General features: G+C 35.5%; 12 protein-coding genes, 2 long non-coding RNA genes and 2 other non-coding genes across 26 annotated transcripts; 8 read left to right on the top strand and 8 right to left on the bottom strand.

Moving 5' to 3' along the window:
- Positions 1–20372: 20372 nt before the first annotated feature.
- LOC113706539 (uncharacterized) lies at positions 20373–25401 on the bottom strand. Of its 5 annotated transcripts, none has more exons than XR_011817808.1 (10): positions 25213–25400; positions 24875–25112; positions 24695–24763; positions 24365–24448; positions 22437–23987; positions 22166–22250; positions 21859–22071; positions 21536–21671; positions 21184–21336; positions 20373–20750 (listed from the first exon to the last, which is right to left on the bottom strand). It is a non-coding gene; the product is annotated as an uncharacterized lncRNA (long non-coding RNA). The 5 variants fall into 5 exon arrangements; XR_011817809.1 differs by having other exon boundaries at positions 22437–22598; positions 23740–23987; positions 24695–25112; positions 25213–25395; XR_011817807.1 differs by having other exon boundaries at positions 22437–22613; positions 23740–23987; positions 24695–25112; positions 25213–25395.
- Positions 25402–25724: 323 nt separating this feature from the next.
- Positions 25725–30881, top strand: LOC113706529 (protein RETICULATA-RELATED 1, chloroplastic-like). Of its 2 annotated transcripts, XR_011817810.1 has the most exons (8): positions 25725–26323; positions 26458–26553; positions 27059–27276; positions 28301–28370; positions 28631–28710; positions 29244–29308; positions 29703–30112; positions 30197–30881. XR_011817810.1 is itself a non-coding variant. In XM_027228454.2 (7 exons), exons 1-7 carry the CDS (start codon positions 26018–26020, stop codon positions 29906–29908), a joined length of 1041 nt encoding a protein of 346 aa, XP_027084255.1. In that variant the 5' UTR covers positions 25725–26017; the 3' UTR covers positions 29909–30881. The 2 variants fall into 2 exon arrangements, 1 of the variants encoding a protein (XP_027084255.1); XM_027228454.2 differs by having other exon boundaries at positions 29703–30881.
- Positions 30882–33456: 2575 nt separating this feature from the next.
- Positions 33457–40426, top strand: LOC113706557 (protein TIC 100). The gene is made up of 11 exons (XM_027228484.2): positions 33457–34127; positions 35323–35394; positions 35526–35615; positions 35734–35907; positions 36095–36185; positions 36554–36616; positions 36701–36767; positions 37140–37243; positions 37326–37452; positions 38702–39447; positions 39898–40426. Exons 1-11 carry the CDS (start codon positions 33508–33510, stop codon positions 40213–40215), a joined length of 2472 nt encoding a protein of 823 aa, XP_027084285.1. The 5' UTR covers positions 33457–33507; the 3' UTR covers positions 40216–40426.
- A 493-nt stretch (positions 40427–40919) lies between these two features.
- LOC140010605 (uncharacterized) lies at positions 40920–43422 on the bottom strand. The gene is made up of 2 exons (XR_011817811.1): positions 41214–43422; positions 40920–41123 (listed from the first exon to the last, which is right to left on the bottom strand). It is a non-coding gene; the product is annotated as an uncharacterized lncRNA (long non-coding RNA).
- An 11406-nt stretch (positions 43423–54828) lies between these two features.
- LOC113706565 (uncharacterized protein At4g22758-like) lies at positions 54829–56078 on the top strand. The gene is made up of 2 exons (XM_027228493.2): positions 54829–55521; positions 55673–56078. Exons 1-2 carry the CDS (start codon positions 55101–55103, stop codon positions 55858–55860), a joined length of 609 nt encoding a protein of 202 aa, XP_027084294.1. The 5' UTR covers positions 54829–55100; the 3' UTR covers positions 55861–56078.
- Positions 56079–59783: 3705 nt separating this feature from the next.
- On the top strand, positions 59784–61110 carry LOC140010619 (histone deacetylase HDT1-like). The gene is made up of 3 exons (XM_072057924.1): positions 59784–60089; positions 60572–60642; positions 60769–61110. Exons 1-3 carry the CDS (start codon positions 60077–60079, stop codon positions 61054–61056), a joined length of 372 nt encoding a protein of 123 aa, XP_071914025.1. The 5' UTR covers positions 59784–60076; the 3' UTR covers positions 61057–61110.
- Positions 61111–61117: 7 nt separating this feature from the next.
- Positions 61118–63600, top strand: LOC113706580 (uncharacterized). The gene is made up of 7 exons (XM_027228508.2): positions 61118–61195; positions 61285–61347; positions 61481–61674; positions 62275–62322; positions 62404–62500; positions 63079–63142; positions 63225–63600. Exons 1-7 carry the CDS (start codon positions 61138–61140, stop codon positions 63283–63285), a joined length of 585 nt encoding a protein of 194 aa, XP_027084309.2. The 5' UTR covers positions 61118–61137; the 3' UTR covers positions 63286–63600.
- Positions 63601–65032: 1432 nt separating this feature from the next.
- Positions 65033–66891, bottom strand: LOC113689541 (hyoscyamine 6-dioxygenase-like). The gene is made up of 4 exons (XM_072057915.1): positions 66591–66891; positions 66224–66486; positions 65656–65974; positions 65033–65525 (listed from the first exon to the last, which is right to left on the bottom strand). The coding sequence occupies exons 1-4, from the start codon at positions 66792–66794 to the stop codon at positions 65277–65279; spliced, it is 1035 nt and encodes a 344-aa protein (XP_071914016.1). The 5' UTR covers positions 66795–66891; the 3' UTR covers positions 65033–65276.
- A 1127-nt stretch (positions 66892–68018) lies between these two features.
- Positions 68019–71963, bottom strand: LOC113706590 (splicing factor U2af small subunit A). 2 transcript variants are annotated; one of them, XM_027228527.2, is made up of 6 exons: positions 71581–71963; positions 70474–70560; positions 70302–70383; positions 70041–70167; positions 69522–69955; positions 68019–68411 (listed from the first exon to the last, which is right to left on the bottom strand). In XM_027228527.2, the coding sequence occupies exons 1-5, from the start codon at positions 71815–71817 to the stop codon at positions 69532–69534; spliced, it is 957 nt and encodes a 318-aa protein (XP_027084328.2). In that variant the 5' UTR covers positions 71818–71963; the 3' UTR covers positions 68019–68411; positions 69522–69531. The 2 variants fall into 2 exon arrangements, with proteins under 2 accessions (XP_027084328.2, XP_027084320.2); XM_027228519.2 differs by having other exon boundaries at positions 68019–69403.
- A 117-nt stretch (positions 71964–72080) lies between these two features.
- Positions 72081–72163, top strand: TRNAL-UAA (transfer RNA leucine (anticodon UAA)). Its single transcript has one exon. It is a non-coding gene; the product is annotated as a tRNA-Leu (tRNA).
- A 60-nt stretch (positions 72164–72223) lies between these two features.
- On the bottom strand, positions 72224–72295 carry TRNAG-UCC (transfer RNA glycine (anticodon UCC)). Its single transcript has one exon. It is a non-coding gene; the product is annotated as a tRNA-Gly (tRNA).
- Positions 72296–78951: 6656 nt separating this feature from the next.
- On the bottom strand, positions 78952–85505 carry LOC113706603 (glucomannan 4-beta-mannosyltransferase 2). The gene is made up of 9 exons (XM_027228537.2): positions 84701–85505; positions 84452–84550; positions 83538–83790; positions 81335–81445; positions 80562–80698; positions 80367–80480; positions 80059–80258; positions 79725–79925; positions 78952–79579 (listed from the first exon to the last, which is right to left on the bottom strand). Exons 1-9 carry the CDS (start codon positions 85034–85036, stop codon positions 79417–79419), a joined length of 1614 nt encoding a protein of 537 aa, XP_027084338.1. The 5' UTR covers positions 85037–85505; the 3' UTR covers positions 78952–79416.
- A 19079-nt stretch (positions 85506–104584) lies between these two features.
- LOC113706614 (GABA transporter 1-like) lies at positions 104585–110286 on the top strand. The gene is made up of 7 exons (XM_027228544.2): positions 104585–104964; positions 106344–106574; positions 108304–108401; positions 108580–108766; positions 108864–108994; positions 109158–109391; positions 109765–110286. Exons 1-7 carry the CDS (start codon positions 104838–104840, stop codon positions 110143–110145), a joined length of 1389 nt encoding a protein of 462 aa, XP_027084345.1. The 5' UTR covers positions 104585–104837; the 3' UTR covers positions 110146–110286.
- Positions 110287–110550: 264 nt separating this feature from the next.
- On the bottom strand, positions 110551–113554 carry LOC113706625 (uncharacterized). Its single transcript, XM_027228555.2, has 3 exons — positions 113280–113554; positions 112766–112884; positions 110551–110935 (listed from the first exon to the last, which is right to left on the bottom strand). The coding sequence occupies exons 1-3, from the start codon at positions 113362–113364 to the stop codon at positions 110822–110824; spliced, it is 318 nt and encodes a 105-aa protein (XP_027084356.1). The 5' UTR covers positions 113365–113554; the 3' UTR covers positions 110551–110821.
- Positions 113555–113906: 352 nt separating this feature from the next.
- On the bottom strand, positions 113907–121756 carry LOC113706633 (DNA repair protein RAD5A-like). 4 transcript variants are annotated; one of them, XM_027228573.2, is made up of 20 exons: positions 120769–121754; positions 120363–120496; positions 120121–120250; positions 119854–119907; positions 119605–119754; positions 119336–119487; positions 119143–119224; positions 118795–119064; positions 118520–118666; positions 118144–118299; positions 117799–117866; positions 117343–117465; positions 117154–117253; positions 116965–117077; positions 116190–116468; positions 115879–116079; positions 115352–115445; positions 115179–115250; positions 114769–114867; positions 113907–114561 (listed from the first exon to the last, which is right to left on the bottom strand). In XM_027228573.2, the coding sequence occupies exons 1-20, from the start codon at positions 121381–121383 to the stop codon at positions 114439–114441; spliced, it is 3162 nt and encodes a 1053-aa protein (XP_027084374.1). In that variant the 5' UTR covers positions 121384–121754; the 3' UTR covers positions 113907–114438. The 4 variants fall into 4 exon arrangements, with proteins under 4 accessions (XP_027084374.1, XP_027084368.1, XP_071914047.1 ...); XM_027228567.2 differs by having other exon boundaries at positions 119143–119227; XM_072057946.1 differs by lacking the exons at positions 119605–119754; positions 119854–119907 and having other exon boundaries at positions 119143–119227.
- A 7172-nt stretch (positions 121757–128928) lies between these two features.
- Positions 128929–138886, top strand: LOC113706657 (DDT domain-containing protein PTM). Of its 2 annotated transcripts, XM_027228599.2 has the most exons (11): positions 128931–129134; positions 129323–130308; positions 130809–131513; positions 131617–131872; positions 131999–132835; positions 133780–134071; positions 134212–134336; positions 134502–134968; positions 135055–135083; positions 137020–137499; positions 137593–138886. In XM_027228599.2, the coding sequence occupies exons 2-11, from the start codon at positions 129461–129463 to the stop codon at positions 138531–138533; spliced, it is 4980 nt and encodes a 1659-aa protein (XP_027084400.1). In that variant the 5' UTR covers positions 128931–129134; positions 129323–129460; the 3' UTR covers positions 138534–138886. The 2 variants fall into 2 exon arrangements, with proteins under 2 accessions (XP_027084392.1, XP_027084400.1); XM_027228591.2 differs by having other exon boundaries at positions 128929–129134; positions 131617–132835.
- Positions 138887–140689: the final 1803 nt, after the last annotated feature.

Raw genomic sequence — 140689 nt, forward strand, 5'->3', positions numbered from 1 at the left:
AAAACTAACTCGAAAAAGTATTTAAATATGTTCAAATACATTTGATAACAACAAAAGAATATAATATTTTAATTAATTATGTGGCTATGAATTGTCTAGATTTGATAACAAAAGAATATAATATTTTAATTAATTATGTGGCTATGAATTGTCGAGATAAAACGTACTCTAAAACTATTCTAAAAAATAAATAATAAATTATTTACTTATCGTTTAATATAGAAATTTTTTTTTTTTTTTTGTGAAAAGTGTTGAACACAAAATCTCCTGCTTATAATCCCTTCTACCTTGCCAACCAACCTTAACCCTCCCCTCCAATACACAATAAGCTTAAATGTTAGGGTTAGGATTTCAGTACTTGATAATTCAGTAATTTGATGAATTTAAATTTCATATTTTATATTTCAATTTTATCAAATGCACCTTAAATATAATTTAAGTGTTTAATGAGTATTAAGGATACTTGTTAGAAATATCCTTTCTTTGAACCCTTTACAACTTACACCTTGTCTATCCTCCGATATTGTTCAACATTAAATTTATCTTAATGTTTAATTACCAAAACATAAAGAAAAAAAGCTGCACTGGATAAGAGTTGCCGGCTTTTGGGTTGACTTCTGGGATTAGGTTTAATTAGTCAAATTTCGTTTCTCGAAAGAAGGATAATGGTGTGCAAAAATATAGCTAAGACTGATTTCAAAATCCTTTGTGTTATGATTTGACCAACTAGGTGTGATGAATTTGCCCAAATTCGGATTCGGTAGATATCAGGTCAAGTCGAGTCTTGCACAAATTTCATCATTCAAGATGGTATTTATGGAGGACCGGTGATATTTCAATAATGTGTTTGTAAAGAATGTTCCAGCTACCGCACGGAAGAAAACTGCGACAGTCGGCCCCAAAAAAAATACTAATACACCACTGCGTCTGGATAAGCTATCCAAGATTATCTATTTGATCAACATTAACATTTTTTTCAGTATTAGATATCGCTTAACTTAAAGTAGGTTTGAATATGAAAACTCTGTATTTATAAAATCATTGCAAGTAATAAGCATGTGCCCTGTAAAATTGGCTGCAAAATTTCAGTAACTTTTAGTAGAATGTGATGTACTATAGTTCTGTATTCTCAGATAATGGAAATCCGACATTGAAAGACCAATTTTTCGATTACCTTTTTCCAATTCATGTCGTACCTTTATGAATTTCTAGTTTTCTGTTCTTGTTTCAATGCTGAAATTGAAGATAATTGGCAGATTGATGTCCCAACAATGGGCCGGTATGGTTTGTCTTCTTCATTACAAAGAATCAGTTCAAGATCCTGGGACCAAAGTTTACTTTCATTTCTGGTTTGATGGGATGTTTTGCTGATCAAGTACTGCAGTAAACTGTTTTAGAGCAGCAAATTTTGACAACATGTTTCAAGTACGAAGACACATTCACTGACGAGTCTAGTATGCCTAACAAATTAATTAATTGAAGCAATCAACTTAGTAACTTGGGAAAAGAATAGTGGCTGTAGCAACTAAAATCTGTAGAATGATTAGACTCCACCTTTTGGATTGAAATGAGCACGTCTACCTCAGTGTCGTCACCGGGCAAATTTCCTTGCGTGCAAGCAGCAGCATCAGCTTCTTGTTATAAGGTTAGAACAAGAAAATATAACACTTCCCAAAGTCCCAATAATTTTTCTATATATCTGGTTTAGATTTCAGGGCCTCCTAAAGTAGCATAATCTAAGGTACAGCTTCTCCCCATGCAAAGTCTGACTAAAAAAAAAAACTGCAGTTAGGATACAGAAAGGTAGTCATGCAATAGCTACTCAAGTAATGTGTTGGCTAGTAATCCAAGAACAAACATGAAGGAGAACTCCTTCATTTCATTTCATTTCTGCAGTAACTCTCAAGTCTGCTGCTCATAATTAGCTCTTATACACATTGAAAGTTTCAAAATCATTTGCTTCCGTTTCTCTTAGGCGATGGTGTATAGAAATTGACGGACAGGACAGTCTACTGTGCAGCTGTGAGAGTATATACTACTTCCACACTTCAGTTCCCACTCTACTAGTTCATGCAGAAATGAAGCCTATCAGAAGCTAGCAAAATGAATACTCAGCAAGTCTGCAATTCTGCTATATGCTATATATGTCAAATGAAATCAATCTTTTAACAGGATTACTGATTTTGGCCAATACGCGATTTGTACAGATGGTTGACATCTTTGGCTCAGAAACGTGCTTAACTGAACCTTGTTTAGATTTTTCTGTATAAGAGGGCAACTCCTTGTCAAGTAAAGAAATGATCTTACATTTTCAATGTATCAAACTTGAAGAAAGAAATGGTAGAGGTTTTTGTCAACTTCAGTGCACCCTAGCGAAACATGTGTGCCTCTTTAACAAGCAGAAGAAGCACATTCACCATTGTTAGAGGAGCATCAAAATTAGCTTTCCTCAATGTCCTTATCCTTCACAAGTAGATTACTCAGTCATTTTCTTTTATTTTCCAGGATTATACAAAATATAAAGCTGATAAATCGTGGGTACAATAGGAGGTTTATCTGATAGGCAAATCTAGGCAAGGCATTTGATGCAAGTACCACAATCTCATTTGCAGTAATCTAGAAATGCTCCCACCAAACCATCTACAGAAAAGTTGAATTTTGCGACAATATTTGGAAATTTCCACTTTGCATCGTCGTCCAAGTCAAAGCAAACATGTAAATTATGCCAAAGAATCCCTTAAAATCCCATCCATCCTAGTGGCATATCATTCATAAATTATATATGTCATGTTCAATTTAGCTATCGCATTTCATATCCAACATTCACTAATTAATGTAGCGTATAAATCCACTTAATGATTTCTTTTGGTATAATCCTCACGACTTTTTCTTAACTCATCAACCAGACCTCAACTGGAAAAATTTTTTCTGGTCCACCCAGATGGGGTAAAGAAAAACGAACTAGCCTCAATTAATCTTGTAATTGAATTAAATAAATAAAAATTAATTGAGACAAATGCTAGAGTGAGGTATCTCTTATTAATCTCATTAAAACTTTGAATAGGAACATTCGGTTATAAAGCACAGAAGAAAATCGATAATCATTGGCCAAAAACGCAAAGTAATGGGGTGTGGCTCCTCTGAGGAAATAGTACTGAAAGAGGGATCGAACAATATATACTCTCAATTTCGTTTTCAAATTTAAGTAGCCGGGGGGTGTCTGTGACTATTAAGAAAATTGATTGCTCTATACATACTCGGTCCGTAACCATGTGCCTCGGCCCGTATCACATTGCAGAGGATAAAGATTTCCAAACAAAAACATTACCTGAACCAATGCCTAGCGCAAGTATAGAGTATAATAGCGAAGTGCATTACGTACAGAACAGGTCCACACTCCCCAGACCAATCTTCATCAAAAAAATAGTTGTTGCAAGTACCGAAAACAACGTTTTCACAAAGCCATTGTTAGAACAAGATGTAGAAAGTCCGGATTCCACACTCCCACCACTTTAATTTTCTTCTTCTTTTATTACTATTATTATTTTGTATTTGGTGCCTTAAGGATTCATTATAAGCACATAAAAATTGGAAAGTGGATCAATTTATTCGTACTTTGAATTAACCATCCACCTCCTGAATTATAATATTTTCTTAAAAGAAATTTATTCTTTTGCGAAAAAAATGATATCGAGCCCATTTCGCACCAAATAGATGAACCCTTCTTTTATTAACCACCATTGATAATTCCAATCTTGTCCATAATCATATAAATGAACCAAAGGCAAATCAATCTGCAAGAATGATCCATTAGTCCCATCAAACCACTAGGTTCGAATTGATCTTTTTTAGGCTACCAAATTAGCCATTGAAATGATTGAAGTTTGGCTGCTATTTCAATCCAATACGTCAGCTTAGGAGCTGTTTAATAAAATTGAAATCTGAAATCTGAAATCTGAAATTTGAAAACTAATTCATTATTGAAGTCTTAATTCACTGAAATCTATAAAGTCAACTGTGGTCGATAGCCAACTTGCTAGTATTCAAGTGAAATATCTTATTCTATGTGTATTATACAATTGAATAGCAATATTGTGTGTTTATTTATATATGACACTAATTTTTTAAATATCATTTTTTGTTACTAAGAAATTGCATGTTAATGCGAAGAGTGTATTTTTGCATGTTCGTATGAAAGAGAGTGTATTTTTAGAGCGAAAATGTGTGTGTGCAAGAAAAGAAAAACGTATATTTTATGCATTTGATGAAGAAATTATACTTAAAAGTGCATGTTATAAAACAAAATACATGTAAGGGAAAGAGAGAGTGTCTATGTGTATAAATGTGAAAGTGTAACTAAAAGAGATTGTGTGCATATATGTGACACGTGTGTGTCTGTTGGAAGGAGAGAGTGTGGGCAGATGAGAGAGAGAGAGTATGTATATATATGTGAAAGTGTGCATGAATATGTGAGAGAGAGAGATTGTGTGTGCACGTGTATGATCTATGTATGTGTGAAATGTGTGTGTGTCGGTATATATGTGTGTGAGATAATTTTTTTTTAGCGAATATATTATACTACTTCAACAATTCAGCCAATTACATAATATAATTTCTCTTAAAATATGGTATACAAACTAAATGAGTCTTATTTTTTTCCCCTTTTTTATTTAATCATCCTAAGTGAGGTTTATAGTATTAAAATGTAAAAAAATTATATTTATCAAACAAATTTAATAGAAAAAGTATTTAATCTTCAATAGTTTGAACAAGTTTTCTTTCTAATATGTTTGGCGGCAACGTTGTTATATTAAATTTTTTAGGTGAAACTAACAATTTTAGAAGCTATATTTCACATGTTTCTCGACTATTTCCAATTTTTTACTTTTCTAAAAGCTTTTTGTATTGTTAGAATTTTTTTGGGGTCAAAAGTTGGAATTTGTCTATTTCTTGTTTTTAGTAATTAAATCGTCAAGCATTTGTTTGAAAGGAAAAAGAAACAATAATTATAAGGGTTTTTTTTTATATAGTGTAAGTGGGATGGTTCGCACTCGGAACTTCTTGCTTATACTCCCTTCCTTTGAACCATTCAACCCATTCCTCCCTCCTAAACTCCCCTGAACTTTATCTTCAATTGTGCTTTGTTCTCCTAAATTCATAAAATAGGGACTTTGCCTCTTCTTTTTGATATTTTAAGACAAAAGTACCCTTACTTTTGTATTTTATTTTTTCTTTTGTTTATTTATTTCCTTTTTTTATCTTTCATTATTTTCTTTTCCTTTTTTTACTATTTTATTTTTTTCACTTCTTTCATATCACTTTCTTATTAGTATTACTAATTTATATGCTTATTAAGATATTGTAGCTATCTTTTACTTTATTATTTCATTCTTGTTTTATTAATTTACATTATTATGGATGGAAAAACTCACTTGGGGAAGAACGAAAAAAATAAAAAGAAATTTAAGACCAACTATATATCATAAAAAATATGATGTCTGTCTTTCATAATAAAAAATGTATATTATTACCAATTTGGCTATTTAAAAATATATTAGCAAACTAGAATGTTAAATTACTTAATATTTAAAAGCATATACTAAAACAAGTAACTAATCAATTTTTATTTAGTTTTTATTATGTATAGTTGATTAACCATTATGTCATTACGATTTAAACTTTGAATTTGCTACTATTGTTATTAAAAATTAATTTATTCTAAACTCTAGATATATTGATTTAAGTAATATATGAATATTTTATGCACATAGATAACATATACTTTGTTATATCATAGATTTTATGATCATTATTAATTCAAATAATAAAAAATAAAAAAGATAGAAATAAATAAAGCATAAGTTTAAAAGGATTAAAAATAATATATGAATGATAATAACAAAGATAAGAAAGTAGTTGGTCAGATGAGAGAAGGGAGAAAAATTTTAAAAAGGGGCAAGTAGAAAAAGGGCAAAAAAGGTGAAAAAGAAATAAAATAATAATCAATATGAAAGGAGCACTTTTGTCCTAAAACATAAAACAGGGTGGGCAAATTGCATATTTATCGAATTGAGGAGGGCAAAATACAATTGAGGGTAAAGCTCAAGAGACTTTAATGCATTTAACTCTAATTATAATATAATCAACTTAAAGTATTAGTTACACAAGGGGTTCATTTCACCATTGTTATTGAAATTTGATCTAAGAAATATATTTAAAAACCCTTTGCCATTAAATCATTGGAATAACATCTCAAAAAACAGCAAGTGATTTCGATATTTTTCAGTAGGTTACTTACTCATTATGGTTTGTACCCCGTTTTACTTTATGCCTTTATCTAAAAGGAGGGAATTGCCAAAGAAAAGAGATTGAATTATAAAATGGACGTTTTTTTTTTCTTTAATGTACTTTTGCGTAAACATTTTTTTGCCTTGGGTCACTTTCAATTCTCAACATCTCCCATATATGATATATCTTAGTAGTAGTAGTAGATGCTTACTAGACACACACCCAATCTCACACTTCCACGCTTCTCTCGTGGCATAAGACCAGCCAAATCAGCCAAAAAAAAAAAAAAAAAAAGCCAGAAATGGTAACAGAATAGTAGACTATCATTACATGCAACCATCAATTTTTCAACAGTAATTGTTAGAAATTTTTTTTTAAAAAAAAAATCTAAAGAAAATAAAAAATTCCTATTGGAACTCCTTGATATTATAATGTCACTCCTCTCGACTTTTCTTCTTTTGGACAACATCAATTACTATATAAAAACATGCCTCTCCTTCATGTTATAATCACAGTCAAATATCAATATATATAAAATGCTATTTTTAGCTTTTAATATTAGCAGAGAAAATTGAGGAGAGTACCAATAACAAATACCAGAGCGTCAAATTGTCAAGAACAGTGCCTTAGCAAAATTATTCTTATATATAATGAACACCAAAATACGTATTTTTGTCAAACAGAAAAACAACAAGAAACCCCACAGGCCCCATTAGAAGAGAGGGAGGGAAAAAAGGAAAACGGAGAGAAAGATTTTGCTATGGAATAAAGAAAACCACCGAAAACCATAATGATGTTTTTCATTTCCAATAAGGAAAGGAAATAATTGAAATAAAATTCTATGATTATCAGTTTTAGTTTTCTTTATTTTTTTTCCTTCCAGTTCAGCAATGGCAGATCATCATCATCATGATGATGCTAGCATCAGCATCAACGGTCGCAGTCGGGGGAGTTCCAAGGCTCAATTGAGTCTCCAAAAAATCCTCCAAACTATCTCTTCTACTTATCAAATTCAAGCCCCTCCCATTCCTCATCATCAATCGCCTGCATCGGCTTCTTCTTCTTCTTCTTCGACAACAACGTCGTCATCATCAGTTTTAATTAATGTTTCTGACGAAATGATGGGGCCCGCAGTTAATCTTGAAAGGAACAACGTGGGTTCTTCTTTACACTTCGACTTGAATCTCTCCCCACCTCCGGAGGAGGAGGAGGAGCAGATTGATTTCTCTGATCAAACCCATCACAAAGAATCCCAGTTTCCGGTAGTTAACGCCAGCGACGGGGAAGGAGTTCAAGAAAATGACAATGAGAGAATATTGGAGGTGGACCCAGAAGAAGAAGACGGGACTGATTATTCTGATCAGACCCTTCATCGAGAATCTCAGTTCCCGGTAGGTTACGCCGGCGACGGGGGAGCAATTCAAGAAGATAACAATGAGAGACTGTTGGAGGTGGGCCCAGAAGAACAGAAACAAGATGAAGAAGAAGATAAAAACAAGAGGCAAAGAAGATTGGCGGCGCTTCTTGACGCAGTCAGGATTGTTTCCGGCCACGATGGTCCGTCGGAGCCAATGGATCCCGCTGAGTTGTTGTCACCGGTGGATAATAGAAGTACTGCTACTTCAGCAGCCACTGATCATGAGTTAGCTAGAAATCCACGGCTGCATCTAGAATGTGAAGAAGAAGAAAAAGTTCAAAAGAATGCAGCAGCAGAAGATGAAGCAGTGGAAGAAGAGCCCGTGGCGAAGGAGAAAGTTTTGGCGGCGGTGACGGAGACGGCGGTGGTGAGAACCAAAAGGGGGAGGGCTCAGGTGTTGCCCAACAAATATCGAGACTCGTTTGTGGAGCCAATAACAAATCTGTCTTCGCGTCACAACCGATCATCATCATCATCATCGTCGAAGCATGTCCCTTCTAAACGACGTAGCACCAGGTGATACAAAGACAATTGGTAACTCGGCCTTATTGCCAATTTACCATTGTAGTGATAGCATCGTCAAAAGTACCCGGAGGAAACAGGAAAAAAACAACAATTTATAATAATATGTTTTAGTACATTTTCAGAATTTGGTGATAAGTACTAGGATCTCTCCATTTCAATTGTTTGTAAATATTTTATAACGATGGAGACTTGAGCATTAGACCTTTACATGCATTTTATGTTTTTTTTTTTATGACAATTGTGATGGTTTTCTTTTTCTTTGTTCCATTTTTTCTCTTTGCTCTTTGTCATTATATACTTTTAGGGCTTCTTTGTTTTAACTTTTCAAAATTTATTTACGTTGAACTGTTTGTGATGATGGTCAAAGATTGTTTAGCTTGGGTGGAAGAGGTATTCTTAGTTGCTTTTTGCTAAAGAATATATGAGTGCCCCCTTTTTAGAAATTTTTTTTTTTTTTTTGTGTTTATGTTAAATGTGCAATATATATATAAACAAAAAAAAGGAATGCCAAGGAAAGGAGAGGATTTAAGTAGCTGGTTTTCCACGGTTGATAAAGACAATAATAGTACCCTTAGGGAAATGGCTCTGCAGGAAGCAATTTCCGGAAAAGTTGGTGTGGGTTTTGGACAAATGATTATTTGTTTGTCTGATGATATGACAAAAGGGAGATGGTAGAAAGAACGCTCAAAAGAATTCTGACGAAAAATATATATATATATATAAAAAAGACCCCTCCAAGGATAGACAGTTCAGCATTTTCTTTTTCTTTTTTTTTTTCCCTTTTTTGAGTTGGATTTTTCTTTTTTGGTTTTGTTGAATATGTCAAAGCCTTATTAATTGAGAGAGGAAGCTTGGAAGACCGCAAACAGATTGAGAAAAAATCCTGCAGTCTTCTGCCCTTATTGTACTCGCGTACATGCATTTGAAGGACAAAGTAAAAGAGAGGATGCATTATTTTCTACAGTCAAAGCCTGACATCAGTACTAAAATTATTCCTAGCAAGGTATAATTAATTTTTTGTATAATTTTTTTCTTCACCTTCAAGTTTCATCCTACTCCTTCGTAATAAACTTTCCATGAATTTTCTATCTATCCCATCTAAAGCTAATCGAAAATGGGAAATTTTTCAAAGAAGAGAAGCATGAGCACAGCTTGAAGTTTAGAAACGCGTATTTTAGTTATCTCAAGAAAAGCTATTGGAATAAACTCACACTATACATTTAGAACTCCCCTTAAATGTAAAGGTTGGACGATCATTTTGGGTTATCTTTTCTCCCAAGAACTGCGAAAATGCTTAGTTCAACTATTAGGAATAGACAGTCTTAACCACTTTTCCCTCGCCAAAATCAAAATGCTTCCCCACGTTTGAAAATTTTTTTTTTTTAGATCAGCAAAACATGTAACACAAACGCATCTAAGGATAGATGGCAAAATGTCTCTTACAAGTTCTTTTAATCCTAAACCTTTTTTTTAACCTTTTCATTTCTTCCCACATCCTTTCTACTTCGAACGGTTAGATACATGATACTTTAGTCCTTAACTCAAGATTTGGAATAACATGATTTGGTCAACATTTCAATAGTTTTCACTTTGCACCTAACCTGAGTTCTAAGTGTCTTCTTTCCATTGAAGAAAAAAAAATGTTTCTATTCAAATCGAGGCAAAAAGGCATCACTTGTCTTGAGCCTTTTTTCCTTGTTCTTTATGGGTGTCTCCTAATATGGGGTGGCGTGCGTCGTTGGATTTCTTGTTTTTACTAAACACCAAGCTGAACTGAACACTTGTTGCTTGAAGTTAGGTATAAAACTGATTAATTTATGAAGCTAAGGGCACCCTGGTAGGTACATTTTCAATTTTAAATGCTAAAAAAAACAAACCATTTTATCTCAAATATTACTGGCAGATATACTACATTATAATCTGAAACAGACCTCACATATTTCTTTCAATCAGAGAAAGGTTGTAATCTTACCCCAACAAATAAAAAAGGAGAAAGGTTGTAACCTAAGTTTGTCCAATATTCACCTATATTTGCTCATGTTGCGCACACATATTCACCTAAGTTCGTCCAATACATTCCTGCAACAGCTGAACTTTCTGAGGTCCTGTAGAAAGCATAATGCCTCTATAATATTGTCAGTGGGGGATATTGTAGTCTTACGATGTATACAACTTTTGTTGTTTCCTCTTTACTGGAAGCAACTTGTACTGCTCCACTACGTATGCAGTACTTATCTCCAACATACATGATTTGTAATCATAGGGTTCCACCCAAATTTATTACATCAAAATGGGTTGGCTTGAGACAATGGACCACGCTCCAGCGCAGTAAATTAAAGCTACTCTTACTACTCATCTCTTTGAATAATCCTTGCCTCATCAATTCTTCTAATCTTGCTGTCTTGTCTGTGAGACAAGTTTTCTGCCAAGTTTGTCTGCTACAAGTTTTTTAAAAATTTTAGCTACAGTAACCTCAAAAAATTTCTCAAAATTTTAAAGTACATTTCAAAATATTCAAAAAAAACACATTTCAAAAATTTTTTAAAAAACTTCTACGATAAACTACAGTAAAGTTTTAGACAAACACTCAAAAAACTCACTTACCAAACAGGGATACGATGAATTTTGGCATGGTCCTTCCTAAGCTATAGGTGTTGATATGTTCAAAAAATTGATGGAAGCAAATTTCTATGTTCTATTTTATGAGGCTGAATTTTGTCGAAGAGTTATGTTCGTTTTTGGGCTTACGTTATTCTTTACGTAGTTGCATGCGCATGAAATATTCTATGCGAAAACAAAACCTAGACATATGGAAGACGGAAAAGAAAATCATAAACCAGCCGTTTTAACGTCGTGGATAGATCTCTATATATATATATATATATGTATGTATGTATGTATGTATATATCCAGGGAGAAATATACAACAACCCACACATCAACACCCTAAGTCTTATGCTTTGCAGTTTTAAAGCATTTGGGGATATATTAATTCCTTCTGTCTAAAACAATTATATGTTATGAACGAAGCAGAATTTAATGCAGTAAACTTCGAATAACTGATGTGTCAATTTTTCTTTTCGACATCGAATTGGTTTATGTTATATTTTCAAATCTAAGAGGTTCAGCGATAGCCCAAAGCGCATCAATTTTCATATGTATATATAAATCTCGAATGATTTTCACAATTAGATTCAGTGAAAAATTGATTTCATTATTTTAACTAGCGTTGGTTTGATTCAGATTGAAAATTAGGTTCAGGGATGTAATAGCTTTAATTTTTAAATGTCAGGGATGAAATTGCTTCATTTTAAAAGTGAGGGACGAAAAGAATATTTTTGTGAAATGTGAGGGATGAAACATGTCATTTTCCCTATATATTTTTTTAAAACTTTTAAAAATAACAATTCAAACAAAAAAATGATGCAACGATATATATATATATATATATATAGATGAAATCTTAAGAAAAATCCTAAAGCCTTCCTTCAAAGGAGCCCACAAATTAGAGGATTTCTGAACACTGGCCTAGAGAACTCCAGACGAAGAAACATGCCTAATTAGCCAAAAAGCGCAGTTCTTTTTCTTGATCTTTTATGTATTTGACGTTGAAAGCATAAAATGACAAAATGCTTTGGTGCCAATCCTGAATCCACCGATCGTACAGCTCTCGTGTCGAGGAGTCGCATATGATCCAATTGCACTCGTCCAGGTATCGGATGACCTGGCAAATGGAAGCTACGTCACAGGAAGGAGGAGAATGGAGAAAAGGCAAGTGGAATAAATACGACATCAGTCGTCGTGACTCGTGGGGCTACTAAGCTTCCAAATCGAACAGGCGAGACATGTCCGAAGCTAAATTACGCTTAACTTCATTCTTTTGTTCTTTAATTGCAACAAGCCATTGGACATTTTGAGATTATCACCAATCCATCCCATATGAGATTGAGAACATGTAGATTGGCTTTGCCCTCATTCAGGGCTAGAAAAGTTCATTCAGGTAGATGACTAAATAGATAAAACCTTGCACGTATTTGTATTGGTTAAATGTATTCAACGATTTCGAGACAATATAATTGTGCAACAAAACGATTATTAAGAGTTTTTTTTTTTGTTATCTATGTGAAGATTTTGTGTATGTGCTTGAGACGCAGGGGTGAAATGAATGGTACTCGTGCTTAAGTGTTTAATAAAATAAAAAAGATTAAACAGAATTACACACTCTATAATCAATTCAGAATCAGATGATCTTGGTAACAATAGAAAATAAAGTTAAATTAATTAAAAATATGCACAATTTTCGATTACCAAAACACTGTTTGCAACACAGTTTAAACTCTAATCGATTATTAAAATTCCATAACATTCTGATTCCATAATTGTTCACGATGCAATGCCAAAATTTAGAACCTTATGTGTAAGTATCGTAATACATCTAAAACTAGAGGGTTCGATTATAATTTCCAGGCAGCATTCAATTATAGTACTAGTTAGTACCATAGTAGATGTAAAAGAATGAATACCACGAGAATCGGGTTTGCTCTGCAGCAACACATTTCTCAACTCTCTAATTTCCTCTGTTTTTATTCTCTCTCTCTCCATTCGCATTTAGGAAAAAAAAACACACACACACACACACACACACACACACACACAAATTTCAGAACTAGGCTTTTCGAGGTCGAGTTCAAGTTCAATGGCTCCATCATCTCATCAACCACAAATCAAACACTCCGATCAACCTCGTGCCAAATTCTCCGACACCTGCGGAAGGTCCAAAGCTCAACTCTGTCTCCAAAAGATTCTTCACATAATTCTCACCATCCCAAACCAACCATTGTCTGAAAATGACATCAAAGATGTCCCACCACCACCACCACCACCACAAGAAGAATTGAAGGACCCACCAATATCTCCGGCCGCCGCCACTCCCTCCGATAAAGGGCTAGCGCCAAATGTCGAAGAAAAAGAAGTCCAAGCTGTTAAGGAAGAGATTGACAACATGGGGTTGCTTATTGATGCTGCTAAGTTGATCTTCGGGGAGGTTAAGGAAAGCCATGATGAGAAGAATCAGCAGAGTTTTGAAGATCTTAATGATCAGGACTCGAGGGAAAAGCCAGGTGTTAATGACAATAAACGGAGAAACCAATGCTGGACGGTGGATTTGTACGAAGATATGGAGCCGGTGGTTCGATCGAAACGGGGGAGGACTCGAGTTTTGCCGTGCAAGTATCGAGACTCCGTTCTAGAACCGTTGACACGGGCATCAAGAAACCGGGCTAGTATAGTTTCCAATAAACGGAGGTTAAGGTGAAAATTTATAATAATTGTGTCACTCCGTATTTATTTTCTCTGTTTATTTTTTCAGAAAACCTTTGGTGAATTCTGTAATTTAAAAATCTGGGGAAAAGTCTAGCTGGAGTTAGACCCCTTTTTTTTTCGCTGGGATATGAATTTAGACTCAATGATCTACAATTTACTTTTACCGCGTGATAATTGGTAAATACTCTATTGTACTGTTACTTCATGGAAGTATTTGGTAACCTGTAAGCATCGTCTTTCGGTTTGGGGCGGCCTGATGTCAGATAGTATTGCCAGGAAGAAGAAACTAAAAAAGTGGGGTGCTCCAAATTTTTACCCACCACCAAGTCTTAAGTGGCTCCCACCAATTGACTGGAGGTTAAGTTTTCAAAATTTGCCTCCATCAGTTGTCATAATAAGTAAGTGATTCCGCTAAAAATTCATGCAGGTGCGCACTGTATCAGTCTGATTCGATGATTGTTTAATTTTCATCGATCGCTCGTGGATTTAGTTGGACATTTTCTTAGATAGATTAGAGTAGAGTAGGATATATGTAAAGTGATGATTATTTTTAATATAACAATAGTGAATAGAATATTGGGATAATATTGCAGAGAGTCCAAAACAACTAAATAAAAAACCCTTCCACAATGTACACACGTTTAAAGGAATTAAAGAAGGGAAAATTAAATCAAAGAAGAGAAATGTGGTCGCAAGAATATCCTCCTCCTGAGGCATAGGGAAGTATATCTACTAGTACATAAGAAGACTTTGACTGAGAAAATTGGTAGAACAAGTCTCCAAACTAAAAATAAAACCGTGTTCTTCCCTTCATTTCTTTCTACATGTATGGTGTAGTTTTTTGAGATAATTTTAGCTGCCTCGTTGTTATGAGAAACGCATACAATCAGCAATAACTTATTCATTTTCATGTGTCTAAACATACTAATTCAAAATCCAAGCACGGTTTTTTTTTTTTTTGTTAAAATAAGTAGGAGATTTTAAATTCAGAACCTTCTATTTACAATTTCTCTCGTCATATCACTCAATTCAATCCAACCCTTTTTCGGGGTAGGTAGGTTGATAATTGAGTTCTTGAAATTTTTTTTTTTTGTTTTCTTGGATTCCTACTTGTTATTTGTTGACCTTTGCCTTGGTTCAGTGTGGTCTTCTTTTGACAATGCTAAAGAAAATGCGGGTAGCATGTAACGTTGCCAAAAGAGTGGTGGGATTGATCATCAGTCAGGAATTGAGAGTGGCTGTGGTCCCAATTTGTAATGGATAAAGTAGGCTAGTAGTCAATAATGGAAGAAGAATTCCATGGTGAGATACAGTAACGATGCAATTGCATGGAAAATCAGGTGTCGACAGAAAAAAAAAAAGTCGCAATGGAAATAAAGAAATATATGATCCCAATTCGGACCATTCCCGACCTTGTATTAATATACTCGTGGATTGCTTTAGGAACAAAGAAATGTTGGGGTCTGATTTTTAGTGGACCAATTTCTAACTGCACATGAAAAGATAGAGAACCAACGTTGAGCTGATCCTCCACTTGTCCCAGAAAGAAAGAAAGAAAAGAGTTTTATGTTATCCTTTTTCTTCCCCTTATATCTATTCTCATCATGTCACCTATCTTTTTTCTTTTGGGACTTAAATCTTGTTCTTTTTATTTTGTTAAATTGTAAGTAGATGATTGTTGTGTACATAAATAGAAGAGACACAGAAACGAGATGAAAAGAAGTTTGCCTGAAGCCTCTTGCATCTTAAAATCGACAATTTAGTGTGATTCACGATATTCTCTAGTTGAGTGAATCACAGAATAGATTCTTGGCTCTGCAAATGGAATTTTTCTTTTCTAATATTCTTCTTGGGATCTTTTGCTATTGGTTTGTGAAAAAAATTTATGTGAGAATGCAATGTCCAATTTTTAAATATACGGGTCTCACTTGGATCAATCAAATAAACCAATAGAATCTTATAACCCAAAGTCAAAACGATTTTCTTTTTCTGGCTTATGACTTGGAAGGTTTTTCAGTTTCCCTACCATATATATATATATATATATATTAATTTTTCTTACACTGACAATAATACACTGTTAGCGTTAGATGAATGATAATTATGTAAAATTTGAATTTGAAATTCAACTTTTACACACATATTATAAATCCAACGATGATAGCGTATACACTGTCAGTGTATATAAGATTTACTATATATATATATGTTTGACGTCGTAGATCACGTGAAAAGAAGAACCAAATACGGAAGAATAAAAATCTTTAGGTTCTGCAATTCTGAGGGTTACCTTAAGTTGCAATATGTTAGGAATAAAATCGCCATCTGCTGCACTTTATTGGAAGTAGCATGCATATATGGTTGAGCCTCTACCACTGCATTATGATCGATCTCGAAGCTCACCAAACTCTGCATCTTGGTCAAGTTCTTACGCCGTATTGCCTACTACTTTTGGCCCAGAGCAACGAACATTATTGATGTGAAGATGATGTGTGGCCTACTTTTTAATTGCCAAGAAATTTATAGGGAGACTTGACCAGATCCTAAATGAAGACTTAAAAGTAGAATTTGACTGAATCCCGAAGTTGGCTTTCATCCAATTTTCGTTTAAAAAGAGAGATGCAAATTGTTGTAATCATTATAAAGCAAAGGCCAATTGGAAGCTAAAGAAAGCCAAAAAGGGTGTTTAGTCCAATATTAATCTCGTTTAGCCAATCATGTTTCGATCCCATTCTTTTCTTTTTTTTTTTTTGGTGTGCATTCCATTTGAGTACAGTTAAGAAGACATAATGAAATCACAAATTATAGAAACACATAGACCAATTACGTCCAAGTTTAAACTTCAGAAACCACAAATTTAACGAGTATAAAACAGATAAAAGGAACTACATTCTCTGCCTGGTAACGTACATAATAAATCCCGTTCCCAAAAGAAACAAAAAGAACTGGAAAAAGAAAAAGAGAAAAAAGGGACAACACCATATATAGATGGGAAGAGACTGCGTGCTGTCAACTTGCTTTCTTTTTTAAGTATGTTTTACTGTAGGGATAATATCAGTATCCGCAAGAGAGGTTTTAAAAATATCACTTACCTCTCTTTCCTTTGTTATTTGTGTAACACACAATTTCTAAAAACTCTAAACTACCCTTTTATTGCTAAACAAAAATATTTCTAAATCACTTTGTCTAATTCAAGAAAACTATCATCTAAAAAACAATCTCTAGTAGTACCATTACATCATAATGCTATAACCCATAAAAATATAAATTTAAAAAAATAAAAAGATATTTGCAGAGAAGTACACTAGCGCCAGTTTAACTCTATATGCTCAAAACCGATCTCTTATGAACTTTATATTTTTTTTTTCCAACTTCTTCTCAATGCATGCTCAAACTTTTAAATTGTACTGATCATTGTAAAAATTAAATCAAAATAAGTAAATAAATTACATCCCACTCTATCATAATCACAAGAAATAAAAGATAAACAACATTTATTTTATTATAATTTACAAATAAAATATTGCATAGTTATCCAAAAAAATAAATAAGAGAGAATGTGTGAGAGAAGAAAGTGACTTTCGTTTCTTTTTTATTTTTTTTAATTTTTGAACTCTATTTATTTGATATGTGAATTATAGATCAAGTGAGAGTTAATATAATTTTTTTACGATTATTAGAAGAGGTAAATGATATTTTTAAAACCTCAAAGGTGCCAAATGATATTAGAAAAAACCTCAAGGGAGGGTTCTGACGTTAGCCCTTTACTCTATAAAGGACAGGAAGTGTTGTCAATACTCCTCAATAGGTACCTATGGCTATGCGGACTTTAACTAAAATTGTATATGAACATAAGCCACATAACAATTAGTGAAAAAAATCCTGGGTTAAAAAGAACTGTTGCATTCTTTTTTTTACTGTTCTCCGAATTTTAGTTGCTATTAATAGATGCACATGAAAAGATAGATTTATTTGCTTGCATTATAAATACATTTTTCAATCATCTTTTTATCTCACATTCAAAATAATATTATAATACTATTTTTTCAAAAATTTATTTCAAATAATCTACTACCCAAGCACACTCAGAGGACCAATATTGAATTTGTTCTCCAAGCCCATACACCCTAAACAAATAAATAAAGAGAGGAAAAATGTTTAAGTTATCCTTTTTCTTCCCCATCTTTCTATTCTCCGATGACCTATGGTTTTTTCTTTTGGGGGTAAAATCTTGTTCTTTATTGTTCTGTTAAATTCTTATTCAATATATAAGCTAGATATGACCAGCCATATTTAATACTCAAACTGAATTTTGGTTTATATGATTGTGTTTTTTCATTAATAGAAAAGAGACACAAAAACATAATGAAAAGAACTTCGGTTTAAAATGCATACAAGTGGTGGGAATTTGTGAATTTTTTGTCGATATCTTGTGAAATCATCAAATGTTTTATTTAAGCGAAATAATCAAATGTTGTCTAAGTATATTGCTATTGACCTAATTACTATTTCTAATTGGATCAAAATCAGTTTGAACTTAGGCTTCATTTGGATTTAAGAATTTGACGAAAGATTTGAAATCTTCTCAAATCCCTCTAATTGTTTAGGCTATTTAGGATGTATTTGAATTTGTAAATAATAAATTATTATATTGTTTGAAATATAATTTGATAATTGGTGAATTCTAAATTCAAATGTCTTTTAAATAATCCAAACAATTGGAGCAATTTAAGTGAATTATATTTTTCTTGTAGAAATTACAATGCAATCATGAATGAATAGATGTATCATCATAATTACACCTCGAATTAATCTAATTTACACGAAAAAAAAAAACAAAGAATGTTGAGATAGAGCATCTTTAACCCAAAGTCAAAATGATTTTCTTTTCTGGGTTATGACTTCGAAGGTTTTCAGTTTTTTCGCTACATGTGTGATATTATTTAGATCACGTGAAGGAAAAGAACCGAACTGGGCCTTGGTCTGAGTTCTTAACCTGTTGCCCACTTTTGGCCCAAACCATTACTCACGAAGCTATCCCTCCCCCCCCCCCCCCCCCCCCTCCCCCAAAAAAAAAAAAAAAAAAACCAAGGAAAGGGTAACAACACAAAATGAAAGACGCAGTTTGTTGTCCAATGTCCTACTTTTTTTTTGGCAACTTTTACGAATTGTTTTATGGTATATATAAAGATCAAAGATCAACTTTTTATACACTAACAGTGTAATGATTTGTTTTCATTAATAGTTTTAAATGTATATCACATATGCATGATTTGAATTTTAAATTTAAATTTATGTTATGTAACATGATCTAAAGTTACTAGTGAAAAAAGAAATTATTTCAAGTTTAAATTTGTATAAATTTGAAAAGGAGAGATCCTGAAAGCCTTGGGCCATAATGGAGGAAAGGATAGGAGAACCAGGAATAAAGGAGGCTTTGGCAATCAGAACAGCTATGCAATTAGGAAAAGAAGCAGGTTGGAGGAAGATTGAAATACAATCGGATTGCAAAAGTATGATAGACTGCATTACAACAGATTCCTGCAACGACTGCAGTTATGCTGTGATTCTGGAGGATATACAAAAGTTGAGGGAGTTTTTTTGATGAATGCAATTTCTCCTTTATATGTAGAGAAGGAAATGAGTTGTGTCATAGGCTAGCAAAATTCGCTTTGAAGTCAGTTAATGATGTATATCGGAAAACAAATTTTCCGGGCTAGATAAAAGATCTAGCACGAAAGGATTGTGAAGGCAGGTTGCCTCTTTTGTAAAGTATACTTGTAATATCAAGTTTAAATCAATACAAATGTTATTGTTTTGACAAAAAAAAAATCATCATTTAGGTATTACTTTCTTTCTTTTCTGATCTGTACTCCGTTTAAGTATACACGAGCCATGATTTTAAAATTCAGCCACCAATATGTTTGCACTATGAATATATTATTGGCGAAAATTCAATGAATAGAAAGATTTATTGTCTAAAGATGGAAAAAAAATACACTAATTTCAATATAGTAACACATTAGTAGCATTCAAGAAGCAAACAAAATTGGTCCTTCAATTCTCATATATATGCATGCACAACCAGCCAACTGGAGAAAGAGATGTACCTTTCACAAAGTACTACATGCTTAGACAGTGAAAATTCATCAAGTCCGGGGCCATTCTCAGCCACCCACAGGTGCAAGGTTCATATTTAGTATTGTTGCCATATGATCTTGAAATTTATGTCAAAGTTCTTCAATTAGACAAAATGTTTAACACTAATATTGAATGAGACTACTCCAACCCTAGTCGATTCGGCCCGTTTAAGCTCATCTATGATGTGTTTACCTAATAAACTCTGAACTTTAACCTCTCAAAACATGACTTTAGGAGCTGATAAAAATTTTGTTTAGGTAATCAAGAATCTCAAACTCTTTTTCCCTTTGTCCCTGCAATGCAAAGGGATTTTAACAGAGTCGTCGAGATACTCGTTATTAATGCACAAAAATTTTTTTGTTCAATATGTATATTGCGTTGAAACAGTGAAAGTAATTTACACATTCTAAACAAATGGAGGAGTTAGTTAAGTCGTTTGTGTTGAACTAGGAGGTGTACACCGCGCGTACGCGCGGTGTAGAATTCAAAGACTGGCATGCCTAGGTTTGCTCAATAAGCTAATAAGAATCTAGAAAATAGAAAAAAATGAAATCGAAAAGTATAATAAAGGACATAATAGACTATAGATGTAGTAAAGTTATGACTAAAAACAGATAATAAGTAGATTGTAAATCGTCGGTGTAGCAAAGGTACAATTAAAAATAACACAAGAAGTAGATTGTCAGTCATTAATCTTGAGATTGTTGATGTTGAGGTTGTCAATATTGAGAGCTTCATCCATAGGCAGTGATTATTTCATGAGCTACATATCTGGTCAGTCTAAATCTAGAAGGAGAAGGCTTGATGTAACATATAACTATATTTCCCTGTAGAGTAGTCAGGAGATGTTGAGTTAAATCTACATTTTGGTGGAGATAAAAAAAGAAAGTACTATAAGCTGTTGAAGAAATAGAAGGAAACAGTTATTACATTAAAAGAAATGATAATCACTTCTGTCTGTAAATAGTAGAGCTTTAGTGGCCTCCAAATAGCCTTGATCAGCTTTATCCCTCTATAATCACCACTCTCATATGGCTTCTGAATCAGTTTTTGCCACCTATAACAAGCAGTAAACAAATTTCAGCAAATGGGAAGAGCGAGGGAACAAGCTCATTTGCATTATAATGTTGATTAAAAAAATAACAATAAACAAAAAAAAAAGATTTGGCCATCTTTAACTCTTTGAACAATTTTTCTAGGAAATGTGACGCAAAAACTGAATACTAACTGCTTGTTTTTAAATCATCTCGAGCATCAGCCATAAAATTGTCAAAAAAAAAAATAATAAAGTTCACCAAGCCTAGTTACACCATGGTTCAACATGCAAGAAGCAAAGTAGGTTATAAAGGTCTTCCAACTTGTTCTGCAGCAATTGATAATGACCTTAATTGATACATGCTAGACAATAGCCAGTGGTTTAATAACAATCAGGAAAAACATTACTCGGGCACTTGTTCAACTAATGCCAGAATTCTTTGCTGCTGCCATACCTGAAGAGGGGTACCAGTAAGACACCACATGCAATAGGATGACAATTTGAAGGCAGCCTGGGCACCTAGAGTTTTAGAGGACTTGATGGTATGAGCTTCATCCAAAACCACTCTGTACCAGTCAACTGTGTGGAAAATGCTATTCTCCCCATCCTGTGTTGAACATATAAAATAGTAATCATTAAAAATGTTTCAACAGGGGAAAAGAACAAGCAGCATTAGCAATTGGATTTAAGTGGTGGAAACTAAAAAAAATGGAAATGGCCAGCTTTTCATTCTTATAAGCTGCAAGTAAATGGATTTCGGTGGTGGAAAGTAACAAAAAATGGAAATAGCTAGCTTATATTCTTACAAGCAGCTGTTAAGACACTGTATGTGGTCAAGATCACATTAGGTTCAGCAATCACTCTAGGGTCACTGCTCCGATCCCCACCAAAAAAGACAGAAACGGAGATGCTATCTGGCTTTGAGTGTGTTTCAAGTTCATCCTGTTCATTCAGTAAATTCTTATTCAGAGAAGACGACAGTATATCCTTGTGCCTATCCATTAACTAACATACGATCAGAAAATCAGTAATGCAGTTTCAGAACAATGTAGCTAAACCTATTCAGAATGCATACAAACTCAGAAAACTTTGTTATTCTGGCTGAATCAAATATATTATAGGGACTCACCTTCCCTGGCCAAGCAACGCCATAGGACGAATAATGAGGGTGTTGCCTTTCACTTTTCTAAAAGGTTTGAGATCAGATTCCTCTTTCTTTTTCTTGATGTACTCTGTATCACCCTCACTTTTGGCAATCGATTCTTAATCCTCAGGGTACCTCTGCCTTGCCTTGCAAGAATCAGAGCAATAGTCATCACAGTTTTCCCAAGCCCCATTGCATCTGCCAAGATCCGCAGAATATTCAGCTTAGAATATATAATAATTAACATTGATACTCAAATGGACAGTCAGTAACAGTAGGAAGAGAAACTTGCCCCTCCTCTTGCTGTCTGTGTTGCTATTGGAAATTGTGTTGCAGCTTCCCAAGAGAAAATGTTAACATATATTGTGGGAGCCCTCCTGAAACAAATGATCAAATAGTATCATAATCAAGCTTAAGGCAGTTAATGCTCAAGGATTTTATAAGCAGCTGCTCTTTTTTTTTAATATTTCAAGGACAGAAATACATATTCATCACATATACGATACTCCAACAAGGATGAAACGTTTTTGCCCCCTTTCAGCATAACCTACATATCAACTAACCTGACTGCGTCGTTCTTGTCGGCATAGCATTTGTATGATCCTTCGTTCGAGTTGCAAAACCAACAGGAATATCAGATGATTTGCTGGTCCCATCTTTGTTAGTCGACACATCATTTATTATTTGAGAATGAACCACCATATTTTTCTGAATCGATGGGATATCTGCAATGGCAAATCCTAATAAGGTGCCCAAAAGACACAACATTATCTTAGAAGTGGAGAAGAATTTTTTTTAAGTACCGGAGATTGAACAAGAAAAGCAAGCAAAATAATTGGTACACATAATAATATTTGTATCTTGAGAAGTACTAGAAGACTGGAGATTCAATGTAGTAGAAGAATAAATACAGTCATTTAACGAGCAATTCAAAAATGGACTGTGCAAAGAACCAAGAATTTTAGAATTCAAGTTCCGCGTAGGTTCAAAGATGTTAGCTGTATTTTAACATCAAGCACCACAGGTTTGTTCATTGTCTTAAGAGATCGCAATGTTAACTTCTGAAATAGGAGACCATGCCTTAGACAATGCATTTCCATGCCTCCCCTTACAAGGCTGGTCATTAGGTAAGGAATCAAAAGATAGATGTCCTTTTTTTTTTCCTTTTTCTTCCTTTTTCCAGCATTAGTTTCTATCTGACATTTCTAACGCTGAGCTCTGTCATTGAATGGAGTTGCTGCAACGTGCATAAATAGACGGCCTTATTTTATTAAGAATAGTTTATGAAAGACAACGATACTAAAGGCTGAATAAGAAAAGCAAGAAGAATGATTTGTTGGATGCAGTAATATCTCTACCTCGCGGAATGCTGAAAGATCAGGGATTCAATGCAATAGAAGAGGAAACACAGTCTCTGGACAAACGATTTAAAGACGGAGTGTTCAAAGAGTTAAGGATTCCAGAGTTTGAGTCCTTTAAAGATTGAAGTATGTTATTTGGTTGACATTTTGAGAATCACAAGTTTGTTCGTTCTCATTGAAGACTGTAATGTTATCTAAGAGGTCAGGCAATCCTTTAGGTAAGACTTCTTTATGACTGTGCTAAGAAGGCTGATCATTAATAGAAGGCCAAACGTTCGGCCAAAGATGAGAAGACACAGTTTTTTTTCCAGCACTAGATTCTGGTTGACCTTTTGTAACCTGAACTATGTCATTCAATGGAGCTGCTGTAATGTGCAAAAATAGATGGCTTCAATCGTAAATGGCACAGAAACGTGAAGCCATTCAAAGATAATGATCTGACACAAGGCTAAATAAACTAACAGATACAGAATAGACGAGTAAAATACTACAACGGCACATATACCTCGAGGAGTAAAACCACAGCCTTCAAGAGTAGCTTGCTATCGCCCTCAAGAGTAGAACCAGGAAAACAAACACCGGTTTCTATGCAACCAAACGGTACCCTATGAACATAAGAGCGTGAGGATTTCTCCCTTTTTTTCCAAAAGCCTGGCTTCATGCCTCCGACATGAAAGTGCAGCCTTCTCACTCTGTGACATTTCAATATACCATTTTTGACGAATAGTATTTCTATCCACCTGACTTAAATGACTAAGAACCATCAGTCCAAAAAAAAAAAAAATTCAGCCAATGGCAATTTACAATAGCCACCAAAAACTATAGTCGAATGATTGTAAAGAAGAACAAAAACAACATTTACGAACTGCTGTAAAGAACATAAGATATATGATACAATGAAATAAAAAACATGCATGCATACCAGCTCTATTGCCAAAAAGTAAGAAGCAAAAAGAACAGAGCATAAATTTTTTAAACCATGCATGGCAACTCTTACATGCGAGTTAACAACTATTACGCAGAGGTGATACTCATGCATGAACTAAAAACGGAAAAGCAAAAGTGGCAACTAAATAAAGAATGTACGACAAAAGGAAAAAGCAAACAAGACAAATAAATAAGCATCTGACCTGCAACAGAATTCCTGTCCCAACAAATGACAAAGGATTAGCTTCAAAGAAGGCCCCTTGCAAGAATCAAAAGGCCAGCGAATTCTACAAAAAAAGGCATACCATACGGATGTAAAACAGGCAATCACAAGAATAGAAAGAAAAACTGAAAACAGAAAGAAAAAGGCAGGAAGTTTAAAATGAACTCGCCACAACGGTAAAAGCATATACCAACAGCAGTTATAAAAAAAGGAGGAAAAAACTTGAAGTCAGTTCATAAAAAAGACAACGTTACAAAAGCGCTTAGATAACAATAGTCCAAAACACATAAATCCGTAGCAAGAAACTCACCAAGGCAATTTTCCTAAAAACTCATCCAAGCTGTTTTTGTCCCAAAAAACTGCAAAAATCTCTTCTAAACTTGAAAATCAAGAAGGCTACCGATAAATAAAAATAGTTCAAGCAAAAAAACAACAATAGGCTATTGATTTAAAAAATCATTGATAAAAACTATTAAACATAACCTCAAACCTGAAAAAGATGCCTCCTTTATCATTTGATCCCTTGCTCTATTGGGAAAAAACAGAAAAACCCACAACACGGTTTCTTCAGAAAACAAAAAAAAAAAAGTACAAAAGAACTCGGGCATAAGAAAGTGCAGGAATTAGAAGAATCAAAACTTTTAAGCATACAGAATGCACTTTAGAAAAGGAAACAAAAGACTTGCAAGATGTCATCAGGTTGCCGGAAGTAATTTCCAATTTGTCACCTGCAACATCAGAAATATGTAAATTAGACAACTACAACCCATTTTAAAAAAAAGAAAAAAATGAGGGCTAGAGAAGTTCTGCAAAGGAAGAAACAAGAACCTTTAAAAGTATATATATAAACCATCTTTTTTGGCTTATCATTATTCTCCATCAGAAGACGAAGACAAAGAAAAGAGAAAGAGAAGAAGGGGGCTTTCTCGTCGGAGATGAAGAAACGAAAAGAAACAGAGAGAGAGAGAGAGAGAGACGATGAACAAAGAGGGAGAGATAAAAGATGGTTCTGATCCAGTAGGTGTGACCAAAAAGGCTGACAGTAGGTAAGGTGGGAAAGAGAAATAGGCCAACCACTGTGTTTGAAAAAGAAAAAGGACTATTACTACTATTATCACTCTCTTTAGTGGGTTGGATGCAAGCAAAAAGACTCGGTGGCTCACAAACGGAATTCATATCCCAATTTCCAACCATCAAGTCACGTGAGCAGCTGGAGGACGACAACATTTCAGCAAATCATGAACTGACACGTCATCAAAACCACGCACCCTTGGAGACTTTCCTAAGCATTTAGTCTACCTTAGGTTGATAAATGAGCAAAACCCATGGTTGGTGGCTTGTGCCCGGATGCGAAACGAAACTCCACGTCTACCAAATTCCAATCTGGCGTCAAACTCAAGCGGGGCCTATTATTATTATCCAACTCCTGCTGAAACAAAACAAAAGCCGACTTTTTCCGGGTTTCCAAAATCTAGGAGCGTTAACTAAACTGCCCGCACGCAAGGACAAATATTCAGATTCTTTCTATAAAAAGGCTCTGTCCCAGGATTTCCGCCGTATTTCAGTTTAACATTAAAAAGCTACTTTCCACGAGAGATTCTGTTCTGCAGTGCTCCCTCTTTAATTATTACAAATGTCCTACCTTCTCCAATCCTCTTGTTTCCTAACGCAGCCCCAATCCTCAACGAGCCAATCTGCAGCCCAGAATGGGATGTTTGGATTTGGCGGCTTTGGGCGTCAACTTCCCTCAATTTGTAACTCAGCTTATACCTTTAATATTTCGCAATCAAACTGTAAAATAATTATTCAGGGTGGCCAAGTGAGTCAGCAAACCAGCAACGCTGGAAGCGGCGGAAATGGCGGCAACGGGAGACCGCCGCCGTCTGGAGGTGGTGGCCGTGGTCCTGGAGGAGAAGACAATAGGGAAATCCCAATTCTGGTAAATTTTTTTTGTTGGCTCGAAATTCTCTAGTTCTTTTACCAATTCATACATCTGCATACTGTTGTTGCTTAATTAATTCTAGTGCAAGAGTTTTCCGATGCCCAGCTTTTAATTAGTTCGATGAAATGCAGGGGTTGATGGGGCCTGTGGGTTTCTTGATGACGTCCTGCTGGATACTTAGAAATCCTGAGCTTGCTGATCCATTTCTGTTTAAAGCTGTGACAGAGGTAAATATGTGAAGAAATTGTAGGGCAATTTATTCACGTCTGTTCATTCTGTTGCTTGGCAAGACTAAATTGCTCACTTTAGTTCTTGTAGCATTGTTCGGTGTCCCTAGCCGTTGTTGTTTCAGCTTCTTATTCCTCTTCTTATTTTGACGATGAGAGAAGGAGACGTGGGGCTTGGGCTTGGGGTCTGTTCATTGCTTGTCACGGCCTACTTTTCTCGTGAAAATGCTCAATATGATATATTTGGGATTCTTAAAGTTTAGTGATCTCAGCCAGCATGATTACCGTTCTTTGTGCAACTGTGTTGTCTTGCATTTGCTAGAAAGTATTGAAATATGCTAAAATGCAGCTTATGTAAACTTAGAGGAACAAGCTGTTGATTGAAGGTTGAAATCTAGCTTGTACACTGGCCTTTTGTAGTCAACTTTCCATTTTGGTTTCACTAGTTTATCCAATTTTTTATTTTTTTATTTTTTTTTATATTTGCTATCATCATGTGTTGTAGGTGGTCACTCGCTATTCTTCTTCAATATTTTCCGGACTTCAGAAGAAGGGGAAGGAGTTTTGGTCTAAATTGTTCGCTGTAGACATCCTGTTTGGGGTGGCAGCCAACATTGCTCTGGATAAAATGCTGGCAACTTATGCTCGTATGGGGCCACTATCATCTGCTTCCAGTGGTTTTTTGGGGCACCTGCAAAGTGCCTTTGCTTCTCTACCAAGCAGGTATAATAATACTTTTTAGGACCAACGTGCAAACACAAGCTTCAAAACTAATATTCTTTGGACACAAGCCACTTTTTTTAGATTGTTTATCAGATTTTCCTCTGATCTTGCAAGCTTACAAACTCCTTGGTTTTGATGGATTTTTGGACTAATTCTATGAGATATACATTGACATTACTACTGTTTGATTCTATTATCTTGTCTCAGTAATAATGATCGCGTACATGTTGGCTTGTATGGAAACATGGTTTTTAATCTGTAAATGGGTAGTTGAAAACCAAGAGTATTGTTGGGATGAACTGCTGATGATAACGCTGAGCAATGAATTGAAACATAGTTATAGTGATTCAAAAGCTCAGTGTTTCATGTTTACAAACTTGAATGTACTGGCAGGCATAAAAGATGTGAATAATTGTGTTCCATATGTTCCAGTTTGGAGTCCATCTTATGATGGCAAATCCAGGGAATATATGTATGACATATGAAGGAGCATTATTGAGGTAATATTTATTGTCATAGCTTGTAGGTCAAATCCCGCAGGTTGTTGCCTTAGGTAGTGATGATTGGGTGATGTCCTGCAGAAGTAAATCCAGTTTCTGCATTGGACAATCAGGATTTATTGGCTTAGTTATCAGTTTGCAGGATACATTTATGAGTAAATGGCAGAGTACATCCAAGTACAAGAATTAGGGAGTTTTCCCTTTCCAATTCAATGACAGAAATACATAACCTCATTTTTCCCCTAGCCACCCCCAAGCATTGGAAACTATTTAGCTGTATACATCTTACTAATTGTTATGGACCCTAATATTGATTCTTTAATTAGGTTTTCAACTAAAATTTACTGACCATTTCACTCCAATAAGGTTGCATCTGTCCTGAATCTCATAAGAAAAAACTCTTTGTTCATAACCTCTTCTCTTATTGGACATTTTGAGTTTGCTAAGTTCGTGTAATCTGTGCATGTTGCTTGCTGTTCCAACGAAGTATTTAAATGTCTTAATTGTGAATGTTTTTATGATAGTATATTTGAAGGTGGAGGTCCAGGATTCAACTTTTCTTTGGAGCAACAGGTTGCTGCCTATTTTTACAAGGTAATAAATGTTACATGTATCTATTGACTGTCAGTACTTTCAGGCAGATTAGAAGAAGTAAAGGATCACATCCCCTATTAAATAAATCTTTGTATATAGACTGTTTCCCTTTATATTTGCCGAGCTTGGTTGTTGGAGATTTCTCTGTATTGCATTCTTGCACTCCTAGTTCTTGTGTGATACCTAATGGGAGTCTCAGGGTGTGATTCTTGTTTACTATTTCTGTTTCATTGACTACACAATTCTCATGCTTAATACAGGGTATCTTGTTTGGCGCTGTTGGACTTGGTTGTGGGCTTACTCGTCACAACATAATTAAATTTGTCATGACTGGTAATAGGTAAAGATTCTAATTGGACAACCTCTTCTTACCACTTAATATTACACTAAGAAACAAAGTGGTTTTAAGCTTTTGATGGTCTGGTTATACTGTTATGTATGGGGATACTGAGTTAAAGAAACTATCATCATCGTTGGAACTCATTCTGAGGTTCTTACTCAAAATCTAAACAGTAAGAACTTTGGTTTATGTCTCAAATAATTCAGCTTGTTCAGTGCCATTAGCAGAACCTAAATGAACCTAAATAATTCATCTTGCTCTTAGAATCTGGATTTTGAACGATAAACTTAAAGGAGCAAAGTTTTGAGGACCCAATAAGCTGTTACAATGCAATCACATTTTCCTCAGTCAGGAATTTATTAAAAGAATACCTTCATATCCACCTCCATGCTTTCCCTTTAAGCAGCTGGGAAACTGAAGAATTGAGTTGTTAAGAAGTTATATAACTGACTGTGAGATGACTAGAAATTTGGGCATTATGGCTGTTCCAAATTGCAACAGATTTATGCGGTATTTCTACTTTGATGTTGCAGGAACACCAAGAAGTCAGAAGAGGGCATTCCTGTTTCCTACATGGTTAAAAATGCTGCCCTCTGGGGTAGGGTACCTCTTACTACTCAACCTAAGAAATTCATTTCTCTGCATATTTATCTCTGATGATGATTTAGTCATTTATAAGCCAAACAGAGCAGTTCAATCTCCTATATATCTGTGATTCTTCTCTATTACTTGTCTGTGTTCCTCGTTAGTTAACGGTTTCCCTTTCCTAAATTTTTCCTTGATGGCCATCTAGATGCATGAAAAATCGAACTTTTTAGGTGCTTGGTAAATGTGATTTTCTGGTTTAATCCAACCAACCATGTGATGTCACACAATTGACTACCATTGTGAATAAAACTCCGAGCCGAAAGGGACACATTCTGAATTGCTCCTGCAAAGAGTTGCTGCTCTGCATTCGTATGCTTTAATTCAGTATTCTCATTGGTCACCAGGTGTTCTCCTTCCACTTTCTTCTGGTTCCCGCTCTCAGATTGTCAAGGGATTGGATCGATTGGTTCAAGCATCACCCCTAGCAAAGCAGGTTCCACTTGCTGCACTGGCTTTTACAGTGGGCATGCGACTTGCCAGCAATATATATGGCAGGCTGCTGTTTGTGCACTGGGCTAATTGGAGTGGGATGATGAAGCGTGAATCATGACTCCTCCCTTTGGATCTTGTATCTTTGTTGTACTATCCATCTCTCTCCTTTTTCATTTTGATGAGTTGCTATAGCATGTTGTGCCAGTAGAATTTGGTTTCAAAACAAGAACTTGACATAACCACGAGAACATTCGGATGCAATAATGAAGATTGGCAATCTGGATCAGGATGAAACTCTGTGATGAGTTTGAGAATTATGCGTGTAAGTCCTTTTTTTTAACTTTTTTGGCATGGTTTAGCCTAATTCAAACTTTCATCAAGATTAACCAAAATTATTAACGCTTAGGACTCATGAGTCATGACTACTGCAACCCAAATGGATTTGGTTGATTTGGGTGTAGGGAGCGATGCCATCTAAATAGGTCAGCCTAATTCAAACTTTCCTGAAGTTTTTACTGGCAACTTTTGCTAGTATGGGGGCGATGCAATCTGCGTCCAGTGGTTTCTTGGGGCACCTCTAACGTGCCTTGGCTTCTGTACCACGCAGGTATAATAAATAACTTATTAGGATAAACGCCCGATTAAGAGCTACAAAAGCTAGGAGCCAGTATGCCGCGAGCCACTTCATTTTAATACTATGTTTTATCAGATTTCTCCCCGATTCCGCAATCTTGTGAACTCCTTGATCTCGATGGAACTTTTAACTATTTTTATGAGAAATGTATTGACATTACTGTTCGCTTGTATGCCATTGTCTTGTCGAAGTTGATGTTAATTACTGCGCCTCTGTTGACTTGCAGCGGGACATACATATTTGCTGTTAATTGATACAGAGGTATATTGTTGGGCATAAACGATTGATGATAAAATTTTGCATCAGCTATTGCAATTGAAAAGCTTAGAGTTTCAAGCACACGAAACTTGGAACGTAACCTCAGGCTGAGTATATAAGATCTGAATATATTTAACAATATTGTTCCATGTGTCGCAGTCTGGAGGTCCATCTTCTTAAGAGGGTAATCCCAAGGAAATACAAGTACGATGCAATAATAAGCATCACAGATCTATATCTTCACCAAACATTTGTCAACACAAGTATAATTATGGAGGTAATAGTTTTGTCCTGGCTAACTTGTAGGTTCTGTCACCAACCTGTAGGTCAAAACCTGGAGAATGATGTTGCTGTCACTTGGCAGTGATGAATGCGTGATTACAAGAAGTACATCCAGTTTTTGCATTGCACAATTAGGACTTCTAGTCTTGATCACCAGGTTGCAGGATACAGGTTTGAGTAAATTAAATTGCAAGGATTAGAGGAGTCTTACTCTTACCTTTTGGATTAACCTCATTTTTGCCTTCCCATGGATTGGATAGCATTAGCTGAATATATGTTTAACTGACACCGATCCAACTTTGATTCTTTTGGATAGGTTTTCATGGTTAACCAATTCAGTCTTTCATCAGTCGACCTGCGTGTCCCAAGAAAAACCTCTATGCTCTACACTTTCTGCTTCTCACACCTTTTGAGTTTACTGATCGATTCACTACAGTATGTGCTTTTTACTTGCTGCTGCAGTTGTTTATTTGAGAATGTTTTCGTGGCAGTGTTTTTGAAGGTGGAAATCCAGGATCATCCCTGCAGCAACTGGTTGCCCACCTACCTTTACGAGGTAATAAATGTTAAATATGTCTCTGTGGATCATCTGTCCTCTCAGAATTGCAAATCACAAGTACTTGAAGGAGCATATATCACAAGTATATATATATATGTTCTTCGAGGTCCTATAAGCATGTGTGATTTTCTTGTCATCGTACTGAAATTCTTGCAGAGACGACTAGAGAACTTGGCATTTATGGCAGTTTCAGGTGACCAGATTTATGCGGGGTCTCTATTTTGTGTTGTTGTCGTAACATCTTGTAATTGTAGAATTTGTTTTCAAGAATCAGACAGAACCAGGAGAGCATTTGGATTTAGAAGTAAAGATTAGCAATGGAAAGAAGAAGAGAAATGTGTAGATTTTTAACATGATAAATTTATTTTTAAAAAAATCAGAAATTTCACTCAGAGACAATGTGCGAAAATCCCTGCTTTTATCCCTATTTATGTCGTTGATGCTTCTTTTTAATTTGACTCATAAAATTGCCCAATGTTTTCGGTAATTAATAGCTTACATTTACGGGATTTCCTAGAGAAACATTAGCAAGTTAAAAGCTACTCCTTTTCAGCTCTTTCTTAAAGTAGATTTGTTTCGCGACACTGTTGTACCGTTGACATGTCTTAACAACAATTAGGAGGAGAAGAATAATTTTGTGACGACGACACACTCGAATGATGGATGCATAAGTACCAATGTACTCTTCTTTTTTTTTTTTCTCTCACTTTCAATTGTTAGACATAGAATTCAAATATTTAAATCTGATAGTGATAAAGACTTGAAAGACCCTCTTCTGATCATTGAACCGACTCCAGTGATTGAAGATGACTTTGTACGATGTAAAATAATTTGATTCACAAACTGATAAAAAATCGTAACTGGACTAGGATTATGACTGAAGCAAAGTTTATTGACAACGGAAGGTCCTTTTTTGATCTAATCGATTCAATTGTTTGTTGTAGATTCTTGTCAATAAGAGGACTGCTTGGAGAACAGGATCTGTGTCATTCTTTTTTCTGCACATGTATTTTTATGTTGTTTTTTAACCCTAAAAAAAATGTTTTTTTGTTACTTATGACGGACGACTTCTCTTAACAGGACACGAATGAATACTTGCATGCAGACAGGCATAAAACTGATAATAAAGATGAGGAATCTTGAACCAAGAAAGCACAGAATACATTTCTTTGGAAGTTTGGTTAGATGCTTCGTCCATGATCCATTATTATTGTTATTACGTATTATTTTAGCAAGAGAAGCATGGAATTTATTTAACAAGCGAAAAGGGTCAGATTTAGTACATAGTTAGTTTTAAATTTAATAATTTCCTCAAAAATAAAAAAAGAAAGAAAATTTCAGTCTAATTAAAGTGTGTCAAATTCAAATATGAAGGATACATATATAAAAAAAAAAAAGAGTAAATCTTATATACACTGACAATATATACATTATCACGATTGGATGCACGACACATGTGCAAAATTTAGATTTTAAATTCAAATTTAGATTATGTATCATGCATGTAATAGTGAAAGTGTATATATTATCAGTGTATAAAAGATTAATTTAAAAAAAATTACTTAATTAAACCTGTACAAACACTTAACATACGCAGACAAAAAAATCTTAATTTAATTTATTTATATGAATTAAGAAGAAGGTTGATTCTCTATGATTAAAAGAGGAAAACATTGCTTTATTTGAATTGCATCTTTAGAAGCACTTCAAAATATTATAATACTAGAACAATTTTTTGAAATTGACTTATGTCAGCTAAAAAAGAATAGACCAAAAAATCTCAAAAGTTCTCTCGAATAATAGGAAAACATATTATTGCCATCTTTTTCTTTCCATGTTTCTTTTTCAAATCCGCATTATAAAATTACTAAATCACCCTCCACAACCTTCGCATTCCCATTATCCCGCCTCTATATAATACGCCGTACTGTTAGTTCACTCTGCAGTCTGCACCTTATCTTCTTCAGTTCTTGCAGCAGCAGCAATGGCCGACCCAAACTCAGCACAAGAGCCCGGAAATGACCCGAACCCAGATGACGAATTCCCAGAAGAAGAGCCAGAAGAGGAAGAAGAACCCGAGGAAGAATCCTCCTCTGACTCGGATTCGGACTCCGAGTCCGAACCCGAAATATACACCCGCCCGGGGGAGGCCGACTTAGACTTAGACGATGAAGAAAACAACACTCCGGAAGCTAACATTAAGAGGTTCATGAAAGCCTTGAATTCGAAGAGGTTAAGAAGACAGCAAGAAGAGGAGGAAGAAGACATAGTGTACCACGAAGACCTCTTCGATTTTCCCAAGGATAAAGAAAATTGGACTGAGGAAGACTTGAAGGAGCTTTGGGCTGATGCTCCTGTGGAAATGACCAAACCGGGGTGGGACCCCAATTGGGCTGATGAAGATGAGATTGAAACTATTAAGGACATGGTGAGCGAGGGAAGAGACCCGCCAATTGCGCCCTTTTACGTGCCTTATAGGAAGCATTTTCCTGTGATTCCTGATGACCATTATGATATTTCCAATCCCAAGGCCGCTATTGAAGAGCTTGATAGAATTGAGGAGTTCTTGACTTGGGTTAGCTACATTTTCCCCGATGGCAGCTCGTAAGTAGCACTAGTAGCAGTCGTTAAGTAATGATAAAAGGTTTTTGAAGTCTTTTAGTAATATCTTGCTTGTTTCGTTTCTTGGTTTTTGATTAACTTAGTAATAGAAAGTTTGATTTTTATAAATGTTCTTGATATTGGATTGTGTTGGATATTTCCATAAGAAAGTAAAGTTTCCTTTGGGTATTTTCTGATTGTTGAATATAGTTGGGCTTTGTAAAGCCATTAGTTGTGTATTCTTTACCTGAGACGATCATGGTTTTTTGGCTTCATGGTGATATGCATAACGTATAGGACGTGTGAGTAGAGTAGGACATGAAATTGGAATGGGCAGCTGGGCAGCATTTTAGTACTTATCGATCATACTCTTCATTTGATTATATGTTCACCATCACTTCTGCTAATTTGGTACATTATAGTAGAAGGTAGAAGATGGATATATTGGAATTTTGATATCACGGAGTGCTGAAGCGACATGTTTTCCATTGCTTGTTTACAGCTAATGCAGTTCAGGGAACTAAAGAAAGTTGGAACTACTGAACTGAGTGTGGTCTTGAGTACTGAGTACCACCTCATATGCTTAAGTATTTATCTTGTCCCCAAGCTTCATGTTCATATGCTTGGGTGATTCAACTTTTACAGCATTCAGAGCTCAGAACATGTGAGCTTCAATGAAATCCTCGCTTAATTAATTACTGGTGGTCCAAATTACTCGTGTTATACAGTTTCCTGCCTTTTTTTCCTGACTGCTTAGTACCACATTAAAATTTAAAAAATAAAATAAGGAAAAAATGCTGAGTTTGAGGAAAATTTGCTGAAAATCTTGATAATAGACTATAAAATTCCTCATCACAAGCAGTGCGCAATCTAAAGATTTACCGAACTGAACTATCTAATAATTATATGACAAATTATTATTTACCCTAAGTATTGACCACAAGCTCTGGGCTTTTAGCTTGAATATAGCTTGGAGAGTGATATTTCTTTGTGAAGCAGAGATTACATCAAGTAATGCTATGTGGAAGATTAGAAATTATTCTTTCTTGTCTCTTCTTTTGTAGTTGAAGTGATGTAGAAGCTTTGACATGCAGAGACCAGAGACAGTCTGATGAAATTGTTTATAAGCCAGTTTGTTATTCTAAATTAATTTCCTCCAAAAAATTTTCGTCCATGCTAACCTCTTTGTTAATTCAAGGTATGAAGGCACTGTATGGGATGACTTAGCACATGGCAAAGGTGTTTATGTTGCTGAGGATGAGCTAGTCAGGTTTGTTGTTAGTTGTAATTGTAATGAAACACCTTTATCCCATAGTAACTCTGCTTCTTATGGTCCACTTTGCTTGATGGATGGGATAATGCTTTGAAAATCTTTTAGACATTTTCTGTTTCTGCTAACAGGTATGAAGGTGAATGGCTTCAGAACAACATGGAAGGTCATGGTGTTGTTGAAGTTGAGATACCTGGTATAGAACCTGTGCCAGGGTCCAAGTATGTTCATGGTTCTCTAAACCTCCTAATTCAGTCCTATCTAGTTCTATTATAAGCTGCAACCATAGTGCAAGTAGCCTTTTATTCCGTATTCAGTTTTGCCTTGTCTGTTTCGCAGGCTTGAAGCAAAGATGCGAGCACAAGGGAAAATAATAAAAAGAGATTATATGTCTCCAGAAGACAAAAAATGGTTTGAAATGGATGTTGAGGATACTATGAAATTAATTGGTGGAAATTATGAAATCCCTTTTTATGAGAGAGATGATTGGGTTAAACAATTTGGAGCAAAACCGTGAGTTTTTCTTTCTTTGGTTTGGTTGTGCAATTTCAATAAAGAGTCAGTTTATGGTAATGTAACTCTTTCTTTTCCATAGAGCAGAAAAAAATACAACCTGGCAGACAAAGTTTAATTTTTTATGTAGTATGAGTTGGCTTCTCGTGTCTGAGGAAGTTATTACATTGATTCATCTTGATCCCAGGGAGAAAGGTCGGTATCGCTATGCTGGTCAATGGAAACATGGTAGAATGCATGGTTGCGGTGTATATGAAGTTAATGAGCGTACAATATTTGTAAGTACATGAATGTGGCTCTTTGTGAACTTGACTGTTCTTCTATTCCTTTCTTTTTGTTCATGGCACTTAATCTCGTGCATCTCTTAAACTAAGCAATTGCATTCTTAGAAAAATTACATGAAAGTTATTATCTTTGTGTTTGTCTGAGGGTGTCTGTCTGTGTGTGCACAATAAATTATGAGTTTCTCTCTTTGAATTGCATATGCAAATAGGCATATTTCAGCACGTAATTGTGCTTGATATTCAAGTATTGAGTTCTCTGATCATTGTAGTAAACATGTAAAGACAGTGTACTATGAATGTTCGTGTCTACTGTCATATCTTACCTATTATTATCTATTGATAGACAGTGAACTTCACTTCAGGGCCGTTTTTATTTTGGAGAACTATTGGAGGGTACTTATGGTTGTGACGCCAATATATCAGCTGTGAGTTTTTATGTATATACATGCATATCTGCTCGACATATTAACTCCAGGTGTTTGTATGTTGCTTACACCATGATATTTCAGATGCATGCAGCCATAGCAGAAGTAGCAGCAGCTAAAGCTAGGATGTTTGTCAATAAACCTGACGGAAGTATGTTGTACTTCTTGCCTCCTTCATTATTGGTCCTCTTTTTTTTTTTTTTTTTGCAGTATGGAGGTGATATGGCTAATTTTGGAAGATTACTTTTTGTGCTTTAAATGTTCTAGAGGAGAAGTGGTGTTGATCGGATATGAAATGCTAACCAACCCGTCTAATTGAATGCTAACTAACCCATCATGAGCAATACTAGTATAAATATTCAACACCGTGGAAATTTTGTGAATTGCCTTTATTTTCTCTTAAAGCTGCTTTGACCTTATATACATTTGTTTACTGATAACCATTTTAATATATCATCATTGACCTTCATTTTTTCTTTTTGCTTTTTACTTATACAGTTTTTGCTTTGATTTGCCTTTGTAGTGGTTAGAGAAGAGAGAGGTCCATATAGTGATCCTCAACATCCCTATTTATATGAAGAAGATGATGTGTGGATGGCACCAGGCTTCATCAATCAGTTTTATGAAGTGAGCTGGATGATGCATATCAGTAGTCAAATATTCAGTACTAGAGCTTTCCAGAAAATTAAAATTTGCCTTTGGATGGCAGGTTCCTGATTATTGGAAAATGTATGTGCATGAGGTGGATGAGGAGAGGGAAATGTGGCTGAACTCATTCTATAAAGCACCACTGAGGTTGCCTATGCCTGCTGAACTTGAATATTGGTGGTCCAAGGGTATGACTTTTCCAATCCCCTTTTGAGTAGATTGGGTCCATTTAGATAGCATAATTTGGGGAAAAATTTTGCAAATCTTATGCTGCTTGCATCATAAATACAACTTTCAACCATTTCTTTTATCTCACATGCATCATGTCACAAAAAGTACCGCATTATTATTCCAAATAATTTTTTTGAAATAATCTCATATTTAAACACATTCACTGTTTTCTTCAGGTAAATGAGTATGATGCTGCACAGGCTCTAACTGTGCAAAATCATTGACTATTTCAGTTTCCAATTTCATTCTCTGAGCTTGTTTCTGAAAACAGATAAACATTTAATATCTGGTCTACAATGTGTTGATTCCATATTTACATTTTTATCTTAGTGGATTGATTGGTGGTGGAGTTCTTTGTTTTAGCCCTATTTTTGTTTCTGAGAATGTTGAAGAACCATGTGTAGATATGTGTGGACTTGCCTGAAAGGTGAGTCCGGTACTTAATATTTTCGACATGGTTGTTCATAGAACCAGAAAACTGATTCATCTCAGGTCACTAGTTTACCAGTGAATCAGTTGCACTTGGAGCAGAATAGATCCCTGATGTCACAAAGTTGTCATTTGCTTATCTAATTAAGTCTTGCTATAGCAGTAAGGATGAAAAGCAAGCAGAGTAACAAAATGGGGAGAAGTTGTCAAGCATAGAATTTGGATAACACGATGTAATTATCTAAATTCAAGTAAGGTTCCCCATCAGTTACTTGAGAAATGGAGAGGAGATGCGAAGATAACTGGAATTTACCTAATGTTCTGGGACTGGCTAGCAGTTCGATACTCTCTAAGCTGTTCTAGATTTGTCTGGAAGATAATTTTTTATTAGCCCAATTAGCATCTGTGTAAGTTTCTTCTGATATAGGAATGAAATTGTCTTTTCATTTATGATGTTAGTTAGGAAAATAAGCAAAGTAACAAAATGTGGAAAACTAGCAAGTTATAAGTTTTGCTTTCTGCATTATTTAAACGCGAGGCTTGGTTTTTGCTATAAAATAATATAGTTGATTTTTTGTTGGAGGAATTGGAAAGGTATTGTTGGATTTAGAGTTTGGAAATACTTGTTGAATTAATCGAGGCGAATGCATAGATTTTTCACTGCACGGATATTAGTTTTTCTGCTATACAGATTATGTTCACTTCACTAGTTTGTCTCCTTACTGAGTAAACCGTCCATCTGGTTTGCTAGTTAATGTATGTGTTCTTTTCACTTAGATGAGAAGCCAGAATTTATTTTGATTAACAAAGAACCTGAGCCTGATCCTGAGGATCCGTCAAAACTCATATATACTGAAGATCCCCTCATCCTGCATACACCAACTGGGAGGATTATCAACTATATTGATGACAAGGAACATGGTATTCGACTGTTTTGGCAACCTCCTCTCAAAGAAGGAGAAGATGTTGATCCAGAAAAGGCTGAATTCCTACCCCTTGGATTTGATGAGTTCTATGGACGAGAAGTCAATGTCAAAAAGGAATCCTTTTTGATGCGTCTTATTACCTCCATAGAGAATGCATGTAAACCAATGTTTGACAAACTGGAGAAATGGACTGAGGAGAAGAAGAAAGCTAGTGAAGCTAAAATTGAGCTACTACAACAAGAGATTGAGTTAAAAGAAGCTGAGATATGTCTGAAAGAAGCCATTGAAGATATGGATGAGGAATTGAAGAGGATGCAGAAAGAGGAGGAGAAAAAAGTTGAATTAGGGTTGCAAGATGATGATGATATTTTACCATCTGAACCAACAGAAGTTGAGACAATTAAACCCAAACAAGAGGAAGAGGACGAGGAAGATGAGGAGGAGGAGGTGGACAACGAAGAAGATATAACTTCTTCCAGTTTTGGTACAGTTGGAGATCAGGATTCACAAGAAAATGACCAGAAAGGAAAAAGAGCTGGAAAATCTCCATTTGCTGCTGCTTCCCTGTCATTTGGTGGTTCTGGGCTTCTTTCTGCTGTGAGTTTAATAACCCTTGCATCACATTCTTGGATTACTTTGAATCGAGTAATATTGATGCTCAAAGTAAAGGGTTTATTCATACATTGCTTAGCATGTGCCTGAAGCTTGTGAAATACAGAAAAGAAAAATTCCTTGTTCCTCTTCCATTTGAACACATTGCATTTGCATTTCTATTTTTTCCCGAAGTTTGAATCTATTTGGTGATCCAACGATTTATGTCAACTACAATTCGGTGATCTAAAATTACATGAATTTGCAAATGATTGGATGTACGAGCTCGAGCAGGTATCAGTCATAGTCGAACAGTTTTGTTACTTTAATTGGGAGATACGGAAATCAATTTTCATATCATTATTGGTATTCTTGAATACCGCTTTAAGCTTATTTCAATTTTGTTGTTCATCACGGACAAAATTCAGATCACTGACCGTGTTATGTGTTTCTCAGGCTCCGTCCAAGCTGCAGCAGTCACTTTCAATTTGGAAGCGGGGGAAATTGGAGATGAAAACACCTACTCCTTGTTCCCCTGTGCTGCCCTTTCATGAGCTGCCATTAAAGGGACAGACTTCAAATGTAGTTCGTTTTTCACCAGCTGTTGGTAACAAATGGAGTTTGAGAGTTGTGGCACAAAAACATCGCCAAGGCACTCCAGTCACTAGATCGCGCCTGAGAAACTGTCCCAAACAAAAAGGCTTAGCTAAAGAGATAAAATATGGAGAGCAAAGCTACAATATATTATCCTTCCACACACCAATACAAATTTAGAACGTCCTATTCCCTCTTTCACTTTTTATTTTTTGGGTAGAAACTTGATCCCTTTCACTCTTGACTTTTTGTACAAACACGATCAATTTTGTAATGTCTGCGGCCAATATTTTGAGCAGAGCCAGTCGCTCATTGAGAACTTCTGTTTCACTCAACTTTGTACTTTTGTAGCTCCTCACTTCGAATTAAGGCAATCAGAAACATTCTTGAATTCTTATTCTTTTCATTGATTGCTGTTGTAGTTATTATTCTTTTTAGCTCACAGATTACTTTCATGAAAGGATGCAGGCGAAGGCTGTTGAAACTCATGCCTTTGGGGTTGTCCACCGGTTTCCATGGCTATTTTATTCGCTTGACATTTAGGTGGTGTTTAATGTGTAGTGCTTTTTCCTAGTCGAGGCAGCAGCAAATGGCACAATAATCTCTTTCTGGGCTGTCTCAATTGGATGCATATCGTTTGTAGTACAAACCAAAAGCACTACCTTGAGAAAAAAAATTTTCTTATCGCTGGTGATTGTCATTTTCAGTTCGCTACATGGCAAAAGTAGTAAAGTAATTGGCCTAATATTTACATGATGTGATATTTTGCTTGGTTTTAGCAAAGACAGAAAACAGTTCCTGTCTTGTTGGGAGGTATGGTTTGTCGAAACTCTCAATTATTATCTCTTTTCCGCACAATGAAAATACCAGAGAGTTCTTGGAACTTAGATGAAGGCTTAATGACTTTCTTGTAAATATTAAGAAGCAAAAACATGTGAATAATTCAAGATTGCACGCGAATCATAAGCGCCTAAACAATCTAGACATAAGAGACAAGACATTCATTCACTCTGGACCCCGTCAGTATGGATGGAACCTCTTGCTGCTTGCAGCAGCAGCTAAATTCCCACAATTTCTGCAGCTCCACCCTGCAGATGGCAGGTTTACAATTTCTTAGTAGATTTGTTCAATCATGGATAACATACAGTGGTGCATACTACATACATTGGTCTTCTAACCTTCAAGACTTGAGCAGTCCTTTCTGCAAATTCACCATGGCACTTGAAATTTAAGGGTCCAAACTCAAAAGGGCTAAGGGCAAAACTCAAGTTTCAAATGGTAAATCAGTGAAGTTGACATGATCGTGGTTAGGTCCAAGACATATGGGACCAATGAAATGATGACAAAACGTCATGTTCCCTGTACCAGCAGTGAAGCAACTTGGCAAAGGATGCAGTAAATGTTCAGCATTATTAGGGGCCATTGCTGCTCATAGTTCATGAATCCACGCCAAAATTATTACCATGCTGATGGAGAATTGCATAAGGTGATGGGGATGTGGATTGGGACTCAAAGCATGCTTTGTCTATTTGCACATGTTCCTCCTTCCAATCTTGACGGACTTCACAGCGACCAAATAATTGAAAATACTTCCTTCACAGAAATACTAGGTTACGATGAGAAGTTGGTCCAATGCTGGTCATTCATTGTTGCTCATGCAACCATCGAGGTGATTGATGAAGGAAAGAAAGGGTTTTCAACCCCCTTTTAAACTAACGTGAAAATTTGTTGAGAAGTTTCTGAATCTTCAGCTCCTCAAGTTTAGGAAGATAGAAGTTTAAAGAAGTAATGTATGGGAGAAAATCTCAATGGTTGGTTGCATTATGAACAAAAGCCCTTGGTTATTACCACTGTACATTGGTCTCTTCTTGTGTGTTTCGGGGCATGAGTTTTGTCAAATTGGACCCTTAAAATTTTGACAGATGCTACTACATTCATCGAAAGAAAATTAAAAAGTTTCACCCTTGTGAAATCCTATAGGAATTGGAACAAGTTTGCCACTCCAAATCTTATGAGAACAACAATGTTGATCCAGATCCTGATTACGTTTCTACAACTCTTGAATATACACTATTTTTTGTTCATGAAAGTAACACATTTGATCAGAATCCTTTCTTTCCGGATAAAAGAATGGCCATTTGGCTTGTTCATATCGCTGACAATGAAGCTAACATATGAATAAACTGAGCTAGTAAACTCTCAACCTTTGAAGTTTTAAAAACTGACCGAGTCTAAATTATTAACACTTTTGCTGGAAATGAGAGAAAAATTTTCGAGGATTTCCAGTACTCTTACATTAGTAATTTATGTAGGGGTTATCTCAAAAAATTGAACATCGGTCCCTCATTGGCTTGTGTTTTTGATCATGCTGCTGAAGACTCAGATTTGGATGGAAAGTTGGGAAAAACTAACTTGGTCCAAAGGACGATCATTTTCCAGAGCTTTAAGATGGTCCCAAGGGCTACATATTTATTCATCCACTTGCTATCTACATTCTACATATTTATCAACTTGTATTGACACACACCATTCTCAAATTCGAGCTCGGTCAATCCATTATAAATCTATCTATTAGGATGATTCAGGTCATCTGTTAACAAGTCTTTAGCAACGTTTCAGTGCTTGAGTCATGTTTTGCACTTTGACAAATTCTGGTCAGACTACTGAAATGTAGCATTTAACTTCCAATTCTTGGTCACCATATCAACGCTGGAATTAGCAAATACAGCATTCAGCTTCGCCTATCAATTGGTCTACAACAATTATTCAAGAAGAGGAAGAAGAAACATCATAATGTAAAAAATTAATATGTAAATTGTAACAATCAATCTACCTAATATTAACTATGTTTTGGAAATTAGGGATGATCAAAGTTTTTGTGGTCTTTCTGGCCAAGATAAAAGAAGGGCTAAGTCAATTTCAATGCATATATCTATCTATCACTAGACTTGCCTTAATTGATTCGAATTTTTCAAGTTCTAAATCAGTCGTAAAATGCTAAGACTTGACGGGAGAGAAACCTGAGACTTGTATTGTGCTGTGGCTATCTCACAATGATTGAGGGATTCTTCAAAATCACGTCTGGTCACATACTTATATGGGACATTGATCATCTGGACCCTCCAAGAAGCATTAAAGAAAACCAGGCTGCAGAATTTTGGATGGAAACTTGTAGCTTGATTGGTTCTTGATGATTTTGAATTGTCAACTAATCTCGCCTCCTTTTCTCTCTTCTCTCTCTCTCTTTTATTTATTTATTTTTTTTGGGGTCCTATACTATAAAGAATTATAACATCCTACGACATCCCACAAGGGACTTGATAGTTTCACGCAACCTATTTCTATTGAGGGAACAACTAACTAATTAACAATCACTTATGAAGATAACTAGACATAATAAGAAATAAAAATATGTGTTTCTCTGACGGCTTTCCATTGAGCACTAGTTAACACATCCTAAAAAAAAATACACCTAAACCATCATGTATATACACACACTAACAATTATTACCTCCTCTTGCATTTATATATTTTGTCTATTTAATCTTGCATACCTTCTATTGTATTTATTTATTTTCTCTAATTAATCTTATATTTTCAAAAATATGACATTTGAAATATATCTTAACGAGTACTCAATAGGTAACCCATTAGACAGACACATAAAAAATATACAATTTATTCCTAATAACAAATAATTATTTACTGCAAATTATATCAGATATATGTATAGAGGCCAACTCCAAGTGGCATACCACCATCATTTTCCAAAGGTAATTCCAGATAGGGTCCTGGGCTCCATGTATATTCCACTTGCTCCATCGACAAAATAAAGAAGAAGTCATCTATTTGAGAACAATAAGCTTACTATTTTGCCGGTGGCCGGGTCTTGGACGTAACGTAGATATCTTAGGTACCCACCTGATTTTTGGGTTGATCAAAGCCATTTTAATACTCAACAAATCCTAAACACCAAAGCCTGCAGTCTTTTTTTTATTATTATTTTACATTGTTTAAACCCAGTGTATGTTTGTCAATTGTTATTGTCTTTTTTGCAGATGATTCCTGTATTTGTTTGCTTCTGAGGCTCAGGAGGGGGGGGGGGGGGCCTTTTCTCAGCAAACTTTCATAATTTTCATATTTAATGCTCAATGATTCATCCGAAATGAGGCCAAAAAAAATTCAAAAATGATGAAATCATGTTTATTTCTGTTTTATGCATGGTATAGAACTACCTAGTCGTGCCATATGGCAGTATCATACTATCATAGTTGGGTGTCTTGAAATATACTTAGATTTGTAGGTTGGAAGTTTATATTAATAATAATTCGGTCTGTTCAAGGCATCCGTTAAGATATATTTTAGGTATTATATTTTTAAATATATAAGATTAATTATAAAAAAAGTAAATAAATACAAAAGAAGGTAGATGAATGTTAGGTGTGTTAACCAGACAGGGCACTTGTTAGAAAAATCCACAATAATTTTAGCCTCAGGTAAATAAAAGTTCGTTTGATTACAGATAAATCTGAACTCTAATTCTAATTAAATAAAAGCAACGTTGACTAATTAAAACCCATTATCGTTGTTGAATAATCATCAATACACTTTACTAATCATCTTACAATTCACTATCTAGCATCTAAATTGCGGCACTCAATACACAAGATTTGTCAGGGAAATTTGTGTTCCCACGGTCAACAAGTTTTAACGATTCCTTGACAGCTATCAAATCACTAATTAACCACACTCTTAACTTAAACTTGTTCTACTAAAATACGGTGCCAAGAACTAAAGTCATGTCTAGAACATGAATTATTCAGTCCTCAAAATTTGGCAACTTTCCCAACTGCAATTAGAAATTTTGCAGTGAAGATGAATATTCAAGAAATTCAAGCTGGTGAGATTGCCTTTTCAGGGACAAGTCTCAAACTTGCCAAACCGCCCGTTTTCCTCCAACCATTCATTCGCTTTTGAAATACGTACCTAGTCTATCCAAAACATTGAGAGTAGCTTGACATTTCCTTCTTTTTTTTTTTTTTTGTCTTTGTTAGGCAACAATAGTACGTAGCTTGGATAATGATAGAATTGGAATCTATGTATATGACTTTTTTCAACTGCATAATTGAAGAGATTTAGATAACACTATACTAATGATCAAATCAACATATGAATATTGGATGCTAAAGATTTCATTTCCAGTTCCTGATCAAGAAAAACTAGTCTAAAAGATTAGGCACTGGATGTCTAGTATGAAATTCAATTCTCTTTCGCCAAGCAAATCTGCAGATTAGTTGGATGCTACTTTTGCAGGTTCCAGTCTCATTATAAGTATAGGTATACTTTCATTTTCAATAGAAGTTTAGCCTTAATTAATGACTGCATATTATTCTACATTAGCTCATTTTCAGGTCTATTGCTTGAAATTTGGCATGCCATCCTCCTTAGTTCATGTGTTACTCCGACAGATTTACTCAATTAAATAAGCATATGCACCTAACCATTATCAACCACGAAATGAGTTCATATTCGTATCATATATGTGCAAAAATTGCATTTCCTCCTCCTCCTGTTCTTCTTGGACAAGCTTAAATAAAGTGCTGAAAAATCATTCAACAAAAATAGTTAGGTAATATCTCAAGCCAAAGCACAGTCAAGTATATATCCAGACAGGTCACATTCTATCAAGGGTTGTAAGCAACTGGCAGATAGACAAAATATGCAACTCCTTGGAAAGTTCATATAATTGATTATGAACCCAAGTAGGCTAAAGGGGACCGGGGGGGTTAGGACTCCTGTCCCATTATAGATTTATAATCTACACATGTTTAAGGATTTCCAGCCTTCACTGGGCATGCACTCCATTTCCCTCTGCTTATTCCTACTAGTCTAATACTTTCCCCTGATATTATTGCCTCTTAAGTACGAACTAATACATAATACCTGCACCATACACAATATTCTTAGTACAAATCATTCCAAGTGCTAATTAATTAGTAGTACGATTAATAACATGTAAGACATTAATCATATAATCTTATGACCCTTAATACAAACATCTAATCAACTTATTAATGCTTGCGTGTACTACTCAAATGGTCTGTAGTTACCCTTTAATTTTCTGCTCGATTCTTCAAGACATTTATGTAATTCAAGAAGGGACGGAAGATTTTTGTTTTTTTGTTTTTGTTTATATTCCTCTTACGAGGATGTACAAGCTACATTTGAAAAGGATAATTCTTCCCATTTAGTCATTCTTGATTTTGATCTCCCACCATAAATATTCTTTGCGTGTATTATTGGGACTTATTGGTTATTGGTGCATGTTAAGCAATTAGTGGTATTATATATTCTTTAACGTCTAATTATGTTACATAATAAAGTTTTACATGGAATTTGAAACTGAAAAATAAAATGATGTTATATAATAAAGTTTTAATGGAATTTGAAACTGAAAAATAAAGTGATGCAGCTACTCAGTATAACTCAAAATTTTTTTTTTTTTTTGGGTAAATGGGAGATTTTGAACTCAGATCCTCCTATTTACAATCTCTCCTATCTTACCCTCAAGTATAACTCAAGTGTTATTTGACTATAAATACTTACCATTTCCTTCATATGATCACGGGAGTAATTTTGAGCTCCCTTCCTAGGTAAGATAAAAATGAAGGGTCAAAAACAATAATGTTAGGTTCCCATTCAAGCACAGAATAACTATATTTGTTCTCATTACATGATAACACAGAGGTGGGATGACATAGTGGAGGTTTGCAAATAACTGCTTGACATAATTAGGTTGCTAGGAATGAGAGCATGAAACAAGCTCACAGAAAATAGACTTGCATCAGACAAACCAAGCCACAATTGATATCGAAATTCCTAATTCTACCAAACCATGCAAAAAAGAGAAGCCCAAATTGATCTCTAATTCCTAATTCCACCCAATTCAACCTTCAAGAACTATGCTACAAAAGTACAAAGTCATCGTCTATTTTCAGGCTGGCATTGATCTCCCCGTGTCTGAGATCTCTTTAATTGCATTTCAAAGGGAAAAGGGCAAAAATAATAAATGAAAAAAAAAACTTACCTGCTGGGTTAATTTCTAGACCAGGAAAACCAATTAATTATTACGTCTGCAATCACTCTCTTGATACTTATATTTATCCTGCTATGATATACTTCAAAGGGATGGTTATCATCATCTTACAAGGTGTCTGTATTTAGGGATACTTATATTACCAAGTGGCAGTGTCATCAACTTATCATATCGATTGGTTTCTTGATTTTATCAATTACTGATCAATTATCTGTAATATTCTACAAGCATTTTTTTTGTTTCTTTTGAAGGAAAGTATTCGACATTTGTCTTGACCTGACCAGATGCACACATATAACATCATTATTATGATATTATCCATCGTTTTCTCGGAAAAAAATGCTTCAAGGGAAATTTTTGGTGGACTTGTCATTTTTTTCAAGTTAAACTATTGAAACAGGCGATGATGGAACCGTAACTATGTAATCGTCCCGGAACGGTTTCATACATTTCAACAAAATGTAAATAAAGTATATATATATATATAGATTATTAAAATTAATATACATCTTATGATCTGAACCTTGTAAAGTTCTATACATATATACATCTTACAATCCGAACTATACCAAGAACCTGAACCTTTCAGGAAGGGCTACTACTGCAGCAGTTCTTGCCTGAATTCGGTGATGATGATTTTTAAGGCCGAAATTTTTGTAATGAATCTTAATTCGATGAGAAAGAGAATGATTCTCCAAATCTGCGTACTGTACAAAGGTTGAAGTCTTTTACGATATGTTAAGTTGAACTTGATGAAAGCTGCTGCATTCGAGTGATTAAAAATGCCCATCGACTGAGTCTATTTTTTATGATTTGACCTATAATAATCCAGGATTTAATGGTATCGCTATTGAATGCAATGGACTTCCAACTCCATGCTAGCGTCACCATTACAACTGAATTATGTGTTTGAAAAGGAGTTACGGGCCATAATTCGAACTATGTCACTTATAGTGGACAACTTTTCATGATGCATCCTAAGAAAATATCTGGTTTTACTGTTTAAAAAGCAAATATGTCTAGCAATATGTGGTCAACATTGATTTATCCTTCTTAGGTCCTGCCTTAGTTTTAAAAAAAAAAAAAAAGTTTATTATCTCACATCTCCTCATCTCCTACCCAGTGTTTCCATGAACAATTACAGAGGAAAGGATGACAATCATATTACTAATACGCAAGCTGATTAGGCCTTAATTTAGTAGCTAAAATTGAAACTCTAAAAATTAAAAATTATGAATTCAAGTCTTACGAAAAGTGAGTTTATCCTAACTAGCTATATGTTAATCTTTCTCTCACTATTTGTGAGTTATTCGTTATAATAGTTGTTTGGTTATAATCCGTATGTATTGATCCTGCCAACATGGATTTTCTGTAATCACGTCAAAGAAAATTGACAACAAAAAGATATTTATATATTGAAGATTATTAGGGTTAGGTTCCCATTAAGGGTTAGCTTCCTGATAAATTAGTTTGATCTACCATATTCTGTGATTTATAATATGATCAGATTACAACACTTTAAAAAAAAAATTCTGTAAGGAAAGGCACTTATATTAGTGAACTTATTGTCGTGTTTCATAGTTATCTTCTTCAAAATCTCTAATTAATGAGCCAAGTAAATTTATCAATAAGTCCACTCTAAACCGTTGAGTGGTAGTTAGGTTTCCTTTCCCATCTTCACACATTTTTTTCTTCTTCTTAATTAATTGAGCTCAGTTGCTATTCTCAGTCTACTTTACAATATCAAGTTTGCCATCAAATCCAACTGAAAAACACTTCTTTCCTAGCTTCCAAGAAAGAAAAAAATTTGTACAGCTTCTAGCTAGCTAGTATTAATTGATCTAGGAGATCCTTTTCATAGATGACATAACAATTACTAACAACAGACTGTTTTAAACAAGCATGCTTATCTAGATACTAGAGCATCCATCACTTTCGCTATACTAGTAAAATGTACACTCTCATCTTAGCAAGCAGCATAATAGAATTGGACTTATTTCTTTCTTATTTCCTTTTTTTCCCCTTTTTCTGAATCCAATATGGGAAAAAAATTCGCTTTTCTGATTTCAATGGGGGATTTAGAAACTAAGATACTATCTCAAGCTTATCATGTTTGTTTGACCTTCCTCAACTGATCCAGTCAGATTAGATCACCCATGTTTTCTCACAATCTTAGCTTACCCCAAATAAAAAAAATTTCTTACAATTTCTCTTTTATCAGTATTTGGAAGGAGAAGAAGAAAGAGGGAATGATAAAACTAATCGCCTAAAGACGAGGGAGTACAACTTTTTGTTCTTGACTGGTTTAATTTTTAATGAGTTGCATGCTAAGGTTCATGTCACAATATTTGTCTTCAAAGTAATCCTGATAAATATAGTAAGTCATATTCAAAGTAATATTGATAAATATAGTAATCCATACGTGTGCGCATGCGTGTATATAATATATATGTGTGTGTATGCATGTATACATGCATGTATATGTATGTGTATATATATATATATATATATATAAAATAATAATAATTGAGTCGTCTTACCGCAAAATAATCTTTCAAATTTGTCAATTAGCATATGACAATGCTCATGGCCAGAAGATATTTTTGCGTCCAATGGCGAAATTTAGGCTTTACCGTCAAATTAATTTACATGATTCCTTTCGGCTGTCCGTCCAATGGCATCCCGCCATCTGTCACAACAATTCTGCTAAACTGTGGGTCCTTTGAAATTTAACTGTAATCACAGTGCTGTTAATGGAGAAACATTGGACAATAGCAACATTACAAAAATTGTGGCGGCCAAGGGATGAAGCAATTAAATCGGACAACTTGGCTACCAGTTTCTTTCTTTTTTCCCCCTTTTTTTTTATGTCCGTTCTGATTACAACTACTTTATACATCAGGCGTGTGAATTTGACCAATCCCTTTTCTTTTTTTCCATTTTCATTGTAAAAGAAACATCCTAGTTGGTTTGTGGCTTCTCCCGGGTACGTCAGAGCTATGTGCATTATTTGAAGTAGAAAAGGCAGGAAGTAAGTCCCGGAAATTCCAGCCTTGGCCCTTGGCCCTTGACCCTTGACGGCGACGACAAAAATAATAGGAGTACGACGTTGTTGGCGGTAGTATGGTGTGTCAAAGGCGAAGTTGAAGGCAATCTTTTTTTTTTTTTTTTACGGAAACGGTAGAACTTGTATTGAAATCATTCGACACTGAGGACTTAGATATTCCTCATCTTGCACTAAAGTAGTAGCATACATGCTAATTCTTCTACCTAAACCATTACACTGATTGCCAGCCAAGCTAAATGAGCAATTCATAAACAAAGCTTTGAGCATGTGGATATCCTCTAGATGAGCAAAAAGTCTGATATCACGAGTCTTGTTTATTCTCAAAAGTCGCAGCATCTGAATGGATGAAACCAGCAAATTTACCTCTGGCCAAGGCAGTAGTCTTACCTTGACCAACGCTAACTTGATTGCTGTAGCGTAGTCCAGCAATGTGTCTCCTGAACTTCTGTCCGTCAAGGCCCATGCTGCATGCACATTAGTTCCTTGTTGAGCCACTACGCCTATACCTAATGGCTTCCCTTCGTTTGGATGACTGATGTCCACTGTAACGAGCATCATGTTACTGTCTGCATTACCGTTCTGCTGCTCAATCTTAGATCACTCAAAATTCAAGTTCCCAACTAATTTACGTTTTACTAGTCGAACCTTTCAACCTAAGCAAATATTCTACTGAAAAGTAAAATGCTGCATTAAATTTTGCCTCATTCCATTCCAGAGTGCGTTTTAGATTGGATGGATTCGCCAAGCTGGGCAGCTGCCACCAGTTGAGGTCCCAGTACAGCTTTCGTGAATTCAAGACAGAACGCAACTACGACAGGACTTGCCTATTAACAAATGCCTCACTCAAACATGAAGAAGCATCAAGTTTTGCTTATTCTACTGAATTAATAACCTCATGCATTACTTATTGCATTATTGCCTTTAGTCTGGCCAGTGCCTTGTCGCGTGTTTGTTGATTCTTTTTGGTGTTTTTTTTTTTTCCATTTTTTGTTTGATTGCTGAATTGGCTTTTAGTCTCAAATTGTCCTCAACCAGACAAGGGATTAATGCAAATAGTGACGTGAACGTTGGCACCGAAATGAAAAGTCGTCTCCGTGCCCTGAATCCTAAATCTGAGTAGTCCATTTCATTACTTAACATCGGCTTAGAAATACACGTGAGTATCCAACAAATTGTCTTCATATCCACCAATTTTTTGAAGGATCACCTGTAGTACTTAAAAGCGACAATTAAGAGAATTTTGGCTTTAATTAAGCAAGAAAAGCATATACTATTATTTAATTTGCATACATTTCTCTTTTTCATTTTATTTTTTGGGAATATTATATGTCAAATCTCAACCGCTTAAGAACACTTTAGCTGTGTATTTCCCTTTCCGTAATACTTTTAAGCCCAAAATCTTTATTGTTTTTGACAAATCTTATATATCAATTGTTGGTCAAGAAGCATCAGGTCAGGAGTTCGATTCCTGGCCTGGTAAGTTTGGGGTAGGGGAATGGGGGAGGGGGGAAGGTTTTTTTATTTTTATTTTTAAAAAAACCCACTAGGTTAGGGCAAGTATTCATTTGAAGTTATGTATAACAAAACTAGGATGGTGCTATTCTTCTTGCGTTTGCAATTTAGCATTTTTGAAGTAATTAGTACGTTACTATAATCTAAACTAGAAAACTATGGATGCAACGATATAGAGTCGAAAAGTTTGAATGATGACCCTTCAATTTCCAGCAAACCTACGGATTGATTGGGAAGCTTAATAAAAATTAAATTGCAACCTTTTTTTCTTTTTCTTTTTTAAAAAGTGTAAATAGGAGGTTTCGAACCCACGATGAAAATTAATTTACATGCATCTTTAATGTTTAGATACATATTTTAACTACAGAAATTACTGGATACATTGTACTTAAACTAAAGAACTGAAAAAGAGTCCCACTTTATTTCCTCTTTCAATTTACGTCTATCTTATGCATTGTGGCTCTCGGCTATGTTTACATATCGATATTCTACCAACGTAATCTAAACAACAATAATATTCCATCAAACTGATACATTAACATTAGCAGGAGGATTAGGATTCACCAGAGGAAATTAATGGCACTGTTTTCTTCTTCTTTCCTTTTTTTTTTTTTTTGGGTTCCATTTTAGGGTGAGAAGAGGAAAATCTAATTAGCTACTATGAAATGTCAAACAATAATTGGTAATCACTGTTAAGAAAAATAAACAATCAATAGCCATCGTAACACTAACTTAGTCTAATAATCAAAGGTTGAGATATAAAAAATTACCAACAAAAGGCCATAAATAGTTAAATACTACTACTATTGTGTTAACTCCACGAGAGAAAAGGAGTAGAAGCATCACCATCATCACCGTTCATACAATTCCATCACTCAAACCAATTATTCTTGGTCACGAATTGACTAAAATCCCTATTTAACACAATGACCGCGTGACGGACACGTGAGGATCGTGTCAATTCTACGCGGCTGGCGCGGGCGGTAGAGTATGTATGCCAAGAGGCGTTTAGCGGGACTAATAATACGTGACGTTATATACCACCATTCCAGTCTGTCACACGTGGAGCTTAGCCACTTGTTATCACTCCCCAGTCAGGCAACAGGGACTAGTATTTTCGCAGGATAGAGCAAAATGAAATCCGATTATCCCTTCCTTCGAACTTCAAACAACGCAGCCTTCTTTCATTATTGTCTCCTAATAGCATTCCTCCGCATAAAAGTGTGCCTCGTGTCCACAAGCATGGGTCGATTAGGTTTGCATCACCATCGCATCGCATTCAAAGATCTTTTTTCTATTTTTGTGGTTGCATTAGTGGATTCTATTCTACATCTAAAATTGCAAATTTAGTGAATGGCTCAGAATTTTAAAAAAAAAAAAAAGATGTTTTGTTTTTCTTAGAGATGTTGAATGCAGGATAGCGACAAATATGCATAATGAAAATCTCAAGATTGAATCAATATTATACGTCGTGCATCCCAACTTAAGCATGTGTAAACAAAAAATATATGTATGGAACTAGAAAATAAATGATTTAATGACTTATACAAGGTTTTTATAAAATATGGTGCAATATAAGTTTGTCGTGCTAAAAGAAAGTTGTTTATGAATAGTAACAAACGACATGACAAAGCATGTAAATATCCGGTTGTGTGAAGTAACCAAAACGTAGATGTAAATGGAAAGATTCGAATTTGAAATCTCTTACTTATCATTTCTCCCTCGAAATCATTCGAGCCATCCCTTCCCCTCACGTGATAGTGGTTAAGTGCACTAATCCTAAAATTTATGCACTTATGCATGTATTCGAGTTTTAGACTTATCTGTGGTGGAGTGTATCATGATTGTATGCGTTGTATTGCTATTTCGCTTTTTTTAAAAAAAAAATATCTTTTGTAAGTACCTATTGTAAAGAAAAAAAATAGTATTGTATTATCTAAAAACTCTTCAACAGTATTACTTATAACCTTTTAAAATATTTTAAAGACTAAACTATAATTTTCAAAATATTTTAAATGCTAAACTATAAAGTTTTCAGCAATTTCTAATATTGTTTTTATGGTGCTCAAGTAAATTGCGTTTTTCATAGGCATAAAGTGAAAATTTTCGCAATCAAACTTGATGCCTTAGCTTTGGACAAGAAATATAAAAATTATTGCCTAAAGCATGCTAGCAGCGAATTGGATGCAGTAAATTTAACTTATCATTTAACAATAATATCTTCTCTTAAATGTGATTGCTTATTAATATTTAGACCGTATTCAAACGTTAATACAACATTAAATCTTATACATTTTTTTTTTAAACCAACCTTCATCTGTTAAAGTTTAGCATTGAAGAATTTATCATTGTTACCTGTCGTAATCTGAATTACAGCAAAAAAACAGCAATTGATTAGTTCAATATTTCAGAAAATCTGTCACTGATCAACTCAAAACTCAAAAGATTACGGGCAATAGCCGGTGAATGTAATTAATCTATTTCTTGACCGGGTGCAGGTAATCACCCCATGGCCCATCCCATTATTATTAATTTTTTTTTCCTTTCAACTCCAGTACAAGACTTTTGTTGATTAATTAAACCTTAATTCCAGATTGAACTCCAAAAGCCGGCAACTCTTGGAACCAACCCAAGGACTTAACTACCCAACCCAACCCCTTCCCAAAACCAATGTGGGATAACTAGCCTAAGGGGGAACCCTGTTACTAAGTGGGATACTACCACCCAAGAACCCAATTCAGGAGCTAGTTGTCTTCTTTTAACTCCAGTACAAGACTTTTGTTGATTAATTAAACCTTAATCCTAGATTGAATTCCAAAAGCCGGCAACTCTTGGAGCCAACCTAGGGACTTTTTTTTTTTTTTTTGTTCCAAACGATAGAAACTTGGCCCATCCCATTATTATTATTATTATTTTTTTTTCCAAACGATAGAAACTATTGACTAGCTCTTTTGACTAGCTCATCCCATTATTGACTAGCTCTTTTGTCGAACCGGTCAATCCCGTCCCAGGTTAATCAATAATTAAAAAAATGAAAAATCAATGAACCACCTTCCTTCTTATCTTCCTCCAGCAATTTCCATATAAATAGGCCTCTGGCTGGCCATTCACTCCCTTCAATTCAGCCCTCAACAGAAATCGTTGTTTCTCTTAGACCTTTGCTTTCTTGGCTAATTACAGGTCTGCCACTCCCGGTTATGATAGCCGCCGGAATCCGGGAATCTGAGAGCGTCTTCTCCTCTCCAGCTCTCGGCTTCCCCCGCGTCCGTTTCTTCCGCTACCGCCGCCTGAGGTAACCCAACTTTCCGACCAATACACCAGCTTTACATATATTAAATAATTATACATACATATACACGTATCTATTCCGAGTTCGAATATCTTGTTGAGATGCCTTCTCCAGCGAAGAGTAATCATCGGAAAGGAACGGGGGAGAAGAATAGGAAGGGAAAATTGGCGGAGAAAGCGCAATCGTTTCACGCCGGGAGTATTTCAGCTGGAAAAGTTGGACAGATGTCGTTGTTGCAGAGGCCAAGAACGGTGCCGGACTTGCTGTCCGGTAAGGAAGTTGTCCAGAAGAGCTCTTCGTATGAGGAAGTGTCCCGGCCTCTGAAGCTCACGAAGCTTCTCCTCAACGTGACGATTCAGAGGAGCCTGGGACCCGTTCAGGTGGTGATGTCGCCGGAATCAACGGTGGAGGAGCTCATTGCGGCGGCTCTCCGGCAGTACTCCAAGGAAGGCCGACGTCCGATTCTGGCAGCCAATGAACCTTCCGGATTCGATCTTCATTACTCTCAGTTTAGCTTAGAAAGTAAGTGAAAAATCCCAACCGTCCGAATTTTTTTTTTTTAACTCAACCAAATACTCACCATTTAATTTACGACGGAGGGGCGTTTTCCAGAGCATACACGTGTCAGGTAATTATTGGCCGGGTGTACTGACATTCCTTCGGTGTCCCGCAGGTTTGAATAGGGACGAGAAGCTGATGGCATTGGGGTCAAGGAATTTCTTTCTGTGCCCCAAAAAGTGCGGCGCCACGGAAAGTGATGGTGCTGTAACGGCGTCGTCTTCGAGCTGTAAGGGGCAAGCTGAACGGGCTACTCCTAAGTTTGGGCTGCCTTGGCTCAAGTTTATGGAATTTATGCTGTGAAATCAAATGTCACAGAGCCTTTTTTTTAGTAGTTAGTTAGGGCCCTCTAGCTTTGTGTTGCTGTTCCAATTTGAAACTGGTGAAAATTTAGGCTTAAAATTTGTGTGTAAATTTATAGTTGAATTGGGAAGAGGGCACTCTTTAATAGATGAGGTCCTCAGCAATTAGCATGATTTTCCAGCTTCAAGAAACGAGCAACAAAATTATTATTATGTAAATATGTCTTCTCTTGATCTTTTTCAAGTTATTCAAATAGCGTGTAGCTTCTCTAAACGTTGCAATTAACAAGTCATATATAGATTCTTACAAGTTACAATATGAAACTAAAATAAGTTACGAAATGGAGAGGACAAGACCCTATTCCTTCGACAACTCACTTGCCTGGTCATTTCTTCATTCATGCTTTTTCCAGTATCAATTGCTAAGAAGCTACCACACTTTGTGCTAGCAGCCTAGCACAGGGGGGTTCACAGCTTATGCCACGCGGAAGTACCAAATAAGTTAAACTACCTCTTTAATTGCTTTTGCACCAGGTGTACTTGGGATATATCCCAATATGTTATACGCGGATGGAGCCATTCAAAGAGGTGATTTGCGTACATGAACTTGTTATTAGTCTATAAGATAATCCTCTTCTTCCCAGAAAGAGAGAGGGGTCAGTGCGATTGAGACGGTTCAATTCAATTGCTGTGCTTGTTACATTATTTAGTGCATAGTTATATTACATTATTGTATTCCGAGTAAATAGAGTAAATTTTATATACACTGTCAGTGTATACAATATCACTGTCGGCACGTGAGGGGACAGGGGGCCGCATAGCAGGCCAGAAATTTGAAATAAGTTGATAATATTTTCGACAATAATGGATTGGGCCTAGTGCTCATCGCTATCCTCGTCATTCAAACTAGAGACATGTGTACGAGCGGCTAGTGGCCTTCGGCCACGTGGCAAAAGAGTACAGCGTCCCACGTGATCCTAATTCAAATTTTGCTCATGTGTAATTTATCCAATCATAATAGTGTATATAAGATTAATCCATATAAATAAAATATTTGACATATATTTAATGCAATGTTATGATGTATTTATACATAAAAAAATTTAAACATGTATAATGACGGAATAAAATCACACAAAACACAACTGTATTGAGTCCTTATCCTTCTTTCTACTTTAGTCATTTACAAATTTACAATCTGGTCCAACAATTTTATAGACCGACGGACGACAGCTTCTAATTTTTGCTATGTTCGTGAATTAAACAAAACGATCTAGTGTAATGAAGACCATTCATCCTCTCTCGTCCAATTCCTGTACTTAATACAAGTTCTAAGTTACTAAGTTGCGAAAGTGCTAAACAAATGAACACTCTTTCCAAGATTGGAGAAATACTTATTCATGCATGAATGCAAAAGCAAAAAATTAGTACTTGGGAAAAAAATGGATTTTCCTCGTATTTTCTGCAAAGTTGAATGGTAGCAAGTAGCAACGATTCATTTGATATATACTAGCAAAAAAAATCACATGTAAATGATGCCAGTCATTTTTTTTTTTCCAATAATAGAGAGGAAGAAATTTTTAAACATAATCTTCAACCCAACTCAAAAGGCAATTGCTGACTTTCAAGTTGGACCAAGGGAAAATGATGCCAGTCATTTGATGCGTAGTTTTTGTTACTTCAATTCTAAGAATACTCTCCGCCCTGAAATTCTTCCGCTGGATTCCGAGGCAGGCAGCAGGCCGCTGGGAAGTTTGACATCTTTAAAGCCCAAATTTTGTCAGTAAACCTAAGGGTAATGCTAGTAGGGGGTCCAAGTCGCAGTGGGCTCCCAAGTTTTGAAATTTTTTTGTTAGTCCCTAGCAAATATTTAAAATTTTTATCGAAAGTTCTCTTATTCTATCTGGATTTTGATAAAATTGTATTGCTCTCCTTCTGCACAAGGTTTTCAAAATCGGGATCCTACCTAGGATCGTTTTTTGGTTGGCAGGATCAGATCGTAGCATCAGTAGATCCTACAAAAAATATAATAAATTATCATATTTATAATTTTTAAGTTTGCAATTCATAAATATAGTGACAAATAATGTAATTCATGTGCAATCAATATAATTATATTGTTAATTAAGGATAAAATTGTGCTATATAAAGTATTTCGGACAATTTGAAAAACATAGAGAAATTTGGGACTACTTATAATATATTCAAATTGTATTTTGATTAAACTAAACAACTTGTTCTTTCTTGTTGTAAATCCAAATTCAATTATGGAACAATATACATGGAAAAGTTGACTTTATACGTGTATAAATCATCTTATTAATAAAATTGTTAAACACAATACATTTAGTTAACTATGATTTAGTGATTGATTGTTACATCATTTTTTATATAATAGGATAATTAAATATTACATATATAATAAAATGTTTCAAATATATTTTAATTGATAGAAAAATTGGTATACAATAAACAAATAATTAAAGAAAATTTTGAGAATAGAATTTTGTGCTTAAAAACGTGTTTTTTGGGTTCAAATTTATAACCCACCACTTATCCACTTAGAATTAGCAAAAGTATTAATTCATTTCTAAAGACTCTAAACCATATTAATTTATTATAATAAAGACACAAAGCACTAGCTCCATGTGATAACCTATAACAAAGATCATCTATTCATTTTAGTGAATATATGAGTCAAATTTAAAGATTCATCAAATTTTCTAGGTTTGGAATTGGGGTTAGTTATTTACATGGATTTAAAGCACTTTGAATATAGTTTACAACGCAACAAACGGCACTCAATTTCGACTTTTCTACACAAAGATATGGTCAAAATACTAAAATTGTTACTTAATTTATTAAAAATAGTAGGATCGTATCAGGATCGTAAGATCGTACAATCCTATGTACGATCCTACTATCCGGATCATGATCCTATTGATCTTGTTAATTTAAGGCTAATTTTCTATCATACTTACGATTTGGATCATTAGCCTTGATCCGGATCGTAGGATCGTACGATCCGAATCGCGATCCTAACAACTATGCTTCTGCATAGCTTGTGCTTCATGAAAGCTATAACCATTTTACTCATCTTCAACCATTTTTCACCTTTCTCAGTCATATATTAATGCATAAAGTTCAACTTGTTATTAACAGCATTAGCATTACATTTTTTTCCCTCATTCAGGGATATTCCAGTCTTTCGGTTGGACTAATTCTCTAAAACTGTGTAGAGTCTTGCCATAAGGATACACAACGAGGTAGTACACGAGAATCGATCACGAGACCTGATAACTATCAAATTACGGAACCAATCAGATTATCTGCGGGGACATTAGCATTACATATTTGACTTGTTGTAATTTTGTCTATTATGCTAAGAAGCATTTGTTTAATGTTAAACTACATACACCTTTAAATTGATGATTTGATTTTAATTTTCGTATTTGATATGCCAAATTACAAATTTAAGTACCTAGTTCAACATACATGTACGAAGTTGAAACCGATGCATTTGTTCAAAAGCCCTCTTCTTAAATACATAAAATCAACATATAAATCTAATTAGTAATATTATCTGTGCATTTTAGGGTGGCATCCTGAGATATTATTCATTTTCCAAGTTCGATGCTAAAAAAAATAATCAAATCATAATTTTTTTCCCCTTAAAATATGTACTGCACTTTTCTATGACTTCCTCTCGAATTATAGCAAGTTAATACCTATCTAAGACTTACCTTGTTGACCGAAGAAAACAAAAAGAAATATACACCACCTTAAATGACATGGAATAATTACTAGGAGCATCTAGAAAGGGAAATTACTACAGAAATATTCAGCATCTTCAAAAAATTTGCAATAGAATCTGGAAAGGAAAATAATTATTCCATGTTTACAAATTGTGCTCCAGGAACTTTTTATAGACTCTTACACCAAAAAATTGTGATCCAGAAACTTTTTATTGTTCATGGACGCTGACACCAAAAAAAGCTCAGAAGGCCCTAGGGTTTGTATATTGGGCCGTAGCTATTTGGGGCAACTAAACCTGTTTCCCTAAAATACGGTATTGAGTATACTTCTTTAAAACCCTGCTTAAACCCTGCTCTTCTTTCCGCCTCTTTAGACTCTGCAGACCAAAGAAGAAGACTCATCTTCTCTCCATCCCCCTTTTCATCTTCGCACTCCCATTGGCCATCCATCATATTCTGCAAATGGAGTTTTGGGGTAAGCTTCGCTTTCTGTTGGACTAGTTTTCAGGCTTTAAAGTCAGGATAGCTGTTCTTTTTGCTTTTTTTTTTCAACCCTGGATACTTCTAATTATCATTCAATCAGCTGTCTTTGTGGAAAAAAAGTTGCCATTGAGTGCCTTATGAGATAGTTGCACGATATTTATTCAATTGTACAGAAGAGCAGCCTTTTTATAGATCCTTTGCAGGGTAGAAATTGAGTCTTTATTCCCGTAAATTTTTTGGTGCCTGAGTTGTATAGTATAACCAAGTTGTTTTTGATATTAATGCTAACTCATCTGATGTTAATAACTTTCATAAGGTTATTCTAAGAGCTAGCAATTGTTATTTCTCATTCCGATGATTTATCTTACAATTCAAAGTTTTTCTTTTTCTACTCATTGTGAAAACAATTCAATCTTTCTTATTTTGCTTGAAAAATTGCCTGCTTTGTACTTAATATCTGCGTTCTATTTTCAGGTGTTGAAGTCAAGCCTGGAGAACCTCTGAAGGTCAAACCTGAAGTGTTCAGGCTTATTCACATCTCCCAGGTCGTAAGTTTTTACATAGACCCATTTTACTAGAGTATAGGTTTAATGGTCTGAAGAATACTTAATTAGTTTTACAGGAAGTTACGCATGCTTTCATGACAAAAAATGTATCTTTAACTTTTGCAGGCAGCTTTGGGTGAGATAAAGGATGGAAAAGGGCCAAAGTGTGTTCCGATTCATTTGAAGGTTGGCGACAAAAAATATGTTATAGGGACTCTTTCAGCAGAGGATAGACCACAGTTGATGTTTGACTTGGTTTTTGAGAGAGAATTTGAGCTCTCACATGACTGGAAAGATGGAAGCATCTACTTCGCTGGATACATTGCTGATGATGACAGTAGATATCCTTTTACTTTGGTTTATGACATGTTCACGCTGATTACAAGCTCCTATTCTGTCCTTAGAATATGCTAATGCATTCAAAGCAATGAAATTTTTTAATAAAAAATCATCTTGAATTTAAAGGTATCATGGCATGCTTTCTGTCTCGCTTAAATGTATAATTTCCTTGACAATATCTTTTCTGTCTTCACTGAACTTGAAAGCCATAGTGGTGAGTTTTGCCGTTTTTATCCATTATAGTGGTTATTGACGTCATCTCTTTTCTTATGATGTTGCTAATCTTACTTCTTATCTCACAAGATGGTGAAGATTTCTCCAATGAAGATGAAGAGGAGGAAAATCAAGTTGATGAACTTCAAAATGGTAGTCTTTTTTTCTCTGCTTTTGGTGTAGCTAGTACTTAGCAGTGCTTTTGCTCTCTTTAGCGCTTGTTGATAACTTTTACCATGATTTTTCTTGCGGTCCAAATTAATTGATTCCTCATTAAACTTGTCAGCCAAACTTGAGCCTAACGTTGGCCCGAAGTCTGCTACGAATAAGGCTCTTCCTGCTGAGCCCAAGCCCTTGGAAAAGTCAATATTCAAGAAGGTGGAGCTAAAGAAAGACAAGACAGAATCAAATGAAGATGATGATGAAGGAGAGGAAATTAGTGAGATGGAAGAGGATTCAAGTGATGCCTCAGCAGATAGAGTATGAACTTTGTCCTAAAAAATCACTATGAACTCTCTTAAAATTGATTTCTTAATCTTTTGGGTTACCATTGTTATATCGTGTTTATAAATCCTAATGTTTTTATGCCTCAATAGACAGAAATATGAGTGACCTGAATAAGTTGATATCATAGAGCCATTTACCATATGAGAGGAATTGTGTACTATGGTTTTCATCTCTAAGAATGGAAGGAAACGAAGAGGAAAAGAGAAACAATGTTCATCTTATATGCATTCTTGTTCAAGTTCCATAGTTAGACTGGAATGTAGTCAACTAGTCATTACGTGGGTCTTGACATATCTTTTCTTTAGAGCAGTAATGATTGAAGAATTGACTGCTTGTGGCATGTTTGTGTTTTCTGTGCGTTATTTATTGATAAATTGTTGAAGCAGTAGTCTTAGGGCTTATGAAGCATCTGAGAATTCCTATTTAGCTTCAGTTTGGTCTTTTCTCTTGGTTTCTTGAAAGAAATTCTTGTCAACATATCCTCTTCTTCTAGAATCTGCTTGCTGACTTTTTGTTCCCCTTCACCTTTTTGTTTCTTATTTATATTCATTAGCTCTTTGGTATCCTTTTCAGGACTCAGAAGACAGCGACGATGAGAATCAAGATATGGTATCTCAAAAGGTACTGTCACCTGAAGTATACATTCAATTATTGCAGTACTAATAAATGTCTGACTTCATGAATTATTTTTAACTTTTGAAGACCAAGTCTGGGAAGAAAAGACCACCTGAAACTGCTACGGAGATGCTTGTTCCAGTGGCAGCAAAGAAAACAAAATCAGCTGCACCTCAAATATCGGGTAATTTTTTTTTTTTTGGTATTTAATTAAACAATTAATCAAGCTCCTAAAATTTTACGTGTCAAATAACCATCAACCTAGCGTTCATTATCTAGCGCCTTAGGCCGAGCGCTGACCACACAAAACAAGTGGCGGCGTGGTATTCCACAGAGAGAGGTTCATTAAATGTGGCACACTTCTGTGTGATGGGCGCATATTGATGCTTTCTTTGGGGCCTCCCTGGCCGTTTTGCTGCTTCATTATGCTGGCAAAGCGAGGGGATTGCCCTATATCTTTAATAAATTTCTTGTTTCAAGTTTTTTTTCCCTTTATTTTTTTTTAATGTACAACAAATTCTAGATTCCTTTAATGATAGTTTTCATGTCGAAGCAAGAAAGATTTTGTTGCGTAGAGGCTCTGTGTTTAGGATGACCACAATCAGCATCTCATATTTTCCAGCCATAATTTGCTTAAAACCACATATATCTGAGTAACTTTTTGTTTCGGGACAAAAAGATGTGGCAGCAAAGAATAGCTGATATTGTGGTGCTTTTTCGTAACTATTATTCGTTCTCATATATTCTGCTACATTCATGCAGGTGGGAAAAGTCCATCTGCAAATGGAAAGTCTGGCAGTCAAGTATCTGGCAAATCCTGTAGCAAGTTTGTCCCCATCTAAAGGCCTTTTCTTTGTCCCTCATCTCTGTCCCTATGACATTGACATTTATTCTAATTTTTTTTCCAGGACATTCAATTCTAAGAATGCTCTACAGTCTCGTGCCAAGGCTAAGCATGGTGGTAAATAAAATGTGGTTAGATCTCTGCTTTTGATTGTCACGATTTTGGTACTGCAGACATACGGATGCATTGGGGATTTAGCAATACTTCTCATTATTATAGGTCTACAATTTTGCATAGTGATATAGTAGAGACCTTGGGATCCTTAGTTATAGTGCTATACTGTAGTTTCTGCAACTGCTATGTGCTTCAGGATTTTTATTTATCTCAAGGGATTTATATACAATATTGTTGTGCTGTTACCTGCCAATGTACTTGTTTGGTCATGGTATATTGAGGTGAATTTTTCGAGTAGTAAAAGGCCTTCAAGAGATGTTTCGAAATTTCAGTAGGAAATATTGTTAATCTTCGGGTTCTTTTGCTTAAAAATTGAGAGGGCTGAATTATGTAAACGTTTACTGTTGTATCACATCAAACAAGAACCAGCAAAAACTGAAACTCTGCATTTAATCTTCAAGGTTACAGTCATTTGAGAACGCATGTATATTGCGAAACAACACTAGAACTCATAGCAAAGAAAGATGGATTTATGGATGGAATCAAAGGAGGACAAGAGCTACTCGGTTTAGCAGGATAAGTCCTGCTGAAACGAAGATGGCTTCTCGATAGCCTACTCCATATTAGTACATCGCCTTTGATTATAGATTAATGCTAGCTTCTCCACAAGTAAAGAATTTGTGACTTAGGTTTTGAGTTTCAAGTATGCAATTACAGCATCAAACTCAGAGTTATTGGCAAACGAAAGCTCATGCAAGTCATTGTGTTAAATTCTCGGTAAAGTGGAGGATTTGTGGGAGAAACAAGGATTTTGACTTGCATGTTAAGTGGATTTCAACGGCATGCTTCAGAGTTATTTCCTCAAGCCATTTCACATATAAACTTATAAGACGTTATAGCTTTGAGTACGAGTAGTCGGAGCATGCATTAATTACTGTTTTACATATTTTGTCACATTACCTTTGTAGCATGATGCACTACTCGAATGTGAAGGATTTTTTTTTTCTTTAAATTCTAAACGAGTATTGGCCCCTTCAAGAGGCCTTTTTTTTGGAGTTTAAATGGTAATAACTCGAAAATATTTTTTTTTTTTTGGTAAACAACTCAACAATGGACATCTAGTTTTCATCCAAGAAGTTTCACACTTTACATTACATTTATGCTGCTTGACTCTTAATTTTATCGTCTCCCATCCACCCTATCGCAACCCATGCTCTTTTTTTTTTGGGATAAGTGAAAGGTTTTAAATCGAGAACCTTCTATTTACTGTTCTTCTATCCGCTATTTTTTCTTTGAATTTTTTTCAGAGAATTTTAGAACTTATATCTCTTGTTTTTCTAGACGTTTAATTTGCGAAGCATATGTGGTGGTGAATAAATGTTAGATCTCTACTTTGATAGCACGATTTTGGTACTACACACGCGAAGATGCATTGTCGATTTAGTAATACTTATTATAGTTCTACAATATTGCATAGCGATAGAGTAATAAAGCTGTGTAGCTCGTATCCTTGTATTGGTATACTACAATTTTTGCAACTGCTATATGCTTCAGAATATTTATTCATCTAAAGGGGTTTACATTTTAGTATTCTTGTACTTTTATTTGCCAATATATGTGAAGTTCTTTTGATTTTACCTTGTTACCTTGTTGTTTCAAGGGTTTGCATTATATTACAAAAAAAAAAAAAAAAAAAAAAGCAAAACTGAAACTCTGAAATTAATGATCAAGGTCAAAATAGTTTGAGAAAACATGAGATACTATGTCGAAAATCACTATTGATCCTCTTAAAAATGCGAATGTCTTATTTTAATACAAAAGCAACTCCTTTTAGTATGATACATTGTGCTGAAAAGAAAGTGGCTGCTCGATTATTTAAGGCGGCATTCCATACCACCTGAAATTATAGATTTCTTTTTTTTTTTTTAGCCAACCAAAACAGTACTTGGAATCATAGATTGATTCTGGCTTCTCCACAAATGTAGCACAGCTAATTTCTGGCTTAGGTTTTGAGTTTTAAGTATGCAATAACAGCCTCAAATTCAGCGTTATTGGCAAACACAAACTCATGAAAGTCTTTGTTGTTGAATGCTCGATAAAGCGGTGGATTGGTGGGAGAAATAAGTGCTGTTGCAGGCTTAATAGTGGCATCAGTTGGGCAACCTACGAAGGTCACAAGTGAGTTCCTGGAACAAACTGAATTTGTAACCGCTCGATGCACAGCACCTTTCAGCTTTCCATTGCTAATGACCTGTACAAAAATGCAGCAGAAGAGCCAAATACCAAAGAGTCCTGAAGTTTGGAGAAGTATCATATATGGAACATACATATTTTGAGAAAGGCAAGTTTTAACTGATTGTGGAGAAGATAAAAGTCTATACCTCCAGTAACAAACCTATGTTCACCACAAATGCATCAGGAAGGGGCTTAACGCCAATCCAATGGCCATCTTTTTCTAGTTGGAGCCCATACACCTCTTGCTGAAGAAGAGTTAGGATTGCAGGATCAGAGTGTCTGCAGCAACCCAAGGCTAATGCAGGGTCTGGGCATGCTGGATAATGGTTGATGGAGAAAGCTAAATTATAGTTGTCGAATTCTTTCTCAGTGTCGTCCGCTTCAAGCCCTAAACCTTGATAGATCATGTCCATAATTTTCATGGCCACTTTCCTCACTTGAGTTGTGTATGGTCCTATAACCTCTCTGAACAGGAAAGTTAATCATGTCATCAGTCAAAATAAAATTAATCAATTGATTATGTTAGTTTTTCAAGCATCCGGGGAGCTTTTCATTACTTTTTTTCAGACCTCCCCCTTAGTTTGATCAAATACCTATCATCATCCTATCATTTTTCCCGTCCCAAAAAAAAAAAAAAAAAAAGTTCCATATAAAGATGACAGAAATGAGCAGGTATCCTGAAACCCAATGTGATGCGGCTAAAATTATGGTTACCGGTAGTTCTTAGGTTTGTCAGGCCAAGAATTGATGTGGTTTTGCAGAGGATGACAAGGGTGTTGCAAAGTATCCTTCCAGAAATCGAAACCTTGAGCCAAAAAATACCCAGAACTTGTATAGAGTCTGCATCCGGCCTTTTCTTCCAATGCAACGGAGTCAATATAGTACTGTGCTTTCTCCTCAGTGGACATGCCAAAGAACTCTTTGCTCACATTCATAGCATCAGCCATCAACTCCTTTGATACTCCATGGTTGATCACCTGTTTCACATATCATATACAATCCAAATTACCTGATATCTAAAAAATATAACTGGCTACAACATTTGTGAATTTGGTGCGAAGTAAATTAATCACAGATTAACCTGAAATAGTCCAAAATCCTGACCAGCTTTCACGATTTGCTGGACTATGTCAGCTCTGCTGTAATCTAGTCCGTCTCCGAGATCAATCACCGGTATATCATTGCTTACTGGAACAGGCATTCCTGGCCTTTTTTCCTCAGGTAACACATAGTTATCAGGCAAGGATTTCAAGTTGGAAGACCAACTGGAGACGAGGGATGCCATTATTATTTCTCAAAGAACAAAAAGCTCAGGTGTAGCCATTGGATCAAGGGAAAAAACCCTTCTTATAATACTGCCGCCTCTGAACTGGTGCTGTCCAACTATCATATCAGTCGGCCCGCATTGCGTTGAGTTTGATTGATTTTGGACGAAAACAACTTGTGCCCTCCATTGCTTATCAAAGAAACTTTTGACAAATTGGTAGATAGAAGCTCTGAGGGAAATCTGATTGATATGATAAGGAAGCATATATTTACAGAAAGTTTGTTAGCTGATCCAGATGTTCTTGACTGTTGGGATTGAGAGGGATTACGTAAATAAATAAACAAAAAAATCTTTACCACATATATAGTGTAAATGATTTTGCTGGGTAGTTGTTGCAATTTGGATGACAAAACGTATTTGGACGTTTTAAAACCACTGGACACCCGCTTATAAATTATAATTTTGGGGAGGTGTTAAATCCACACCCTTCGTATTTTATCCTATACATATATTATTAGGTAGTAATCTTCTTAACTTTTACAATTTTGATAAGTATCTTTCCACACAAGAAAATGAAAGAACCGTATTTTATTTTCAGATAGATAGATAGACAAAATGCACATCCCAATTTCAGTGTTAATTTTCTATTTGTCAAATTTAATTTTCTTGAAAAATTATAGATTTCTAATTAAATTAATGCTTTCAAGCAGAAATAAAATATTCGACACAATGAAACATAACTCAGGTAGTCAAATGCTTGCTTGTAACTAATATCAGCACAACGGACACAGCTCATATCGTAACTAATACATTACTAGTTGGAATAATCAATGAGATAAGTGAAAAATCACTGTTAATTGAACCATTCTGTTTATAAGAAGCAAAAAATAAAAAAGTAAAATGTTCGATATTACCCTCTCCTCCTTTAAAAAAATGTGTTTTGATACTGATAGGCATTCTATAAACTTCCAAAATGACCGTAAATAAATAAACTCACGTCGCATGAGTTTATTTTTGGCACATGTTGGTATCTATCCCATTACTGGGTTTCGTTCAGAACTTCAGACCCTATAGTTGGCTTCTTGTGATATTAAAACAAAAAAATAAAAAAAGATAATCGTTTGCTTCTAGTTTATTGTTAAAACATGTTCTGTATATTACAAAAGCTGAACATAATATTGTTTTCTAATGAGATCGGACGGTGTGAATTTAATATTAATGGGAATTTTATCCTCACTGTACTTGAAGCAGAACCGATATAGGGATCCCATTCATTTATTTGCTCCAGAACAAAAATGCAAAGACACTCGCAAAACTCATCAGCAAACCAAGGAGAAACTCCCAAGATTGCGCTCGTCTTATATGATTACAAACCAGTACAAAATGAAAAACTTCATAGAAACTGTTCAGTCTACGAATAGCTAGAGCGTAAACCCAACAAAGGAAAAACAGCAATTGCCATCAGCCAACCTACACAAACAACCTGAAAAAGTTTACAACAGATTATGCTCATCATAACAATTCAGCTCAGGAGCCAAAGGCACTCTAGCATCCATTAGTCTTCTATGCCCTTGAAATCCTGCACATCCCTGTCACATCAAACCTGTTGGATCAAATTCTCTGACTTGGCAAAACCTGTACACATTCCATGGTAAGCCTTAGTTAAAATATATTCTTGGTCCTTTTAAGCAGGGAAACCTGGACCTGCAAAACTCGAGATGCTGTAAGATAACACTTTTTAAAGTAAATTTCAGAGCAAAGAAATACAAGTTCAAGGTCACTAGCCTGGTTTTGTTGCGGTGACAGAATACCTGACTGCACATAGAATTCAGAAACATGCACTGCACACGCATAATAAACGAAAAATGCACACCGCATGCATTATTACAGCTCGTATTCCTACTACAACACGCTTCCCAATGATGTCCTAAACCAAGACCACAACTAATTGCACAAGACCCTACCCATGCGTTATGTATAAATTTACTAGAAGCATTCTGCTTCTACATAAAAGAAGAAAAAAGGAACAAAGCTAGGAAAACTCAGGAAAACATACGACAATCATGACAAGATCTGCTCATGAGCTAAAAATGACATTGAGACAGACATGGTAAAGTTGATCAACAAGCAACAACATCACAACTAACACAGAACCGAAAACACCAAGTCTATGCAATCAAAATGTCAAAGTGAAGGGCTCCCTCAAGTGTGTTTAAAAGATGTCAGGCTTGAAAAACTTGCCCAACACAAAATTTACACCGGAAATTACCTTAAATAATTGAGCAATGAAACTCCTCAAGTAATTGTTCCCATTACAGGGATGAAGAAAAAAAAAAATCTAACTCATGGATTGCCTTCAAAAATTTTTAAAGAACCATAAAAAGATTTACCATCAACTGATCTCTACTATTGTTATGACAGAAAAGACATGAATGATGATGTAAGACAGTATGAGCTATAGATGCACAGACAACACAGATTAGTTTTTACACTGTCGCTGGCTACAATCAAACTAAGATCATGCAATGCATTCAAGCACAGACACAAGATGATGAAATCAGAAAGCCAAAAAAGGGTGCATATTTTTTTCACAAGCCATATCACAGAACTGTAAACCTGCACACCACCTGCACAGTGGAAAATGCGCAGTAAGCTACGTTTAGACAACAGGTGGCTCCTCCTTTGAAAAGAAATTCAACTAAGGAGCAAAGATAAATGAAAATGATGAGAGAAAAGAAAACGAACCACTGTCAGTTCAATATCCATATGGTGGCTCCTGTCCATAATACTGATCTCCATTTTGTGCATACCCATTGTCCTCGCTTTCGTTTTTCCTGTTGCTGCTATTATCATTGATCTTATTCGCTAGTTCTGCTTCTTCTCTTTCTCTGTTCCACATTTCAATCCTAGCACGTCTCTCTTCACTACCATCCCTAACAGGACTTCTATCTCTCCTGCCACCTGGACTCCTGCTCCTACTTCTTCCCCTCCTACGGTCAGGACTGGTGCTCCTATGCCTCCTGCTTCGACTCTCATGGTGATAATCTCTGTCTTCATACCTTCTACTGTGACAATGAGAACGCTCTTCATGGCTGCGATGCCTGTAAGGGCTTCTGCTTCGGCTCCTGCTCCGGCTGCGCCTTCGGCGATACCTCCCAAATAACTGACGTTGCAATTCCCTAATTTCACAAGTTAAATTTGTTACCAAATGAAACAATTAATCTAAATTTATTGATTTTTTTTTCAACTACAACAGAACATTACCTGCTAATCCTTTTGAGATGCATGAAGTTACAGTAGCCACCACGATTGCATGTATTTTCTTCATACTGTCTACAAGTAGCTTCACGAAAATCAGTCACAGGTGAAAAATCAACAATGATGGGCCGTCCTGCAGAGGTGCCACAATCAAGTTTTAGCCTCATAATAATTTGCAAAGCCCAGAACTCTAAATCATGCAACTTGTATCATCAAATAGAAGAAAAACTAACGGGAAAACATGAGGAGGAAAATCAAAAACATTACTTGCATAGTACCGCCCAGTGAGATTTTTCAATGCATTTGCTGCTTGCTCTTCCTCTCTAAACTGGACATAGACATTTCCAACCTGGCAAACACACCGTCATAGACATTTGACCTGTCAATTCGCAACTCAACTAGGGAAAGAGGAATCTGAATTTAGTTGTCAGAAAATTACCATGTGGTCAGCCAAATTGTCACAAATATTCAAGCTCTCAATCACACCATACTTGCTTAGCTCCTCAAAAAGATCTTCATAGAAATCCTGCAAATTCAACAGAAATGTCCACCACTGAAACACATTAAACTCTAAGCAAAGAGGGAACAAACGGCCACTATCCAACACAAAATCAAACATAATGTAACTGAATCCTGACATACATGGTTTGTAATACTTTATAATGTTCCTTAATGGCACCACATGCTCAAGAAATTGTAAAGGCAATTAGAGGCACCAATCTTCATCATGAGAAATCTTTGTAAACGAGGACAGAATTAGAATATTCACGTGCCTATGTGAATACAGCATCTATGCACAACATGAACAAAAACTAGAAATCTTCACATGCTATCAACCAGCTGCAGCAAGTCTTGACATGCAGAAAATTTACAAGTTATAAGAAAGCATGAATACCTTTTAGCAATTAACAAAAGAAGGCACACAGTACACAATGAAACAACACAGAGAGTCCATAAGGAACTAATCATCTAATAGACTGTTCCTTTCCAAGGTAAACGGGAGCGGGAGCAGATGTTCCTTTAGTACAAAGCTACATACAATTGAACACAAATTCCGACTCCAATTCCTGTCCGCAAAACCTAGGATGCGCCAGTATGCATTATACTTTGCAGTTAAAGTTCATACCCTAATATTCAAGAAAATTCCGTGCCTAAGACTCATGTCATATTCATCAAAGAATCCTATAACCAATAATAGGGACAGAAAAAAATCCAGTTAGAATTTAACAGAATTCCCACAAAACAGACAGAATCTAGCTGAACCTGACATCCTTTTCCCAAAAAAAATTATAAACGTTCACACGACAAGACAAACCTCCACTCACAATAAAGCACACCCGAATGCACGCATATGAAAACATGTGGTCAAATTTAATTGAAACTACCTAAAAATTCAACCAATGTGTCACAAATCAATTATAGCTGAAAACAAAAACAAATATCCATAGCTCAATCGATCCCCTGACATGAAATCTGTAATGCAGTTGAGAAATTCAATACAATCTTCTTAAAAAAATTGCAACAATCTTCTTGAAAAATTGCAAACCTCGAAGTGCTCTTGCATTTTGTGAGGGTCGATCGGCTGGCCCTTGGCGTCGACGCCAGGAGTAATCACATCAGGCCGTTGATACATGTTGGAGAGAAGCAGAGTCGGACTGATGCTAGGCTTGGTATGGAGGCGAGAACAGCGGTCGCCGTGACGGCAAGCTCCGATCTTGAAGTAAAAAGGGCAGTTCACTCTGTCTTTCTCCGTCCCAAAAATCGAGGCCAAGTGTTCCGCCATTCTCCACCACGTCCTCCTCCTCCCGCAGCTGCAATTGATGAATTTACAGCTCAATTTGATAAAAGGATCGAGAAAATTGAAGTTCTAGGTTTGGTTACTTATTGCTTTTCCCCAATTTTTCTCTGTTTCGATAATGACGGTTTAGTTTTTATAATTTTATAAGAGGAGGAAAATTTTCACCTTCTGGATGATTCGACTGGCGCAGGGATGTCCTTCGATGAGATTATAATATGAGACAATAATTTTATAACGAGGATCACCACGGTGGTTTGCCCGAGAGGTTAAGGGGGAAGACTTAAGATCTTCTGCACATAAGTGCGCGTGGGTTCGAACCCCACAGCCACCATTATTGAATTTTCATTTTGCCAAAAAAGGGAAAGGAAAAACCAAAAAAAAGAAAATTTCTTGCGTTTGCCGGGAGTCGAACCCGGGTCTATTGCTTGGAAGGCAATTATCCTAACCGTTGGACTACAAACGCTTTTATGAACAAATACATTTTGTTATTATTTAAACAACTTTCAATTCGATTTCATGACAAGAAAAATTATCATAAATAAATGTGTACCAAATTCATAAAATAAAAGCAGTTTCTACATATGTAAAAGGATATCACAAAGAATTATGATTTTCAATTTTCTTTTTTTTCACTTAATCAATAAAATCAAACCACATTTCCTAGAAGGGACAAAAAGAACAAAAACAAACGACTTGCATTTTCATATTAGAAAACTGGTTTTACACATTAACCATTTTAGAAGGCTTATAGCGTTCATATTGCCTGACAAGTCAACTTGGAATCAAATAAATACAATGCATTAAGAAATTTAAGCGATTTTTTATTTTTTGTCCAAAGAAGAAATAATAATTTACTTAAAATATGAGTGTGTATATATGTGTGTGCATGTATACACACACATATTTTCTTTTTAAGCTAAAATGGTTTTGCCTTGGTGATATTTCCACACCAAAAGGGACATATAGGGAGCAATTAGTGAAAAGAGTTAAAAATAATAAATAAAATCAGGAGAAGGGATTATTGTGAAATCGTTAAGCTAATCAAATTCATTGGATTAGATTGAATAATAAGATGGAGGGATTGTAAGTTAGATGTTTTGAACTTTCCTGCTTACCCAAAAAAAAATCATTGGACCTACAATGGAATGGATAATGATGCCTAAGGAAGCCCAAAATAAAAGACAGTACAACTGATTGGAGTTGAATGGGCGACGAAGAAGCAAAAGCCCATTGAGGGCTTCCTAGCTAGGATAAGGCTTCTCCAAGCGGCCCTTGGGCATGAGAATTATCAGCTGCCGTTGCAAATAAAATACTATTCCAGTCTGGGGCCTCGAAGTTGTTCGATGTTGAAACTTGAAACCCATTCCTAGTTCCAAACTACAGCCACTCGCCATGATTGTTCAACAAAGCTAGTGTTTGAGCACGTCACAAAACTCATAGCCTGTTTGAATTATTATTTTCTCAAATTAGTGGCCTGACGTGTATGACGTGAAAAAAGTGATTAGAAAATACGTTTATAAAAAATATAAATTATTTTTTTTAAAAAAAATTACAATCCAACCAAGGCCTTGATTCAGTTGATAGGACCGTAAATTTGATGATCATCAAGTCAATTGGGTAATCATCAGGTCATTGATTCGATTGTCAAAAGTGTTTTTTTTTTGTTTCCTTCGTAAGATTTGAAGTGTCCTTAAATAAAATTAAAAAAAAAGAGTCAATTAGCTTCTTGCTGGCTTAGCTCGTATGAAAATCATGTGGTAGTATGCCAAATTAAGACGGTTGTCTACGTTTAATAGTCTAGAAAGCTTCGTTTTTTATTTTTGACCTTTAGAAACTATATAGGTTGTAACTTGATCTAAGCCCACTAGGCAGATTTTGTTTCCAACACTTTTGATCAAAAGGAATGAACCCCATGTCTGGAAACCAACTTTGAAGTTTGGTAGGTTGATTAAGATGGTAATTTGAAGCTTGCAAGGGAATAGGGATAATCGGTTCATTCAATCTACACAAGCTCCTCGTGTTGAAAGTCTCTTGGCATCAAAATCAAGTTATTGCTCAAGCCGGCTTCTGTGTCAGTCCAAGAATTTATATGTTATGTCCTAATTGCAAACTAGTCCGACATAGCAAGTATGGGATTGATTCTCATGTTGAATTTATACCGTTTTATCCAAAGAAGGTCGTCTCGTCTCGATGAGCTGATACCACTTTCATCACCTCGGACAATAGCTAGCTAGCTCTTAATGTGGGTTCTTCCAGGCTTCTTGTGATTTTCTTCAAATTACTTTGCTTTGTTAATTCATGAATAAATTGCCCAAATTTTAATAGCTGATAGCTAATAGTTGGAAATATCCTACCAGCATCTTAAACAATTAAAGCCCTCAGAAACATGCAAATTGGCCCTTCTGAGGACCCTGTACATGTAATGCATCTAACTTTAATGAATGATAAGCTGAGCATCCTAAGTAACCTGCCGACAATTGATCAATTCCTAGAGGTTGAATTTAACAGCATTACTACTTTTTTTTTTCAACAAAATGTGGCAAGTTAAGTTCACAAATAACTCGATAACAAAGTATGCTTTACCTGTACCCGATATGTCACTGGTTCGAGTCATCAAGAAACTAAGCGAGGAATCACTGTTGATTTTCTTTTAATAAAAGGAGAAAAAAAGTTCACAGATAACTGTGACTGTTGTGTACATCGGTAAAGATTTACTTCTGCTACTTCATATGTGGGGAAGTGAGATATTTTTCTAAGTGAACAGCCCGAATATTCCTTTGTTTGGGTGCCGTACATCACAGCGAAGAACGACCCCATTGTACTGGCGGAATGGGGTCTAAGGACTCCGAAGTTCCCAAAGTTGAAGGGTGTGGGGAGTAACGGAGCCAGTTTGCCAACCTATAAGAGGGGGACAAGACTAGTTTCCACTGACAAACGCAAAAACAGATCCAGCAGAATGAGAAGACTCCTCACCAAACAGTCCTAAGGTTTATACTTATTTGAGTTTGGACCACCAAAAAAAGAATGGTTGGTCCTATTCTAAACATGTTCAAGAAAATTTACACTATGCCTCTGATTGTTGTCTCTTTTTCCACTCATTTATCTATTGCAGACCCTTGTCGTGTGTCTTTTGTCTATTGCTGCGTGCGCTACAGATTTTTCTGGTGTCTGATGTGAAAAACATTTATACACCCACAGCTCTGGTTTTCCATGTTATCTGGAAGTTAAATTGGACTAAACGGAATTTGGGGGCTTAAATTATTCGAAATGTTGATGGGGCAAAATATAGTTGCGTCTGCATTACTCAAATTGATTTTGCACTTTGGAAAAGATGTGTAGAAAGATCTTGTATATTAATGTAATCATATTTTGGTGTCAATTCTTTATATCTTGTGATCTCTACCGCCAGGAAATTTGGAAGTTGAAATTTTGCACACCGCCACATGCATCCAAAGAAACACTTGCTATCGACTCCATTCAATTAAACAAGAGCTATCTAAGGGCATGGTTCAATTACAATCTATCTATGTCCTTGTCAGGAGGACAGGCAATCTTTAAGAGTCAGTGGGACAGGTTTGCCAGGGCTGTAGTGGCCATTTTTATGTTTATATATAACTGCACATGCAGGCCTGGAAAATGGAAACTGAAGATCCAATGCTGGTGCTGGCCTTCTGCTACATGTTTGTACAATCTACCAATCCCTAAAACACATGTTTTAACCTTTTCGTCTTTCTCTACCCCACTCTTTATCTTTTCTCGTGGAGGGAAGTCATCAATCTTGTTTGCCGTTGGGTAGGTTATCTGATGGAAGTCCTTAAAAGTTCTTGTATTAAAGTGTTGGGCAGGTTATCTGATGAAAGTCCTTAAAGTTCTTCTGCTAAGTGTCACTTGCACAATGGATAGAAATTCCACTTTTCCTGCAATAGCAAATACAATCGATAGGATGAATTGGGTTCTTCTATAAGAGCAAAATACAACTGTACAGTAATACAAGAGATGAGTTCGGTATTGAGCTATATATAAAAAGAACTGGATGGATGATAATAAACACACAAATTTTGATATTGCATTCAAGTTTCTTTTACTCCTCCATGATTAAAATGGACCACATGAACACTAAAACTTCTTCATGGGCGGTATTTAAGCCATTCATTCTTGGCATTGGGTCTTGCTACCTACAAATGTGCCTTTAGTTTGAATTGAAAGAGTTTACAGAACAAGAAACTTGGTTGAGAGATTAAAGTTGGAGAGCTCTATTAAAAGCTAATTAAACATGGAGAGCCCAGACTAAAATTTCCACTCATCCAGCCTGTTTTTAATGCATATATGAAGTTAAATTTGGTTTTACTAGTCCTACCAGGAGCATAGATTGGCGGGCAGATGATTATCAAGAAGTGCACTACGAACTTTTCAGAGCAAGTATCTAGATAGATCCCTTCAATAATTATCAATGTCCACTCTCAAGTCTAGCTTCCAGATATGTATCATGCACCGACACACAATTATACAAAAATATAATATATATATATAGTGATTAAAGGGCATCGCTTAAAGCAGCCGCACCTTGTGCTTTAGCCAGATTGACACATTCTGATTGTTTCCCGGAATTAATCATTCGTTGACACACACAGTACACACACTACCAGGCAGACTGATAGATTATGTGAAGTACTAATTTCATGTTTAACATAATTTTTGTAACATTGATGAAGATTGTAGAGCTTTGCTGCAGGTGATACGAGTCTAAACACACTAGCAAATCTGACTTTAGTTTATCAGTTAAGTACGTGAAGTTTTCTTCTGTTTTTCCTAAGCTTCATAGAGAATCTGTTATCAAGGGTCCAAGATTTCTCGCTGTGACATGGACGTCTTGACCTACATCTACATGTGTGTTCCTTACACTTCAATACGTGCCATTCTTGAAGATGAATGTTAAAATATGGTTCGAACATTTGTCCAAATGTGCCTTTGGTATTTATGTCCTTCATGATACCAGAACTGACAACTAAAAATGACTGTTTAAATATGGTTTATGATTTTGGTGCCAAACAAACCTTTGGTATTTATGATGTTCATAAGACCTAATTAAACAGCCATAATTGACACTGAAAATGGCTATGCCCTGTACTCAATCTCAACTGCTTTTCCTTTCTAACTTTTACCTTTTTTTTTTTTTGGGAGAAACTACAAGATACTTGCTTTTGGATTCTGATCTTGACTCCTCAAAAAAACTAGTTTTTCAGAAAATCAGAATCAGTTCAGAACTAAAATATATATGGGTCCATCGAACTTTGGCCCCAATAAATGTTTTATCTTTTTCGCAGGAACTAAAGAGACATCATTGACACTTCTGCAACTGTCTATTACATGCACAACGTGATAACTTAATTCTAGTTATGTTTAAGATGCCTGGAAAAAGAAAATTCATCCATAAATATTAATGAGATGAAACCTTCCTTCTCCTTCCAAATACGATGGCAATTAATTACATGCATGAAATGGTTTGCGGGTCACCCGTGTGAGGAGAAGAAAAGGAGAGAATCACTGAATCACCACTCCAGAACGCAAGCCAACTTTAGGTTTCAATGGCCTCTTTACATATCAAACTGTAGCCAATTGCTGGAATTCCTCCAGCAAAAGTAAATTTTTTATAAGAGTTAGTACATGCTCGAGCTAAGTTTTGCAGGTTTGTAGTGATGATTGTTGCTGTTCCATCTAATGTTGCTCTTTTTGAGGATAGTTGCTTCGTAATTAGACTTACACGAAAAGGATTAATATGCATATCTTTAATATATATATATACCAATCTTCGGCTTAATTGGAGGAGGAGACATTTAACCTAATTTAATGGTTCAATTGATGTATCAAATCAGATATGACCCCATGTAACCAAAATCAGAGATGATGGTAACAAGGATTTAGCATAACTTGTGGTTTTAAAGGCGTGTAATGAAATCCAAATCATTATCAAAGTCACAATCCATATAGATTCTTGGACAAGACGGGGGCAGTGGCCATGAAAACGTGTTCATGGTTCCTGTCTCCAACAGTAATGGCGGAAAGGCAGTTAAGGGACAATGATTATTATTATTGTAATGACTTTCCTTGCCAAGACAAAATGAAAAGCATAGAAAATTTTGAAAAAACTGATGCTTTATCTTTCCATGATCTTCAGAATCTGAGTGCCATATTTTCAGGACTCAAAGAAAAGGATGTATTAGTTTTCAGAGTGAAACATCAAAATGAATTTCGATATTCTCGGATTAGGGGGAAAAAAGGAAGAAGAAGAAGAAAAAGCAAAGATATTTCACTCCTTATGGATTTTTTCCCTTTTTAATATCTTCATAAAAACTAGAAAAAATGCCCTAAAAACATTTAGTTTGCTCGGATTGTAAATTATTTGCATAATTTGATTTGGTTACATCATCAACACGTTTTTCAACTACTTTTTTAATCTCACATACGTCACATTCAAAAAATATTACAATATATTTTTCAAAAAATTACCTCAAATAATCTCCTATAATGCATGTGCCGGCATCTACAAGCTCTTTGATGCTTGTAACAAGAAACAGTGACATGTCATGTTCCAATCTTGTTCTTGAATGTAGACATTAAAATAAACAATTCTCAAAATTAGAGCAGTCTAAGAAGTGCATCATTTTCATTTCACATGGAGTTCTGATGAAGAGTGAGAAGTGATGAATAGACAAGGCCCGTTATTTTTGAGTTTTATTTTGTTTTGTTTCGACTGTAAAGAACAAACGCTTTAGAGACTTTTTGACAATTGAACAAATTCCCAATAACAAAGGATTTTGTGTTTCTTTTTTCAATGGAAAAACGGCTTCAAAGAGCACTTTTCCAATTATATAATTGAGCATATCCCAAAAACAAAGGATTTTGTCTTTCGTCTCTAAACGGAGAATTCAATAATCAATGCCGCATTTTCCTTTCTCATAGCTAGGAGGAATGATTTAGAGAATGAGTCGGTGATAAAATTTGGGAAAGAGGAAGAAGAGTTGAGCATTGAACCTTCTTCACTTCGTTTCCTGTAAAATAGTTCTGATACATTATGTAAGAACAGAACCTGATAAAGAAAAGGGAAAAAAAGAAAAAGGATAAGCAAAACTTGTAATACATTTATCCTGTTGCCCCCCAGGTTATTTTCCTCTCAAGCTGAAAAATTGAAAATTCAAATGACCTGACAAGATTAAACACAATGTCACACAAATTACAATCGCTATGGTAAAATAAACATAATCTATGTGTGCTCTACTCCATCTGAGGTTTCAGCAGCTTCAACTGTTTCTGATCTATAGAATTGCTCATAACAACATCTTCTTCTTGATGTCTTCCTAACGGTGCCACGGGGCTTTTTTTTTCCTTTGGAAATGAAGTTCTGGTTTTGTTGACTCGAGTTCTTCATTTCTATACTTGTGTTTTATCTCAATGGTAGTAAATGCAACCAAATCTTCACTAAAAGAAGGCTTTTGTATACACATTTTTGTGTAGGCTTGAAAATGACAGTAACAATAATGATTGCTACATCCTGCTGATATATGCCTGTAGCCGAGAATCTGGTCACTAAGAGGTTGGCACAATGGTACCAATGTAGCCGAATCCTGCAATTGTGAAGGTTATGACTTGGAGGAAGAGGTATATGAAATAGTTGTTCTTCCCATAAAGGAAATCATAGCATCCACAGAAGAAAAGGAACACCGCAAATCCCAGCTCCGTTAGATGAATTCTGAAAGATCAATGATGCAAGTTAGGACCCATGATGCCATTATATTAGTCAAAAGAATGAGAAACTGTGCAAGTGATCATCTTTTTCTTTGGAAGTTATCAAATATTGCTGCATCCCGAAACAAGTCACAGTGATGAATTTTCACCTGTCACCAATCTTCAATCCAATTTTCTTTGGTTTTGCTTTGGCGACGTTTGATTTATTCTTCAGAGCATCTCCCAACTTTTCTGTCACAACCCATTCATTAGCTCTCTTTGCCTCTAACAAACCAATGAATGTAGCCTTGGTTCTGTGCAGGGACATCACATTCTCGAACAGAATCCAATAAAATAATAGATGGATCGACCTGCATATTTACAGGGTACATTTCAGATTTGCAGAGTCCCATACTGTGATTCTTGCTTTAGTTTATGACTCAGATAAAAGTTGTACTAGCACGCAAACAAATCAGTTTGTCACATATCTATGGTCCTCCATACCTTGGTGTTCCAACCGAGTTCAGAGCGGTGATGATGCAAGGAATGTAAATTGCTCCCCACTTCGGTACTTCAACTTCAGGGACCAAAATTGTCAAGGGAAGTACAACACAGTAAAAGAAAAAGGTGATCATGTGAGCAATGACTTTTCGGACAAAGAAGAAGCTGTAGATCACATAAATCTTCTTCCACAATGCAATTTTCTGCAGAAGAAAAGTAAACGAGACTTAATTATGTTGCCTAAGAATCAATTAACGTAGCATATTCCTGTCTAAAAAATAAATATTCTTAGGCCTCATCAGAGAATTTACCTTATTTCTGACAATTTCCATCACCATTTTCCTGAATAAATTTGCTGGACCACACGACCAACGATGCTGCTGAAAACGGAAGGCCTTGAATGTACTTGGAAGCTCACTTTTGACCTGTTGCAAAACAAAAACAAAATCATACCCCTTAAATCAATTGGCAACATTCACAGCTACTCAACACAAAAAATGACAAACCTGCAGGTCCCCGAGGTATACAAATTTCCAGCCTTTAAGACCAGCTCGGACAGCAAGATCCATATCCTCCACTGTCGTCCGGTCCTTCCACCCGCCAGCCTCATTGATAGCAGCTATTCTCCATATACCACCAGTACCTGATATTTCACAATTCTTTGGTTATAATATATTTGGTGTTTTCATTACCAAATTGAAGGTTCAATACAATTCAACTGACTGCAATATAAGTAAATAAAACTTCTTGGTTCAAGAAAATCTTTCGACACTTTCTTATGTCACTTAGTACTGAAAATGGTTCATACATTGTACTCCTAAGCCCCATGCTATGAATAAATCAAAATAGTTGCATTTGACCCCTTTTTCCTTCCTGCTTCGTAAATCTCACCCTTCTCCTATTAAAAAAATTAAAATAAAAAATAACCCATAAAAAACAACAGAGAATATTTACTGTTCAAATATTTATTTTTCTTTATTATTATTATTATTATTATTTGGAGTAACCAAGCATATAATTCTTATGTCAACAATTTGCAATGACCAAGAAGCAGGCAGCAGCAGAACAAGGCAGCATATTGGCAAAAGTGCCCAGTTCCATTGCTTAGCGTGATCAACAAAATAAAGTAACTCTAATCATGATGCATAATGCACGTCCAAATCAGCTTGATTCCCAGCAAAAACTAAAAAAGTCATGCAAATAAATAGTACTACTTAAACAAATTGACTGGAAAAGAGTCCCAACAACATTCGCAGCCTACCAATAATACTTCACTTACCATTGAAGCCAAAGAATGCATGAGTAGATGATCCCACTTCTTGCTCCACTGTAAAATGGTAATCCAGCGACATCTCTTGCATCCTTGTTAGCAAGCACTCATCAGAATTAACTGCAAATTCAATCATACAAACAATTAATAATAATAATAATATGGCTTGAATTGGAGACTTTTTTTTTTTTTTTTACTCTTACGAATTCAAAGTAATTTTTTATAAAAAAAAAAATTATAATTAAACCTAGAAACGTACACTAGTATTTAACATGGATATTTATTTATTAGCAATCCAATTTCTGGTGGAGTAAAGAAAAAAAAAATTTAGGGACAGATGTAGAAGATCATCATTCATCATGTGGTGTGGGCAAAGAATTGTATGTGGACAAGGCGGTCCAGGTCCGGTCCCAACTCCCAATTATATGCTACAAAAGAACCGTTATTTTTCTGACATCACGTGACTAAACAATTATTAAGAAACGTTGCCACGTCATTAGTAGCACCAAGAAGCAGTTTTTTTTTATTCTTTTTTTTTTTTACTTTTTGTGAATTTACCATTTTCACCTGAGGTGCAGGCGTCGTCGGTGCACACAGTACAACTGCAGAAACTCTAAACTTGGGGCACTGGGCAGAGAATAAGGGCACGTGGAGGCAATGAAATGACAAATCTGTCCTTCGGTGGCCCTCCCTGTTGACCAATTTACTTTCGCTCGTATTTTAGACTTTTCCTTTTGATTTCATGCGCGATGCGCTATCAATCCTATGGAAGACCAAATCTAATGGTTGTTTTCTACTTAATAATGAAATGACAAAACTACCCCGAGAGTTTAGCACTTTTATGCCGGCTAATGCGGGGGAGGAATTGTTACTATCAGCTGAAAGTCGGGATAATTAAGTCAAATTAGAGGACAATTAGTGACAGCGAAACTTCGCTTTCTTAGACCAGACTTATACTGACACGTCTCACGTTGCTGACTAAGATGGCCAATTTTGTAAGGGACAATCAAGACAACACTCATTTCTTTACCCCTTAATACCCAATTAAACTGTGTCTCGCAGTTGAGAAAAAGGTTTCTAGGTGTCTTTTCTTTGTCAAATCTATCTACAGCCCCTTTGATAGTATAGAAAATTAAAAAATCGAAAGATTTTGGCTAATCACTCAGCACTATTGATGACTAATTAAACTTAATAATAATGTATCTTCGCGAAAATAAGCAAAGGTTTTGAATTCAAAACTCCCGACTTATAATTCTTTTCACCTTACCACTCAACACAACCCTCCATTGTATTTTTCGGTAACATGTGCAATGTTTGGAATGCAAATGATTCCAAGTTTCAATGCATAATTTCTTAAATAGTATGTATTCTCTAAGTGTAAAAAACATTATTATAAGGTAAAGTTTAATTAATGGGTTTGTAGTAGTGAAACTGGTAGGACATGTCCATGGATTTAGTATCGTTGACTCTGAATATGATTAGGAAGTTCTTTTTTTCTGTAAATTTAGTTGTTGAGACAATAAAAATAGGATATAAAGGGAGAAGGAGTATAAATATAAATAAAAGTAAGAATGGTGGGTTTAGTCTGGGGGGAAGGAATGGGAGTTGAGTTTGATCACTGATGTGGATTTAATTGGTCTAACACCGTGATGTACGGTCGCATTTTCGCAATCGGGTGGTCCCACCTGGAGACTAATTGAATTGCCATGGACCCTCGTCACACCATGCGGTCCACAACAAAACAAATCTATCAAGAAATACTAGAAAATAAAAGAAAAGAAAAAGAAAAAAGAAAAAAGAGAAGGGTCCCTATTAGATAGAGAATTGATGGAGGCAGAGCATGGATACACGTAACACATTAGTCTATTTGACTGAATGAACGAAAGGTATGGTTGTCACTAGTATCGCAAAAGTGTAGCTACACTATCACCGACACTTTTGTGTTCCAAAATTAAGGTCATTAATTTGGTCAATATGTTTAATTAATTACAACTAAATGAAGCCTAATTAAGTGTTATAACAAATAATGCGGGCGAGCAGTAAGGGTCGGTCACTAGGAGTAAACTATCTAACTTATCGAGTCTCACCTAATATTCCAAAGAAAATACTATACTCGAAAACCATCATGTTTTTACTTCTACCAGCTCCAGTAAGCTCCTAATGTGCCAAAAATGCCAAAAAGTTACAAATAATAATAATAAAGAGAGCTTACCAAACCTCCAACGAGCTTGGACAAGAGCAATATCAGAGTTGTGCACGAGAAAAGGGATGGCTCGCCGGAGAAAATCCGGTTCTGGCCGGAAATCTGCGTCGAAAATGACCACGTATTCACAATCTTTGACATAATCATGCTTTAACCCTTCTTTAAGAGCTCCGGCCTTGTACCCCCCTCTGGTTTCTCTTATTTGGTACCTGCAATTAATGCCTTTGCTAGCCCATCTTTGGCATTCCTTTTCAACCATATCCTACGGCATTGATAGAGGGTAGGGAGCCCATCAATGACAAAATTATGGAAATTTGTAGTGGAAGATGCAATAATTCTGTTCCACAAAGTAGGCCTCAAAATTGGAAATTCAAGAAAGATTTTAATTCCAACAGGAAGATTAACTAGATTTTGGAATTAGTCGCTAAAAAGAAAGACAAAAATTTACCACTTTCTAATTGGTGTGAGTATGAAAACTAGGCGAAATGTCAAAAAGATAGTAGTGTCCTTGGAATTTATGGGAGAAAGTGTAATATGGGATTGTGTAATAACAGAGACCACAACAGGAAATGAGCCTGGATCTAAGGAATATTGAATTATAAAACACGAAGACCCAAAAAAAAAAATTAATGCCGTTTTTGACCGCGAAGATTTATTTATCCTTAGTGTAGTGCATCAAAATTTCAAGAAGCTAAACAAAATATTGCAAGAATTTTTATAAGGGCACAAAAAGATTATTATATATTCAAAAGTTAAATTGGATTGAAAAAAACTTTGAAAGGAAGAATTTGTGAAATTATGGAGATTGAATGAGAAGATCCCAAGCTGCAATTTAAACTTGATTTAACGGACATTTCCAAATTATAAGCAAAATTTTGAGGCCTATTTGGATGTTGTCCAAGTTGTCATTAAATTTTGACTACCTTAATGATGGGGTCAGTTGAATCATCAAGAACTTGAATCACAATACGATCGGACGGCCAAGAAAGGTTACATGCAGCTCCAATGGAGATCTTGTAGACCTGTACCCAAATAAAACCATTTTCATAAACAACCGATAAAATTCTCAGCTTTTTCCAGAGCATCCCAGACACCAACAAAGAGCAAAGTCACCAGCAATGCAGTAAAAAAATCATGGAAAGAAATGATACTGCTAGTCGTACAAGACAAACCTCTTTCTCATTGAACATGGGGATTTGAACAAGAACCATTGGAAAAGCTGCATTTCCAATCTCCAAATCATCCCGCATTGGCTCCCATTTGTATCTCTTCTCAGGCTTCTTCCAGAAAATCTTCACGAGAATGATCACGATTCCCATGTAAAGCCTCTCAATGAAAAGCATGAGGGACATGGCCAAGCAAATATACACAGCAAGCCTCAATAATGGGACAATCAATGGTGCTCTAATCAACTCCCAAATCAGCCCAATTTGCCCTGCAATATCTGCCGTTGACCCCCTAAAGTCAAAGGACTCCGGTATCAAATTTGCTGCGGAAATTTCTGGCATTTTCTAAGCTTTCGACCCTCCCTCAGAAAAACAGAGGAAAAACAGGGGAGCTGAAACAGGGGAGCCTTATCTCACTCTCACCCTAAATAGATCTGCCTTCCCTTTTTATACACGCAAAGGAAGAAAACACACAGTCACACACTGATGAATTATCAGCAATGTGGTTAGTTGAAGAGCAAGAGAAGCAGTTGAACTGCAGCTAAAAAGGGGTAAGGATAAAAAGCTTATGTATAGATCTCTGCTCTTTTCTTTGCTGTTTTTGTGTTTTGGTATTTTGGGGTGTTTTGGGAGCCCTTTCTTTTGTAGGTTGAGCAAATCAATACTGCTGTTTCTTTCTGTTATCTCAAAATCGAGGAGGGAAAGAGCAGTAATGAGGCATTCTGCAGAGAAAATGAGGGGACTTGGGAGGAGTGGGAGAGAAGCAGGCAAAACTAGCAGCAGTATCAGTGCTAGCGTTGAGGAGTGGAGCAAGTAATGCAGAGAGAGAAGAGGGAGACTTTATAGTCAGTTTTGGTCTAATTGATTGATGAGCATTATAAAGTATTTACCCGGCCATTTTTTTTACCAATGGTTTGTGTCCCATGTATTCTCCCTAAAATGTCATATTTCTCAGTCAATCTTTAATTATATAAAAAGAGAAGGACTTAACTAGTTAACTGTTCCAACTACTAGAACAAGTTGTCTTTTTGTGCAAAACAGAAAAAAATTGCATATTGGTCCTTCTCCGGCCGCCACCCCCTTTTGGTCCGGCGACCGACAAATAATGGCAAGTGCCATGTCACCAGATGCAGAGCTTCTAAATTGTTGCATACTGTCAATGCAGCGGCAGCTACAATTGGATTTTTCTTTTTTTTTTGGCCAAGATAAAGTTTATAAAGTAAATGTTATATTTAAACTAGCATCTTTGCTAAATGTGATATTGAAATATCAGTCTATCTAACTGGTGCTCACAGGGCAATTGTTAAGATATATTTTAGGTGCTATATTTTTTGAAAATATAAGATTAATTAGGGAAAGTAAATAAATACAAGGGAAGGGTAGGTAGGATTAAATTCAATGGAGAATAATAATTATTAGTATGTATATATATGGTAAGTTAGGTGAATATTACGTGTCTTTCAATAGAGAATAATAATTATTAGTATGTATGTATATGGTAAGTTAGATAAATATTACGCGTCTTAACGAGTGTCCTAAGAGCACTGGTTAAATATTTAGTCCTTGTTTTTCAGACTTACGGTAATTGTTCATTTTGGTAAGTTAGGAGAATGCCGTTGTAGCAGTGGATAGATGAATAGAAAATTTGAAAATTCAAATTACACAACTCAAGCATGGTAAAATTTTAGAATAGAACAATCAAATTGTTTGGAAATATTTGTTTGACAAAATGTGGGAATTGATTAGATTATTCCCTGATTTGCATACCTATTTAGATGGCCAAATAAAACACACTACATCCCGTATTTGGCCATATTTCCAAATAATTATTTTGCATACTTTGTAACCGCCCAGTGAAAGTTATGCATATTTAATTATATTTTCCCAAAATCAGAGATAATTAAAAAGGCAGTTATTCGATTACCTAAAAGTTAACGTACAGCTAAAGAAAAGTCCCAAAGGATCAAGATTCATGTGAGGCTGAGCCACTAGAGAAATCTATTGAGGGAGTCCTAGCCTTGATGCCTTAAGCACGAGCGACTGCATATGACTACAGATGATTTCCTTTCGCATTGCTTAAACAAGTGTTGGGATATCAGAGATGGAGACAAATATTAGTGGGCCCCAGGAATTCTCCTCCCTTTTTTTTTTTTTAGGATTTTCCTCATGGATGCCCAATCAACACTTAATTAAGATATATAAATTCCACACAACCTGTCATACATATATATATATAGGGATGCATAGCAAGAGTTTTGGGGTGAGAATTGAAATTTTAGATTTATTAACTAGTGGACTAGGAGGAAAATGTAATAGTAGATTATTTATCATCTTTCTTGTTTTTACAGTAATGTCTCCCTGAAACAATTAATAACGCTTGCCCGAAGAAATTGATTAGCTTCCAAAATTATGCTTGTGAGTAAGACATTGTGATCCATAAAGAACAGATAGAGGGGAGGAAAATCAACGAAACGAACAACCTTAAATAAATTGGTTTGTTTGGATCGAGTATTATTTCAAAAAAAAAAAAAAAAAAAACTTGTCATTTCCTCTGTATTTTTTTTCAATTAATCACTTTTTCATTACCAGTATAATACATCACAAAAAATGTTAAATTCACTATTGTATGATTTCTTTGTGAAATCCATTCTTGGGTTCTTTAAATTGATGCAATCACAATGTTCATGAAGTTGTGGATTAATTTCTGATGTGATCTTTGCAAGGAAGTGCTTGATACATTTTTCATTAGCTAGAGCTTAATATTTTTACAAAAAGATAATGAATGAATAAATTGCAAATTACTTATTTTTACACCAGGCATAAATCAATCCATACCCCTTAAAACTTACAAACTTGATCGTCAAAACTCAGAATCAGACACCATGGATTAAAGGCCAAAGGGAAACTGTTTATAATTAATACTTAAGAGCTTATGATCAAACATAACAACCAAGGGGTCCACCATCTCAAGAATCTGAGTGATGATACAATTATATAATGCACTGTGACAAGATTGCCAGATCATAGCCTCCCTGCAGCAAATATGTAAAGGTTTTTGTTTTCTCAAAAACAATTATACATAAATAAAGTGATAAAAAAAATTATTGCGCTTGTTCTTGCTTAATTATTTTAACTGATTGTGATGTGATGTTCAACGCCGATTGTTTTTGTATTCTGATTATAGATTTTTTTTTATGACTAAAAAAAAAGTTAAAATCTATAATCATTTAAAGAGTAGTTTTTACTAATTCTGATTATTCTATATAATCAGTTTTTATAATCAGATTTTATACTAAAATCTAAAGCAATTGAGAACAAAGCCATTTGGAATGAGGAGTGCTAAAAGAAGTTGGGTCGACTTTTTTGTCTCATAATCTGTTTACCAGATTTAATGAATTTTGGCCATATTTTAAGCGTGGAGCTTTGTGCAGGCTAATGCGGCGTAGGAAATGGAAACGCACCGACGACCACGACAAGGGAAAGAGAGCAAAACAGGACAAAAAGGGAAAAAGAAAATGTGGAATTGCTTTAACTGCTTTATGAACCAATTAATCAAACTAGAAATCACTTACTATGATATAACTATTAATGATCATGTTAACGTGTAAGTTTCTCAAACGTTGCCTCATACGTTCATATATGTTAAGCCCTTAATCTTGGATTAAGATCGAAAAGCAAGAGTGACAGAATTGTCAGAAAGTCAAGTGTTGCGGTTGAGGGGCAGGAGCGGTCATTCGGATGACCACTCCTGAACTGTTCACGGCCAGATTTTGGCAAAAAAAAAAAATGTGCGGTTCAGATCACTAGTTGTACATCGATTTTCACAACGTGTGTGGGACCCGCAAAATTTTGTACTAAAGTTACACATTGTGCAATCAAAATTACGCCGTGTGCAACCAAAATTACGCGCGATTTTTAAAATGACCAAAACCGCCAATCCTGCCCCTTGTCCAGTGTTGGGTAACCCATGTTTATACCTTTATGGCTTTTGTATCTAAAAGTGAATGTGCTTAAAATCATTCCCATTTACTCCAATCTTCTATCCAGAAAAGAAAAAATTCATCCAATAAGTTGAGATCTCCTTTTCATTTTCTTTTTTACAAGCGATTGATTAATTAATTAGTACTGACATAATACTAACTCTTAAGCATGACAGGAATGATTCGTTAGAGCGGTTCTGGGGTTCAATCTGCTCCAACTGGAGTTCTAACTTAATGAGTATAATCAACGTTGAAGATTTAGGTAACCAAGAAAAGAGGACAAAGACAAATAAAGAAGTCAACTCATGGGATCCTTCCTCCTCCATTTTCTCGCATTAGATTGATATACAAAAAGAAAAAGAAAAAAAAGTTAATTAAAACAACATTTCTTTCAACATATATCTCCATCATTCCTCTTTTTTTTTTGTTTCGATTTTGTTTTTATATATGTTCAGTCAAGTCAAGCATCTTTTATTTAGTTGATCAATGTTAGACTTATTAGACAAAGATAAATGTTCGGTAGATTTTTGGGAAAGAATTATTATTTCTTTTTCTCTTTTCATAGTCTTCTAACATGCTAACATGGTGTTGTAGACTTATGGTTAAATATGTTGAAAGCACTCAGTTTCAGCAAAAACTTTTCTTGTAAGAGTAGATTTCCCCTACCCTTAGGAGCAGGAGTAGGTTAGGCTATACTAGATGTGCCGTTAAGAAAGAATTATTATTTCTTTTTCTCTTTTCATAGTCTTCTAACATGCTAACATGGTGTTGTAGACTTATGGTTAAATATGTTGAAAGCACTCAGTTTCAGCAAAAACTTTTCTTGTAAGAGTAGGTTTCCCCTCCCAGTAGGAGTAGGTTAGTAGGTTAGGCTATGCTAGATGTGCCGTTAAGCTATAAAAAAAAAAAAAAAAAAAAAAAACTCTGCTAAAGTCTCACAGTGACGGATAGCACACATTGAACTCGAAATACTACTGTTACATAATCTGTAAGAGTCACTATAAGTTGTCTAATACGCAGAATGCATGCATTGAGCTTAGAATACTTGTGAGTCACATGCCCTCCTAGTTTTTGTATTTTACTTGAAAAATGAAAGTAATAAAAGAAGACCAACCGAAAATTTCCTAGTCAAAAAGTTCAAAGTATATAGAAGCCGCATAACCATGCGAGATTTGCTGCCTCCCGTTTTCCGTTTCTTCTGCTGCAGTCATTTTCTGTCGACACTCGACAAGAGACAAAAAATTCAAGGATTAGGGATTTTCGGAATTACTGCCTTAATTGTTGGTGTAATTTGTGGAGGGATTATTGCAAGAATGTTTCTGAGTTTAGAAACTCCACCGTCCCAAGACGATAAGAAGAGCCAATTCGTCAGCACAACCACCACTAAAGAGATTGTTCCATGTTAGTATTTCTATTTCCTGGACATGGTGCTGTAGTAAACCTTTTTATCTTCCATTGGAATTATTCATCATAAACATGGTGATATTTCAAATTTCAATTACACCATGCATGTTTGTGCATAACAAATTAAAACGGAAGATAAAAATATTTAAATTGTTCTACCTCTTGCAGTGGAAGTAAGATTGGAAGCTCATGACTGCCAACAAATTAGAAGAAGTTTTCTGCCCATGAGAGCTAGCTGGTGCTGTTAAACGAAACGAGTAGCTCGAAAGCTCGAATGGGTCTAGCTCGATAAGGCTCGAACTCGGCTTGTTAATTTCAGTAAACGAATCGAGTTCGAGCTAAAAACATATTCGATTAATTAACGAGCCAAGTCAGCTCGAATTACTTATTATTCGAGCAGCTCGTTTGGAGTCGATAAGAAAGGACATATATGTTATTTCATAAAACTTGTGTGATTGAATTATGACATTTGTATAAATATCACCAAATTTGACAATAAAAACTGTTTGAGATTTCAATCTCGATCTCGAACTCCAACTCGTGCGAGCTCGGCTCGTATGCGATAAACGAGTCGAACTCGAGTCACAAGTCCCATTCATCGAGCCGATCTTGAGCACACTTCAATGCTTGTTCATTTAGTCGAGCGAGCTCGAACCTGACTCGATAAAGGCACGAGTTAAGTTTGAAAATCCAATACTCGACTCGATTAACGGCACTAGAGTTAGCCCAATTACTTTAAAAAAGATCTATATCACCTGTTTAAAATATTTAAATCAAAAGTGTGTTTGGATAGGAAATTATTTGAGATATTATTTTCATGTGATATATGTGAGATACAAATGTGATTAGAAAGATAAGGTGGTCGATTGAAAAACGTGTTAATGATGGAAGTAACTAATTTTTTGCAAACAATGTGCTATCCAAACAAACTAGATCAAGCAATCTTTATCAACCAAATTAGGATGTTGAGCACTCTAGGGACAATGGTTTAATCTAAGTTAACAAATGATCAGGCGATCTTTCGTCAGAAGTAAAAAATTGTGTCGAAAAGTTTAACACCATCTAATGCAAATGCCAGATTAACACAAAATAAATATTGCGTGTTTAAGTAACACTGCCCTTCATTAGGACAACATGTCGGCTTTTGAGAGTCCTTTCCGATCTAGTGACGTTTCAAGTTGTTTACAAAGGTTAAACCTTAACAGACAAAGGCAGTCAAATTTTTTTATCCCATTTGGTAGTAAATCAACTTCGACAAAGATCCTGGTTCCATTACTCTGCTGCCGCTTCAATATGAGGCTTGAGAAATAATGAGGCAAGCCCCTTTTGCCTTTTGGTCGGGTGGGCTAAGAAGCTATCTAATGCCTAGGGGGAGTTAAAGAAATTTCTACGTTCTCCTTTCCCCTTTCCATCCAAAACCTATGCAACCAAGGGCACTAGAGTTCTTCTATAGTAATTTTTTTTATCTTTATTGAGTTGCGGCTTTACTTTATCTGTTTTGCCTTTACTTTTTTTTGCCCCTAATTGTAATGCAGAATACCCAGTCTAATAAAGTACAAACTGGCAAATGTGATGCTTATGCCTGGCCTAAGTAGGGTGTCGGGAGGCAACTGTTCCAAATGATTTCTGACTCATTTGCTTTTTCCTTTTTTTTTTTTGCTTTAAAATAAAATTACATGTAATCTACAATGAGAATGAATCTAACAACTTATAACTCATTGTTAATTATGACTAACTCACTCTTGGTGAGATAAATACTAACATAAAGTTTGTTATATATATATATATATATTATCCTCCCACATCTCCCCATAGTTTTCTTGCCTCCAATCCTAAACTAACACTTGTGAGACTCAAAATCAAGACCGTCGCTCTTGGATGACTCGTTTCGTGAATACAGATTTTGACATATTTTTATTTGAAAAGTACAATCATTTTCACATGCAAAAATAAGCATGTCAATGGTAGGATCTGAATTGAATTCATTTGATCCAGATCCAAATGCATTAAATTTAGTTAGACCAGAGCCTTATGGGTCTGAAATAGTAAATCTAGATCCGAACTCTTATGGGTTTGGGTATCTAAGTGGTATTCATGGATTTTTTTTTGAACATATAGTGAAGAATTGAAGTAAAAATATTTTTAAAATACATAGAATTCAAAAGTAACATAAATACCATTCAATTTTTATTTTGAAATAATAAAATTAACATTCAAGAGGTGATTTTTTTTCTAAGGTTAAAAACGCATCCTCCAATCTAGCAGTCATGAAGTTGGATTATTAGGCAATAGAATGTTGGATTATTTTTCATATATATATGTATGTGTTTGTATATATTATCTGTACATGAGTTTGGGTCGGGTATGATTTGGATCTGGATTTAGGTACAAATCATAAAAAATCAGACTTTACTCGAATCCATAACTCTCTTATAGGATTTGAGTCTTGATAGGGTGTGAATTTAAAAAATTAAACTCAAATTCTACTCAAGTATAATGAGTCTGAATTAGATCTGAATAACATCCGACATATTGACATACCTATGCACAACATAGAACACTTTACAGTGGTGTTTCTTGTGCGTGTTTGTATATATATGTACCACCTAGCAATTATTTGCAATCGTTGCTTACTCTTTTCTTGTGATCAACTCACAACCATCACTTTTCTTTACCAATCATGAACCTAACAATGGAAAAAAAAAATTAAATGGAGTAAACATAGAAGAAGAGGAAAAATAAATTGTTTGGATGGTGATTTTTTTTTTTGTTGAAAATTTCTTATGATAAACATGTTTCTCAGTTATTTCTTTTTCTTTTTGACCATATCTTTTAATCTCACATATACTATCAAGTGCTATATTATTGTTGTAAAAATTTTTAAATAATCTTCTATTCAAACATATTCAAATCGAAAGTACCTTTTTCAAGGCGGCCTCAACCATTGGAAGGATCAGTCGTTATTATCAAACTTCCCAAGTACCTGATAAGTACATGTCTTTTTTCTTGGACGATTAAGGTTCCCATCACCGGATTCTGTTGTTCTCCTTGTATCTTCCGTGACGTTCTTTTAGTTAACGCAAATCAACATAAATCGCCCAACTTTGGAAGCAAGTGCTTTACTAAATAGTTTTTTTTTTTGGGCTCAGTGTTGTATTCTTTCCTGCGTTTTTTTTTTGATAATTGTATTCTTTTCTCTGTTAGTTGCTGTGCGAATCTTCCCGCATAGCTTCTCCAGGTCACAGTCCTGAAGCGTTATTTAGTAGAATTTACAGTTGTAAAGCATTTTCACTATTCTTTTAATTGTAAAATACAGATTTACCCCCGAAAAAAGGGTTTTTTTTTTACCATATGTCAAATGTCGGTGTGCATGGTGAAAAGGGAGTACCAACGCATTGCACGTGTCACATATCATGAACTCATGATGAGAGCAAGAGAGAAAATTGTCTTCTCCTTTTGAGCATAATTGGAGACTAATGTGCCTTCGATAAATTTGAAATATAAAATTTAAATTTATTAAATTTATTAAATTATTAAATTATTAAATATCAAATCAAATATATTTGAGTGCATATCACATTCAATGATAAAGTAAATAATTTATCATTTAATTTTGAAAGTAAGTTTTGTTTAAAAAATTCAGTGTCACTTAATTCATTCAAATGGTTAATTTTTTATTATCAAACGCGTCTGAATACGTTAAGATATGAATCCATTAAGTTTAAGTATTGAATTTGATTATCAAACAGGTTGAAAAAGAGCCAAGCACGATAACAATTAATCTTTAACTTTTCAAACAAGTTTATCTTATCGCTATTCTATGATGATAATCTAACGAGAATCATATTTAACGTCGTAGCACCAAAATCTTGTTAGTTCTTCAGCGGAATATTTCTACAAAGAAAACCACAACTGCCTTTTGTCTTACTTCCGTGGCTCACTTTTGATTAGTAGTGCTAACTGAAGCCAAGAAATAAGCGCCTTAGAATTCCTTTTTCAAATCGAGAATTATAAAAGAAATCTTCACATTCACAATAACCCACATTCTAGTAATCTTGACTAAATATATCCTATTGTAGTCATAGGTTGTATCTAATTTAAAATTGCAAGCTTGTTAGGTGTGAAGGCTGGTAGGAGTCACCGCCCTCAAATTCTAAAAAAATTAAGTTTTTCTTTCTTAGAAAATTAAAGATTTTCAAGAAGATTCTTTTTTAAAAAATAATAAATTTGCGCTTTTGTCCCACAAACACTTAAAAATATTATATATTGTATACTTAAGTTTTAGAGGGGTATGTATCAAAGTTTAGCCCTTGAAGTAATTTTTCTAATTTCGTTTATACTTATTAAGTCATTCGCATATAAGGTTGTCACGTCTAAGTGCAATTCTTGTTGACGCAGGCCAGTTATGATTAAGTTAATGGAAAATGTTCATAGTTGTTTTTATAGAAAAAGACTAAACCAAATTTTTTAGTAAAGCATTTGCAGAAGTGTCAATAGAGCTAGGCTTTGGTTGATTGAGGGATGAACTAGTTAAGGGTCAAACTTATGTACTAAACACCATAATGCTTTTCTTGTGGAGCTACAAAAACTTAAAAGGATAACAAGAAGTGTTCTGAATTTCTAATGCATGATGTCCAACTTAGCTAACCTTCTTTTTTGGAACCCTGGATTGTCATTTTTGCTCTCCTACGTTTTCTATGAGCAAATTTTTCATTCATCTTTTTTATTTCATAGATATCAAATCATTACAATATATTTTTTTATAAAAATTTTAAAAAATAATAATATATTATAAAAATTTGATATATATAAAATAAAAAATAATTAAAAAATATGCACGCAGAAAAAACTTAAAAATTTTTTAATACATGATGTTATCATGCAATATAATTTATACGTGGTAGTGTTCAAAGTCAAAGACACTGCACAGTAATTGAGAATCATAACAACAGAGCTACAAGTTTTGGTCAACGAGAATGGCAGCATAAAATTTCCACGCTGCCGACACCATGTTGCATTTGCTCAGGGTGTAGGCTGTAGCTGATTTACTTTACCTTATTCTCACTCACTAATTTCCCTATCGCTCCATCCGATGTCAATCAATCAGATCACATTTGGCTCCCCATGATTAACTTTACGAAATTAAAACCCTTTGAAGTTCGAAAAAGGAAAAGGTTAAACATCAACTTTTGGGGTTCAGAAATGGTACTTGTAAAAATTAACCAATTGTAAATTTCAAACAGTGCCCAAGTTCAGAGAAACGCACTTGTAAGTCATATGAATTTTCTTCAGCCATTTGCTTATCTCAATTTCTCTCTTCTTTTGGATTAACAAAACCCTCTTTACATAACGGTATACGATGCATCTACAAGTTTGAGTTTTTCGTTTGCGCCATGCGCCATGAAACCTGGTTTTGTGCATGCTGATCAGGTCCCAGAAGCTGTAAGAATTTATAGTTTCATTCAGAGCATTGAATTGAAACTTCTTGCTGCTGCATCCAACTTTGGACCACGTTGATTAAGAAGCAAGCACAACTATACATCATTCCTTCTTTTGCTAATCAAAGGAAAAAAAAAAAAAAATTTCAAGATGACCAATGATGAGTGATATAGAATATTCTCCTAAAATATTCTCTTTACTTCCTAGGCGCCATGGTAAAAGCTAAAACTGCTTGTAAAATTTGCGATGGAAGCATCACTTTAGAACTGCATGAAAACATGGGGGAAGAAAAGGAAAACGTGTCATGCACTATTTTCTTCACAGCCCTTTCACTTCGGAGCAAGTGCGAATATTCATTCAAATTGTCGGCTTTCTTTTAGAAGACTTCTGATTGCGCATAATGCGGAAGACTAATACACTTTCTAAGATATGTTACTAGTATAATTTAATTACTCACAAGAAACCTAGAAACACTCCCCCCCACCAATCTTCATATTCTAGTTGCATTAGGTCAAATTAATTCATTAATTACACATCAAGATAACTTAAACGTAGTTAGACAACCGGGCATAATTAAGTAGACTAGATGGTGTGTTGTTAGTTTTATGGAAGAAGCAATGGTAAAACTTGTCCAGTTTGATGAGATAAAATAAGTGTTGTGATTAGGTTGGATTGATGAAGGTTGATTAAATAGGGCTCTATTCACGAGAAGACATCTAAACACATATTAGTAGTATTAGTTATGAACACTAATCGAAGTATATGAAGTTGAGGAGCATATGCTGTCACATGTGTTATTGGTAATTGACAGTATGGCTAACCATGAATTAATGCGACCAAATCGAAGAACAAATATTTAAAACCAAATTCTATTTACAAATATCAAAAGATTTTTTTTTTTTCATTTGCTAAAGTAAAATGATTTAATTTCTAGTTGTCATCTTATCTAGAGGATGATGATGATTAAACTTACAGACAGAGTTAATGATCATTTCGTACTTTTATCATGTAAGGTCGAAAGAAATGCAGGCACCAATTCTGAATAGAAGTTCCTAGTGCTCCGCTTTAACTTTTCACGACAAAGTTTTCTTGCATTGAAACAAATAATGGACATAAAGTGGAAGGATCTTCCTCCAAGCATCCTTATGCTCTACTCCACTTCCATAGCTTTTTTTTTCCCCCTTCCTTTTTGAGTATTACATAGGGATCCATTCAATTAATTATTTGATACCCATCAACTATCTTCTTTGTATTAGCACTTTAACACCCTCTTATTCCTAATTGATATGCTTGATTTCTGCGGCAACAACTTCTTTTGTGGAAAAAGGTGTTACTTCACGTACAACTTCTAGGTTCTAATTCCTCTCTCTCTTTACTGCGTCTTAAATCACATTTTTCTCATACTAAAATTTTTTTTTTAAAAAAAAGAGATTATATTTCTATGACAAGGTAAGACCAAAGTAATTATAGAAAAGCAAAAGCATCTTTCGTGGTTGAAAATCATACAAGCCAGATATTAAGGGCTTTTATTGTTCGTGTTAGAACAAGAGTTGCACTCTCACCTATCCTTTTTTTTTTTTCACTCCGGTCTTTCCCATTTTTATTGACAAAAATGGAAAGAAATCTCATTTCAGTACCATTGAATTTACAGTTTACAGTAATATCCATATGATTCTCTAATCATGAGTATGATTTGATCTACACCAAATAAATAGTTCTCTTTTTTAATGGAAGTATATATTGCACCATCCAGATCCTGTTTCCTTAAAGACAAAAGCACAAGAAGCTTGATTTGGGCTTATGATAGAACCAATTTTCATGTGCTCCACTTTCGCAGTTGATTGCCATAACTTTTTCTTTTGTCGATTCCTTTCTTTGGGCTTATATCTAACAGACTTACAGTGCCAAGAGAACCTAATTGCCTCGACAAGAGCAGATGCTGCTGTGACTCCTTACTAACAAAATAGACCACATGTTAATCTACTCATTATCCTTCATTCATTTTGTTCTGAAACAAAACAGAACCAGAAAGGACAGTAGAACACCTTACACTTGTTAGAACGGAATTCTCCAATTGCAGAGACAAGAATACGATGTGAAGATTGCAGCAGCCAAAATCTTGCATCTGCCACTGTGTAGAATGTGTTGTTTCTAAGAGGAACAAAGAAAGCTATGTTCCACTAAGTAATCCACATCAGTTGACAACAAACATGTGTATGTGTAAACAGAAAGCTTTCAATACATTTTGTTACAGCAATAATGGTTGAAATTTGGAGGATAGCAGGATGTGGTAACGAAATGCAAGAAACTAAATACTGGCTCTTTTGTAAAGGACCAATTTCAAGTAGGCCCTATGTTAATAAGAACTTGTACCAAAATCATTCCGTTTGCACATGCCATTGAGTCAGTTAGTTGAGTCTCTCAGCTACCACAATGGGAGAGCAAAGTTCACAATGCAGTAGAATTATAATGGCATGATACTGCACTTTCAATGCTACTTTTGCTTGAACAGTGAGTCACATGTAGACACCTAAATTAGAAAGCTTTTTTTTAACTAGGCTGCCCTCATTGCATCAATCATGAATTATTATTTTTTTTTTTTGTTAAAAAAAGTGAGAGGATGAAAAGAGAAACTTGTGGATGAATGCAAGGGATTCTTGTGGAATACTAAATTACAAAACTTGGATTTTTCGAGTTTTTGCAAAATATATATTTTTTTTTCTTCGACACATTTTTCAATTAATTTTTTTCCTTATACGCATCACATCGCTACAGTATATTTTTCCACTAAAAAACTTCCAATCCAAACAGTAACCATTTCTATTGCTTTATTTGGTGCAATGAAGATGGTCTATTCTTAACAGAGAATTACTCCCATTAGACTTCACATTCTTTTTTTAAAATGGTGAAGGAATAATAGGATAACTACACAGAAACAGATGCCAAGATCGGAAGATATCCATCCTATTGTTTACGTACTTTATCTAGCTGCTAAATTCTCTGTTCTGCCTTAAAAAAAAGACAAATTTGCATGGCTGTATTATGTGTAGCCTCAAATTGATTGCTGACATAGCCATTTGTGTCTATTACTGGTAAAAGTTAAAACCATCCCCTTATGGTCCATTTTCCCATTTAGTTAATTTCAGTACGGGGCGTTAGGGCTGCTTCTTTTTGCCCAGCGAATCCCAGCGTTTCTTACCACGATTATTATTATTATTATTAGTGGGCTTAGCCCATTAAGATAAGATTTCAAGAGTCAAAGACAAGACCCACCAACAATCAGATGTCGATGGAAGATCCAGTAGCTACGTGAGCCTTTAACAAGTCCCAAGTCTACATACCAGCTGTGGCTCGATCTGTAGACTATGGCACCATCTCGGGTGTCGGGAGCATTCTTATTTTTTTTTTTGGTTGCCTGCCACGGTATCCAGAGCTTTGCCCTGACTAATCCGTTGGTCGACCCGGGAGCATTCTTATTGATTGGCCATTATATGAAATATATATATATATATATATATATATATATAGATATAGATATAGATAAAGAGGAATTGAAATTTTTCTTAAATACATAACATCATACAACTTTTCCTTTTGTTTTTAATCTTCCCCCACCCACTCCCTTATTCCCTTGCTACCCCAAACTTGCCTGTCAGAATTTGAATCCTAATCTACGAGATGAAAGTACAATTTCCTGACCACGATCAATCGTTTAACATCTTACAATTGGCTACACTACAAACTTATCCTCACGACTTTATTTTTTAAATTTGAGAGTTCTCTTAAACCTTCAGGGAGAGCCTTAGCCAATAGCACTTTACCTACCTAGTTCACTCATAGTGACAAAAGAGAAAAAATTACTTTAGAAAGGCGAGTAAATTATGATGCACAAAAAACTGCTGAATTTTCAATGATATAAGTTGATTTGGGAGTTTAGGATTAAAAAGCAAAAGAAGAGGAAACTTGAGTTATGAAAGAAAAGACAAAGAAGAGAAGTGGGTTCATTGGTGTTTGGGACTTTAGGAAAGAAATCAATTGATTTTAAATATACATGCCAATAAAATTTTGCTTAGTAGTTTTGCGGACAGAATCGGTATTTTTCTTTTTCTAATAATTGTAAGGCTTTCTCCAACTTTCCGTCCAAATCAACCCATAAATGAGCAGAAAACTGTTTTCTAACATCAGCGTCAAAATTCGTCCCTCCAAATCTAAACCAGGCCACATCTGTTCTTTTTTGTCACGCCAATGCAATTCATGCACATTACATAGCGTAGAGAAGTTCTACCCAAATGGAACGAAAAAGAATAGCAACTCTCATCAAAAAAGATATAGTAAAAGACATTTTTTTTCCCTTAAATTATAATATGATCAGCCATTATAATGAAAGCCCAAGCTCCTAGTACCTCTCAGCTGCGTAGTTCATGATGTTTCAAAGAATTGATGAAAGGCCTTCAAAGCTCATATGATATAAGATTTCTCCTAACTTCCTCTTCCTTTTGAGCTCTCTAATACGTAATTCGTCTATAGAAAGTAGAAAGGTTTTATGGACTAAACAGATGGATGATTATTTAGAATTCTCGATGGCTTGGGAGTCTCTACCATTTTTGTGGGACCAAGGGCAGGAACGGTACAACCGTTCCTAAAGATTATGTGGATTTTGCATACGACATAATTCTGTTTGTACATGATGTAACTTACTTTTAACAATGTATAATTTTAGAACAAAATTTTATAAATCTCACACATATTATTAAAAATGAGATACAAGATAAAATATGGACCGTATGACTTTTTTTGATCAACTCCCTTTCATAACTCACAGTTTTTTGTATGAGTGTTTCGATAAATGGACTCTGCGAAGACACTTCAAAAGCCGGCAACTTTTGAAGTGCTCCGCAGCACTTAACTACTAAACCCCCCAAACCCCCCCAAGCGATGTGGGAACTTAACCCCACAGGGTGCCCCGCTGCTAAGAGATAAAGACCCCCCAGACTCCCCGAGACAGGTTTTTCCCTTTCATAACTCACAGTTTTTTGTATGAGTGTTTCGATAAATGGACTCTGCGAAGACACTTCAAAAGCCGGCAACTTTTGAAGTGCTCCGCAGCACTTAACTACTAAACCCCCCAAACCCCCCCAAGCGATGTGGGAACTTAACCCCACAGGGTAAAGGACTGACATCCTACATCGTGTCAGTCCTTTGTCAGTCCTTTGGGGTAAAGGACTGACACGATGTAGGATGCCTTGGTTCTTCATGGGATATCTCCTTTACCCCTTGAAAGGACTGACACGATCCTTTTCGGGGATCTGTAATGTAATCCAAAGGAAAGTTAATTATAGTAAACCCCATGAAGTTTTGGTGGAGTTGCACTTTGCCGCTCACAGTTTTTTCAATTAGGCATTTTGGCCCTGTTTCATGTTTTTTTATCAAATACTCTTGACCCATGGAAAAAATTCTTCACTCTTGCCTCATTTTTCATTCTTCCATTTGTTTTCTTTTTTGTTGCTCATCCAATTTATATCTATCCCTCTTACTTTTTTTTTTACCGCACATTTTATCTCCACTGAATTTTAATTTTCTCTCTACACATTTTACTTTCTTGTTTTGTCCTTTATGCACCTCTTAAAGAAAATATTGAAAATGAAGTTTAGCATTACTTAAAAATCATATCTCCTTTAGTTACTTAGGTGTACCAGCCTATGTATTAGCTCAACCTATATTTACCTAGATATATATAGGTTTTGTTAATATACCTAGGTATTCCAATACCTAGTTATTGGAATAATTTACTTTCCTCTTTTGATTAACTATTCCTTTTGGAAATTGAAATTTAGTAAACTAATACATTTTTATTATGTAAATTACTAAGGCAACCGCATTTTATAAAATGACAAACATAACCTTTGTTTATAATTTAGTGATGTAATATTTTTTGGATTAATCATTACACTAATAGCGTGCATTAGTGCATTGAGATACATTTTACATCATCCAACTTGAATCTAAGCTCCACATTTTGCATATATTGCATGTATAAACCTACTAGTTTATATATATAAATAGTGTAGAAAATATTTACCCATGTATTTTTGAATGAATCTTTTATATACCGTTAGTATAAACTCATTTTACACTAACGGTTCAGTATTATATGCCAACTCATTAATGAAGGTGCATAACTTGCTAGGTAAGTAATTTTAGCTTCTTTCATTAATGAATTTTTCTTTTTTTGTATTTGGATAGGAGATTATTTAGGATAAATTTTTGAAAAAAATACTGTAATTTTTTTTAATGTAATATATGTAAGATAAAAAAGTGATTGAAAATGTATTTATGATACAAATAGATAAATTTTTAAAATATTAAATTACATAGAAATCAATTAAACAGACTTTAATACAAATAAAAAATCAACAGTTTAATACAAATTAGAGTTTTATCTCAACTAAAACTATGAAAACTCATGAAACTGAAGAATCAATTTCGAGAAAAACTGACAAGTCTATCCATCCATTGCCTTTGTTTTCATGCTTTTGCTTGCTAAATGTATTTACTTTTCCACTTTCTGCAATCTCTTCCCGCTTATCTTGCATGGTGATTTGAAGTGAAAATCACTTATCCCAATTCAAATCTCAAAATTCATGCCATTATTTTCCCTATATGATCCATGATTTTATGCCTCTCTATATCCAAAAAATTTTTCCAAAATTTTCTTAGTTTACATTAGTTTCTCCATATTGATTAAAAAAAATCTTTTAGCCTTATTTTAATTACAAAATGATGATGGTTGAGATCTATTGGTGGTTTGGAGAATGCAAAAGTCAAATAGAAAATGTAGATGCCAGAAGGTAGGAAATCAGAAGAGAAGAACACATCTTTTGTAGAATTATTGATGAAATATACTAGGTTTATTTTTAGGATTAGTTTAGTAAAATAAAATGATTTTGATGAAATAGTAAATTTGCTACAACATTTATCTAAAGTTAGTTACAGTGACGGTATATATAAAATTTACTCTATATTTTTTAGCATTATATATTTGGAAAACTAAATTCAAAAATCTTCTCACTTTATATGACTAAATTGAAGTCTTTAATTCAAATTGAGATTTTGTATTAGGGACCAAATTGATACTTTTAGAGTATTTCAAAGGACCAAATTGAAACTTTTGCAATTTGATTAATTAAATTGAGATTTTGGGGTTCAAAGGATTAAATGAAATTTACCAATAGCCAAACTTGGCTAGATACTTTATTTAATAGTCATATTATGTGGGCCCAAACTTTTATTAATGTAGGACAGAGCACCCGATTTCTTAGTTTGTGAATTTGTTCTATTTAATACCACACATGAAGCTGAGTTTGCTGTGTTGTTTAGTTTCTAGTGTTTGATAATGCCTTTACCGCAAAATATTAGAAACTACTACACCATTTTGTAGAATTGTCCATAAACAGATTGGCTGGAACTTTTTATCTAAGAAATTATATTGTGCTCCGTTTGGATTGATCTATTTTTTAAAAATAAAATTTTTAAATATAATATTACAGTAATATATAAATAAAAATAATTAAAAAAATCTCATCATCCATATTATAATATGTCAAATATTTCAAAAAATATTTATATTAAAATCCCCAAAAAATAGTTAATACAAAGTGATTTATAGGCTGGCGTCCGGTGGCCGACGTTTTAATCATTGCCAACAATCTGAACAGTCAAAGAAAGTTGGACGCTGGCAGGTCCCCAGATGAGATGAGACGACGGCTGGTTTGCTTTTATTTGATCCAACACATTGACGAGACGGTAAAATGTTCATTAATTGCAGGAAACAGTTGGAGGAAACAAAACACTCCAAGCCACAAGGATCATCTTCCATGACAGCAGCAGTATCTTCCGATGAGGAATCAAATTGATACAAGTTCAAATACAAAAATAAGTACAAATATCAAAGTCACACCTTTATTACAGTACATACAAGTAGGTCTTACGATCATCAATGTAGGCTGATGGATATCAACATCATGTAATCGGAAGAATCTCCGCCGGTTTAACTTCTGTCCAATTCTATCTAGTTATGTAATTCATACACTCTTTGGCGTGAAATGATGCAATTTGGTTACATACATAAATTTTGTCGGTTCATGCAACTAATTCATGATTACATTAAAATTGTATGAATTTACATAAAAAAAATTATAAGAATTGGATCAGAATTTTTTTTTTTTTTTTTGTCAGCAACGATACATGTGTATAATCTACTCTATCCTAATCTAGGGGGAGGGGGAGCCTAAGGAGGCTGTTGTAGGAGCTAGTGGGTATACAGACTCAACTAGACCAAGGAAGTGCTATGGCACAACCCTTAGATTTTTTTCGCTGCTGGTGAGGGTTCACACAGCCCAAGGAGGGACTTAATCCCTCCCAGGTGGCCACTGAGCCATTGGCCCAGTGGTTAATTGGATCAGAATAGAATGAACTGAAGAGGCGCTTGATCTAGAGAAAGCTCCAAGGCTAGTAATATTGATCATGCATCACAAATACGTGATTAAAGATCCATAAAACATGTTTTTTTATGTTTCTTTTTCTTTATTTTTTTAAAAAAATCTTTCTTGGGATGGGTTTGGGAACACTGCACGGCTGGAAATTATATTGACTAGAACGAAAGTTTAACACCAAATAAATTGATCAATCAACACAACAAGCTCCCGGATACAACACAACAAGCGCAGTGGGATTAGTCGGGCCCGGAATATTACTCTGTTGAATTCCGAATAATCATCAGATACTCACTGTGTCCGAAAAAAAAACACACACACACACACACACACACACACAACAAGCTCAATTAATGTAATTGAGAATATTAAAGAATGCATGATTAACAAGTATTTAATGGACTCTCGTTAAGAGGAGTTTCAAATATTAATTTTTTTAAAAAAATGTAATTAATTTAGAGAGTGTCACAATTTAAAAGGTGCAATAATTGTGAGTGTCTGTATTTATATAATAATAATTTAAGTGTTTTAACAGGTTCCCGTTAAGTCACGTTTGAAAAATCTAATAAAAATAATATGCAAATCAACTTTGCCGGATGCTGGCTGACCAGCTGTTTGCCTTCACACTTACCCTTCAACGGCGAAACGTACTATTCTGCCACTTTTACAATAGTTAGGACAATAGTTAGTAGTATGTATATATATTCATCGGAGAAACCAACTTAATGTGGGATGCAAGTATAGCTCATATTCACCTTTCTGCAACCTTCCCTCAGACCATATACCCGACAATCCATCAAAGCCCATAAAGAGAAAGAGATCATCATCATGGTTTCGTCTCGGAATCCGAGTTCCATAGCATCAGAAAGAGAAGTTGCTGATAATCTTCAACCGACTGGAAATGATCAAAAGCAGGAGCTTGATGCTGGAGCCCTCTTTGTCCTCAAATCTAAAGGTAAGTTGTTCTCTTGCTTGCCACCCTTATCAGAAATTTTTTTTTTTTTTGGTAAATATCAGAATTTTTCATTTGTTCCTCTTTTCTTGCTTTCCTTTCTTTATTTGTTCTTTTCTTCTTGCCCATTTCATTAAAGTCCATCAACGCATATTCACCTTTGACTAAACGCCGTCGATGAAATAGACATGCACGATTGATGATTATCATAATAAATCTTTAAATTTCAAGAAAGAGGTGCTTTTTGGCAGTAAATTTTTTTGTTTTTTTTGCACTTTTAGAACTATCTGTGCTTCTTTAAGATAGGAGATGGTGTTGCTATGAGCTCTTTTCTGCATTAATAATGCAGTAATTCCCACATACAAATACAATGGATCAATACTTTAACAAGTATCCACTTTGTCTTTTTGCTAAAATTGTACAAAAATGGAGAAAAATATTCCACATACCCTAAACTCTCATGGTGCCCCTTATCTAGTTATAGCTCAGGTCCACGATAACAACTTTTATGAATATATGGCCTAATATCGCAGTATTCTTTTTCCATAGAAAAAATGGTCTTCGAGTCGATCTTCCCAACTTATTACAAGCAAGTTTGTCAATTTGGATCATGAAGTGAATGCATTAGCTGTTGAGTTTCCAAGCTTCCATTTTCTTGAAATAATTGCTTGTGTATCATTATTGGGATTTTGACAATAAGCTGATTTTTTTCACATGAAAACTTCTTCTTGGCTGTGTACCAAATATTAGGCTTGAAAATTAGTAGTAGTATACTAGAAGGAATGGGAAGAAAGAACCGGACAGGAGAAGTGTGAGAACGGAAATTGAGATGAGACATGTTTGTTTTGCATTAATTCGTGGCTGGTTTCGAGATTCTATCAGCAATTTTAAAAGAACCAAAATTTTCTATGACCAAGAAATGCACATGTCTTCGGGTATGGTCAACTTGGTAAGCAAATAAATTATATATAGTTTCTTTTCTTTTGCATATCCAACAAATATAATGTTCCTTGAATATAATTTCTCATTACCAATACAAAGGTACATTGAGGATTAATTCATTATTTTATAATTAGCTCACTACTTTTCTTTTTTTTTTAAAAAAAAAAAAATTCAACTTCCAAACTAGACCAAAACTAATATATATATATTCCACAGAAGACATATGTGTTATTTTTCATCTTTTCATTTTTATTCTCCTATAATCAATCTGTAAACTCTTTCTAAATCCAAAAGTATACCTACCTGAATAAGGTTGCTGAATTCAGTGGAAGGTGACATATGTGTTATTGACTCTTGTCTTGTATATGGTGGCTAAAGATAAGAATACTAGTAGTGTGATTCTCAGTTTTTTTTTTTTTTTTTGGTTGGGTGGGGAGCAGGATCGTGGATGCATTGTGGATATCACTTGACAACTTCCATAGTTGCACCTCCACTTCTGAGTCTGCCATTTGCCTTTGCTTCACTTGGATGGGCCGCCGGAGTGATTAGTCTTGTCATCGGAGCTGCTGTCACATTCTACTCCTACAATTTGATATCTCTAGTGCTCGAACACCATGCTCAACTGGGTCACCGGCAACTCAGATTCCGGGACATGGCTACTGATATTTTAGGTAAATTCTCCCCAAACCCCCTCCCCCAACCCCCACAAAAATCTCGGAAAAAAAAAATTAATAGAATTAATTTTTTATGCATTGTCAATATAAGAATTTTATTAACTCTGCACAAATGTATATAAAAATTTTTTGAAAAGTTAGTCCTGATTAAAAATGAAAATTCTGATATGAACCCATTTTGCTGACTTTTTGTTTCACGAGGACATGCAATCTCGCTCCATTATCAGGTATACATATTTATAAGAAAAAATTTGACTAGATCGAGTGTATAAAAGAAGGCCTCAATAATAAGTGATCCCAATCCAATAATAGTTCGATGGACGATGCTAGAGCGTACTTTAGAGTCCAAAACTTTGGTTCAAACTTAGAATTGCTTCTCTTGGTGACTTCATGTTAAAGAGTGCCGTAATGCTCTATTTGTTCTAGTATTTGTTTTCGGTTGACCAGACCCCTAAGCGGTGGTATTGGTGTTGAGAGTTGAAACTGCCATTTGGCCTTTTCGACTCTTATCAATATTTTTGATCGGTGGCCATTATAAAAATTCAAAGAATACCTATTTCTTAATAGTCAAAAGAAAACGCCAGCCATCAAACCACGACCCAACTGACTCACGATACAGGATTTCTGAAGCTGAGAATTCTGCATCGACAATTTCTGTAGCTAGTAAGGAAAATACTAACCCTGCCTCTATAAAGCTGTCGCGAGTCTTTTTCAAGTTTATTTCAACCTAAGTTTTTTTTTTTAAAAAAAATTCTAAATAAATTTATCTGTTCTATTAGGATCACCATTCTTGTCTTGTCTTGTAAATGAAAATTGTACTGGTTTAATTAGTTTTCGTTCATCATAGTAGAGAAGAAAAATAGAACCGCTAATAAATTTATTTTACTTCTAATTCAATTTAGGAAAACCTCTTTTATGTTGAAAATAAAGAGGAAAACCTCTTTTTGATTTTACATGAGAGTTTGAGCGCTACGTTCTGCGGGCGTTCCATTTGGACTGCAACAGTATCAGAATCCTTTTGATCCCTTTATCATTGCCAAAGTCCCACACGTAAGCCCTTCAGCTGTTATTGTCTATGTTGGTCTCATTCATAGATGTCAAAGTTTTCTTTATCCAAGACAAAATAGATGTCACAATTTTGGTAAGAAATCTTGTGATTTTTATTGCGATATTAATAAGGATTTTGTATATGTGACGTGCATTTGAACACGTTAAAATATAAATCATTAGTGTATAAAAGATTATTCCATTAACGATGTTTTTCTTTTTCTTTTTTTTTTTGTGATTGGATTAGTTCTTGGTCAAAACTGAAAAGATAGGTACTTAACTGCATGTGGACACTCAAGAATATTCTAGGATGATTGCACAAGTGAATTTCATTTAGAATTGATGATATTTTCTTTTTCACATTATGTTGTTATACTAGATATTTAACTTCAAATGCAATCGTCTCGTATTTTTCTTCTTACAAGTTACAAATTCAACTTTCAATACGTACAAGTAGGAAAGACCTTCCTACATTTTTTGAGTATATGTCAAAAAAGATTATCAAGAAAGAAAGACTGGACACATCGGCCAAATGACAAGGAAGTTCCTACCGACCTCTTAAATTCTAGAATAATTGCAGATTTTCCTTTCTCGTTCCATGGATTAGTACCTATTCTGCATGACATTGGCTTATTCATAATCCAACCGAATTCTGGCCTTACAAATCCAATTTTGGCAGGACCAAAATGGGGAAAATTTTATGTAGGTCCAGTCCAGTTCTTGGTGTGCTATGGTGCAGTTGTAGCCTCTACTCTTCTGGGAGGGCAGTGCTTGAAGGTCTGTTTCGTTTTAACAATATGTTTCTAACACCACTTTCCTTCAGCCCAAGAAATTTTGAGCAACTGAGCATGAAAATGATGGACGGGGCATACCATAAGAAAGATAATGATAACAATAAACCATACGTTGATGAAGAAGAATACAGATTTACTCAACCTGTCGACTCCTTTTGCAGGCAATCTACGTGTTGGTAAATCCAAATGGAGATATGAAGCTCTATGAATTTGTGATCATATTTGGAGGGCTAATGCTGATTTTAGCTCAGATGCCATCTTTTCATTCGCTTAGGCATATCAATCTGGTCTCTTTAGTACTCTGTCTGGCCTACAGCGCCTGTGCCACTGCAGGCTCTATTTACCTTGGTAAGTACTATTAAGTAATGTCGGTACTGCTAATTGAAACAGCCTTTATTTGATAGAAAGATGGTATATAAACTTTGGCTGCATAATTTTTTCTCAGGAAATTCATCTAAGGGACCAAACAAGAACTACTCCTTGAGTGGTGGTACTGAAACTAAAGTTTTTGGCATCTTCAATTCGCTGGCCATTATTGCCACCACTTATGGAAATGGGATCATTCCAGAAATTCAGGTCCCTTTTCATTCCACTCAAACTTTGACCAAACAAATAAAGATTAAGATAGATGGCTATATGACTTTTTTTTGCAGGATTAAAAGGTTTTCAAGGTATCCATGCAAATGTACAAACTTATTGTATCAATCCTAATGGAACATTTCTGATCATTTATTTACAGGCGACATTAGCACCTCCAGTAAAAGGCAAGATGTTCAAGGGACTCTCTGTTTGTTACAGCGTAGTCACACTGACCTTCTTTACCGTAGGCATTTCTGGCTATTGGGCCTTTGGCAATGAAGCTGAAAGTCTAATCCTAAGCAACTTCTCAGATAATGGAAAAGCTTTGCTGCCCAAGTGGTTCATTTTTATGACCAATACTTTCACCATTCTCCAACTATCAGCTGTTGCTGTGGTAAAGACCAAACACTATTTAACTTTTAGCACATTCTCTCTGAGTAATCAAAACCCAAATATATGAGCAGCCAACCCCAAAAAAAAAAAAAAGAAACAAGATCGTAAAAATTTTGGAATGTAATGTTTATTGTTCATTACATATAAATTTTCTCCTTATACCGTTTAGCTGTCTATATTAGTCAGGAATTTAGGATTTAGAGATGATACTTTGTCTCACTTTTTGAAGCTTTTGACAAATTGAAATCATAAATTCTTTCAGTGACATGAGTTTTTCCTACAAGTTAAAGTGGAGCTTAGGGCACTCTTTCTTACAAGTGTTCTGCATCAAATTGGCATAATAACAACATAGCAAATTATGACTTCTGCCACAGGTGTACTTGCAGCCTACAAATGAAGTTCTTGAAAGTACGTTTGCAGACCCTAAGAGCAGTGAATTCTCTGTTCGAAATATTGTTCCAAGGGTAATATTGCGGTCCATATCAGTTGTTATATCAACTACAATTGCAGCTATGCTTCCATTTTTTGGAGACGTTAATGCTTTGCTTGGAGCTTTTGGTTTCATGCCACTCGATTTTGTCCTTCCTGTTGTCTTCTTCAACTTGACATTCAAGCCATCAAAGAGAAGCCCCATTTTTTGGTTAAATGTCACTATAGCCGTGGTTTTCGGTACTTTGGGGGTCATAGGAGCAGTGGCTGCAGTGAGACAAATTAGTCTTGATGCTAAAAATTACAGGTTATTTGCCAATGTATGATTAGATAACCATGGCTAGAAGCAAATTATACAGCGATCTTATTTTGATGTACCAAAAGCTTTCACCTGTCACTGTCAAATATCTATTAGCTATAGCACATTTTTTATCATTTTTTCGACAAATAAAGTACAATTGCTTGTATCCGATGAGATATTCAGGCAAAACTGACCTATTTGATTAGTGAATTCATGGTTGCCACCATGGCTAGCAGCAAATTATACAGCGTTCTTATTTTGATATACCAAAAGCATTCACCTGTAACGTATGTATTAGCTATAGCACTCTTTTTTGTTTTTTTTTTGGTTGACATAGAAAGTACAGCAACTTGTATCTGATAAGATATTTAAACAAAACTGATCGATTTGATTAGTAAATTCAAAGTTGCCAGCCTTAATCAATTAGCCATTTAATGAAATGATCTCACGTTTCACCAGAATCTACCACTCTTTCTTGGTTCAACATAAAAAGAGTAACCCTCTGTTCAGTGTCTACAGCTCCTAGAGCTAGCTAACAAAAAGTGCTATTCAACACCTACAAAATCCCTCAAAAAACTATGGACCGCTCCATCAATCAGCCAAATGAAGGCAAGGATCTTGAAATTATTAAATTACTTGGGCTGTTGCTTCTTTACTCAGAAGAAAAGTTCAAACAATGAGAAACTATAGATGGTAACACGTCATTCAACTTCATCCAAATGTCCGAAGAGTTCTTGCCAATGAATTGCAGCTTCTTCAGGTGACCGAAGGGACCATATATGATTGTTGGCCTGCTCACGTTTCTCGAGGATTTCCTGCATTTAGAAGACTAAATTGGTAATCGGTTGAAAAGCATAAAACAGAAGCACTATGGAATATAATCCGACTTTTCATACTCCTTCCAAAAAGAAAAGTCATCTAAGAATAATCTGAAGGTCATGAAGTAATAAGAGGGAAACAATAGCAGGATCAAATCCCAAGTACAAGCATTAATGACAACAGTGTCTGGCGAATTGTTTTCCAGATGTTCCTCTGAACATGATGACAGCTGATTTAATAAATAAGCAGAAAAAGAATCCACCATTTTCCAGAGTGGTCATGTGCATTGATAAATTTATAGTTTTTGCTTCTAGGCACCAACTTCAGAAGCAATGCCACACCATGTTATTTGAACACAGCACTTATTGAATATGCTTTTGATTTTTTTTTTAGCCAAAATTAACCACCAATGGATTGTAGTTAAAATACCACAAAGATGGCTAAGGAGAAACGGAATGCTAAGACGCTGGCTTTTACGTATCACAACTTACTGTACTGTCACACCCAGTTAGAGAAACTACACTTGCATATCAGTCAGGAACTATTAACTTCTTAGCTGGTAAAAGATCCAAAAATGCAATAAGGCAATGACAATTTGGAAACAGTAGGGAAAACAAGCATCCCTCAATGCACCTATATGGCATAAATCTTCAACAAATGCTCTCAGTATTGAAACAACATGCCATGGTACCGATCTTAAACTAGTCCAGTGAAGCACAACTTTTGGATTTATTGTCTCATGCACATTGCAGCAAATAAACAAAGCAAAATGACCGAGTTGGCTGTTATTTTCTGTAGGGGCAATCCAAATCTTTTTAAGATTTATTTCAAGAAATAGCAAATCATCATTTAATTTCTGTGCAGTACCAAACAGTAATTAATAGGTCAAAGAATAATCCGACAAACCCCACAATTAATAAAATGTTTTTACCTTAAACTTACTGCAACCTTTATTTAGGAACTCAGACTTCCTATTTAAAAAGTGGCAATCCAAATGTAGTCAAGAAGAAATTTAAGGACGAAATAGAGTTGATTCCTCTTTTAGCTACATATGATGCTCAGAAGTACTTGGAAACTTAACTTTCTCATGGTCTTGATTGTTTGTCCCATAAAATTAAAAACCGGTAGGTCCAAAATACGGTAGTTGATTATCATTCCAAGCATAATCATGGGGATCAAAATTGCACCAATTATTTTCTCTGATAATAGTATTTTAACTGTCCAAGTTACTTTCTCAACACTAAATGCTGGGGTTTTTTGGATACGAAATCTATCACCTAGATATGAACATTTAAGCACTGGATATGTTTAGTATTTGCTTGGGGCTAACCAGGGATCTAGTTCCCCTACTTAATGGGGGAAATTACACGAACTCTGAGAATAACACGTAGTTGTCTTTTACTGTTCTTACTGCAGTTTGTTATGTTCTGTAGCACAACTACTCTCAGTTCTAGCCAAAACCTTCAGAATCCAAATGTCATGTTCAAAGTATTGTCTAATTAGTTCATAGTTAAAACAATACAACAGCCTAGTTCAAACAAAAAACCAGGAACCCGCATCTGCTTTAAGGGTATATTACCCTCTAATGACGTAGAAAGGAAGTTTAGAAGCCAAATCAAGCTTGACATGAGGAAAACATTTGATAAATAGAAGAAAATAATCAGCTTTGTCCCTGGCCATTTAAATTAGAACAGCCTATGCCTATGCCTTTCAAGATGCTGTTAATCAATGCATTTTCAGTTTTACATCAAGCTATGACAATGGCCTTTCACCAATTGAGGAAGAGGGTCCTTGTGATTTGCACAATAAAAATAAATTATACAGACCTCCAGCTCAGAAGGTCTCTTGGTTTTGAGGTTTAGACAATCAAATAGAGCATTCCACTTTGCGGAACAATTATCCAGCCAACCCATCCGATAGTATTGCTGCATCTGATGTACAGGTGCTGCAAATCACAATTTTTTACCACTCAGTCCAACGAGTCAACCACCCAAAATAAATAGAAATAGAAATAGAAATAAAACTGCTGTTCAGATTGTCGAGTTGAATACAACGAGAAGCAAGAAAGAATTGTAGAAAGACATCTCTATATCTGAAAGGCATGATGATGATAAACCTTTACGTAAAATCAGACAGATAATTTTAGAATCTGGAATATTTCTGGGCTACAATAGAATTTAATTGATACTGTAAATACCAATTAATGCTCTCAAGAATTTAGGTCCACGGAAACATATAATCAGCAAACTATAAATTACCAACTTTAATTCTGTGAAATGAGGATGAAAAGTCAATGATAAAGTGAGTAGGGCAAAGAGAGAGAAGGGAGAGCGGGTGTACAATAGCAAAACCAGAGCGCATCGAAGTAGGTGGAGCACGACAACTTCCGGCGCGGTGCTGTGGCGTCGGCTACCTCCGAGCTCATCTTCACCTTAATTAGTGGAGTACTACTCTGAAACTGCCCTTCCACCTATGAGCATGTGTATTATGTACTATTACGCAGGCAGTGGATTCCTCTTTCTTTTTCTTTTTCTTTTTTTTAGGCGAAAAATACACGTTAACTTCACATTCTTCCGTCTCTCGATTTACCATATAAACTGTTGATGACAAATCTCTCAAAATAATGTTGAAAAAAATATATCGCAAAAACGGCGACGGGCTAATTTGTTAAATAGCATCTAATCTCAAGAGTGAAATAAATGGGCACACTTATATAGGACTAAATAAGTATTAGTATATGTTAAGCTAAATCCAACTACAAAGTGGAACATAATTTAAATCCAACTTCTTCAAGATTTCGAGCTAAAAAGTGGACTAAATAAGTACCAAGAAGCTAAATCCAACTAAAAAGTGGAAAAAAAAAATCTTTGTTCTATCTTAATTTTGAACACAACTTCTTCAAGATTTCGATATAGCCTTCCATGTAAGGTTACAAATCAACATTTTTCTACAAAAATCAGGTGGAGATGGTAAATCGGACGTAATTTCCATAAAGATGAAGTTGGTTTTACTAAGAGTTATAATCATTTTACAAGTTTGGCCAAATTTTGAATTTTGCCAATAACACAAGATACAACACCGATGCAGCTACAACAATCATCAGCTTCTGAGTCCTGACCACTGACCACTGACCAGTGTCTCCAATATGGGCCCTTAGTAGAAAATTCCTAAATCCCGCATAATTACCTATGAAACGAATACAAACAAGTCACCAACTCAACCTTGAGTAATTTCAGATCATAGCTCTAAGAACTGCAGAGAAATGATGGAGCTATGTGATTGACATTCATAGCAGCATCCGTTCCATTTATCTCTTTCTCAACAGCTATAACTTGGGCTTCAATTCAGTCTTATAGGTCAAGAGCGAAAGTGGCGAGGAGATAAATGAAATCCAATGCACTTCTTGAGGTACTGCAACTCCGAGAGAACCAGGAATTTGAGTTTGACTCTGTCGGAGGCAAAGACTTGTTGACACAACGTAGCAGCAGGCTAGTCTGCTTTAAGCGAAAAGCATCTTAAGCTCCTCGATGCGCGCTGATCTAACTTCTTGGTCAGTCAAAGCACCAGAAATCATCCGTTGTTTGCGTGCTTGCACTGCTTCCATTTTTTCTTCTACGGTTCCCTGCCACCAAGATAGTCCACGTGAGTATTCGCCACAGTTCAGTTATACCAACAATTCTACCGAGTACCAATAAAGGTTAATCACATTCATGTCTAATCCAAAGTACAGGGTCCAGCCACATATCTAGTGTCAACAAGAGAATAAGAACGCTACCAAACTAGCAAAATAAGACTTGCAGGACAATTCCAAAAGGATTTTATGATGTACCTTCATGATGAACCTTTTGATCATTACTTTTTCAGTTTGTCCAATGCGATGAATGCGCATTACAGCTTGTTCCTCTACGGCTGGGTTCCACCAGGGATCCTATATAAGTCAAATGTAGGCTTAGTGTATATACAGGGAACAAAAGCCAATTCCAAGTACTACTTTTCTACTATTGAAGTCAGCAGATTTATGAGATTACTGACAAGAAACCGATTTTCCAATTGATGATAGCAAATTTTTTGTTTCCCACTTGCCGATTGAATAAAAAGAACTCATACTAGTGTTTTCATCCATAATTACTTCCGCAAGGCACAACTCAAAGTAAACACTCCTTGACAACATATTCAAGGACAAATGCTCTCCACAAATTTGCAAGACCTTGTACACATGACTACCAGCAAGATACATACCAAGACAAAAGCGTTGGATGCAGCTGTTAAGTTGATCCCAACTCCCCCAGCCTTCAATGACATTAGCAAAACCTGTTTAAGTCAAATTTGAAGAAGTGAGCCCAAAAAACAAATAAATAAATAAAATAAAATCTAGATAGTATGCTCCTCATGCCAAAACCGTGGAGACAAACCATGATGTTATCTTCCTCTGAGAATTGCTTTATTACATTCTCACGTTGTTGCTGGTTAAGGGTCCCATCCAGACGAAGAAATTGAATATCACTCCTAAAAGTAGAAAGGGAGAGGGGAAAGAATTGCAAAAGAAATGAAAGGCAAATAAGGCTTAGAAGAATTAATCAACGGATTGAGACAATAATAGTCACGGATTAATACCATTATGCAACAAAATACAAAAAGCGAAACTTGGCCAACAAATTTCTCAAGAACTCTACACATATACACTAGACGATCAGACAGCTCAAAATTCTTCACATCATGTCATGCTCTTGGTAAAAATCCCCCCCACTCCAACACCCAGACCCAATCTAGCCTGAGAAAATCAAATATAAAGAAACCAAAAATAACCCCTTTTGCTAGATATTAGAGGGCTATGGAATGGTAAACAAGCCAAGCAAATTAACTGAATGGCTAACAAACAGAACGTTACATTCCAGTACTAGAAAACAAATGATGGCAAAACGAAGACAGAAAATGTTACCGAGAAAGAGCAATCTGCAATAGATCAAGAAAGGCAGTCCACTGGCTGAAAACAATGCTCTTGGACCCTGCTAAGCGAAGAATTTCAAGTTCATGCAAAAGAGCAGAAACCTTAGATGATTCGACCCAATTTCTCTCAATATCAATCCGGAAGCGACTCTGAGTAGGAGCTGTGAGAAGTTCTTGCTTGGTAATCATCTTTCTGGAATGTGACAAGCTCCCAACGAATTAGTGTCAGGCAAGAGGATAATGTAGTAAGCTCATACCATGTAAGAGTGTTAGAAGAAATAAAAGGAAAAAGCATGATGGTACCTACAAACAGGACAAAAACCAGAAGTAGAGCTTCGCCAACTTGCTAAGAGGCATTCTCTGCATAGTCTATGAGCACATGGTGTCAATACAGCATCTTCAAAAGCTTCAAGGCATATCGGGCACTCTCCTACTTCCCCTTTTCGTAACTCTTCAACAACCTCCTCAACATAAGCCAGTGATGGTACATCTCTAGCTTGCCCATCCACAATGTCCTGACCAACCTTAAGAAAGCGTCTTGTGAGCTTATTCAGATCAGAGAACTCTTGCGTGTCGCCCCGACTGGACACATAAAACCCATCAAAAATGAATCATTAAAACTAATCTCAGAAAATTCTCACATAAACATGTGTGAGCATGTGCAAGCTTTACAGAACATCTCCCATCACTCAATAGCACATGGTCAAAAGCTCTAAAACATTAGGAGACCATGGCAGTAACCTTTATCCTTAGTCATAAATGACTTATCAATGGGATAATGGGAATCAGATAAAGCTTACTTCTTGTGTAAACAATTTCCAAAAAACTCAGAAAGTTGGAGAGCTAAATCAGGCAGCACTGTGAACATGCTAGATGTGGCTATTAGAGCATTAGGTTGAGTTGCAAAAGATCAGCAGGCTAGTGGGGCTGTCTTAAGCTTTCCATTCAATAGTGAGAGCTGTAGTTGGGGTTTGTCTAGTTTGATTTATGCACAATTCATGGTACCAAAATTTCATTGTTTAACCATAAGATATGTTACTAAAGAAGGGAATACAAGGGAAAATACAAAATATCCTACCTCATCACTAAAAATGGATGGTCACAACATTGACGAAGACGCAAGAGCAACTCCAATATTGAAGCATAATTGTGAAGAACACGTCCTTGCTCGACAAATTTATCAAATTTCACCTTAAGATATGGGACAAAATGGAACATTAGGGAAATGGATACCCCAAAAAAAAAGTGCTTCAGATCAATTAAATACCTTTGATCTTTTAAACAAAGCATCATAAAAATCCCTCTCTGCTTCTGTAAGTTCACAATATATCACTTGAATATCAGCAGGTGGAAGAACCAAAATTGGCCTGCAAACACATAAAAGTACAAGGAATATAGCAAGCAACATAGACAATGGAGGAACATTAGAATTTACGGATTCCTTAGATAACCTTACCTGCCTTCCTTGTCAGTACTAGATTTAGTTCTTCTTAGCATAATTGGCTTTAATATTGATTGGACCAACTTCAAACTACGCGCATCACCCTCCTCAAAAGGTTTCTGAACAAGTTTGTTCCACCTAAATTAAGCATCCATTGGTCAATCCAAGGCAATCTGCTATAAATTTTTGGAAAAAAGGATCACTAGAACACTTTCCAATAGCAGGGCAGCATGCAATCTCTGAAGGGGCAACAGAAACAGGATTTGGTAAAGTCAAAAGATAAAACAGTTCAGCTAGAGCCTAGAGCAACATAACCACAAACTTCACAAAATCAAAAGCATAAAAATAAAGAAAGATCCTATTGTAAGCTAAATTTCAACCATAGCTGGATTAAAGAAAGAAGAATGGTGATAAAAACAATTCCAATGGTGAAACCTAATATCCAAAAAAAGAATGGAAGCTAAACCTCACCATGCCCAGCTTCCCCATGGTTCCACCTTCAAAAATCGAAGAAGACTGTAAAGATCTTCTAGGTTGTTCTGTTGCAAAAGAATTGTATTCAGAAAAAAGAATTAGACTAAAAGGTAAAATCTGAAGATTACTACGAGGTAGATAAGCTCAATTACAATCATCATAAGCTTCTTTCAAAATCTGCATTTAGAGAAAGAACTCTACTGCTCCCAAGCTTAAGGTGCAAAGAAGACTTAATTCAAACTTGTCATAATAAATGTTAGAGTGCTCTTCAATATCTTCAAGCAACAGAGCATACATGAATGCAACATATTTTATTTCAGGCCAAATAATCACCCAATATACCTGGATAGGGGTGCCAGTAAGGCACCATCGACGATCAGCAACAAGCGCAGCTGCAGCCATGGAAATTTGGCTTTTTGAAGACTTTATTGTGTGTGCTTCGTCTAGCACCACTCTAAACCATCTCACTGAGAAGAGTCCCCCAGTGACATCAGCATTCTACAAAGGAAAACCCATTAAATGAGCTTGTCAGATAATTATCCCAGATAAGACAGATTATAATCATGTCAATAGCAGATGAAGGGCAAAAGAGTCAGGCAAAAGGATTTCCAGCAATCTGAGCATAACTTGCAAGTGGTAGATTTCCTTCAGCATAGGAAACTGCAAGTGAAATTTTAGCTACTTCTGTTATGATCAAACGAAGAGATTGTAAAAATACCTCTGCTGAGAACTCTGAGGCTAAAACTCCATAAGTTGTGAGCACAACATCACTTTGGCCTAGAACGAGTGCATCCCTTGATCTGTTCTGCCCATAGTGAATGTAAATCGACAAAGTCCCAGGTTGTGCATGGGTTTCAATTTCTGCCTGTTATCAAGATAACCATTTGTTTCACAGTAAAAAACCTAGCAAACATATTTCACTCTACATGCTACATGTAAATTCACCATTTCATTTGATTTTTCAAACACTGCTTGCAGTCAATGTGTACATACCTTCCACTGACCTATAAGGGTCATTGGACAGATAATAAGGTTTCCACCACATGTGAGAAAGTTTTTTGGCTTCAAAAGCTTTTCGAATCCAGAAATTTTTGCCGCTTTTTTTGCCGTTGGAGATTGATCTGAAATAAGGCTAGCTTCACCATTTCCAGTCAAAGTCTGGGCTGTCAATTGGTTTCCTAATGAACCACCTCTTTCAGAATGTGTTAGAAGAAGAGCTATGGTCATGATAGTTTTCCCAAGCCCCATAGAATCTGCCAGAATCTTCAAATTTTCCTTGATTTAAATGCAATACAGGAAAAACAACTGAATAAAAATTTAAGATGAGATCCAGAATCATACTCCTCCTCTGGCCATCCGAAGAGTGCTTGGAAATTCTGTTGTTGCATCGCCAGAAAATGCATTCAAGTATATAACAAGCCCCCTTCTAGCAAAGAACACACCCAGCTTTAGAAGATGAGTCAAATTATAAGATAATTAGAGAATTTAAGCATTCTCCTGGTCACCAACTCGAAAACAAAGCTTTCTAACTTACTTGTCTGCAAGCCGGTACGCATCCCAACATGGGTGCAACGTTGATGCTGCTTCATCCAGGCAATGGCCCCTCTCAAGTTGAATCATCCAATGAAGAGCCTGCTTCTGATATGGATGAAGTTCACACTGAAGAGTACTTGGAGGTTCCATTTCCTAAAATAAGTGCCAATATAGTTAACATGCAGAGAAATCATATACAACCCCCAGCCCCAAAAAAGACATCAAACTTCACAGAGCACATTCACATGCAAACTGCCTGTAGGCCAGTACCAGTAATTCAGAGTTGTCTGCAACACCAACAATTTTGTCAAGATCATTGTCAGATATTGACTCCTCATTTTCCATCTTACTTCCATCTAGAGTTGATTGGCTCTTGAATTTAGGAATAGGAAACAATGGTGCAGAGACATTAAAGCTGTCCTGTTCAGATTAAATATAGAACTCAAAGGCTTTTTTTCTTATTTTAAAAAACTTAATCCATTTCTGAAGAAACTCGACAGCCAGTAATGTTTAATGTACCTCTAAGTTCAACGGACGCTTCTTCGTATACAAATCGCCTGGAGTGAATTCTGCCTAAAACAGATTAATGACATTAAACAGCTCAAAAACATGACAAAACCACAACATCCATACTCAGCACTTTAACGGTTATTTGGAACTACACACACGAAGTCAAACATGACCAAACTTATTGTTTTTATTACACTCTATATACACACTGAATGATTACACCGTACTAACTCTTAGAGTTGTTTAAAAACAAAACTGCTAAAAGTAAATTGTCACCTTCTGAAAAGGAGAGAGCCCCAGCAATTGGAAAAGCGTTGGCAGAGGATGAATAACTGATTCATCATTTGAGGCTGCTTTCAGTGAAGCCTGATGGCTCTTTTGGAACATGGAACCGTTTATATACACGCTGCATATAATGCAATTAAAAGAAATCAACTGTCACCCTCTATCTACTGCACAACCACATATACAAATTAGTACAATATAAGATATACAGAACCCAATCATCACAACTATACCTGACGGACAGAATAATGCTGTCCATAATTCCTAATACAGGTGGAGCGGATTTACAATGCCCATCAATTCTAACTTTCTTGTCCCTCACAAGTGGTAATAAGCATCGAGCCCATTCATATGGGATGCGGCCAATCTGCTAGCATTATCACAAACATATGTAAAAAATACTATCTTAAAGGTCCAACCAAAGCTGTTTCATTTTTCACGCTTCTCAAACAACTATATTAAACGCCATGCTACTTTCACCAAATTAGACATTTTTCAGCAAATTAAGATCTTACTTATCCTTGCACCACTTTATCATTAAAAAGGGGACAACAGATGCATTTTACAAACACAAAGCATATGACTTTGTCTTCTAATTTTCTTCTTAACAATTCAACTTAGATCAATGAACGATAGTACCTCTCCACAAGCATTCGTGGAAAATCTGACAATTTCAGAAGAAGAAGACACCTGCCGCCCCCGACCACCCCCAGACTTTCCAGGAGAAGGTGAACTCAACTTTCTCTCCACCGGAAATGTGAAAAAAACCTCCTCCCCAGGCTTCAGAGTCCTTCCTTTACACGTCGAAATCCCTGCAACCTCACCACACCCCACGAGCCACCATTCACTCCCCATTGAACTCGAACTCGAACACCCATTGGAGCTCGAACACCTCGCATCCTCAACTTTCCTCTCTCTCTCACTATCCTCTATCCTAGCCTTTACAGCCCCATTTGAAGCCGAAACCCGACACAAATTCTGATTCTTGGCCTTGCTATCATGATCGTCAGTACCATTCACACTGGGATTTGCCACAGTTGCCGGCTCGGGGCTCAAATTTCGATTCAAAGGCTCGGGTTTTTTGGGAATTTCAGGTTTTCTAAAACCGGGAGTGTCAAAAATGATGTTAATTGCAGCCGTGGGATCATTCTTGGCCATGTGCAGGGCTCGAACTATATCCATATTTGAGTATTCAGCGCCTACGATGGATCGAACCATCAAAACCAATTCATCGGTAACTTTACTAATACCCATTTAGGTTTTGCTTGAACTGAAGAGAATAGAAACCCTAGTTGTGATTTGAGAAAATCGAGGCAGCTCTATATCCAAATTTGAATTTGGGAATGGTAGCAATTTTTAAATTTTGTTGGCTTTAGAAGAAGGGGAAAATTTTGAGAAGCCCTAGAATACGGGGTTTTTTAAAAGGGCGCAAAACGGAAAAGTGGCGGGGGTGGTGTTTATATAGTTCAGGAGTATCGGGTACATTCCCAGTTTCCCGCCATCCCAGTCATAAAGAGTACTCTCGTTTTGCTTTTCCGCTGTCTTTTGTTCATGTTCCACTTCTTAGCTTTACTGTCGGTTTGATTAGGTGAAAAAGTGCCGTCTGAACCATTTCAAAGGAAAAAAAGAAGATTCTATAAAAAAAAAAAAGATTCTATAGAACCATTTCAAAGGTTCTATAAACAAAAGCTCGCTACTACTAGCTTTACTGTCCTTTTGTTCGTGTGCTGCTATTAGCTTTAATGCGCATTTGATAGAAAGAGTGCTCATTTAGGAGCTTTGGTTGATTTAGGAGCTTTGGTTGTCCTGTGAGCAAAACTTATCTATTAAAATGTTAAGTGGTATAGAACTTGTGTGTATTTTTTTAAGTACAAAAATTCTAAGTCAACGACTGATTATGATGAATTGTTATTTTAATCAGCAAATTTACTTTAACTATTTTATCTTGTTTTTAAAATCCATCTCTATTTGTTAACCATGTTTAGAATCCTTCCCAATTAAATAAGTTGATACTTTCGACCTAATGCCTTTCAACTTTTGTTTTTTCTCTATTTAATGACTTCCAACCTCTTCTCAATATGTTTCGCATATTTTATTTTTCTAATTAGTGAATTTACTCCTTAATGTTATTTTTTTCCTCCATCTCACTTTTCATCGTTTGCTATTCACCCAGTTTTCTCGAATTCTTAATTTTTTCCCTCTTTAGTAAAGTAAGTGATATTGCTTATTCGTTGGTTTTTTATGTTTCTTTTTTTTTTTAAGTACATTATGCAATATATGTCTATCTATGTGCAATATAGGTATGAAATCAAAGAATTCTAGCTGACCTCATTAGAAAGATCTAAGTGTATTTAGGCGATTTATAAAATTATACTTGATTGAAACACATCCAAATAATTATAGTGGAGGCAGTTTAAAAAAAATGTTGGGAATGAATTAGATCAACATTGAAATATGAAAAATAAGAGTGACTTTATGCAAAGATAATTAAAGAATGAATGGGATTATTCGAAACCAAAATACAAATTTTGGGCAAAACTCAATGGTAATACAATACTGTAAATATTACAAAACAATCATTTTTTACTTTCTTAGGTCGAATTTAGATGTTAGATAAATTATTGAATGTTAGATGAATTATTGGATTGTAGTGTTTCTTTTAATATTTTTCATAACACATTTCATCTTTTCTATTTATTTAATTAAAAGTAATTATTGTCTTTTTCATACATAACAATTTCAAGCTAATTAAATCACAAGTTTTTTTATAATGAAAAGATAGCAGGACAAAATTGTACAATTTATCTTATTAAGCATTTAGTTTTAGATGTTTGTCAAACACTACATATGGATTTAGTATAAGGAATCAAATGTTCATATTTTTTTTTCAACGCTCAAAGTTCAACAAATTAATTGTTTCAGCATTCAATTTTCATAATTTAGATTTAGTTTTATCAAACATGACCTTTGACTATATTCATATTTTTGGGTCAAACAAGACTAAGGATTCGTTTGATAAAACTAAATATGACAATCTAAATCCGTTAAATTATTGAATTGTTAAACATTGAAATCCTAATATATGAGTATAAAAGTGAATAGCTTTTAATTATTTTTTAGAGTGAGTTTCGCCTAGATAATTCAAATCCATTTTATTAATTAAAAATATTATATTTTTTGTTATCAAATATATCTGAACATGCTAAGGCCTAAATCAATTAGATTTAAGTACTAAATTATATTATTAAACAAGTCCCAAACTAGATGCTTATACACAGTACTTGATATACTTATACTACAATTCATTGAGATGCCTACAAAATACATTTGACAAGCTTTCAAATTTTTAAGTATGTATAGTATGACTGTCCACTTCGTGTTCTAATACTAAAAACATTTCACTGACTTGTTATTATTCTAAAAGCTTTATTTCTTTCAGCTAGATCATACACTTCCGATGGGTCTTCGATTTAAAATTTATTTCTTTATGATTATAGGGAAGTTGAACGAGAGCTTCTCTCCTAGAAATCATAGCTAATGAAACAAAGGTCTCAGCCATTCTCGGTGTCCTAGTAATTTTCTATAGATAAATGGTAATTAATATGAAATTAACTTGCAAATAGGTGTTATCAGACACTTTTTCACTATAGGATTATGTGATATTTAGACATTTTAATTATGTGATAGTCGAGTTTTGATTTGACTATGGAAGTCAAAGATATCCATCTTCCCTGCCCTGCGTGACTAGAAGACGAGAAGTTATTTCCCTTTTTGATGTCAAAATTCTCAAGAGTTATTGCCTGGATGTCAAAATTTTCCTTGAATGTATGAGTTTTCTGAGCACGAATTCATCCAGTTTGGCCATCAGATTCTCTTCTTTTTGGATCAGGGCCTTGATGCTGGCATCCACAATAGTCAGTCCATTGGCAGACTCGTTACATTATCGCTCCTTGTGAGTCTTATCCTGAACCCATTGATTATATTCTCGGAGGTCTTCTTGACTTCTTTTAAAGGATTGAGAATGGTAAGGGAGGCCGATTAAGAATTGATAAACAACTCTTCGATCAGCTTTAGTCAGCCCTGATCCATCGGATTTCATGAAAATTTCAAGAGCCGTTTTGAAATCTCCCAGCTCTGGGCCAAAAATTTGATCAATGGGGCTATTGATGACCTTGCTGAGGACCTGTTTCCATTGTTCCAAAGGCAACTCAGCAGTTGATGAGGTTGTTGCCGATGCCTCGGGTGTGGAACCAGGAGGTGGACCGATCACTTGCTGAATTCGTGCCATAATTTCTGTCATCGAGAATGGAGCAGGTGAAGAAGTACCACCATTCAAATCCTACAATGCAAACAAGAGAGAACACAAGCAAATCAACAAGGATCCGAGCATTGTAGTAGTAGAAAAAATAAGAAGGCAAGAATAGATAATATAATACTACTGTTTTGATAATATTTCGAGTTTCTTCAACCAATTCATCATTGGAATCAAAGGAGTCCACAGCAGCAGAACTTTTTTGCGTCATAACTTTCGACCGTTTAGTGGTCACTGGTGGAGTTGCATTTTTCGAAGACCCCATCTCAGTTGTCTTGGAGCGAGCAATTTTGGCCATTTCCTGTTTCTCAGCTTTTCGGCGAAAGAAGGTTTGGGTCTTGACTTCTTTTTTTGATTTCTTTGATGATCGGCTAGTCAAATGTATTGAAACATCAGCAATATTAATGTCATCATCAGAATCCATGTCCTCAATAATAATGGCTTTAGCAACACCTGCGAAGTTGCATTTACAGGAGAAATTCAGATTAGCATCGATTTAAAGAAAAAGAAAGTAGGAAAATGGAAAAGTTACCTATCGGTTCAGGAACATCCCCGACAACTTGAACAATATCCATAGAAAGTCGTCGATCATTTGGATGGGCAAAGTAGTGAGTCCTGGTGACTGGATTCTTATCAGTGCCAGAAGGAAAAGGGGAAAAACAAGGATCGGCAAGAGCAAAATTGGCTGTAGGGATCGGCGGTGGTTTGCGGATGCGGCTTTGATAATAGTCTTGAAAAGAGGGAGCAGTGGCATCTTCAAATTGGTGTGTGTGAAAATACGTTCGCAAGTATCTTATTTTTCGGTTCTCATCCTTTTGGTGATCAATTTCTTCTACCTCCTGAAGTATTTCTTCTCGTCAATAGGGGTTCGAAAGCTATAATATCAGATATTTGTTTACTTTTAGATGAAGTGAGCTGTCTCTTGCGCTTGCTTGTTTCCTGAACCAAAACCAGTAGGAAAAAGAACAAGTGATCGATTTTCTGAACCCGGTAGTTAGTTTTCTGTATAATCAGACCACCATAAAAGTAAAATCAGTGGATGCATCCACCGAGGGGAGGAAAGCAGGGAGTTTCAAGGTTTTGAAGAGTTGGCGTGCTATGGCAGTGCGTTCATCAGCACACATTTTTTTCCATAGACATCGATTCATTCCTGTTGTTTTTCTGGCATAAACCAGGTGGCATCAGTAATAAAAGTCTGCTGTTCTTGGTGTCCTTGTAATTTCCTATAATTTTATACGGTAACCATATGGAACTAAAGAGATCCATTTACCAATCTACAAGAATTCTTGTCTTGCATGGCTACAAGACTGCAAATTATTGCCTTTTTGAATGTCAAAATTCTCAAGAATGCAGAAGTTACAGCCTAGATGTCAAAATTCTCTTTCAATATATGATTTTTTTTAACCTCCCATCTCTCTCCACAAATCTTTATACTCATAACTGTCAAATTCAGGATTTGAATCTTAAACTTGATAGCAAAAAGAACTTAAAAGAACTCTCCCCTTTCCTACCCACTGGCTAATCTGAGTGATTGCTGCATCAAGGTAAAATGTAAAAAAAGGAAATGGGATTACTCACATTGCGCAAGTGCTTTAAACTATGTTGAGGTCAGTAATACATGGCACTGTCAAGCTACTGATGAGCAAAGCTGCAGTGCTAGATTGGAGAAAGATGAGGTCCAAGTCAAAAACAAGCAAACTCTCAACTACATTTTGTCTCGAAAAACTCATGACATGAGATTAGTTACTTTGTTGGAAGACATTCATCAATTAAGATTGTTGTTTCAAATGTGCTCCTTGTATTTAGTTAGTAAAGAACATAATCATATTTGTAGTAGGATTAGCTCATATGCCTTAGGTATAATTCAGATAAGACTGATTGTATAGCTCTATGGAGCCTTTGCTCGCAATTGTACAGTTTTGACAATCTATAAGAATCATTTTGACCAAAAAAAAAGAGTAATACAATGCACATCTGTCTTCATAAGCAAACTTTTTTTTTTTTTTTTGGTCGACACAGTTGGGTATCTGGGCCCATGAACTGGTAATACCGTACGGCCCAACTAATCCCAACTGCGGGCCAGGAGAGACTGCCCAACGTCACCGACCAAGGTCACCCGGGGAATCGATCTCTGGACGTGGCTCTCGCTCAACTGAGCTACAACCACGGGACCGACCCCTGAAGGGCCTTCATAAGCAAACTTATTGTCATTTTTCTTGTAGTATATAGCTGTTCCAAGGCCAAAAATAAAATCCCCTTTTTAATCTTTATTTAAAGGTTCACGACAGTTTAAAATACTTAGTGAAAATCTAATGTCAAATTAACAAGAGTAATCTATTAGCTAAATTAGCAATTTTTGCAAGCAATGGAAGGATTGCATTTAAATTAACTTAATATGCCTGTGAAGGTTCCTTAAAATAAAACCAATGGAAGGGTTGTGATTACTACTTTGCTAGCAAGGCAACTATGAGAATATAGAAAAATTTACCTGCAAGATGTCACCAATCTTAGTAGAGGTTGAATAGTTAGGCAAAAACTTTAAATTACTAAAAATTATATTTTAAGTGTCAAGCAAATGTATTCATTGTGTTTTGTATATCATGCAGCGACTTATAGAATTTGGTTTTGACACTTTGTTCTACATTTTTTGAACTACTTTCACAAATGTAATTATCAATTTCAGAATTTCTCTCTTATTATTCATAGTTCACATGATTGAGAAAATTGAGAAACATCATGACTAACTACTTGAATTTCAATCACTTGTTATGGAATTAAACATCTTTGCAACATGGGTTAGACATTGTCAAATAGTAGAGTTATTATTATTCTCCATATAATATGCAAGTGTTGAATAGATAAAAAAGAATAAGTAATTGGCACAAATGTTAAACTAGATTGAATTAAACAACTTCATGATAGTAAGATTTCAAGAGGATACTTTTAAAACTGAACATAGAAAAACAGCCATAAGTAAGTGAAATGGTATTTTGAAGTTCTTAAAATTAAAACTCAAAAGAAACCCAAAAAAGAAATTCTTGAAAAGAAAAAATGCAAAATCAATAAACCAGGAAAATAAATATAGCCATTTACAATTAACACCCTGCGAATTTAAGGCCTTGCTTGGATTGCTTGTTTCCGTCGGAAAATATTGTCGTTTTCCGTGATCACATTTCCCTATCACCTTTTTTCCTCACATATATCAAATCGCTACAGTAATTTTTCCATGAAAAATGACGGAAAATGCAATCCAAACACAACCTAAGTTAGGTACCCAAAATTTCTAGGAAGTGACCGTTAGTTTAAAAAACATTTTTGCTTTTATAAATTCAAAACAATGAAATTGTTGGCGGGTGACAACTAAATCACCACAGCTCTTCCCGCCAAATTGTTCATATTATTAAGGTTGGTGTCCTGTTCTATGTACCGTGCTATTGGGATTTTATAGTACTAAAACAGTCCACTAAAGCTCACCCACACTCGGAATTTTATTCATTTTAAGCGAGTTGACTCAGCTTGTCCGCGTCAATACGGATATTTTCAGGCACCTAATTCTTAATAATTTCTTCTGGCCTCTTGTCAATATTTGGTGTCTTGTTGAAATTTTTTCAATTGTTCATATTATTATTTTCCCAGCATACGATCTCTGATCCCCAATTACCAATGGAAAAGCACAGATTTGATTTAAAAGAAATTCATAATTTTTAAATTTTATCTATCATTTTCAGAATTACAATTTTAATTGAGTGATATCACTGCTACATATTTGTCATGCTATGGATATTAGGAAAAATTAGTTTTGGAGGAAAATAATAGATAATAAAACATGAAATTGATGCTAACACTTTTTTTTAGTCATCAAAGATGATGTTAATTGTTTACATTTCTATAGAGGAGATAAGTAGGAGATTCCAATTTTAAAATCTTTTACTTACAAAAAAAATAAAAAACTACAATCAAACAAATTAAAAAAATTTCAATCAAACAAATTTAGAATAAACAACATGAATAAACTTTAAATTTATTTATTCCTTAGAGTGAAATTCAATTTGTACTTATCTTATTATCTTCCCTGAGTAACAGTGAATGTATAGCGCAAAAAATTAGATAAAGTATTCATTTACATAAGTGTATAAGTAAAAATTAATTTCTTACATTTTCTTTTAAGATAAGATGAGTAATTCCTTATTTATTTTTATAACCAAAAAAGTAAAAACATGTTAGATATACAACCAGAAATCTAGACCCAGATCTTTTTCAAAAGTACAATTAAGTTCAAACTTTTCTTGAATAGTATATAGTTTTCTTTTAAATTAAATTATAGAAAAAATCGTTGATAATAATGAAATAAATGTATAATGAAAATCCTCGGGACCGACTCAGGCAAGCGAGTCACAACTCACGAGTGGCCAGGTGGGATTCGCCCTGGTTTCCATCAGCCCAGTAGGCAACAGAAATATAAAAGAAAAAATGAAACACAAAATATGGTAGCAAAAATCATCAAATACTACTCAAATACTACTACTACTACTCAATAGACCCCCAGAGAGAGACCCCATCGCCCTCAATCCCCCAATTCACCATTATAATTGAGCACGACTTACCATAAATTACAAGTGTGGTTCAGGTTTTCCTCTATCTTTTAGGGCTCTATCCCGAAATCTCAATGGCGGCGAATCATCTCAGAGCAAAGGTACGATTTCGATTTTCCCATACAACATTTGTGTCAAATCGATTGACTGAAGCTTCAAGATATCCTTAATATTTTTTTTTTGAATTTCTGATTGATGGTTTTAATTTGATTTATTTGCTATGGAATGAAGCCCTAAGCTTCTGAATTTGGATTTGGTTTTTGTTGTTGTTGTTCTTGTGGTTGTATAGGTTTGATTGGAAGCTAGATGGTTTCTGTTTGTTACTGGAAAAAGGGAGGGCACCTCGAAACCCTAGATAGGTTTTGCTGGGATTTGTGGTGGATTCATTTGGGAGTTGGTTTGGATTTGATTGAGGATTGGAAATAAGATGGAGGATGCGGAAGTTAGATTGGAGAGGAAAAGGGGGCGGAAAAGGAAGAGAGTTGATGTTCAGAATGTGGAAATGGATGTAGATGGGAAGAAGAGGGCAGTGGTGACACGGTCGAAGAGGCTGGTGGGGTGTTATGTGAGGAAGGAATTCGAGGGGAGTGGGTTTTATTTGGGGAAGGTTGTTTCATATGATACGGGGTTGTATAGGGTTGATTATGAGGATGGGGATTGTGAGGATTTGGAGAGTGGTGAAGTGAGGAGCTTTTTGATTGATGAGAGTGAAATAGACGGTGAGTGGATGGAGCGCAAAAATAAGTTGGATGCTTTATTGTTGCATAAAGACAAGGATGTAGAGGCGATTAATGAATTGAAAACCGAGAATGTGGTCCCATTAGAGTCTGCAAATGTCGTTGCCAATGCTCAGGTCAAAGAAACGTCTGCAGTTAGCGAGTTGATTAATGCTAATTGTGATGCTGAAATTGAGGGCGTTCAAATTGATTATGATGCTAATGTTGACTCAGTGAGTGATTCCTGTGAGGATGAGGAAATCAGTTCAGAGGTGGAAGTGCCGGTTGTTCCACCACCAGAGTTGCCTCCCTCTTCGTGGAATATTGGGGTTCCAGCAGAGGATGTGTCGCACCTTCTTTCCGTATATAGTTTTCTGCGCTCGTTTAGTATTCAGCTGTTTTTGAGTCCCTTTGGACTGGATGATTTTGTGGGATCACTCAACTGTTCTGCTCCGAACACATTGTTGGACTCTGTCCATGTAGCTCTCATGCGTGTTTTGAGGCATTATTTCGAAAAGCTCTCAGTGGATGGTTCGGAGCTCGCATCAAAGTGCTTGAGGTAATTGAATTTCATCTTTTTCTGAAAAATTAATGGGTTATGAATGTATTTGTTGGTAAGTTATGTACTAGAGGCTACCACTACCGATCTTGTGGCCATCACATACTGATTCAGTTCTTGGTTCCACTGCACAGTCATACCAATACTGATACAGAAATCTAATTTTCCACGTACTAGATTTCCTGATACTTTATATCATCAGCATCCAGTATCATTTACCGCTCTGTTCTGGTAAGCAAGTATTGCCTGATTAGGAGTTGTTAAAAGATGTTGTTATTAATAACCATGAATCCTGTTAGAATTTCCAAGCTAATTGTTGTGCGGTCGTTTTCAGCATTTCTTTGTGCATTGACTATGATAATGGTAAGTTTGAGTTGTGATAGATCTGAGAAATGAAAGCAGTGATCACCACTTTAAGCAATCTTAATTTTCTTATGATGTATGGTAAGATGCAGTTCTTTTATAACATGGCTTATTTAGGTTACTTTTCTTGCTTGCAGAGGCATGGATTGGAGCTTGCTAGATACATTGACCTGGCCTATTTATCTGGTTCACTATTTAATGGTGATGGACTACACAGATGGTCCCGAATGGAAAGGTTTTTTTATCCATGCACTGGAGAGAGAATATTACACTTTATCTGCTGGTAAGAAGCTCTTGATTTTGCAAATCTTGTGTGATGATGTTTTAGATTCTGAGGAATTAAGAGCAGAGATTGACATTCGCGAAGAATCAGAAGGGGGAATAGATCCAGATACGGGAATGGTTGTTGCTCCCGTGGCTGGACCAAGAAGAGTTCATCCTAGAAATTCCAAAACTTCTGCTTGTAAAGGTCAAGAAGCAATGCAAATTATTGCCCAAAGTCGTGAAATGAAGTCATTTTCCAACTCTGGTAATCTGGGGTTGAGTGTTCAGGGACAAGATGGTATTTCGGATATGGATCAGGATGGTAATGGCGATGAATGCCGTCTTTGTGGCATGGATGGGACCTTGCTTTGTTGTGATGGGTGCCCAGCATCTTATCATTCCAGATGCATAGGAGTGTGCAAAGTGTTCATACCAGAAGGGCCATGGTATTGTCCCGAGTGTACAATAGATAAGGTAGGGCCAAGAATCACAAAGGGAACCACATTAAAAGGAGCCGAAGTATTTGGTGTTGATGTCTATTCTCAAGCATTTATCGGTGCTTGTGATCATTTACTTGTGTATGTACTTGTTCCTTATCTGGATTGCTTTTCTTTCGTTTATTTTTAAATGCTAATGAATTTTCTTAAAGCTTCATGTTTATGATTAACATTGAATTCTCAGGCTAAATGCTTCAACAAATTTACATTCCTGCGCAAGATATTACAGTAAAAATGATATTCCATGTGTCCTTCAAGCACTTCTTTCAAGTATGGAGCATATTGTTATGTACAAGGAAATATTCAAGGCTATCATCCAGTATTGGGAAATTCCAGAAGACATCATTTCATTTACTGAAACATCTGAAATTGCTGATCATCAGTTAGCAGAAGAGCATCTTAATTGCACCGTGCCATCATCTGTAATGCCATTGGGCTTGGTAAGTCATAATGTTCCAGAGACACCCCGAAGTGAGGATACTTCAAGCTGTATTTTTGGTGCTAATTCAGGAAACATGAACAAGGCCTCTTTGAGTGCAGTAACATCTGATCATGCTGTTCAACAGGGAAATGGAGATGCATCTATAGAAACAGTTGGCCCTCAAATGAATATCCCTGGGGAGGTTCAAGTGAAATACACTGTGTTTCCAGGTTCTCTTGACCAGGGGACTGTTCAGTCTGATTTCATGTCAAAAGAAAAGTCAGGCCCAGAGACTGCTACATGTATGTCAACAAATATGTTTGGTAATTGCAGGGACTACGTGAGTGGACCTTATGTGACACCTAAACTTGCTGTTGCCTATAAACACATCAAGATCAGGGTTGGTAAAAGTTTCCATAGTACAGAAAATGCTATCTCATACATGGGATCTTCCTTTAAAGCCCAGGGATATGTCAATAACTATCTACATGGAGATTTTTCTGCATCAGCTGCTGCTAAGCTGGCAGTTCTTTCATCTGAAGAAAACCAGGTTTCTGGGTCTCACTCATCAGATCGTCGGAAACTTATTTCCGCTAATATATCACTTCAAGTAAAAGCATTTTCGTCAGCAGCTATGCGCTTTTTCTGGCCTCATACAGAGAAAAAGCTCATTGAAGTACCAAGGGAAAGGTGTAGTTGGTGTTTTTGTTGTAAAGCTTCTGTTTCGAGCAAAAGAGGGTGCTTGTTGAATGCAGCTGTGGCAAATGCCATAAAGGGTTCTATGAAGATTTTTGCTGGTCTTCGTCATGCAAAGAGTGGAGAGGGATGTCTTCCTGGAATTGCTACATATATTATGTTCATGGAGGAGAGTCTAAGTGGTCTAACTGTCGGCCCCTTTCTAAGTTCAGCATTTAGAAGACAATGGCGCACACAAATGGAGCATGCTAATACCTGTGGTGCATTAAAGTTACTTTTACTTGAGGTCTCTCTCTCTCTCTCTCTCTCTGTTTGTGTGTCTTTGTGTCTGTTTGTGGCCCCCTTATACAAGTCATTGAGTTACTACCTCTACTTCAAGCAATTTAGCCATTTATTTATTTACATTGTGGATCATGTTTATCTACTGGTTTTGCTAAGTGGACTTTCTGACAATTGCTTACTCTTTCCAACCCCTTATCCACAGTTTAAGTTAACCTGCTATGCAAAGAGTAGTGGCTTCACTTAATGTCGTGGAGTATTTTCATTTGTCTGGTGTATTGAAATCTTTTCCTTTTTTGGTTGAGGTATTGAGGTTTTACTTTATTTACTAAAGAAAAGAAAGGGCAAAAGTTTTTTACTTGACGGTTTAGATTAGGAAAGTTTGTAAAATATGGAAGTTACATTCTCAAATAAATGGTGCAGTAGCGAGTGCTCATTAATCTGGCTTTAGATGAGCCTGATTTTCGTCTGACTTCTTAATTGCTGCTGTGTGAGTTATTTGCATTTTCTATCTATTATATTTCTGCATTTAGCTGATTTAACAGGTTTATTTCATAGCACAAAAGGTTAACATACTTATTCATACATTGGGTAAGGTAGGTTTCAGAGTGAGAATCAGATATTTCGTGGTGGTTGATGGTTTTGTTGCTCATGAGTGAATTGGGGATTCTGTTCTCTATTTCCATTTCCCTTCCCCTCCCACATCTTTCTTCCCACCCCTGCCCCGCTAAAAGAGTTGAAGAAAAATCAAGGTTTAAGAATAGACTAGCCTTTTCCTTTTGCCATTTATGGCTTTAAAAGCCTGTTATTGTTATGGCCGGTGCTGGTGTTGTTCCATTAGATACTTTGTCTCAGCAACTCATAGGTTTTGTACCTTCATTCATATTGTGCTGTTTTTGAATGTCTAAACTTGACGTTCCAGTTACATTAAGACTGTAATTTTTTTTGCAGCTCGAGGAAAATATTCGTACCATTGCTCTTTCTGGGGACTGGGTTAAGCTTGTTGATGGTTGGTCACCTGAGTCTTCTGTCACTCCAAGTGCTGTTAATGCTTCTGGATCCACTCAGAAACGTAGACCAGGGAGACGTGGAAGGAAAACATCTGTCATGACGGAAGTTACTGCTGATGATAGCCAGGACATATTGGCTGACTTTACTTGGTGGCGAGGTGGTAAGCTGACAAAGCTTTTATTACAAAAAGGGGTTCTGCCTCGCATACTGGTGAAGAAATCTGCACGTCAAGGTACTGAAAGTTTTTTTGACTCTTCCATGGAAACTTGAACTGCTTCTATTTTCATTTTCCTATTTGATCTGTGTTACTCTTTTATAAACATAAATCTAGTTGTCATGGCAAGGAGTAACTAACACATTTTGGAGTAGCAGGTGGTTCAAGAAAAATACCTGGCATTTACTATGTTGAAGCATCTGATACTCCTAAAAGAAGCAGACGACTTGTTTGGCGAGCTGCTGTTGAGATGAGCAAGAATATTTCCCAGCTTGCACTTCATGTTTGTTCTCTTCTCAACCTATTCTGCTCTTGGGTGCATTTATACGTGCCCTTCATTTTTTTCTTTGGTATTTTTTCCATCATCAGAATGTTATGAGCTAGTGTGTTTTGGATGGTTTTTACTTTTCAGACTGCCTTTAATTCATGAAATTGACTCTTGTAACAGGTTAGGTACCTAGATTTTCATGTGAGATGGAATGATCTTGTTCGTCCAGAGCAGAATATTCAGGATGTAAAAGGCCCAGAAACAGAGGCTTCTGCTTTTAGAAATGCTTACGTTAGTGATAAAAGAGTCATTGATAATGATACTACATATTGTGTTGCTTTTGGGAATCAGAAGCATCTTCCTTCTCGTGTGATGAAGAACATAATTAAAGTGGAGCAAACCCAAGATGGAAAGGAGAAATATTGGTTTTCGGAGACACGCATTCCCTTGTATTTGATCAAGGAGTTTGAAGAAAATGCAGCGAAAGTTCTGATACAAAAAACAGACAAGCCCGTAAATGCAACTGTAAACTTGCAAAGGAGGAGGTTGAAAGCTTTCCGGAAAGATGTATTTTCTTATCTTGCACGAAAGAGGGATACTAAGGATATGTGCTGTTGTGCTTTGTGTAAACAAGATGTTTTAATGGGGTAATTCTTCTGCATATTCCTATTTTCTTTTTAGTTCTTTTACTATTTGTCAATTAATTGAGGTTTTCTTTATCTTTTATGCACAGGGATGCTGTCAAGTGTAGTGTTTGCAAAGGTATTACAAAATACTTTTCTGTATTTTATGACTTTTTTAGCAAGTTAGAAAGTTATTATGCCTTTTACTTTCTTGTTTGTCGGGTTCAAGTTTTTGAAGATAATGAGAGCCTTGTTATGGTTCAATTCGTCGCCAGCCATATTACCCATACCCACAATCCCAGAAAAAAAAAAGAATGAGAAAAAAAAAAAGAGTAGAGGGGTAAAGTCATGGAGAAAAGTAGGAAAGGAAGTTGTTGAATGAAAGGCTGAAGTTTTAATAGCACATCTAGCCTTCCATCCCTATATGTAGGGAAAAGATGAGCTTTAATATGGACATGTAGGGATGGTAACAATTAATTTGGCAGATATGTCCTCTTATACATGCCTATAATCAAACTATTATCAGCTTCGTGAGAATCTTGAAATGCTATTAGCATATGTGTTTTACATGCTCCTTGGGAATCTTGAAATGCTAGTTTCACATGTTTTACATTGTTAAACTTTAAGGAAAGTGACCAACTGTATGCATTTTGACTAAGTCTTTAATTTATTAGAACTGTAATGTTTACCAGATTATATTTCTGTCATGCAATCTTACTTCTATGATAAAAGTGTCACTTGTGACATTCAAGGACTCTCTCACTAATTTCACTGTCTAATATAGTACCGTGCCACTCTCTCAGTCTTTACCCAATTTACACATGAGACAAACTTGTTACCAGATTGCTCTTCATAAATTATCACTCTGGTCAGAATTGATCTCATTATCTCTCTCTAGTCAAGACATTGTGTCCTAACAGAAAGGGGAATTACTAATTTTCTTCAAAAAGTTTCTCCTCAAATTCTACCTGGGAACTGTTATTTACCATTCCTTTTCCTCCTGTTCTCGGATCTTCTTGGACAGTTTTCTTTTGAACTTTCTTGTTTTGTAATTGTGAAATCAATTTACCTATGTACAAAACAAAGAACCTAGAATGTATATTCTGCCTAGTTTGGAAGTTTAAGAGAGTTCTTTTGTGCCGGACAATATTTTCAATTTTTTTGGAAAATTTGCAGCCTTAGTTTTTATTGGACTGGAATATGGATAAAGTTTGCTTTGAAAAGCTTCTTTTTTCTGCCTTCTGTGGAAACAAATGACCATTTGCTTCCTGTTTCCGCCATTGGAGTGAAGAATGCAGAAAGGGCTTTCTTTTGAAAGCATTGCTTTTGGATTTAGATGTATCTTCTGTTCCTGAGAAAATGCTGCAAAGTTGTTTTCTTTAAAGCTTTCAAGTTCTATAGATATTTTGGAGAACACAAAATTTTAAAAATACATTGATGGTGCAAAACATTTGGAAATTGTTGGAAGTTGTTTGAGTCATATTAGAAAGTTTTGTTTATTTTTGTTGGATACTGTAGTTGAGCTTCAGACTTTCTATGGCAATATCTGGCTGGCTTGTCCCTTAGTTTGTTAGAAATGTATTTGTTGTGAACTTTTATGTTCTTTCCTTTCAGGGTAGAGAACTGATTTAGATAAAGAAATGTGCCATACATGCACCCTCAGCTTGACGATGATGCGTTTCCTATGACTCCACCATTTTTTGCATGTGGCTGGATTTATAATAAATTAACTGTCTTTTGACATCCAAGCTATTTCAGATGCTTGCCTGTGCATGCAAAGTAAAACATTATTGTTCAACCTATTTCAGACGTTAATCATGTCATTTAATGTCTGTTTTCCATTATCCTTAGGTTAATTTTGTTTATTCTTAGATGCAATGTGATTTTAAACCAGCAAAAAGCGAGAGGCTCTGAATATGAACACCTCTAGGACCACCTTTGGTTTCGTATAGACGTGTACTTATTGAGAAATATATATATTTTTTGGGAAATATATATATTTTTTGGTTGGCAAGTTTGGCCCTTCTCATTCTATTCTGGAATTTATTAACTAAAAACTTGACAATTTGGTACAGGTGCCTGTCATGAGCAGTGTACTGTCAGTTCAACAGTTCACATCAATGAGGAAGTTGAATTCCTGATCATTTGCAAGCAGTGCTACCACTCTAAAGCTCTGAGTCAAACTGAAAATAATTACGAATCTCCAACAAGTCCTTTACTTTTGCAGCGACAGGAATTTGCTCCAGTGATGGTGAGGAAAGCTGAAAACCCAATTGGTTGTGATCAGCCATCAATGGCTGTCAAAACTGTACAACATGCTTCAGATGCAAAATCAATTAATGCCTCTAAATCCGGATCCAAAAGCAAACGGAAATTATGTTCTTGGGGTCTGATCTGGAGGAAGAAAAATTGTGAAGACACTGGGAGTGATTTCAGATCAAAAAATATTCTTCTGAAGGGCAGTAGAGACTTCGGGCTGTCTGGGCCCCTCTGCCACCTTTGTCGTCAGCCATATAATTGTGATCTAACGTACATTCGCTGTGAAACATGCTTAAGTAAGCTCAATATACCTAATGTGTTTCACCTGTCTTTTTGTTACCCTTGGTTTTCTGGAAAATAACATTGCTTTGGTCTGTGGTCATTCTCAGACTGGTATCATGGAGAAGCTGTTGAACTCCAGGAGTCAAAGATTTCCGATCTGCTGGGTTTCAAATGTTGCAGGTGTAGGAGGATTAGATCACCTGTGTGCCCTTACTTGGATCCAGACAGCAAAAAGCAATTAGAGGAGAAGAAGACACGCAGTAAGCCTGCAAAGCAAGATGAGAAGGACCCCAGTGTGGATGTTGTCCCTCAGCAAGTCAAGCTGGAACCTGCTATGCCTCATTTGCCTGCAATGGAACAAGTGGTGTATGTAGCAGAGGATGATCCTCTACTTTTTAATCATACGAGAGTTGAGCAGATAACCGAACAGAACTCTAGTGTTGATTATGAGTGGAATGCTACAAGTGTTTCTGGGTTCGGGCCACAAAAACTGCCTGTTAGAAGGCACAATAAACGTGATAAGGAAGAAGATTGTTCTTTAGCTGGCAATTCAGCTCATGATGACTTGTCAGCTTTTGGAGGAAATGTCTTTAACTCTGCAGACGAGTCATTGTCTCAGGTTCAGTGGGATCCTACTGCAAGTGGCTTTGGTGATGGTATGATGTTCAACTATGAAGACCTCAGCTTTGAGGATATGGAGTTTGAGCCTCAGACTTATTTTTCATTTAATGAGCTGCTTGCATCTGATGATGGTGTTCAACAGGATGTAGTTGGTTCAGCTGAGAATGTGGCAGAGAACTGGGAGAATTCATCCATTCTACCAAGCGATGGTGTTGTTGATGCATCTTTCAATCAGCAAGAACCTTCAAGCTTGGTTAAACATGCAGTTAATACAGTGCCTTGTAGAATGTGCACTCGTTATGAACCCTGCCCTGACCTTTGTTGTCAGATTTGTGGTATCCTTATTCACAGTCATTGTTCTCTATGGATTGAGCAGTCATTGAGGGATGGTGGCTGGAGATGTGGTAATTGTCGCGAATGGTTTTAGTTGATCTGCAATCCATGTTAGAATGCTGCTTTGTCCAATAAGCTCTTACTTGAGGTGGTAGAGTGGAGTATGCCGAAAGAAAACGCACGCTTAGTGAGCACCATTAAGAGAAGAAGTCAAAACGGTAAGAATTCCTGGTTTGGATCTTTTGGAAGATGGGAATTCCCGTCTCAGCATTGTCCCATATAGGTTTTTCAAAATTAAAGCCCCTATCAAGTTGAGTTTTGGGGCCAATAGAGATAAGCAAAATATTTTTTTGTATGCTTATCTGATTTTTGGTTTGGCTGTATACAACAATGTTTTAGCTGGCATTTTGAAAATCAGTACCAACATCTGTCCTAGCTTTACAGTGATATCCGTGTTCTAGCTTTATAGTTGCATTATGTTGGAGATTGGAGGTTCAAATGTCACCCTAAAGATGACTTGAGCCAGGAAAAGTACGGATTTATGAAAGTACCCATCGAGTATAATTTGCTACTAACGTGCTTCCCAGCGGAAACCTTTATGGTAGGAAGGCGTCCTACCGTAGGTAGAGGAGCAGAGCATGACACGTGTATTTGTATTTGGAAATAAAGGTGCTAACGGACCGGTTATATTGTAGTCCTAACGCCCGGTTATATTGTAGTCCTAACGCCCGTGGAGAATGTCAGCCATATAGAAGCATTGTATGTGATTTGGTATTTTTTAATACTCTATCATTTTCAAGACATTGATCAAACATGATCAGTTCAATTTCTTTTATTTTTTCCAAAAACTCTCATTTTTTCTTCTTGTATCTTTTTCGTTTTCAATACATCAGTTTGGACCAAAAAAATAAAATAAAATTGAAAATATGTAAAAGATTCATAAATTAACTGAAAAACACTTTATAGACTACCCAAAATATTATCTTTGTAACTTGCAAAAACTTCAAATAAACATTCAAGTACTAACTATTGGTATTTAAAAAATGCACTATATTTTATCGAATCAGAATAAATCCTTATACTTTTTTATTTTTATTTGTTTTTAATATACTCAAGTTTTGGTAATAAAAAGTAAGACAACAAAAGGGTAAATTTGGAATTACATTTTTTAATGTACTCAAAATGAATTTTTTAAATATTATATTTTAAAATGAGCTGTAAATAAACAAATAGTTTAAAGTAAGGGAGGCAAGTGAGTTTCACACCAAAAAAAAAAAAAAAAAAAGAGAGGCAAGTGAGATTTGTTAAAATTTGTGAGTGCCAAGTAAAATTGTTAGAAACCTCCGGGGAAGGTTTATGAAATTATCCCAAACAAAAACTTAGAATGAATAAGTTGCTTTTTATAACGGTTCTAAAGGTTGCTTGAGACTTTATAAAATAGGTGTCTTGAGTTTGCAAAAACAATTTCTTGCATATCCATAGCTAGTGGAAACGGAGTTTAAATTTGCTATAGGTTAGTTTCTTGTTTTCCATTGTATCCTAAAGGGTAATTTGCCATTCAACCTAATTTTATTTTGATTTTATCCAACTAATAAATTAGCTTATGGAAAAATGGGTAAATGGATAATTTATGGACGAAAGCCATAAAAAGTTGGTGTTTTATTGAAAAACGGATTTATTTTTATTTTATCTGATAAATAAATTTGTTTATAGAAAAATAGGTACTCTGTTCTTATAATGGAGGAAAGCCATAAAGAGCTGGTGTTTTATTGAAAAACGGATTTATTTTTATTTTATCCGATAAATAAATTTGTATATGGGAAAATGGGTATTCTGTTCTTATAATGGAGGAAAGTCATAAAGAGCTGGTGTTTTATTGGAAACGGGTTTATTTTTATTTTATCTGATAAATAAATTTGTTTATGGGAACATAGGTACTCTGTTCTTATAATAGAGGAAATCCATAAAGAGCTGATATTTGATGGGAAAATGATACTTTAGGATACCAATGGATAACAGTTAAAACACATTCACAGGTTTAGTATTTTAAATAATGAGATTGTTTTTAGGGGTGTTTTTATGGTTGTATTTTGGGATATTTTTAGAATTTAAGAATTATTTGAGATATTTTATAAAAATTTCAACCACCCACCACCACACACAGGGACCACGGGCTAGCGATTTTGTGCATTTTGCACACCGACCCATAAAGAGCGGGTGCTTTATTCATATATTGGAGGAGTGCCATAA

The sequence above is a fragment of the Coffea arabica genome, chromosome 1e (genome assembly GCF_036785885.1).
Source record: "Coffea arabica cultivar ET-39 chromosome 1e, Coffea Arabica ET-39 HiFi, whole genome shotgun sequence".
Taxonomy (NCBI): domain Eukaryota; kingdom Viridiplantae; phylum Streptophyta; class Magnoliopsida; order Gentianales; family Rubiaceae; genus Coffea; species Coffea arabica.

Bases quoted from the DNA above. Each gene is read 5' to 3' on its own strand.
- LOC113706529 (XM_027228454.2), top strand. From the start codon at position 26,018: ATGTCCTACCTTCTCCAATCCTCTTGTTTCCTAACGCAGCCCCAATCC. The intron at 27,277-28,300 runs GTATAATAATAC...TTTTTATGATAG, and splicing joins TTTGCTTCTCTACCAAGCAG to TATATTTGAAGGTGGAGGTC. The intron at 28,371-28,630 runs GTAATAAATGTT...TGCTTAATACAG, and splicing joins TTGCTGCCTATTTTTACAAG to GGTATCTTGTTTGGCGCTGT.
- LOC113706557 (XM_027228484.2), top strand. From the start codon at position 33,508: ATGGCCGACCCAAACTCAGCACAAGAGCCCGGAAATGACCCGAACCCA. The intron at 35,908-36,094 runs GTGAGTTTTTCT...TCTTGATCCCAG, and splicing joins AAACAATTTGGAGCAAAACC to GGAGAAAGGTCGGTATCGCT. The intron at 36,186-36,553 runs GTAAGTACATGA...ACTTCACTTCAG, and splicing joins TTAATGAGCGTACAATATTT to GGCCGTTTTTATTTTGGAGA.
- LOC113706565 (XM_027228493.2), top strand. From the start codon at position 55,101: ATGCCTTCTCCAGCGAAGAGTAATCATCGGAAAGGAACGGGGGAGAAG. The intron at 55,522-55,672 runs GTAAGTGAAAAA...GGTGTCCCGCAG, and splicing joins CTCTCAGTTTAGCTTAGAAA to GTTTGAATAGGGACGAGAAG.
- LOC140010619 (XM_072057924.1), top strand. The intron at 60,643-60,768 runs GTCGTAAGTTTT...TAACTTTTGCAG, and splicing joins GGCTTATTCACATCTCCCAG to GCAGCTTTGGGTGAGATAAA.
- LOC113706580 (XM_027228508.2), top strand. From the start codon at position 61,138: ATGTATAATTTCCTTGACAATATCTTTTCTGTCTTCACTGAACTTGAA. The intron at 61,196-61,284 runs GTGAGTTTTGCC...TTATCTCACAAG, and splicing joins TGAACTTGAAAGCCATAGTG to ATGGTGAAGATTTCTCCAAT. The intron at 62,501-63,078 runs GTAATTTTTTTT...ACATTCATGCAG, and splicing joins AGCTGCACCTCAAATATCGG to GTGGGAAAAGTCCATCTGCA.
- LOC113689541 (XM_072057915.1), bottom strand. From the start codon at position 66,794: ATGGCATCCCTCGTCTCCAGTTGGTCTTCCAACTTGAAATCCTTGCCT. The intron at 66,487-66,590 runs GTTAATCTGTGA...TATGTGAAACAG, and splicing joins AGGATTTTGGACTATTTCAG to GTGATCAACCATGGAGTATC. The intron at 65,975-66,223 runs GTAACCATAATT...TTTCCTGTTCAG, and splicing joins GACAAACCTAAGAACTACCG to AGAGGTTATAGGACCATACA.
- LOC113706590 (XM_027228527.2), bottom strand. From the start codon at position 71,817: ATGGCGGAACACTTGGCCTCGATTTTTGGGACGGAGAAAGACAGAGTG. The intron at 70,561-71,580 runs GTTTGCAATTTT...TTGAATTTGCAG, and splicing joins AAATGCAAGAGCACTTCGAG to GATTTCTATGAAGATCTTTT. The intron at 70,384-70,473 runs GTAATTTTCTGA...TGTGTTTGCCAG, and splicing joins ACAATTTGGCTGACCACATG to GTTGGAAATGTCTATGTCCA.
- LOC113706603 (XM_027228537.2), bottom strand. From the start codon at position 85,036: ATGCCAGAAATTTCCGCAGCAAATTTGATACCGGAGTCCTTTGACTTT. The intron at 84,551-84,700 runs GTTTGTCTTGTA...ATTTGGGTACAG, and splicing joins CCATGTTCAATGAGAAAGAG to GTCTACAAGATCTCCATTGG. The intron at 81,446-83,537 runs GTAAGCTCTCTT...TTGAATTTGCAG, and splicing joins CCAAGCTCGTTGGAGGTTTG to TTAATTCTGATGAGTGCTTG.
- LOC113706614 (XM_027228544.2), top strand. From the start codon at position 104,838: ATGGTTTCGTCTCGGAATCCGAGTTCCATAGCATCAGAAAGAGAAGTT. The intron at 108,995-109,157 runs GTCCCTTTTCAT...ATTTATTTACAG, and splicing joins GGATCATTCCAGAAATTCAG to GCGACATTAGCACCTCCAGT. The intron at 109,392-109,764 runs GTAAAGACCAAA...CTTCTGCCACAG, and splicing joins AACTATCAGCTGTTGCTGTG to GTGTACTTGCAGCCTACAAA.
- LOC113706625 (XM_027228555.2), bottom strand. From the start codon at position 113,364: ATGAGCTCGGAGGTAGCCGACGCCACAGCACCGCGCCGGAAGTTGTCG. The intron at 112,885-113,279 runs GTACACCCGCTC...TGTGATTTGCAG, and splicing joins TGCGCTCTGGTTTTGCTATT to CACCTGTACATCAGATGCAG. The intron at 110,936-112,765 runs GTCTGTATAATT...TTCTAAATGCAG, and splicing joins AGAGACCTTCTGAGCTGGAG to GAAATCCTCGAGAAACGTGA.
- LOC113706633 (XM_027228567.2), bottom strand. From the start codon at position 121,383: ATGGGTATTAGTAAAGTTACCGATGAATTGGTTTTGATGGTTCGATCC. The intron at 117,078-117,153 runs GTATTTAATTGA...CCATATCTTAAG, and splicing joins CTTTGTTTAAAAGATCAAAG to GTGAAATTTGATAAATTTGT. The intron at 116,080-116,189 runs GTACCATCATGC...GTCACATTCCAG, and splicing joins GGTTTTTGTCCTGTTTGTAG to AAAGATGATTACCAAGCAAG.
- LOC113706657 (XM_027228591.2), top strand. From the start codon at position 129,461: ATGGAGGATGCGGAAGTTAGATTGGAGAGGAAAAGGGGGCGGAAAAGG. The intron at 131,514-131,616 runs GTATGTACTTGT...TTGAATTCTCAG, and splicing joins GCTTGTGATCATTTACTTGT to GCTAAATGCTTCAACAAATT. The intron at 132,836-133,779 runs GTCTCTCTCTCT...TTTTTTTTGCAG, and splicing joins TAAAGTTACTTTTACTTGAG to CTCGAGGAAAATATTCGTAC.